Here is a 144,179-nt window from a genome sequence, read left to right as displayed (position 1 = left end):
ATACCCTTATTAAAAAACCGGCTGAATTTTAAAAATTTTACTAATTGATTTACGCATATACCCTTAGTTTTACATGTGGAATACCTTTAATGCCCCGTCCCCCATGTTTGAATGTCCAAACTAACTTAATTGGAGCATTGTTGCGCCGCACACTTCACTCTCGTTTGGATGAACAGCCACACACTTCATTGTCCGCACTCAAAACCCTAGAAAACGCGATCTTCGAACATCAATCCGTCTCAAACCCAATATCTGCTACAAGCGAGAATCACTCGAGATTTTCAGCATTGTAAGTATTTTTATTTATTCTTTTGTTTTCAATATCGTTATAGCATCAAAGTTGTTGATTTCTTTTTTTCCTGTTATTTGTTGGTGGTACCCATATTTCTGCTACTCGGGATTTGATCTTTTACTTGTTTATTGGTTTCCTTTTTGTCTGAAGTGGTCCCGCGGTGGTCGGCCCTTTGTTGGTGTTTGTTTTGGTTTGTTTTTGTTGCCCTTTTTTTTTCGTTCTTTCCTGAAGTGGTCCCCATCTGAAATGGTCCCATTACTTTTTCCCTTCGTGTGTTGGGTTTTTGAATTTTTTCCCCTGAAGTGGTCCCGCAGTGGTCGCCCCTTTGTTGGTGTTTGTTACTGGAGCTTACAATCTTGAAGCTTTATTTGAAGTACTCTAACGAATGTTAGATTTGATAAGGAACGAGCAAATTATAAATGTTATCATTAAAATAAAAATAAAAAACGAGAAAGAGAAAAGGTATATATGATGGATCACACCAACAGGCTGAATTTAATAAATATGTTGTGTAATTCAAATCCTCACATCTTACTTTGAACATTTGGAATATATGTACACTGAACGATTGACTTTACTATTTCCAAATTCAATAGTTTGGTTTGTTCAAGTAATTCATTGAAGTTTTATTTACTGATGAAGTTGTTCCAAGTTTGTTTTAATTTTTTAGGAGAATCAAGATTATAATTCTAGTTGTTTCAAACAACTGTTTTATTTTTGCCATATGATGATGGTATGGTTGAGTGCATCGAATTAAACCAAGTTTTTTTTAAAAAAGAAAAAAGATGCATAAATGGTACTACTTGTAACAATTAAATGGTCCCCTTTGTTCCCATTTGTTTGTTGGGTGTTTTTTTTTTTCGTTTCCATGAAGTGTTCCTAAATTGCTCTTGGAATCTATCAAACAAATTATTCAAATGCAAATCCATACTGCCCCTATTATCAGATCTAACTTAAATTTTGAAACCACTAATTCCTCATACACCTGTAATTTGAGAATCTTATTATAATGTGAAGTAGAGTTAGTAGTGTTTATTTAAAACTCAATTCAAGTCAATACGTAGGGAACTTTTTGTTTGGAATATTGAGTACTGTTTTAAAAAAATAAAAACCTTTTAATGCTTTCATGTCTTTTCACTTTGCTTGATTTATTTTTGCTTGTCACTTCTATTGTATATACTTCACATTAGTTGCTTAGTTGCTTATTTTTTGGATTAACAGTATAGTATAGTTAAGTGTCACTTACCAAAGAAAAGAAAACTATAGTATTGTAAAGTGTAGTATAGTAAAGTATAGTATAGTATAGTATATCCATACTGTCCATCCTTTATGTCTAACCAAATAAAAATGCTTGTTCTTTTTGACTTAGAGTTACATATAAAATGGCAAGCAACGACGTAATTTTTAGGGTTCATCATGGGGGCCGGTTTGATAGGCGACACAAGTGCATATATGTTGGAGGGGATATAGGGTTATACGAAGAGTCCTATGACCTGGATCGTCTTTTTTTTTTTTTAGATTGAAACGGTGGCAAGGAAGTTTGGATACCAACCAGGTGACCTGATTTACTATCAAGAACCCAATAGAGATCTAGATGATGGGTTGGTCTTATTAACTTCTGATGTGGATGTCATCAGAATGGCTAAGGTCCATTTAGGTCATAAACTTGTACTACTGTATACTGTTTCTTTTGCAATTGATGGTGAGGAAGTAGGCTCAGATGTGGGTGAGGGTGATGAGGAAAGGAGAATGGAGGTTATAAATGACCCATACTGGAGGTCATTGAAGAGTGATGATGACGATGTATGGGATGGGGCTGATGAACCAGAAGCTGATGGTGATTTTCTTTCTGATTCTGATGAGGGTGATTTTGATGAGGATGATGGTGGAGATAGTGATGTGGTGAGTTGCCATGATGAGGATGGTGATGAGGAGGGTGGCAATGAAAAGGCAGCTCAACCAGAGACCACTCATGTTGGTGGCTCAAGTGTTCCGGCTACTTTGGATGGCCAGTTGTTAGATGATGTAGAAGCGGATGATGTATCCTCTTCTTTGGCTAGAAGTGATATCTTGATTACTCCCCCTAAAAGTGATGAGGAATATAAAGTGGCTAATAGGGCTAACTGTGTTAGTAAGACTTATCAGTTTAAGGATGTGGACATGGAAGACCCACAATTGGATGTTGGTATGACATTTGAATTAGCTGCACAGTTCAGGAAAGCTATGAGGGAATACAATTTGTTTAGGGGGAAGGATGTTGTGTTCACAAAAAATGATAGTGACCGTGTGATTGGAGTGTGTAGGAGTAGGGACAAGGTTTGTCCTTGGAGGGTTTATGGCGCACTGGTAACATGTGAGATGACTTTTATGCTTAAGTCACTGAACCCTAAGCACCAGTGTACACGATGTTACAAGTCTTCGATTGTAACATCTAGTTAGATTGCAGATAGAATGGTCCACAAATTTAAGACACAGCCAAATTATCCACTTGTAGCTCTATCTGCTGATGTAAAAAGGAGATGGAATGTGGATGTCACTACCAGACAACTGTACAGGGCTAAGGTGAAGGCTAAACAACAGATAGAAGGTAAGCACAAGGATCAGTACAAGCGGCTATGGGATTATTGTGCAACAGTGAGGCAATTTAATTGAGGGAGTACAATGGTGATGAAAGTTGAGAGGCCTACCTTAGATGTCCCACCTACTTTTCAAAGGTTGTATATGTCTTTGGCAGCATGCAAGGAGGGTTTTAAGAAGGCTTGTAGGCCTGTGATAGGTGTTGATGGTTGCTTTCTTAAGGGACGTTATGGGGGTCAATTGTTGGCTGCTGTGGGAAGAGATCCGAATGACAATATTTATCCCATTGCAATTGCTGTGGTTGAAGCTGAAACCAAGGATAGTTGGTCCTAGTTTCTAGAGACTTTAGTGGGTGACCTTGGCCCAAACGGCTCTACTAGATGGACATTCATATCTGACAGACAAAAGGTATGTCTGTTTGCTTAGTTTGAATATTAAGTTATTGTCTTTTCATACACTTTCATTAGTGCATTGACTTTTATGGTGTGAACTCTGTTTTCTATTTTTATTTAGTCTTCTTTTGTTGTTTTTTTGCCTAGGGGTTGATACCAAGCTTTGAGGCGGTCCTACCAAGTGCACCGCATCGCATATGTATGAGACACTTGTATGCCAACTTTAGGGGGGAAGGGCACAAAGGACTGGTGTTAAAGGATAAGTTGTGGAAAGCAACTGCTGCATATACTGTTCATGGTTTCCAAAGGGAAATGGAGGCTATGAAAAAATTGAGTCCAGCTGCTCATGCTTATGTGGAGAAGATTGACCCCCATACATGGGCTAGGGCTTTTTTTGACATCACCCCGAAGTGCGACTTGATCATGAACAACTTATGTGAGTGCTTCAACTCTTACATCATCAAATCTCGAGACAAGCCAATCATTACCATGCTGGAGATGATTAGGAAGAAGTTGATGAAGCGATACTAGAAGAAGAGGCAGGGAATAAGGGAGTATGTAGGGGAGTGGTGCCTAAAGATATTGGCAAAGTTGGATCAGTGTGGAAGGATGTTGCAGAGTGCATTTCACATTATGCTGGGGAGGGGCTCTATGAAGTGGAGTGCAGTTATGGCTCATATGTGGTTGACTTGATGCACCGTAGTTGTGGGTGCAAGCAGTGGGACATGACTGGCATTCCATGCCCACATGCCATCTCAGCCATCTTATATCATTCCTCCAAGCCTGAACAGTACTTGCATCAATATTATAGTGTTCAGAATTACAAAATGGCTTACGACCCAATGATATACCCGGTGCCAAGTGAGGACCAATGGGTTAGAACCGGCCAAGATGAGGTGGACCCACCTGTTGTTAGAGCTGCCCCAGGCAAGCCCAAGAAGGTGAAGAGAAGGGGTCCTGATGAGCCAAGAAATCCACATTGCATAAGAAAGGGTGGTGTGACCATGAGATGCTCAAAGTGCAGGGCGGTTGGCTATAATGCTAGGACTTGCCCTAGGAGGAAAAGGGTGTCCACTCCAAGCAAATCGCGAATAAGTGTACCCACAAGCACTGCAACGGAGTTGAGCTTTGCTGATGTAAGTATATATCCTTAACATATGTTTCTAATAAAATGTCATTACCAACACAGGTGCTTAGTTGCTTAACTTTGGTTGTTTTGTGTTGCAGATTCCTTCTCAGCCACTTCCTGATAATTCATAGCCAATTCTTGATAATTCACAGCCTACACAGCCACCTTCTGTTTCAAGGCCCAGCAAGAGAATTGCATCTAGTACTGTTGTTGTATGTATCAGTAACATTTGTTATTACTTTATTATATATTTTTGTTATTTATAATGGTTATGTTGCATATGCAGTCTCCTTCTAACAAAAGGATGAAGACAAAAGCTGACTCAATGCATACTCGGCCATCAGGAAAAGGAAACCTCACAAATGTATGTAAACACACACATGAACACATAAAACTATATTTATAATTAAATACTACATCGACTTATTAACTCCTCATGTGTTGCATAGGTAACTGCACCTCCTAGACAAAAGACATTGGGTCTTGGATATCATGGTGTACCTACTAGAAGATCTAATAGGTTGTTAGCTACATTTAAGAACCCGGATCCCAATAAAAAAATACCAACTGTTGATCTCACAGAGGATGCCCGTCAACCAGCAACTGCACCAGAAGTGGTCATTCGGGAACCATTTAGGGCATTGGGAGTTGTCATTCGGGAACCTTCAAGGAGATCTGCAAGAGTGTTGGTACCAACTGTTGAGAAGGGTATCTAGCGCATGGAAGCCAAGAACAAAGACAAAGGGAAAAGACCAATATGGCAGCCTTGATGGGATATTGAAAAAATTGTTGTGTATGTGTTTAGTTTGGTTGGAAAAGAGCAGGGAACATTTTGGTGTGTTGGTTATGTATGAAGTGACAGTTTTACATTATGGTTATGTATGACAGTTTGACATTATAGTTGTTTAAGTTTGACAGTTTGACATTATTGTTGTACTTTGGTTGTTTGGTGACCTATGTTGTGTTTTGTTGTTGGAAATATTGTTGGGTGATGAGGTTGATGACCTATGTTGTGTTTTGTTGTTGGAAATATTGATGTTTAAGTGTGTTGGTGACAGGATTGTTGTGCATGTGTTTGGGTTTGTAGGAAATTTAGGTTGATGACCTATGTTGTGTTTTGTTGTTGGAAATATTGTTGTTTAAGTGTGTTGGTGACAGGATTGTTGTGCTTGTGTTTGGGTTTGTAGGAAATCTAGGTTGATGACCTATGTTGTGTTTTGTTGTTGGAAATATTGTTGTTTAAGTATGTTGGTGACATGATTGTTGTGCATGTGTTTGGGTTTGTAGGAAATCTAGGTTGATGACCTATGTTGTGTTTTGTTGTTAGAAATATTGTTGTTTAAGTTTGTTGGTGTTGGTTTCATGATATTGATGTTGGTGACAGGATTGTTGTGCATGTGTTTGGGTTTGTAGGGTGATGAGGTTGATGACCTATTGGATGGCCAATTGTTGGCAATATTGTTGTTTAAGTTTGTTGGAAATGAGAGTCCAAATAATTTTGGTTGTACAAGGAATGTAATTAATCAATTTGGAGTTGGTGTAGGTATCATGTAAATATATATTGATGAACTATATTGGTCTTGTGGTTGGAAATATAGTACTTTAGGTTTGTTGGAGAATTCAGGCCAAATAAACATGCAATACTGAATCAGTTTGTAGTTGTCAAACTTTTGTGTGTAATACTGATCAATTTACAATCACCAATACCAAATTTCATGCCATTTAATCGTACGATTTTTTGACATTTTCCCCCCATGAACTAACTATAATTGTCAAAAAGTCATCATGAACTGACAACCCTAACCAAAGTAGGGCATTGAACTACCGTATGGTACCAACCGAATTCAAATTTGAACATTACAAATAACATTAACATTAGTCAATACAACACACATTACAAAGTAAGGCATTGAGCTACCAACCGAATTCAAATTTGAACATTAGTCATTACAAACATTTCCTGATAATTCACATTAGTCATTACAAGTCTACCAATACACTACTAGTCATAGTTTAACAATACACGACTGATTACAAAGTTTACCAATACACAATACACCACAAAGTTTCAAACTTACATATCGAATAACAAAGTTACATAAACCATTTTTTTCATGGTAGCCGTTTGTAATGCAAATGTCAATTACATGCAACATAATAGTTGCCCCAAAACACAGCTACAAAGACCCCAAAAAAAACCCAGGAAATTGCCAAAAGTTGAATATTTGTATTCGACTATTTCACTTGCATCTCATATCGAATTGCTTCAATGTCTAACTTCGCATTCAATTCCATAATCTGTTTGTTCTGAGTCGTGAATTTGTGTTGCAAACGAAGGGACAATCGTTGGGCATGGTCACACATGTCAGTATCTTTCCATCGGAAAAATCCACACGACCGACCAGCCTATTCAAATTAAAGACCATAAAATCAAGTTAGTTTATCGACGTTAAAAAACATTAAATAAAAGGCCAATTATAATTAAGAGTTGGTACCACTTTACTAACATAATTAACACTATTAATGTTGGACTAAGTTATATTTTGTTAAGTTTAGGTAGTTAACAGGCTATAGGCTACATTACACTATTAATGTTGGCTACTCACTGATAAACAACATAGCATAAACATTAGACTATAATGTCACTATGTTGAGTATCTTTATACCACAAAGATCATACTTCATATCTCTTATGCTTACCGTGGTTAAGAGATATGACAAATTATTACATTCAGACATAAATATTCACACAAGCACCTGCATCATTATACACATTCAGACAAAGGGGCCAATAAAGCTCTACAAAAGCAAAATCGTAACTACCAAAACAAGAAGGAACTCACTTCTCATAACTACTATCTTTAAACCTTCATTATACACAATAACATAGAATTACATAGCATGTTTTTGACTTAACCCAAAAAGAAAAAATATGTGATGAAGAAACAGATCGGGCCAAAAAACCGACCAAACGAAAAAAACCTAAAAGCAGCTCGGACAAAAACAAGAAACAACTCAACAACAACAAAAGAAAAATTCCAAAAACAAACATCCAGATCTAAGATCTAAACTTTCAAACCCTAAAAAAAAATTACCCATTATCTACGAAATATAATAGAACTCATCACTTCCGAAACCAAATCTTTAAAAAGTTACAGATCTATGAAAAAAAATGCTTACCTCAAAGTTAATACAACCGTAGAACAAACGGCCGAAGTTGTCCTCAGTTAAGGAAGTCTTCAAAGGTGCAGGTACTCCACATCGGCACAAGGGCTCCCCAGACGTAGCTTCGCTCTTCAGTGAGCACGACATTGTTGCTCTTTACGTCGACACCTCAAGAACTCCTGCTGTCTCGAGTTGAAGTGGGAGATACGAAAATGACGTGAAGAAGCTTCGAGTTCCTCTTTTAACATTTTTTTTTTTGTTCATATTTATTAAACAATCGAGAGGCTGAGGGCAAAATGGGAAGGAAATCGGCTTAGTGGGCACGTGAGGCGCACATGGCCCTTTGACCGTTGGAGTTAACGGGTCTGACTGACGGATGGGGGGAAAACCTATAAAGATGGTAGTTGGATGCTCTATTTTGGTCGAGGTGTCAGTTCATGGAGGCAAGTTGACAACGGCTGGTAGTTCATAGGGGAAAAGGTAATTACCCCTTTATTTATTTATTTTTACTTTGTGGGGTGGACGAACTACAACCATGGGTCATAGAGGTGGTTCAACCACCCCTAGACCAGCTAGGGGGTGGCTTGAGTCACCCCTCTCTTTTTTTTTTCAAAATTTTAATTTTAATTTTTTTTAGTTTGTTAGTTTTTAATTTTTAATAAGGTTTAGGGACATGTGTCAGTTTTTTAAGATCAATGACATGGACTTCCATTAAGGTTTTGGACGGAAGATGGACGAAAATACCATTTGTGTCGTTAGCCATAAACAATGTACCATCTATTATACGAAATGAAGTACATGGGGTAAAAAATAAAATTGTTAAACCACAGGGGGCCCAAATGTATTTAACCCTAAATATTAAAAATTATTATAGTACATACATATTCATAGTTGGAAACGAATCCTGTCCAGTTCAAATGAAGTGAAGAGTATCCAGTTCCTTATAGTGTAGGGGTATTTTTGTCTTTTCACATTTTTTTAGAAAAAAATGCCCCTACACTATAAAGAACTAGAGATGATCCTAATACATTCATAGTTAGTATATAGTTAGTATACTAAATTGTTAACATCCTATTAAATATTAATTAGTATAGTAGTATGTTAATATACTACCATAACTAGTTAGTTAACTATTTTTAATCATATGCATATATAATAAGTTGTTATGTGTATATATTTTTATATTAAATTATTTAGTAATATGTATATATTAATAGTATATAGGGTCATAATCTCAATAAGCAACAGATTGAGCTTTAAAAAGCCATTCATAACTAATTATCATATATGTATATGAATAATTTTAGTTAATATACATATTAACTAACTAGTTATGTTAGTATATTAACATACTACTATACTAATTAGTGTTTAATAGGATATTAACTAAGGAAAATGTATCATAACTCTCTAAGTCGAAGATTGATTTTAAACTGGTCCCTCACTTTTTGAAAATCAATAATGACTACTTAAATTTTTATCGAATTTGAAATAGGTCATTCCGTCACTTTTTCGTCCATTTTCGGAACTTCCGTTAATGTCACATCAGCCTTTTTGCCACATCACCTAAAAATATTATTTTTTTATTTAAAAAGAAATTTTTAAAAAAATATATAAAAAAAGAGAAAAAGAAAATGAAGGGTTTTGGGTGGCTGCCAACCCTAGGGGCCCGGCCACCCCAAAGCCTGGGTTTATGCTATGATTTAACTTGATTTTTTGACAAGATATGGGGAATGCTAATGCTTTGATGCAATCTAATGACTTAGCTACACTGATTACTGACGCCAGAGCTAGGAAATGTTATATGGACATGGATTCTCTCCCTAAAGATTTTCTCATACCTAAAGGGCCTGCCTACACCCCATTTCCAGGCAAGTTCTCCTCTAATATGAGGGGGTTGCGGTCAGCTAGGCATAATAGACATAGACCACCAGATATACACATAGAGTCCAAGTTAGGGACGCCATCAAAAGATGATGAGAAGTTGGATGCATTGATAATTTCTAGGAATGGGAATTACTAGCCTTTAAAGCCACTGATGGAGAATTCTTTGGATGATTTTGATCAATTGTGAAAATAATTATTGACTTCTAATTCAACTAAGTGTGTGTGTGTGTGTGTGTTTGTATGCAAACAAATATCTTAAATGCGAAATTTAAATAAGACAAGATATTTGTTACGAAGTGGAAACTCTGTGAAGAGAAAAACCACTTCGGGGAAGCCAAACCCAGGAAATTCACTATCCAAAAACAAAGCTAATTACCAAACATTCGTACTCACATACCCTTATGCAGTAGTTATACCTTTAACTTTGACACGAAGTCCATCGTGAACATTTCATAACCAGATCTTCCACCTGAAGGGGGTTTTTAATGGATTCCTTTACCTTAGGGCCGACCCCTAAGATAGACTTCACAAGAATTGTTGAGCACACACCGGCAACGGCTTGAGAGCTAACGGATCTTCGATTCTCCTTAAACACACTCTCAAAGCACTATGGAATTCATTGTCGAATTCTATACAAAACACAAGCCCATGACCCTCTATTTATAGGCTTACAAGAAACCTAAAACTGCTGAGATTCGAGCTCTGAATGGCGAGCGTCCGAACAGAAGTTAGCCACGTCCAGACGGTTTTCTGCGATATCCTTTCAGAAACAGCGTAATTCTATCTTTATCAAGTTCACGTCCGGACGGCTTGACCGATGGTCTGGACGGTCTTCGCTAAAATCCTTTTCGGGTTCGAACGGAACTCTGGAATATTCTGAAATACTAGACATCGTTCGTACGTGTTGCCACGTCATCTAGACGGCTTGCAAAGACTTCCTAACAACGTCGACTTCTGAAATCCAACTCCTTGTTAAATACTGATTGATCTAGCATCCGGACAGTGTTGCTCTGACGTCCGGAAGTCTTCATCGTTATCTGCTGGACCCTGAGTGGCGTCCGTATGCCTTCAAAGGCCCATCCGGACGATTGCACAAGAACCGGTTGTTTTGCCTTGAAATTTGTAAGGACTCTTCATGAATATCTTCAAGATGCTTGTGATCAGTCACATGCTTTGATTTGTACATTGTCTGAATACATGAAGATTCTGAATTTAAGAACCGACGATCATGTTAAATCGCAACCTTTACATAAAATGTTTTTATTTATCCAGAATGTAGCCAATATAAAATACTAACAAACTCTCCATTTGGCCATTCTGGGACAAAAACACTTAACCGGTTTGGAAATACATTCTCGATCTAAAAATCAAAAAATACTCCCCCTTTTTGTCACACAATGACAAAAGGTCAACAAAGTATTAATTAAAACTATAAGTGTTTTAATAATTACACCAAAATGTCAGCACAAATTTAAAATTGTTTACATACAATCAAACAACAAAAAGAACAAAAATAAAATAAAATTAGTCCTCATCATCAGGCTTGGGGTGATGGTACTACAGGCACTCCCTGATGTCAATCTGACATTATTCAACACACTCTCCAATAAGATTAACTTCATGCTGGAGAGCTCCCATGGATGACATTAGCTGAGTAAATGCAGCCTCTATATCAAAAGTAGGGGGCACAGCCTGGGATGATGATGCAGCTACTGGTGGGGGAACTAGTGAAGGCTGAGGAACACCGCCTTGAGCCTCGTGCCACAACTGAGCATTAGACTTCATGAGAGTCTGTATGCCAAAGGGATCTGGGATCTGTGAGCAGGTAGTCTGAAATATCTGTCACGACCTGAAGACAAATTTGAGTGATCAAACACCCAAAAGACAGACTCGTGTTCTTCTCATCGCGAACCTCTAGCATAGTGTGCAATATGTGCTTGCACAAGCAAAAAGGAGTTCACATCACTATGGCATAAAAAATGGTGGCCTTCTTAAGAGTAAACTCACTTCGATGAGCTTGAGGCCAAAGGTTTGTCAGAACCACTGTTGTTAAAAATCGGTGCATAGGAGCAAATGCACCGATGTTGATCTGGGAGTGGGACTTGTCTTCTCTTTGTGGTCTCGTCCCAAAGAAATCATGAAGAAAGTTAATGCTGGGTGCCTCATCACCAGCAGGGAAAGGAACGCCTGAGACAAGGAGAATAGGGACCCCGATCACAGAACTGATAAACTGGGGGTCAATCAGAATTGTCTGGCCTCTAACAATAGTCTGCATGATCAGTCCTCGATCATCGTCCTGAATGACGATCATGTGGCCATAAAATTCTCGTACCAGTCTGGGAAAAGCCGGGCAAACACAGTTGTACAAATACTCCTAATTGTTCTCCAGAAGCATCTGAACGATGAGAAGCAGCACTGGATCTCTCAGATCGGCGCGGAGAAGATTCGGCTCTGATAGGACCTGTCGTGAGTGCATGCGGTGCAACCTATCCGCATCTGACTCTTTAGTTCTCTGCCTAACTCGGGGAGGAGAGTCGTCTGAAGACATAATTCCTGGACTAAAAACAATCATAGAAACAGGTCTATGAAAGTATTAATATCTGTTAGTCTAAAAAATTTGGGCATTATAATGGCCGTAAAATGGACTATCCCAAAAATTACAACAGCAAGAAACACAACCCAAATAATATCAAGAACCAGATATGCAAAATCTCAACCCAAATAATAAAGAATTTTGAGCAATACTACATATTAAACTCAAAATAATAGAAATCCAAAAACAAACTATTCTAAGCATAAAAACTTAAAATAAATTAGTAAAAGAGTATAAAAACATACATGGGTTGGAGATAAATTGCAAAGATGACACGTGCACTTAAGAAGTATGCATAAAAAGTACAAAAAAAATGCACAAGACGACAAAAAGAACCAAAAGAGAGGAGAAAGTGACGTGCGATGCCAGGGAGAATGCGATTTAGCCCTACAGGGTTCACTGTTCGGATGGAACTTAAGTGACGTCCTGACGGAATGCCACGTAGGAGATTGCAAAAACATGCCCGTCCGGACAAGAAGAATGGATGTCCAGACAAATTAACCTTACCGTCCGGACAGCCAGAACCACCGTTCAGACAAACAGGAGCACCATCCAGACGTTCCGAAACACACCGTCCTGACGCTTCAAACAAAAAATCTGAAAAAGAGAAAAAAAAAAAAAAAAAAAAAGAGCAGAAAATATTTCCCAAGTAATTTCCAGAGCATGCATGTATATAACATTGATATCTCAGTTCAATTAGTATATCAACAATATCCCAAGATATAATTGAGAGTTAAGATTCAATAAGCACAAACATTTCCCTGCAGATAGACATTTTTCAATAGAAAACTTAACTCAAGCAATGCATGTGTGTGTGTGAAGGCTTTCTCAAAAATGTATGAATTTCACTGAAATGACCTAAATCACCTGAATTTTCTAGAGAAGAGAGAAAATAAATGTTAGATCAGTCAAAAGTCAAACCTTATTTTACTAGGGCCTAGCCACCCTTATCTGATACACTTCCCTTAAGCTGCAACACATTTTCTTTTACAAAGTCCTTTAGTGATCGTCTATTTTCGCAATGATTTGGCCACTGACTGTTTCTATAGGGACAATATCAAGAACAGATTTAGCAAGCAGTGGATCTTTTTATTTATCTGTTTTTATTCGATTGAATGCTTTTTATCACTTGGTGCTGCAACCTATAAAGAATGCTAGAATTTATGGGTTCTAGGTTCAACTTGCGAGTTAGTCAATTTGACCATCTTAGCAAAAAAATATCTTTCATTAGAATTTCCAGAAGCTAAAAGTTAAAGAGCAAAAATGTACCTTAGGGGAGCTTTGGATAGTGCACAATTTTTCATTGCGTGAGAAAAACAACTATCTAGTATTAAGATGCACAGGAAAACTTAGCAAATATCAGACATAAACTCTCAATTATATATAAACATACTCAATTAATGCACAATGAACTGAGATATCAGACAAAAACATATACAATATCTGAAAAACAACTCTCAAAAAAATAAAAATTCTGCATCTTCTCCCCCAATATTTTTTTTTTGTTGAAAACAATAAAATAAAAAAACAACAAGGAAATGCTTATGGAAAATGAAATAACATCTAGTCCCAGCATGTAAGGTAAAATCAAACATGTCCTCAGGAAAAGAAGTTTAGAAATACCAAGACAAAAAAGCAGCCGCCTAACGTGCTTTAACTGTTATCCAAAAAAAAAATATATGCAGGAATTTCTCAAGACAACAAGAGAAAATATGGGGATAGAATAAATGGTTCCTCAAATAGAATGCAAGGCATGTATAGGATATGACATGATAAACTATGCAATGCAAAACATACCTGGCATGCATTAGGATTTAGGAACTAAAATCCTAGGCATGGTAAGACTTCACCTCTACTAGGTGAGTCCACTCCCCCTCAAGGGGTGAATGGTCTCATCATTCCTGACCCATACCTGCTTGACCCGTGACGGTGGTTTGAAGGTTTTGTTCATGTTGTCCATTCTTCTTAGCATACATTGCATTAGACTCAGCAACCCTTCATAGCCATAGTTGCTAATGGGCTTCTGCGGCTTTCTCTTGAAGCGCCTTGAATTATTCTTCTTTGATTTGCCACTCTGATTGGCAAGAACCAACTTCAGCTGTCGCTGCTGATGCCATGGAGCCTAGAATGTAGTTAGAGGTAGAGTGTCTGATGTAGCTCTTGTTGGCAGCTCCTTCTGAACCTTCGACTTCTTTTGTTGGAATGCTGCTTGACTTTCTCTGCAAAAATATGGTTAGCATTCTTGCAAACAATATTGCCCTTACCTTTTATATGTCTCCTATGAGGAGGGACATATTTTGATGAGGAAGAATCTTCAACTTCACTTTTCCTCAGAGCATCCTGCTTAATCCAAGGCCTGTGGGATTTCAACAAATAACAATTTGGCCTAATATGACTAATCTTCCCACAATTATGACACTTAGGAATGAACTTACATTGTATTCCTGATTCCAGTTAGGCATCACATGATTAGTTAAACAAGATTTATCTAAATAAGCTGTATCTTTTATCACAGCCTTAATATCAATAGAATCTAATTTAGAATCAGAAGCATGTGAAGTAGAAGTACTTAAATTATTAACAATTAAACCATGCTTGTTAGAAATATCTATATGAATATAAAGCATGATTTTCAAATTATTACTAGAGAATTTTTCCAAGAGATCCTCTTATTCTTTTAATTTATTCTCTAGTGCATCAACAGTATCAAAAAGCATAGTATTCTCAGATTTCAAAAAGTCAATCAAAACATGTAATTCAGATAATTGTAAAATCAAAGACTCTTTTTCTTACTTAATCTTCTTGAGCTCTTTATTGGATTTCTTAAAGAGTTTACCTATCAAAAGGGTATCTTTAGAGAAATCATAAAAATCATCTTCAGAGAACTCAGGAAGATTTATGTTAGAAGAAGTCATGGATCACACTCAAGAAATAAATCTAAAACACATGTGTAACCTGCTCTGATACCAATTGAAAATAATTATTGACTTTTAATTTAACCAAGTGTGTGTGTTTGTATGCAAACAAATATCTTAAATGCAGATTTTAAATAAGACAAGATATTTGTTACGAAGTAGAAACTATGTGAAGAGAAAAACCACTCCAGGGTAGCCAAACCCGGAAAATCCACTATCCAAAAACAAAGCTAGTTACAAGACACTCGTACTCACATACCCTTTTGCAGTAGTCATACATTTAACTCTGATACGAAGCCCATCGTGAACGCTTTCCAACCAGATCTTCCACCTGAAGGGGTTTTTGATGGATTCATTTACCTTGGAATTTGCAAGGACTCTTCATGAATATCTTCAAGATGCTTATGGTCAGTCGCATGCTTTGATTTGTACATTGTCTGAATACATGAAGATTCTAAATTTGAAAACCGACCATCTTGTTAAATTGCAACCATTACATAAAGTATTTTTGTTTATCCAGAATGTAGCCTATATAAAATACTAACAAATTGAGTGATAAATCTAGATATGCCTGGCGATATGGTATATAGAAGAAACAAAATTATGCTGGGTCTGTAAGGAAGAGAGATATCTAGCTATTGATTGTTGTCTACAAATCTCTTGGTGCCTCATGGTAAGCTTCATGGTGTTCATTTATTTCCTAATGTTGTGATGCTTGCTCCCCCCATTGTCACAAAGCCCTCGGAGCAAATCTCTATATCTTGAGTTTTGTGTGTCAAGACACATTTGACTTGTATCAGAATTGGGCTGAACTGTGTCTCCGACAACTAAAGGAAAAAGAAGAGGGATTTGGAAGAGACAACAACCAACTTGTTTTTAAAGGTCGTAGCTTTTGTGCCAAGAGCTTTATGCTTGAATTGATTCTTGTGATTTCTTGCCAGGAGCTAGATGCTTTTGGGTAGATTGTTGAAAAATCATATCCTTAATCCACCAGCACAACCTAGTCATCATATTGCATCAAAGCATTAGCATTCCCCATAACCTGTCAAAAAATAAAGTTAAATCAGAACATAAACCTATGCCCTGAGAGTGGCCGCCCAGCCACCCCCTCCCCCAACCCAAGGGGGACTGGCAACCACCCCCAACCCTTCATTTTCTTTTTTCTTTTTAAATAAAATTATTTAAAAAAATAATATTTTAAGGTGGTGTGGCAAAAAGGCTGACGTGACACTAACGGAAGTTGCGAAAATGGAAGGAATGACCTATTTCAAATTCACAAAAAAAGTTAAGGAGCCAACATTGATTTTCAAAAAGTAAGTAACTAGTTTCAAATTGCGCTCCAACTCAGGGAGTTATGATACACTTTCCTATTAAGTATTTAGTATACCAAGTATTTTAATTATAGTTATCATATGTGTTATATTTGTTTATACTATCTATATAAGTACATAAGTATATAATTATATATCATACAGATATATAACTATATAACTAGTATATGAGACATTTGTATCAATCAGACGGTATGATGATATATCGTTTTTAAGACCCTATATACTATCAATATATACATAATACTAAATAATTTAATATAAAAATTAAATATAATATAACTTAATAAACATACATATCAATATATACACATTTGTCTCAATCAAACTCTTGAATCTATCTTTTTGAAAGATCAAATGATATATATCCCAGATAATCTGATTTTTTATTATTTTTTTACTTATGTGTCTTCAATGTTTCACATCATGAATAGGCTACGCTAAAACCTTCACCTCAAGTTGTTCAATCTCCCACCTTTATCCTAGCTGTCCATTTATTTTCAAAAGCCAAACCTTCCAATTATTTTGCTATATGTCACACATACTCTACCTCCTGCACTATCCCTTTTGGCCTTTCAGATTAATTGCATTCAACTACTTATGCCAGCAATTTTTTGCAATTACTAGTATGCTTCACTATAATACCTTGAACATTAATTAGGATTAAGCATGCTCTAATTATAACTTAAGAATGCTAAGATTGATTCTTAGTTTGTAAAGTGTGAGATTCTGAACTTTTAAAAGTTTATATGCAAACCGAACGTTCAAGTGAGACATTGAGTGCTCGATGCTGAACATTCCAGTGGGAAGCTGAACATTTGATAGTAGCCCTAGACCCGAACGTTTGATAGTACATACGAACGTTCAATTAAAACTCTAAAACCGTTGGTCCAATAGTACATCGAACGTTAGATAATACACCCTGACCGTTCAATGGCTGATTGGAAGACTTTTCCATTATAACACAAAGATAGCAATTAAAATACAAAAGCACAATATGAACAACTAGAGCAAGACTAAAGTATCATAACATAGATAGCCATATCTCCCAAAAGTACAGTCAAAAGACTAGTCATCAAAGTATAATACAAGATTTCAGAACCAAATATGAGTCATAACATAACATCAATCTCAAAACCTACACTTAAGAAGATAAAGCATAAAAATAATCTTGATCATGTCACAACAGGTATCACTACCACCTCTCTACATCTCGGTCAACCACACTGGATCTAGCTCTTCAAAGATGATCTTGAGCACACTCTCCAAAAGTACCAAACATCACTTGAGAATCATCATCAATATAACTATCTATTAAACAACACATGTTTCATAAGTGGAAAAGATACAAGTGTAAGTCCATGAATTAGTGAGCATAAATACATCTGATGTACATGTTATCATATGGTGAATTTAGATGTTTAGAAATATAAATCACATGCAACAATGTACAATTATAATTCATCATTTGACAAAATGGTCATGAATACAGTATGGATATTGTATATAATATAATAAGATAATCATGTAATAGTTCAATTCCACATGGTTTACCCAGTATTTTAACCTATTCCCAGATGAGTTGGGGCCATGCTGAGAGACTTGTAATACAAATTGGTTCTCCAGATATTGTACGCATACCGTTTTATACTAGTAGCCTGATCGAGTCCGACCTTGGGCCGCTCATGCTACTGGCAACGCCATAACTATGACCCCCATTAGTAAATGATGCGTCGATCAAAAAACAAACATTAGATCCAAGATCAATCATAACATAATCATAAACCTATTTGGCCATAGGGTTAATTTGTATAATAGTAAGTCCATGGTCATTATTTCGCACATACCAGTGTACTATGTCATACGATGTAATTTAATATTTAACACCTTTTACATGCATGCTTTTATAAACTCATCATTTTCATTGTTTCGTTATTCATCACTCATTTTCACAAAATATAGAATTCACTGTAATTTAAATTATAAGGAAAATTTCACTTATCACCTTTAATCTTTCATCACTTTTGTAATGATATCGTTAAACTTTAAAAAGTGTCAATTTAGTGTATTCATCTTTCAATTTTTTTTTTCAATTTCATCTATTTGTTAAGATTTTCTGTTAAATCATAACTAATGGGTGTTAAAATTCATAAAATACCCCATTTTTTTAGGGAAAAAAAAAAAGAAAAAAATTACAAGGATTTAGGCATTGGTTAGGATTTAATGAAATTTACAAAAATATCCATGCCTTAATATTTGAAAAAAAAAAAAAGAAAAGAAGAATATATATATATATAGAGAGAGAGAGAGAGAGAGAGAGTAGGGGTATTTTTGAAATTTTTACTGGATTTAACGAAAATCCTAAGTGAGGGGTGAAATTGAAAAAAATTGAAAGATGAATACACTAAATTGACACTTTTTAAAGTTTAAGGGTATGATTGCAAAAATGATGAAAGATCGGGGGTGGTAAATGAAGTTTTCTCTAAAATATATTTAATGTGAGTTGTAAATATGGATGTTTGGTACACAAAATAATCACGTCATACGGGAAAAATAATAACAAGTATTCATATGAGTTTTTACTCACTTATATCGTAAGACTCTACAACATCAAAATCTGTGAAAAGACCTATCATTACTCGTAATCCTGAGCTAAAACTGGTTTTATGATATAATAAGCTCAAAATAGGTCTTCTTCTTGACTCACGAACGTTCGGGATACAAGGATCAAACGTTCGACAATGACTTCGATTGTTCAGTCAGGGAGGATCGGACGTTCAGTTCTGGGCAGAAACTTAATTTCAAACCAGAACCAAACCAAACCACTTCTAAACAGGTTCTAAAGTCTTAACAGGGCTCCTAACAGGGTTTTAAAACATTATAATACTTCAATGCAGAACTTGGCACGTCAAACCTCGTCAAATTACTAATCCAATACTAATATAGTAATAAAGCCAAAACCTTTCTCAACTTAGTTCATTTTAGTATAAGTTATTAGGTTGTTTACTTACTGTTTTGTTAAGTAATTTTACCTAGCTTTACATTTTTAGTGGTTTTTAGCTTTAATACTAGATTAACGGTTTGATGAGGTTTGACGTACCAAGTTCTGCATGGAGGTGTTATTGTGGCTTAGGACTCTGTTAGGGATCATATTAAGACTTTATGACTCTCCTAGATATAGTTTTATAGCTTTTAGGTTCGAAAATAAGTTTATGTTCATCATCAAACGTTTGAGTCTTCATTGGACGAACATTCGATATCTAGGCCAAACGTTTGAATCTCCTGTCCGAAGATTCAACAGTCGGGTAGTGAACCTGTTTTGAGCCTATTTAAAGCTTATGACTTGTTTAGCTTAGGTTTAGAGACTAATGACAAGTCTTCTCTCAGATTGGGATGTTGGAGTATACTCGGAAGAATACCCAACGAAAACCTACGACTCAAGTGAATATAAACTCACATAAATACTTATTATTTTTCTCACCTAGCATAATTATTTTGTATACCAAACATGCATATTTACAACTCACATGAAATACACTTTTGATTATTGTGAAAATGAGTGGTGAATAACAAGATAAAGAAAATGATGAGTTTATAAAAGTATGCATGTAAAAGGCGATAAATATTAATGCATCATATGACATGGTACACCGGTACGTGCGGAACAATGACCTTGGGCTTACTATGCAGGTTAACCATATAGTCAAAGAGATTTATTTTTATGTTTAGCCTTGGATCCGACGATTGTTTTGTGACAGATGCACCATGTGTGGATGAGGTCACGGTTATAACTTTACTAGTAGCGTGGGCCACCCGAAGTCGGATTCGATTATGCTGCTAGTATATGACGGTATGCATACAATATCCACAACACCAATGTTGTATTATAGGTCCCTCAGGACAGTGTTAACCCTACCAAAAGGGGTTAAGAGTTTGGATAGCCCATATGGATGATAGTTATGATTAAATGAATATATACATATATAACACGATTTTCTGCACTCAATGATTGTTATCGGAATTATGCTTCATCACTTTTTCAAAATAAACAACATTTTAATTGCATAATAATAGAGACGATATATGTTATATTTGTGAAACTCACGTATAATATTTCGAGATTATATTTTGTCAATTAAGACTCAGTGCATAATTGGCTTTTTAATAATTTGCTGAACAAGTTGTGGACATATACAATTATTTATCTTCCACCATAAAACACATTGGTGTTTTGTAGATTAACAGGTTGTCAGGCAGTAGAGTGAGAAATTGGCTGTGATGAAGATGCCAAATGAACGGCTCGTATTGTCAGGCTGGGTAATTGTTAGTTAACTTAGTTATTTTATAGTAATATCTGTTTGGAATCTTTGAGTCTATGATCAATGATACATAATTCTGTTTTAAATGTATATTATTAGAAATTTCAAATCAATTTATGCCACTTCATGCCTTAATATACTTCGATGATTAGTTTAGCGTATTAGAAAAAGCTAATTACCAGTTAATTGGTTGATACTACTGCGAATAACATTCTAAGTTAAGTAAATATTATTATTTAATTTTGAGAGTGTTACACTTGTATGCTACAATAATTAACTAGAGGCTGATATTATCTATCTTGTTTACTTGATATTTGTTTTGACACCATGTCATGGTGATGACTATATATATTACTAATGATGAATTATATTCATGCCAATGTACATTTGTATCAATGATAATACGTGAAGTAATAGGTTACTATTGATTTGTGTTGCTATATTGATAATATATATTATTTCCAAATCTTAATGTGCATAGTGAGTTTTGTTGTGTTTCCAGATAACATATACATTAACATATTCTATTAACCAAAGTTTAATAGTGATTTGTTAGGTTGGGGTTGGGGTTGTAAATTGTTATTTACTTATAACTGTTTTGTCCATGATGTATTTTAGTTTTGCCACCAAATGGTCAAAGAGAGAGATTGTTAGGCATTAGAAATTGGCATCATGTGTGATCAAAAGTTGGGTTGTAAAACTTTTTCATCACCTAAGTGCTTTGGTGTGAAAAGTTAAGTCTTTATGTGTTTTATGGTATTTTGTCACTATGTTGTGCTTACAGACCATGTTTTAAAGGCATTGAAGAACTTCCAGAGAGTTTCGTCACCTAGGCGTCTTAACGAAATGACTTCTAGAGAGATTTGTGACCTGGGTGTTTTAGCGTTTTGAGTATGTCAGAAAATTATCGATGAAACCATAATGGTTGTCGTGATGGATTTTTGGGTGTCTTTATGCTGCACAGAGTTTACACTATCTTGTCAACCTGTTTTGACATAGTAAACATCCGAATTTGAAAACTCTTGTGAAATACAAAGTTGAATATTTTTGAATCAGCTTTTCAACTCTACCAAGTGTGCCTTCATTGGATGTGGATATCAAAAGTTATGACAATTTTTCTCGGATTGGGTCAACCTTGATAGCATTGCAGATGTTATCTTTTCTAATCTTACAAGTAGAATAGGTTGCAATTTGAGTCATTTGGAGAGTCTAGGACGAAGCTAGAGCTTCACTACCTCTTGAGAAATTTCCTTGCCTCTCTTTTGTGTGCCAAGAGAGCCATGGTTGAGAGCCAGTGATGCTTTCCCTCTATTGGACTTTGTGAAGCCTATAAATCATTTTAGGGTTAAATACTTCATTTGTAACGCCCCAAACCACTAAGGATTAGGTTCGTCCATTTTCAAACACCAAACCGCAAAGATTCATAAGGTCTACTAGGTAACCTAACTAATATGTTGAATTAAGCAAATTACTAGAAAAAAATTTTAAAACTCAGAGCTTCAATAAATGCGGAAACGATTATTTCGAAGAGAGCAATAATGTTTAATACAATAATCGAAATGCAAAGGAACTGGATTTATTGTGCAAGTGCACTTATTAAGGTAACAGAAAAATAATGTCCTACTACTAGCCTAGATCCCATCCCGGCCGCCTAGGTCTTTCTGATCATATCCTGAAAACAAAACAAAATAAGGGGTGAGCGAGAAATGCTCAGTAAGGTAACCCTTAACCATAAAACGGTTGAGTTAACTTCATTTTCTTTAAAACAATTATTAAAATACACTTGAAATCTAAATTTTTAGAATACAAATAAAAATTCGGCATTTTACTTAACACATAAAATTACTGGTTGATAAATAAATTTCTCATATGTAGGGCCCATGTACACTATTACGCCCTGTGTACTAGGGTTGCGCGGTCTACTGCGACCTCAGGCAGGTAAACTGTGGCCATAGGCCCTGTCTCGTCAGCTAATTAATTGAAGTGCACTTAGCATGACATAGGGATGGATCCGCTTTCTATAAGTCCTTGAGCGGTTGCGCTTCAATCCAAGCAACGGTACCGAGCTTAAACTCTGTAAATCTCTGTGAATATCTCTGGGGCCAATATAATAATTTTCTCCACACACACGTGCCTCATTTGTAAAAATCTTATTCTCAAAATTTATTCTTATTCCTTTGATAACTCTGGAGGCAACGTGTAGGGAGGGTTTTTTGCTCTCCTTTTCTCATTAATTACAAAAAAAACTGTAATTTCCCGTCTCGGGAACTAACTAAGTAGTTTACTAATAATTAGAAAATTCTTTATAACCAAAGCTTCACTTAAAACTGTGATTTCAAGAATAACATTTATACCGACAACTTTTATCTCACAACTATTTTTAAAACAGTCATTCATGCATCAATATAATTTGAAATACGGAACAAGAACAATTAATTTTAAATATACTAATAAAAGGATAAAGTAATATGACATAAAACAATTTGAGAAGGGGTAGAGGATCCCTTACCTCTTCGAATGCAACCAAAGAAATTTCCTTGACAGCTAGCTAGTCACCTGAATACAGGTTCCAACAAATTAATACTACACACTTGCCACTAGAAAATATCTAGACACTACTACAGTTCGTCTTGCTAGCCTATTGAGAATGGATTCCCGAGGTACGTTCGACGACATTTATCGTATAATAATTAAACTATTAAATAGGAAATAACATATTTTTATTATTAGAAATAGGATTCAATAAGGATAAATATTATAAGAAATATTTTCTATTGTAGTCGTATAAGTTGATGAAGTTTCATGTTGTTAATAAAATAAAATAAAAAGGTTGTTAAAATAAATTGTGCTGTGAAGACAGACCTTATTATATATATATATACGTATAAATTACCGAAAATATAATAGGTTGTTAAAATAACTCCATAATATATATGTAATAGTAGGGCTGAAAAGCCGGTTGCGGTTGCCGGTTTTTGGACAAAACCGGCAACCGTAACCGGCTGGGCGGTTAGCGAAAAATGCTAACCGCCTCCGCCAACCGCCTAGGCGGTTGGCGGTTTTCAAATAACCGCCGGTTGGCGGTTATAACCGGGAACCGGTTTTCAATTTTTTTTTTTTTTTCTTGGTTCTTTTGTTTTCTTTTTTAGCTATTAGACCTGTTTTGTTTTGAACCTTTTTTTTTTTACTAGTTTTCTATTATGCAATTTTATGCGTTTACATAAAATCAAAAATTCAAAACACAAGTGGACACACCATATTCAAAACACAAGTCAATTATCAACACACCTCTTGGCTCTTAGAGTCTTAGACCCCTACATTCACAATATCAAAAAATCAAACCATATTCAAATAGTTCATAGTCCACACACCCACACTCACAATATGAATTGATTCACAACATCAAAAAATCAAACCATATTCAAATAGTCCATAGTCTACAAGTCCACTCACCCACACTCACAATATGGTTTGATTCACAACATCAAAAAATCAAACCATATTCAAATAATCCATAGTCCATAGTCCATAGTCTACAAGTCCACTCACCAACACTCACAACATTGTTTGATTCACAACATAAAAAAAAAAAAAACCATATCCAAATAGTCCAAAAGTCCACACACCCACACCCATCAATTATCAAACCATATCCAGTCCATAAGTCCACACTCAAGAACAAAACCATCTTGTGGAAATAACAACACGACTCCTATTCGGTCTTCTAGCAAAATCCTGTGGAGATAACAACAATAAATATTATAAACTTAAAAAATTGACAAACTAAGCAATTGCATTGTAATATAAATATAATGACAAGTCAAAAAATGATAACCTTCCTCTAGGAATAAGATGTGTCAGTCGTCATTGAATGAGAATGTTGATTCTTAGGCCCATCTACAATAGAAAAAGTTTGAGTTAAATAAATAAATAATGAAAAGTAAATGAAATGAATTTATAAATAACTAATTCATAAAAATTTACCAGGTTCATCATAGCTTTCCATAAAGTCCTGAAACACTTCCTCATAGATCATTGGGCGATTCTTCAACCAGTCTTGTGTGCAAATCAAGGCCTCAACGGTAAGCGGAGACAATGAACTCCTAAAGGTATCCAATACACGTCCTCCGTTGCTAAAGGCAGACTCAGAGGCAACGGTGGAAATAGGGATGGCCAATACATCACGAGCTATGGCTGCGAGAGTAGGATATTTTGGTGTATTAACCTTCCACCAATTTAAGATGTCAAAATCTATAATATTTGCTTCACACCCATCCAACAAATATTGATCCACATCCGACCTACATTCCAAGTCATTCTCTGCGATAAGGTGTTGGGAAAACATATTCCTATATTGTGTCTCTTTATCTCCATCACCACAAATAGGATTGACATCTACTCTTCTTGTATCTTCAACAATGTTAGATGACTCCCCTACTCCCCTCCCATGAAACTTATTGTATTGCTCAATTAAACGATTCAGGAGGTCTCTCACTTTTGCCTCTATTTGATCCGCCCACATAGGGCCATTACATTTTTTCAACCAAAACACCAACGCCTTCATCTTGTTGCGTGGATCAAGAACAAAACCAACATACAACATTAAATTGATCATATCCATAATCCCCCAATACTTTTCATATTTTTGTTTCATACTAAAACTCACAGAACTCAAGACCTCATCTTCACTGAGACAACCATCATTCAAAGTATTTTGAATAATACAAAGTTGCAAAAAATATGAATTGGAAGTGACATGAGTTGAACCAGAGAACTTCAATGTAGCTTCATAAAAAGTTTGCAAAAATGTCGCAAATGCCCTAGCATTTTCCCAATCAATAGGTTGAGGAACAACAAAATGATTATGCTCATCCTCCCCCAATAGGTCAAAAGCTCTTTGGTACTTCTCAGCAGTGGTCAACATCAAATATGTAGAGTTCCATCTAGTTGGAACATCTAAACACACCATGTTTTTACATTTAATTTTTTCCCGCTCTATACACTCTTTAAACTTTGACATCCTCTCCGGTGAAGACCTCACATATCTCACTGCGTTCCTTATATTAGTAACACAGTCACCTAAGTCTTTCAAGCCTTCATGCACAACAAGGTTTAAAATATGAGCGGCACAACGCATGTGAAGAAAATCTCCTCCTAAAACAGTATGACTCTTGTTCTTCATCCTCTTTCTCATATACTCAATCCCCACATCATTGGCTGAGGCATTATCGACTGTAATAGTGAACACACTATCAATCCCCCACTGAGTCAATGCACTCTCTATCATTCTTCCAATAGTTTCACCCCTATGATTGGGAATTTGGTTAAACTTGAGAATTTTTTTATGAATCGTCCAATCAGAGTCTATGAAGCTAGCGGTAACACACATGTAGTTTATATTTTGCAGGGATGTCCATGTATCGGTAGTGATTCATACCCTTTTACCGCTCAAAAAAGTCCTCAACCTAAGCTTTTCTTCTTCATACAATTTCAAACAATCTTTTTGTAAAGTGATACGACATGGCACTTTGAACCTAGGTTCAATTCCATTTATCAATTCCCTAAACCCATCACTCTCCACATGCCTAAAAGGCAGCTCACTTTTGATGAAATACCGAACAATCAAATTTCTTATATTGTTTGAATCATACTTCATGAATCCAATTTGGTTACCACTACCACCTTCTACCGGTTTCTTGAATGACATTTGCAACATTGTTTGGTTTTTGGGTAGTCTTGAATCTTTTGATTTCTTAAGTGGAGAGTCTGGGCAATTATAGGTAAGGTGGTGCATCATGGCTGAAGTGCCATTCCTCTTATAATGACACCCTATTAACCTATTGCAATAGTTGCACATAGGTTTAGGGTTTTCCTTATCGATCGGTTCCACTTTTTTAAAGTGACTCCACACAATGGATTGATTCACAGGTGGTTTTTTACATTGTGACTGTTGGGAACTGGAAGGTGTGGGGCTTTCAATATTTGCAGTGGAAGGTGTTTCAGAATTGCCATCTACCATAATAGGGGTGGTTGCATCACTCAAAATGTCTGACATCTGTTATTAGATAAACAATAAAATTTATTTAACCAAAAGGAATAAGAATCACACCTCAAAACAAAAGAAATATCATCTCAAATAAAGCAATCGAAATTTAGATCATAAAGCAATCGAAGCCCGAGTTTATCATCAATGAACCAATAATCAATAACCAATAACCAATAACCAGTAATTAGTTTAAAAATGCAAGAAAACAATTCTATTTTTCTTTCTCCTTTCCATTGCGAAATTCAGTTGAATTGATTAATAACTTGAATCTTATTGTTTGAAACAAAACTGACAGAAAAATGAATTGAACTCAGATTGTTTGGAACATGGAAGAGAGCTGATTTTAATTAAAATATTTCACAGCATAACCTTAATGAGCCACTATAAGATGTATAAACAAATCCTCCCATCCTCACACTTCAAGGCATAAGCATCATTCAACAGAAAAGACCCATCAGACCATCTAATGAATCCCCCAAAGTGCTTCCAAAACCATGTAGAATCAAATGTGTACAAAATGACATTATAAAAAATAATTTATTTTTAAAAAAAAGAAACCCTCAAAGTGTATAGACTTACTGGGCCACTGGCTACTGCAAATCTGCAATGCCCGGTACTGGTACAGCTGCTGGCCGGCTGGGAATATACTACCTTCAAAACGAAAAAGAAAAGGTTTTGATCCACATTGTCCCAAAAACTAAGACAAGACCACTTGTCTATATTCTTCATTACATCAAAACAAGCAGGGTCGACTGGGAATTACAAAAAAAAATTAAAAAAATTAAAAAAATTAAAAAAAAAAAATTAGCAGATCTTCCGTGAGCATGAATCCAAAATTTAGCAGATCTTCCGTGAAAGGGAAGGACATACAACCTCCATTCTCCAACACAGAAATTTACCATTATTATGTTTCGAAAACTGAGATGTGTCATTACACAAATGAGGATACAACAAAAACAAATCAAAACATTGAAAACAATAATAAGTACCTCGGAGGCTCGGAGAGTCAGTGGAGACCGAGTGAGGAGTGACCGAGTGAGTTGAGTGAGACGAGTGTCGACTGAGAGGCTGAGACACAGAGACAGTGAGCCGGCGAGAGACGAGAGACCGAGAGTCGGGAGAAAGGAGAGACGGCGCGAGACGAGGAGGCGTCGACTGAGAGGCTGAGACACAGAGGTAGTGAGACGGCGACTCGGCGACGACGGCGAGAGACGAGAGACCGAGAGTCGGGAGAAAGGAGAGACGGCGCGTCGGGCGCGAGACGAGGAGGCGGAAAAGTGGGCAGTGTGAGTGTGAGTGCAGTGTGAGTGTACTAGTGTAGGGTTAGGTTGAATGAAACGGCGCCGTTTTGGTGTTTAACACCAAAACGGCGTCGTTTTATATATAAAAATTTTTTAAAAAAATATATATATATAGGAAAGCCGGTTACCGGTTATAACCGGTAACCGGCTTTCTTAAAACCGGTAACCGCCTTTTTAAGGCGGTTACCGGTTTTTAGACGGTTTCAACGGTTATCCGGTTATCCGGTTAACGGTTATGGGCGGTTAGCGGTTATTGCGGGCGGTTATTTTCACCCCTATGTAATAGGACTTATCAACACCAGTCCCTTACGCTTTGTATATAGATGTTAACATATATTAAAAGAAGGCATTAACACGTGCTAGCGACTGTAGATTTTTTTATAAACTTAGGTGTCACAAATTATACATATTCTCAAAATAAATTATTAAAGGCTCTATGATTTTAAGCAATTTACAAGAAGGTTTGAAATACTTAAATTAAACTGTTTTGGCTTATTTGCGAAACAGATTTAAGACAACTAAAAAAAATAATAAAATAACAAATGGCTGTAGCAAAACCATAAGGATAGGACACAATCTGGTAGGGTAAAGTAAAAGAAAAGAGAGGAAAAATTTTAAAGTCGCCGAAAAATCAAGCGGGGAGACCACTGTCCGAAAAGAAAGAAGGAACAAGGAAAATTAGGACAATTCCTGCAATGAAACGAAAAAGAAAAATTTATGGGACAAAATAATGCTTTTTCGTTTAAGGCTTGAAAGAACCCAAAAATCAATTGTTTTTAGAAGGGCAACGAAAAAAAAGGTACAAGGCATTCTGTGCATTGCTCATAAAAGAGAAGGAGAGGAAAAAGTAATATCCCAAGGCTTGGGTGAAGAAGAAAGAACAACAAAACTTACTCCTAGTCTAGTACATGAAAAGAAGAGTAAGGAAGAAAATAAATATACAATCAATAATAAACAAGGACAACCCATGGTTCATGACCCACGGCTATAGCAAAAGGAAAAGGAAAGAAGAGAACAGGAGGTTACCTCGTGCGGTCTACCGTGAAAGGTAGAAGTGGGGGAAAACCATAAATTTTGTGAAAGAGGGAGAGAGAGACGGCTTCTAAAATTTTGTGGGATGAGAAGAGAGGCTCACACATAAGAGGTGTATTTGTAAGTCTAGGGTTTTCTTACTTGGGACCACTAGGGTTTTTGGCAATTAGACTTTTACATGTAAGACAAAAAAATTAGGTATAAAATATTACTATAAATTGTTGTGTAAAAGAGGCATTCAATATTAATAAATTTTTATTTTTAAATGTAAAAGAAGGTATTTGGCAAAATATAAAAGCGGTATTTAATAAAACATAAAGTATTATATATAAAATATCATGTTTTTATTATTTTGTCCAGTCATCCATTCTCATAGGTAATAAAAGACTATTTTACCCTCGAAAGGGAGTCGGGGTTATTACAATCTCCCCCTCCTTATAAGAATTTCGTCCTCGAAATTCAGTACTCAACTATAATAGTAGCTACGAAAGGTACCTGAGGTATCGGAGTCGTACTCAGGTCCGCCTACAACGTCCACTTTATCCTGTGATACGTAGACGTACATATCTTCTTCTGAGTAGTACTCGAGGAGGGGGTCCCTCCTCTGGATCGGCTTCTTCTTCTTCTGGTACCCATATCGGGCCTTCCTCAAAGCTAAAGTCAGAGCAACGTGTACTCCCTTCGTCAATGTCATCATCGCCTAGGATTTTTATTTGTTCCTCCCAACGCAAAGTCCTCATCTCGTCCTTGTTGATAGGCGGAGCATACAGAATTTCCTCAAAGGTAGGGCGCATTCTACTTAGTATGTTCTTCAACTCCTTAATAAATCGGTCCCATGCCTGACGTGGTCGGGAACTAGGACCGTGCGCTTTGGTTCGTCTGGTGTACGCCCTGAGATTGTTATTGCACATGTTAATCGGATAGTTAACAATTAGCCATATTCCATTCCAGTAAATACAAAAGGAAGGGGGAGAGAAAAAAAAAATTTCGGTAACTCTGCGTAATTTATTACATCCAAAGTTAGTTTTATCTACTTCAACTTCCTTATTCGGTTACTAGGCAAACAAATGCGGATATTTGTCACGCATAGTCTCTTCCAATTCCCACGAAGCTTTCTCTGGCGATTTGGTGGTTACTCCACAGTACTTTGACCATTGGAATCCGTCTCCGGCGTAATTCGTTCTCTTTCTTATCAATGATCTTCATGGGTACCTCCTCGTATGACAATTTTTTTTTTTTTTTTTTTTTCGTATGGGAATCGTTTCAGCCTCCAACACGTGTGAGGGGTCTGCGACATATTTTCGTAATGCCAATACGTGGAAAACATTGTGCACTCCAGACAAATATAGCGGCAATGCTAAGCGACATGCTAAAGGGCCAACTCGATCCAAGATCTCGTAGGGTCCGATGTATCGAAGGTTCAGCTTACTTCTCTTCCCAAAACGGGTCACTCGTTTCATTGGTGTTACCTTCAGAAATACTTTATCTCCATTTGAGAACTCTAAATCTCTTCGTTGATGATCCGCGTAGCTCTTTTGCCGGTTCTGAGCCTCTGTCAGTCTCTGTTTGATTAGGGTAATCTTCCTTGCAGTTTCTTGGATTAATTCTGGCCCCGTCAATTGTCGTTCTCCAACCTCGTCCCAATAGAGTGGTGATCGGCACCTTCTCCCGTAGAGGGCTTCGTATGGTGCCATCTTGATGCTTGCTTGGTAGCTATTATTGTTGTAGGCAACTTCTATCAAGGAATATATTGACTCCAGCTACCCTTGAAAGCTCTCATCATGTCTTCCAATGTCTAGATCGTTCTTTCCAATTGTTCGTCCGTCTGAGGGCGGAACGCCGTACGAAATTTTAACTTCGTCCTTATTGCATCCTGCAGTCAATTCCAATATCGAGAGGTAATGCGTGGGTTACGATCTGAGATGATCGACACTAGTACACTGTGCAACTGTACAATCTCCTCCACATACTCCTTTGCCAAATGACTCATATCAAAAGTTGTTTTTAATGGGTAAGAAGCGTGAAGACTTCGAACTCCAATTCTCGTCGGCTCGCATTTATGTAGGTTTTTTTTTTTTTTTTTTGGTCCTCTCACATTGGTATAGCTCCTCTGACGACTCTGAGTCATTGTCGATTCTTGTCATTTATTGACATCTTCTCGTATGTGGTAGATTCTAGTAGTTTTTGTCCACTTCGTCCCAATATTGCGGCGGCGTACACTTCCTTCCGTATGAGGTTCCATATAGCAAAATATCGTCGTTGACTGGTACTTCGATCTCCATGAATCTTGGACTTCGCTTCAATGACAGTCTAACTGCATTTTCTATCGGGTAATACTGCCTAATTATATCTAATTATACGGACTCCAAACACAAAAAGGTAACCAGGTTGAACTACAACAAAAGTCAAAAGAATGGGATACCACAACCGCCTAACCGAGTTGTGTGAAGAAATATCAAGAAGAGACAATGTAGGGAAAAAAGTATACATAATGAAGAGAAAAGATGAGGAGAATTGAAATATTGCAAGGGAGAGGGGGAGATGGTACTAGGGAAGTACATGCCGAGGATTACTCTCCCAAGAGCAAGGTTTGTATGCTTGGTGGGCGGGGAAAGAGACAAGAAAAAAAGAGAATGTTGCTAAAGGAAGGCTATCCAAAGCTTTAGGGCTTTGTCTCTTTCATAAAACTTTTGCCATGGAAAGAAGGAAGAAAATGAATGAGAACTACTCACTAACCAATGTATGTGAGATTGGAAATTAAACCACTATATACGGTAGATGTTTTATTTTAGATAGGGTTTTTTGCAATTCGAATGAGCCAAGTTTCATATAAGCTGTTGGAAATAAATCTTTGGATGATGCACAAAACTCTTGTAGAAATAAAATTAAAATCAATATGAAAATTAACAATTATTTTATTTTTGGCCTAAAACGAATTCACTTTGAAACATATAAAACACATGCTAAAAATAGGTTGGAAGTCAAAGATGAAGTTATCAAAATGCTTATTGGGAACTTAGTTTATACTGAAAATAGCATCATCATTTTTTTTTTTTTTTTGGATGGTGCACAAAATTCTTGTAGAACTGAAATAAAGTAAATCTGAAAATTAACGATTAAATAAATAAATTGTAAACAAATAATTGGTTGAAAAATATTATTGTTGATACTGGAAAATATTTATCCAATATCACCAATTGTAAAAACAAAACGTAAAGCAATTGTTTTTATTTACTTATTTATTTAATATCTTTACAAAATGGAAAAACAAGGGTGGACATCAAACCATGCTTTATAAAGCTTACTAAAATACCAACAGTCAAATAAAATCAATGGTCAAACGTTTTCCATTCTTTACAGCTCAATCAAAATATTTTACTAACCAACAAGGAGCTGGAGTAAAGGCAAGTGAGAAACTTGTTGTTCATAGCGATTGTCTAAATATTTTACATAGATTGTAAGTTTACTTAACCTGTATTTTAATCTTCTATATTATAGGGTTTGACTACTTCAAACCCTTGATATGTGATTTTATCTTTATGTGTTCCTTTGATTTTTATTTCGTCAACAAAATTTTGTGTTGTAGATGTGTGATGTTTGATTGTTGCATAATTTTATTAATTGTAATTACTGCATATTGGGTGTTTTGTGCATTGGGGTTGGATTCCAATCCCTTTTCAGATATGACATAAATTTGTTTACACATGGCAGGAAGCTCGAGGCTCTCAATTGGAGGTGAGCTGCTCTAACCCAAATTTATAGGATGCAAAGGAATTTCATTATCAACCAATTATGTTAGTTTGATTCCCAAGTTTGTAGAAAAGCACTAGCAAATATGCATAGATTATGGATTTGTAAATTAAAATAGATACTCAATTATAATAATAAAACAATTACTTGTCATTAGACGCATAATCAGATAATTTTTATTTTTATTTTTTATTTTTAATTTTTTGGTTGAAACTCGTTGAACTGATGCCAACGCCCCATTAATGAATAAAATGTAATTATAAGCCTGCATATTCATGCAATACTGGGGCTTATGTGGAGTCGCCACCGATCATCAAAATCTAGATCTTATCCCTCATATCTAACTACTTTATTGCCTGGCTAAAAAAAAATGAAAAAAATGAAAAGAAAAAAAAACTATTTTATTGCCTGCCCAGTCTTTTGAAAGTGCTAAGAGGCTTTATCATAAATTAGATAGTTAATAAATGTATTCAATCTATCGTCACTTTATCTATTTTATCCTTTTAAATTCAACAATTTTTAAATTGTATATTTAATCTTAAAAAAATATCCCAATGCACCATGGTATTTTGACTCTAAGAGATAATATTTAAAGTATTTTAAAAAAAAATGGGAACAATTGCTCAAAATAACATTTAAATTTAATAATAAGATAAATGTATTCAATCTATCGTCACTTTATCTATTTTATCCTTTTAAATTCAACAATTTTTAAATTGTATATTTAATCTTAAAAAAATATCCCAATGCACCATGGTATTTTGACTCTAAGAGATAATATTTAAAGTACTTTAAAAAAAATGGGAACAATTGCTCAAAATAACATTTAAATTTAATAATAAGATAATGATAATAATAGCTTCGAACAATGTAATGCAAAAGTTTGACTGCATATTGGTAAGGGTGTAAATCCGGACCGGTTATAACCAGCCGGAAAACTGGCTTCGGGTAACCGGAGAACCGGGAAACCGGCTTCGGGTGTATATATATATATATATATAATATGTGTTATTCTGGGCCTATATATATATTGGACATGAACATGGGCTGGCCACTGCACGGTCCAATACCATGTCCAATATATATTGCATGGTCTCTAGTGAAAAATCATTTCTTTTGTGAAGAATGGTCTAGAGACCCACAGCCCACTGCCAACCAATTTCGCATCAATTTGGGTCTAGAGACTCAAATTCGAAAGAATGAAACCTTAGCCGCTTCTTCTCCTCTCTTCTCGCTCGCTCTCTCTCACTCATCCGCACTTGCAGCGGCATGATGTCGCACTTTGGGAAATCTGGCCCTCCAAACATCAGAGACACCTACTCCCTCCTTGTCCTAAACATCACTTTCCGTATTTACCCCTTTCGTCCTCGTTAATTTTCAATCGTCCCCTCCCCCTTCCTCTCTCAATCCCCTAATGCTTGCTTTTGTTCTTTTTCTAGGAACCACTGCAGATGATCTCTTCCCTCTCTTCGACAAGTACGGCAAGGTCATCGACGTCTTTATCCCTAGAGACCAAAGGTCACTCTTTCTCTCACACGCACTCACTTGTAGTAGTTTCTGTTTTTAATTTGGTCCCTCCGATCCGCTTGATCTGTAACTTTCTATGCTTTGCTTTATACGTTTTTGCTTGCTTTTGTTGTTTCTTTACTGTTTGGCTGGTGAGAAAATGTGGGAAATGAATGGCATTCGAATTTTGGTTCCTGTTTGGTTTTTTTTTTACTCGGTCCGGATAATTGGGTAAAAACCGGTTAACCGGGGTTTCGATTCTAAGTACTGAAATTCAATAACCGGGGACTTCGGAGCCGATTTCCAGTTATTGCCCAATAATCGAACTCGCTCCGAAATTTACACCCCCACATATTGGTCAAATAAGCACTCGCAACTTGCATCCTGAATAGTGGATACTTGTGTGAAGCCATACCATCAAGAGTCCATTTCCCATTCAATATATACATTTAAATGTTAAGGTCCATTAATTAGACAAAGAAATTCAAATATAATATTACCAAAAACTTAAATATAATAATACTAAACTTATGTTGTAGGATATTATTCTCCAACCCCAACTTGTTAATCCTAGGTTTTTAGGCTTTAATTTCTAAAAAATAATGATATTTTGTAAATTTTTGTATAACTGGATGATGTTGCAATAAAGATCAATTCTTTGATCAAAACTCGTAAAAAAAAAAAAAAGTGCAGATCTACTGGCTGATTTTTACTGTCATCTAGTTGTATGGTAATTGTATATGAATCTACGGAATAGAATCACTTTTTCTAAAAAAAAAAAAAAAGTTATAAACACTCTCACTCCTACATTTGCAAGTTCATACTTTCTGATGTGCAAGTAAAAATTATTATTAAATTTTAGATGAATCACAATTTAATTTTAAATCTAATGATAATTTTTACTACTACGTTAAAGAATGTAAAACTGAATATGTGTATTATTTCTCTTTTCAAAATCTGAAATTTGGTGTGTGACTCGTGTTGAAGGGATTTGGGCTCAACGTATACAGTAAATAAATACTTTATATTTGCTCAAATTTTCTCAATTTATGCAAAAGAAAGTAAATCTTTAACAATTAAAGCTTTCAAGCTTGACTTGTACATTAGGTGCGATCTTTGAGCCTTCATTACTTTTTAGGTTTTTGCTCGAGAGATTTTAACACTAAAGAGTTAAATCATTTATCTTAAAAATTTATAAATTTTGTTGGGACAGATATTATTTCACATAATATAATAATATATTGAGACCCCTATAAAATGTTATATGGTAAGAGATAGCCCCATAAAAGAGGACAAGGTATAGAAAGGCAGGGGCTTTTCTTTTGGCTAGAAACCATTCGATCTCTATTATGTTTTTTGAATTTAGAATCTTCCCTTATTATATTGGGATAGGCAGCCAAATTTTCATATGGCTCGGACGGGTAAAACACGATACTCAGACCTTTTCAATTGATTTGTTTTTGTCTAATTTTTCCTCTATTTAATGTGATGGTAATGTTTGTTATACTTTAGTAAAATATTATAATCCAAATAGGAATTATTTTTTAGTACCATAGAAGAAAAGAGTAATTCTAGAAATCATCATTTTGTTACTCTTGTGTCCCTCCAAGAATGATATAACTTTTAAAATCACCACTTAATCAAAAATTCGATATTGATCAATCGAAAGCTCAATGGTGATTTTAAAAGCCACATCATTTTTTGAGGGACAAAAGAGCGACTTTTAGCATTACTTAGAAGGAAACGGGGTCTCATAATCATTTGTTTGATTTTGGAGTGGCTGGGAAGGCCGCTTATTAGGGATGAGCTATATATACAACCGTGCATACTCTTCCTTGAGAAACATCATTGAAAAGTGGGGAACAACTGGTTGCAGTTGTTGTCTTAGGTGGTTATTGAATTTTTGTAACCGCAACTGTTCCTGCTTAGGCGGTTATTATTTTTAAAATAATCATCAGTTAGCGGTTATTTAAACTTATAACCACACCGAATAACCGCTTTTTAGAAATGAACCTATTTTGGTGTTTTGTACATTCCTTGAACTTCTTTTTAGGGCATGTTTTAGATGATTTTGGACATTTTTTTAAACATGTAAAAGGCTTCAAAATCTAATAAAGCTCAATAATAATAGTAATATTATTACTATTATTATGAATAAAGATCAATTGCATTAAACTTAAAATGAAAACCCTATATCAAACACACCGAAATGACTCCATTTTGTATATTATTGTTATATATATATATAAGTGTAGGTTGTTAGCAGTTATTAAACGCATCTGCCAACCCTAAAACTGCAAACCTCTCCTCATTAAGTGGTTAACAATTTTTTCAACCGCCTATAATAGTAGTTACATGGGTAGCAGATAATAACTGCACGATTGTACACCCATAATTGAAAGATGTTTTGGTAGGTTAAATTTCACATTTGAAGAGCATGCTTGACTTACCACCAAGGGTGGTGGCCTAATGGCAGGAAGCCCTTGTTCCTATCACCTTGAGAGTCCGAGGTTGTAGGTTCGAGCTTGGCAAGTCCCACTGGTGCTTCAGTCAGTGACGGAGCTGGGAGGCGGCCGGTAGGCCTTAACTGGCCCCTACCCAATCTTTTTTTTTTTTTGGCCCTACACCCCCTCACACTCCAAATTTTTTTATCTTTGTCAATTTTTTTTCCCCTTCCAACTGTCAGTTTCTATTTATGGTTTTAGGGTTAAGGAGTAGGTCAAAAGAAAGGTAGAAGAAGATGACTATTTTAATTTTTTGTCAAAATGCACAGTTTTAATAAAGCTCAAAACACATCGTTTTTGAAATTTGAAAAATATAGTTTGTTTTTAAAGTTAAAAAGAGACAGTTAAATGGTGCAATGCCGACTGAAAGGGCTTCGAAAAAGCAAAAAAAAAAAAAAAAATCTTGTGGGCCTCTCCGTCTTCTCTCTCAATTACTATTGTTTCCTGCTTTGCTCTTTCTTTCCATTTCATCATTATTTTGCTTAATAAAGAATAAATTAATCTGTGCAGTATGACAAAATCTCTTTAAAATAGAGAGAAGTTTGCATCAGAGTGAACTATATACATCTTCATGTGTCTTTATTTTCCCAATCAAGTAGGCATGTGAGAAAGGATTTTAGTATTTTGACTTTCATTTGCCAAACAAGTATTTTGGGTACATATATTATGTCATTGCTAAAACTGTTCAAACATTAATTAATTAATTTTTTCTTTTTTTTTTTTTAGTTTAAGCTTATTGAATAACTAATAATTTAATATGAAATCAGAACATATGTCATAAATTCAAATCCTCGTTCTAAAATTCTCATTTTGATTAAATATTTTACATAAAGTGAGTGTTAAAAATATTAAGTAAATGTGTGATTTAACAAAAACAACACATCTACGATGTTTCTATCTACTTGAAAAGTTTTCGAGTTTTGATTTATTCCTGGTTGTAAGTTAAGTGAGTAGAAACCTAAAGCCTCAACCGATGAGAACAAATATATATATATATATATATATATAAAATTAAATGTTTTATATATTAATTTAATATTTAAATATAATATGTTGTTTTATTTATACTTTGATCTTCCTATTCTAATATAAGGATTAAAAAAAAATAAAAAAAATTGGCCCCTCCCTATAACAATGGCGGGCTCCGTCCCTGGCTTGAGTGGTCCCACACCATGTTAATTTCCAGGTTTAAGTGGGGTGGGGTGAATAGCTCTAGGGTCAAAGAGTCTCACTAAGAAATAAAATAATAATAATAATAATAATAATAATAATAATAATAAGAGCTTGCCTGACTTTTCCTTCCGGATATGGAAACTATTTAGGATATTCTAATATTTTATAAACTCATGTGGCATTTTATAAGAGTGCCACATGATAAGTTTTAAGAAACTAAATTTGATAGTGAAATTTAATTGATTAGTGGATGACAATAAGTGCTACTTAGATTACTATGTCCATTCCTAAGAATAGTAAAAGTTTTAATATTCATATCAACACTCTACAAACATAAATGGTTTTTTTTTTTAATTAAAGTGAAAAATGTTCATTATTTTAGCATGCACGATAGTTCCTAATTTTATTAGAGTGGTTGAAGTCAATGATGAAATATTTAGTTAGTATGACCAAGACTATATAATACCACATTAGAGATGCACGGAAATAGGGGGAGTGAGGCAAGTCCTAGTGAAATAGATAATTTCATGGAGACATGATATACATATATTTTTTTATATATTTTATGTATATCTTTTTTTAAAAAAAAATTAATCATTTGATTTATTGGACTCCCCATGTGATCCTATAAATTTAATAGTTGATTTAAAACAGAGATGTACACAAAATATATATAAAAAAAATATGTGTATAAAAAGATCATTTTTATAATTTTTTTTTTAAAAAAAATAAAAAATAAAAGTCTCAATACTGAGGAGTGCAAATTATGTACAAACAATGAGAAAGAATTTCCTAGATTTTTTTTTTTTTTTTTTTTTACTTTGAGAGCTGTTTGGACAACAAATGCACTTTCATGCATGGTTCTAACTAAATACAATTTCAATAAAGAATCTTTTCACCTCCAACGGACAACGAAATACCAAATATCATCTCTTTTTCTATTGAGAAATGCTATTATGTATTCTTTTGTTATTTTTTCATTCTTCTATGTTGATATGGCATTGTCAATCCACCATTTGATTTGATTTTTTTTTTTTTAATTAAGATTAATCTAAAGGTGGATTGACAATGCAACGTCAATAAAGAAGGATAGGAGAATGACTAGAGAAGGACAGCATAATACCAAATAGCATATCCCTTTTTTCAATAAGAAATATTATTTTGTATTATCTTGTCATTCTCTCATCTTTTTTCGCTTGTGGGATTGTTAATCTACCATTAACTTTTTCTTTTCTTTTTAATTGAGATTGATCTAAAAGTGAATTGACAATACGCCATCAACGGAGAAGTAAATGAGAAAGACTGCATATACCAAATAGCATATCTCTTATCCAATTCATTCAAAGAGAATTACTTCCCCCATTTGATGTAAAAACCCAAATTGATTAGGAAAAAAAAAGTGAAAAAACAAATTCCCTAACTAGTTGAGCTCATCCCCATCTTCTTTGGTCAAAATCTAGTTAAAGATTGGTATGCTAGGTCCTTCTTAGATGCTAGTTTTCAGTTTAGTTTGTTTATCTTTTGCTTTGTTGTTATTTCATAAGAACACTGATTAGATAAGATTAGATGATTAAATTCATATGATTTTATAGAAAACTTTTGAAACGAATGATTCCTATCTCCACAAAAAGTACTTCCCATCAAAGTTAAATATCTTACGTGTTAAATTTTATCATTAAGAAAAGTTAGTGGTTGAATTACATTTTATTTTACCTTTCTGGATTTGTATTATGTGACTTAATTATCTTTTTAGTTTTTCATGTTTTAGTGAATTGAAATGAAAAGGAATAAATATTGCAATAGGAGACGAGTCTTTCCTCTTTTACTGGAGATGCGTAATCAAATGCTGTTTGAAGTGAGGCATTTTCAACGGAAATGTTGCATAACGTGCTGTTTGAAGTGAGACATTGACTGGGATTTTAGATCAGAAGTGTGATTTTATGCTCCATTTGTTTGGGTCTAAATTATTTTTTAGAAAATATTTTTTATATTTTTCGGTGTTTGATGCAACTCAAAATAATAGTCAACGAAAACCATTTTTAGTTTGACCGTAAAAGTCTCTTTAATTTTTGGAAAACGATTTACGGTTTTTAAAATCGTAAATTGTTTTTTGGATTTAAGTTCTTCATTCTTGCACCCACGTTCGTAGAAATCCGACACCGCCGGATATTAGGGTTTGTTGGTAACTCGAATCTACCGCTGAAGATCCCCTTATTTTTGTATACAATTGCCGAAATCCGACGGCACTAACTGGAATCCAGCGACCATTGTTGGAATCCAGCCACCGTTGTTAGAATTCAACGAAACTAGCCGGAATCTAGTAACAGTAGTCAGAATCTGGTGAAAGTGGCCGGAATTCTGCCGGCCAGTGACGGAATCTCGTCACCGATGATTTTTCGACATTGGTGATTCGTACGAGCTAAACGCTGAAAAATATTTATAATTTTTTTTTTTTTTTTTTTTTTTTTTTCTGAAAAACGATTTCATTGAAAATAATTTACGACGGAAAACATTTTACGTCAAAACAAACCGAGCATTAAACTGTTAAAAAAAAAAAAACATGTATCCTTTGATAGTGCATTTTTAAAAAATTTTGATTTGAAAATGTAAAAAAAATCTGTGTTTTCAATTGTAAGCAAGATAATGTATTTAAAAATATATGATTTTAAATACTAAACTGTAATTTTACTAAACACTTAACTACATTTTTAAATTACATATTTAAAAATCACTATTTTTTAAATAACAAATTTTGAAACCACAAACTATCCGTTATCAAACGGCCATGTGGCTTAAGATTTCTCTCCCTCTCATGGGAGAATTTTGCGAGCCCTGAGGATTAAAGAAATTAGTTGAAATGGATGTTATGGGTTTGGGTCGATTACAGAGCTTGCTCTATCTTAAATTGGGCTTTTGCGAAATTTATGTTCTCCTGACTCGGCATTCAGAGTGACTAGGCCTGTCAATTAAGCCTGACCTGAAGTTTGGGTTTCATTCGGACATCTCAGACACGTTTATGCTACTACCACGGCCGATTCCTGATTCATGTAGAAATCATACATTTAAAAAAAAAAAAAAAAAAGAAAGAAAAAAAAAAAAAAATACTGCCCTAAATTATAACCTCCCTACAAACAATATCAGAAATAAGAAGCGAAACTTCTTCTAACCAAATGGTGTTTCTAGCTAGGTTGTAAGACCACTCGCAATGAATGATCTAAATTTCAATCTATTCTACATAATCAAAACCTACTTTTTACTAGTTTAGATAACCACCTTTACAACTATCCTCTAACTGATTATCTAAATTTATATCTATTTTATTACAATAATCATTTTTAATATTTTTTTTAATTATTTTTGTTAAAACCTCATATCCACTCTCTCTATAAACCCGAAATATTAAGCTTGTTTGTCAAGCAACAATACAGAACAGCACTGTTCATGTACTTTTTTTTTCATTTTTTTTTTTTTATATTTTTCACTACTAATCAACATCAAAACATTCTCACTTTTTTTACTTTTTTATCTCACAGGCATTTCATTAACCAAACGACTTACACTTTCAAGATCAAAATCAATACACGGTAATTCACCACACCATTATCAACCAATTGGAATCAACTAGAATTATCACATAGACACACCACACTCAGACTACACACAACCGGCACCACACCCAACCCACAGAAACTTCTACACACAACCATCACCCCCTGGTTTCCAAGCACAGTAGCAGTAGCTGAACAGGGAAAAAAAAAAGTCCTCCCTTTCAGGCTCTTGGAGGACGTCAACCGTTGGGACTACGTGGATTTGCCAATATTTCAACCCGTGGGCGACGAGGACAGGTTGAAAGAGAGTCAGGAGTCTGGTCAAGGGTTGTCGGTTCTGGCTCCGTTATAGTTGGCCGGACCCATGGAGCTCTGAATCCAAGAAAAGGAAAAGGGGAAAGGAAATCAAAACCCTAACCCCAAAACCATCAATTTCAACAGGGGAAAGGAAAAGGAAAAAAGAGAAGAAGGAGAAGAGTATGAGAGAGAGACGCGGAGAAACAAGAGAAAGAGGAAGGAAGGTGAAAGAAAGTGAAAGAAATAATAAAATAAGTAGTAGATACGTGTACAGTGCAATGCCACATCTGGGGTTGCATTGTACATGAATCCATGCCAACTCTATTTTGAATTTCGTTTATAGAAGCCAATGGAGGGAGGTTTTACGATTTTTGCTATCTATTCTAGTCAAAAGTGGGTTTTACATAACTCATTGTGAATGCTCTAAGCTACTTTACTTAGCACGTGGGTGGCCGAATTAGCTTCTCTTTTTGCAAGAGACACTTTAAAGGACCTTAGGAGCAGCGCCTATTCTTCGATTCCCTCTATAAAATATCCAAATCTACTCCAGTTTTGGTAAATTCGAAGAGATTGTTATGACTATTTGCATGACACCACCTTTTAGAATAATATCAAACAAGTCAATCTCCCTGCAAAAATTATAGCCTGGAATGCCATCCAAACCTCTGCCATAGTCGAGTCCATGCTAATAGCTTCAGTAGCGCACCGGGCCGCCAGGACTCTTCAAAATCGCGGGCTATAATCCCACATCCTGTAAACCCGTTCTTATTGTTGATTGCTACATCCCAATTGACTTTAACCACCCCTTGAGGAGGCATTTTCCAGGAAATCATCGGGCCCCCTTGTTGCATTAACGTACCTGCCATACCCTGCAAGTTTGCACATTTAAAATCCTCCAAGGAGAGTGGCTGCTTCTCAAATTACTTTCTCTGGGGAATTGAATGCACCTCCATGCACCACTGCGTTGCGTCCGAACCAACTGTTCCGTACTATCACCGCGCATAGAGCCAACTCCTCAGATTCTAGGCGTTCCACTAGCTAGCTCCTCAAAAATAGATTTGAAGTTGGAACGTACCTGCAACGCTGCTTTTCTGGATCTGGATAGGGCCCGAGCACAGCACATCCCTAGCGGATGGGCACATCCAAAGAATGTGGGGGGCATAAATTGTCACTGACCCCTCTCTTATGGAAAATATTTTCTTTGGTGGGAAGGATCTTATTACATGCTTTCCAAATAAACATCTTTAACTTCATTTTGTTTCTCTTCCTTCAACCCCATGAATGATAAAGTCCATTGAGCTTTTTTATTCCACAAAAGGCATCTTAAGCGAAGAGGTTTGCTCAAGGCTTATAAAGCCCACAACTTATGTATATCTTGGCAATGTAGGACTCTTAACACGCCTCCTCACGTGTAACACTATTTTCTAAACACGTGTACAATGGAAGGGAAGGCTCAACATTGTCCAACGCCCTGAACCTCTGATACCATGATAAAGTCCATTGAGCCTTATTCTTTCATAAAAAGCACCTTAAGGGAAAATGTTTGCTCAAGGCTTATAAAACTCACAACCTAGGTATACCTTGACAATGTGGGACTCTTAACTAGGGCTGGCAATTTTGACACGACCCGACAACCTGACACGAACACGACATAAAATTAGTGGGTTTGGGGCATAAACGGGTCGACCCGTTTAACTCAATCTGGCGGGTCAAGTGACGGGTCACCCACAGACACGATTAACTCTTCTTTTTTTTTTTTAATTAAAAAAGGGGGGGGGGGGGGGGGGGGAATCCAGGAAATTCGGGAATGGGCTTATTAGTTATTTAGCATATTTCTGATTTTCTATTTTAGCCAAAAAGTTGAAAACACAAAGTGACAACAAAACACAAAAGTTCAAAAATAAAAACTATCAAAACCTTAACTTTTTCTTTCAGCTGAATCAGTTCCGCCGCCTTTCTTTTCTTCTTCCATTTTCTTTTTCTTCAGGTCCATGCCGCGCCGCTGCCGCCCCTTCTTCTTCGTCCCGTTGGACGCCTGGACCCGCTCGAGTCAACGCTCTCTCTCTCTCTCTCTCTAGTCTTTGCTCTCCAGCCTCTCCGCTCGGCGCTCCCTGCCAACTGCCAACGCTTTCCCCGTCTTTCTGCCGCTCTCTCTCTCTCTCTCTCTCTCTTCCGCCGATGTCGCATCCGGTACTGCCAGTATGTTAATAGTTGATTTCCATTTGTATAGCATTTTGAATCTTTGATTTGTTTCAAGAAATGGCTTGTCAAGTCTCAGTGGTGGTGTTACTTGTTAGTGTAAATACTTTGTAATTAATGGATGAGCTAAAGTAATGAGGAAAATCTCTCGGTCATCTTCAATCTCATCTAGTTTCCTTGTTTTTACTTTCCTTTATTTTTGGTTTTAGTACTTGGAAGAGTGTTTGATTTTGGTTATGTTGCTTGATGATTCTTGATCATAGTTTTGGACTTTTAGTCTTATAAATTGAGTTTTTGTTTGGTGGGTATGGTCCTAAAACTCTTGATGATTGAGTTTTAAGCTAAACAAGTCAAACAGGTTATGTCGACCCGATACGACCCATTATGCTAAATGGGTTTCACGGGTCGTGTCGGGTGACCTGTGAAATAGTTGTGTCGTGTCTGGAGCTCCGACTCGTTAACATAAATGGGTCGTATTTTGGTCTAACTTAAACGGGTCGCGAGTCTTAACGGGTCATGTCGGGTACCTGTTTTGCCAACTCTAATCTTAACAATGACTAGCACTTTGCTTTGGTGCTGGAACCTCATTTCCCCAACGTCTTGTCATCAATCTTCTAGCCAAAGGAGCTAGGCGACATGCAAGACGGTGGATGAGGTGTGGAAGGAGATCGTGTCTGGGTCTGGGAATCAGAGGGAAGGCGTAAGCTTATAAATCATTGGTGACTTGGTTTGATGCATGTGGTTAAAAATTCATGTGAGAGATGAGTGGATATGAAGTTTTAAAAAAATAACAAAAAAATGATTATTTTAATAAAATATATAGAAATTTAGATAATTGGTTGGATGATAGTTTTAAAAAAGTGGTTAGCTAAACTAGCAAAAGTAAATTTTGATTAGCCGTTTTGTCTAAAAATTTACATAAACAACTGAAAATGCTCGTGATGGCCTCAATTTCCACGTGATTAGGTAAACACTAGGGCACGCGTTTGATTCTTACTATAAGAATCTTTATGTTTGATTAGTGTAAACAACTTAGGATCTCACTGATTTCCTAATGTGACTGGGTCATGCTATGGCTCAACCGAACTTAAAGAAGCACATGCGGTTTTTCACTGTCTATGCTCATACTCTCACATGGGTTGCCTTGCAGTGTAATAGGCATGGCGACCTCTTTTATTAGGCGATCCTTTAAAGCCCCCAATAAAATAAGACTCCTAAATAGTAGCAGTACAATTAATACTTCTTCTAAAAAAAAAAAAAATTAAGGTTCCAATTATGGTAAAAATATTAGTTAATATCTCTAATTAAGGCCCAAATTATAATAAAAAAATTAGTGCCAATTGAAAGATTGAAATAATTTAATGCCAAAAATATTGAGACTTTAGAGAGAAAAAATGAGCAATATCAAACATCACAAAGAAAGAAAGACTCAGATTATGGTATAAATGATGGCCCATGGTCCCTAATTAAGGAAAAGAATTCAATACGCAATATATTGAAACTTTAAAGGAAGAAAGAGGGAAAAATGAAAAATCTCAAACAGAGTAAGGCCCCAATTATAGTACAAAGGTTAGTTAATGCTCTCTAATTAATAACTCAATTATGGTAAAATTATTTACTTTCTAGAAATTAAACTCATTAGAGTATGATAGTTTGCAAAAGAATTTTCCTAATCTTGAAAGTTTTCTTAATATGATATTTATTTGTTGGTTTGAATTTGTTTTCTTAAAATTATATTTATTTGTTGGTTTGAATTTATATTTTCAAAACCAAAAGTTTTAAAAGAAGTTTTACAAATAGAAGAAGTAATAAATTATATACGCATACTATTTATTTATTTATTTATTTTTTCAAATGCATGTATTACTTATAGAATTTTATTGACAATACTTATTATAGTTGCTTCTGCTGAAAAAGGTTTTTCATAATTAAAATTGATAAAATTCTACCGAAGATTGATAATGTCGCAAGAAAAATTAATTAGTTATTAGTCATATTATCAATTGAAAATGAGATGTTAAAAAACATGAATATAAAAATTTAATTAATAATTTTGCATCCCAAAAAGTTAGGAGAATAATTTTTAAATAAAAATATGATATAAAAATTAAAATAAATATTTAAATATAATAAAAAGCTCACTTACTCGTTTGATTCGCGGAATGAAATGACTATGTTTGGTAAGGATCTATTATTTGGAATAGTTATTCTCATTGGACTATTTATTCTCTTACTAAGAGGAATACTTATTCCTCTAAAAAAAAATAAGAGGAATAGCTATTTCAATGGGAATAGATTAGATTTTTTAGAAAAAAAAAAAAAAAAAAAAAAAAAAAAAAAGAAAGAAGAAGAAAAAACAAACTCTTGCCCTTTTTTTATGGCATTAATCCTTTAAACCCAAATCCAAACCGAAATTATTGTCTTAAAGCCTAAAAATTTACGCCGTTGTAATAAGACAACTCAATTGATTTCTGTAAGAGATTTAGGAGACATGTAATCATGTATTCATCCTATCTTGGGATAAGTTTGTCCTACGGCAAGTCCTTGTCATGAGGGGAAATTTCATTTGCAGTAGTATTTTACTATTTTATTAACCTCGTAACATTTGTTGTGATTGATGTTTTAAGATCCTCCCCAATCGTCACCTATTGAAATAAATAAGATAACGACGGTGGGTTGTGGATCATAAATTTCAATTTCAGGTCATAAGTGCCATTACAATGATTGGAATAAGGACATAACGGCATAAAATGTTTTTAGCTTAAATAATTTTTTAAAATTAATTTTTAATGTTTGACTCGTATAAAAAAATTAAGAAATATTTATATATTCTTATTTAATTACATTAACTTATAAATATTAATTAACTCTTATCCGCAATATATAATATTAATATAAAACAACTAAAAATAATAATCCACCTGAAAATTATGTTTAATTAAATTATATACATATTGACTAATAATGATCAAACATTTTCAAGTTGGGAGAACCATAACTAATGTCCAACAATGCATTTAAACTACGATAAAAGTTAAATTGTAAATATAATCAGTTCAATAAAAAACATATTACAATCAAGTTTCGGCCAAAGAACTGCAATTCAAGTTCAATCATGAATTTTATAGCAATCATGTTAATATTCTAGTGCCTATCGATAACACTCAAATTCTAATATTCATGATTGTGATTTGAAAACATAATTTTTTAAAAATTCAGTTAAACATTTAGTAAAATCGTAATTTAGTAATTATAATTGCGCGTTTTTAAAAAAGCACAATCTCTTACCTACGATTTAAAAATACAATTTTTTTATATAATTATAATTTTTTAAAAACATAATTTCAAGCAATTTTTTTTTTACAATTTAATTTAAAAATACGTTTTTTGTCTATGAAATTACAATGTCAAACACACCTAATTCTGACATTATTTGTCATAAATGCTCTTGTAGCCATCTCATCGTACATTAAGTGCAGAGACGGAGGGAGGGGGGGGGGGGGGGCTGGCAGGGGCCATGGCCCCTCCCAATTTCCTTGAAAAAATAAAATTTCTTAGGTTAAAAAAAAAATCTCAAAAAAAAAAAATATAAGCTAAAAAACTAAAAATTTAGCCTATTGGTCCCTACTAATAATTTTTTTTTATCACTGGCCCCTGCCCATAAGAACTTCTAGCTCCGTCCCTGATTAAGTGGAATTTGTTTCATCCATCTAAAAGCAATACAAAAAATTGAGCCAATCCCAAGCAAGAGAAACACCAAGTAAAAAGTTTTTCTCCAACAAATGAAATATTATTGAAATAACAAGAACAAGGTGCCACAGGGCCAGGAAGAAGACAAAGCTGTGCAAACAGACGATGCTATACGGAAGACTCAACCAGGGGAACACAGGAGCAGATTGCTTATATGACCCACAACAATCTTATGAAAGCCCTGACGATATATATCACATGATTATTATGCCCGTTTCAACGTAAAAAGATTTTTTTTTTTTTTTTTTTTTAAAAAAAAGATATTTTAAATGAAATTATTTTTTGAAAAAATATTTTTTTACGTTTGGCTGATTAAAAAAAATTATCAATGACATGAAACGAAATCCGACGACGTCTAGCTGATGTCGCCGGATTCCGACAAACTAGATTCCGGTCAACTGGCGGGAATCTGACCGGTACGTTAGGAATCCGGCAAAAATTTTCGAATTACATAAATCGGATATTAGAATTCAAGGATTTTTAGCGATAGAGTCGGGCTACCAATAAACTCCAATGCTCAGGAGTGGCGGATTCCCACAAACATAGGTGTAAGAATGAAAAGTTTAAATTTAGAAAACGATTTACAGTTTTCAAAGTCGTAAATCGTTTTTCAAAAAATAAATAGGCTTTTATGGTTAAACTGAAAATGATTTTCGTTGACCATTATTTTTGTCCTCACCAAACACTGAAAAATGCTAAAAACATTTTACGCCGAAACAAACGGATCATTAAAATTATTACTATAGAAATGAAAGGGAGAAAAAAGTTTTACTTGTATTTTCTCTAATGCTCTGATTGTTTGGGCGTAAAATATTTTCTGTATTTTTTGATGTTTGGTGCAACAAAAAATAATGGTCAACGAAAATCATTTTCAGTTTGAATTGTAAAAGCTTCTTTAAGTTTTGGAAAACGATTTACGTTTTAAAAACCGTAAATCGTTTCTGGATTTAAACTTTTCATTTTTGCACATATGTTTGTGGGAATTTGCCATAGCTGGACATTAGAGTTTGTTGGTAGTCTGAATCTACAGCTGAAAGTCCCTGAATTTTGGTATTCAATTGTTGGAATTCGGCAAAAGCGGTCGGAATTCAGCCGGTGTCGAAATCTGGCAATTTGTGCTAAAATCCGATGACATCCGGCTACCGTTGCCAAATTCTAGCCAAATTTGCCGGAATCAAGTAAAAGTAGCCGGAATCCTGTTGGCCAGTGATTGAATCTTGTCATTAGTGAATTTTTCGCCATTGATAATTTTTTTGTACGAACTAAATGTCAAAAAATATTTTCAAAACAATCAATTTTTTCTAAAATATAAACATTTTAAAAATATTTACAACAAAAAATATTTTACATAAAAAGGAACAGAGTATAAATGCTTAATTGCTATCGCGTCAAGTTCTTTTGGGTAATTGACAAAAAAGAGTTGATTTAATGCCTCCTATTTTTTTTTTTATTATTATTATTTTAGGTAAAATTTTAAGCTTTCCTTAAAATCAACATAACCTTTCACGTTTAACAGTTATAATATTACAAAATAAAAAAATAAATAAAAAAAAAAAAGAAAAGAAAAATCTTCTATCCATATTGTCTCCAATAGGTATTGGATTGCCCCTTCCCCTAGTTGGAGGGTGTGCATAATACTCCTATATGAGTTCTCAACATTCATTCCATCCAAAATTTAAAAAAAAAAAAAAAAAAAAAAGCAAGGGCTTGCCGTACCAACGATAATACTAAAAAGAAAAAAGAAAATGCTTTTTACACAACAATCATACATAACAATTGAAACAATTTGAAGATTGCAGGAAATTTGAGACAATTGCTTGATAATTTCATTACTGATACATCGGGTATTTATACAGAATTGTCTATGTGATATCTATGGAGGGTACAGTTATTGTAGTGTATAAATGAGATTGCACGATTACAGGAATTACATGATTACATGAATTGTATATTGCCTATTTATGTTACAGACAGATTTGAAATCACAGTAGCAACACTTTCCTTGTGCTGCTGTGATTCTTTCCTTTCTTGTATGAAGCATGCAGCTGTGCCACGATTCTTTGCAGCATGAAGGGCGCAATGTATGGTTGACAACTGTGCTATGTTGCTGGAGTGATGTGCGGGTTTTTGAGAGACTGCATAGGTGACACTTGCCTTGTTGGGAGATTCTGCATGGGAAGGACTTTCCATGTTGGGCTGTGATGAGGTGTTCACACTAACATCCCCCCGCAAGCGAATGGGGAGGGCAGTGACCATGAGCTTGGACTTGAGTTCCGCAAACCGGGCTGAAGATAAACCTTTGGTGAATATGTCAGCAGTTTGATCGAGAGTAGAGATGAATTTGACAAGGATGTCGCCATTGACAACTTTTTCTCTAATAAAATGGTAGTCCACCTCGATATGCTTGGTACAGGCATGGTAGACCGGATTAGAGGCAAGGGCTAAGGCACTGACATTATCACACCATAAAGTGGGAGCTTGATGTAGCCGAATACCAAGTTCCTTGAAGAGCATGCATAACCAAAAAAGCTCGACAGTGGTGAGAGCCATAGCACGATATTCAGCCTCGGTGCTGAAACGGGAGACTACTACCTGTTTCTTGGCACTCCAGGAGACAAGGCAGGGACCAAGGAATACTCCAAACCCAGAGGTTGAGCGACGATCATCAGGGCTGCTTGCCCAGTCCGAGTCACAGAATGCTTGCAAGTGAAGAGAGCCTTTGGTGAAGAGGAGGCTGTGATCAATCGAGTTCTTTAAGTACCGGAGGACCCTCTTGGCTGCTGACCAATGGATGGTGGAAGGGTTGTGCATATGTTGGCACAACTGATTCACAGAGAAGGCTAGTTCAGGTCTTGAGAGGGTGCAGTACAGCAATGCACCAACCACCTGCCTGTATTCAGTAGGATCCGGTAGTAGGGTGCCATCAAATTTTGACAATTTGGAACCAGAGGAGTAGGGAGAAGTTGCAGGCTTAGCACCAAGCATGCGGGTGCGGTGCAGCAGGTCAGTGATGTACTTTGTCTGACTAAGATGCAAGGCGTCTGGAGACCGATGAGCTTCAATGCCAAGGAAGAAGCTGAGAGGACCGAGATCTTTCACTGGAAATTTGGTCTGCAATTGAGATATTAGAGAGGTAATAACAGTACTATGAGTTCCGGTGACAATAATATCATCTACATAGATTAAGAGGTAGATTTTGATATTATTCATGATGAAAATAAATAAAGAAGAGTCCACCAATGATGCCACAAAACCGAGGTCCAGCAGTGTTGAGGAGAGGCAGGTAAATCAAGCTTGAGGAGCTTGTTTGAGTCCATAAATGGACTTGTGAAGCCTGCAGACATAATCTGGTTGGGAGGGATCGAGAAACCCCTGAGGTTGTTCCATGTACACTTCCTCCTTCAAGGAACCATGTAAAAAGGCATTGGAAACATCCAATTGCCGAAAGGGCCAGTCAAAGTGAACAGCTAAGGCAAGAACTATGCGGATGGTAGATGCTTTGATGACTGGACTGAATGTTTCAGTATAGTCAATCCCATTCTGTTGCTCAAATCCCTTGGCCACCAGCCGAGCCTTGAATCGCTCAATGTTGCCATCAGGTTTGTGCTTAATGCGATACACCCACTTGTTCCTGATTACATGTTGATTTGAAGGTCGAGGACACAAGGTCCAGGTACCATTAGTGAGCAAGACCTGATATTCCTGAGACATGGCACCTCTCCATTGGGCATCTGATGCAGCTTTAGTGTAGCAGGAGGGCTCAATCTCAGAGGGAGCTGCTGGCAGAGAAGCTGGAGGGTGATTTGTGGTGTAGAACAGTTTGTAATCAGCAAAAGACTTGGGCTTTGTGGAACCAGTGCAGGTCCTGGTGATCATAGGGTGAGTGGATACAAGTGGCAGATTGGATGGGATAGGAGGTGGGAGTGATGGAGACTCAAGAGGACAGGGAGTAGCCTCGGGTGGATGGGGAAAGAGAGTGGTAGATATCTCAAGTAAAGGAGAGGAGGTAGAAGGAACAGGGGAATCAGGTGGAGGGCTGTGGGGAGAAAAATTTGCAGGAGAAATAGGGGCTGCAAGGTGGTTTTCAAGAGGAAAAGGGTCGGCAGCAGGGGTGATAGGGCTGCTACTATGAGTGGAAACTGGAGATAAAGTGCCAGTAGGAGAGTGTGCAATGGATAAAGGTGCTGGAGGAGAGGGAGGTATATCTGCAGAGGGCACAACAGGTGTAGGAGAAATGGAAGAGGACAAAAGAGGAGGAGATAAACTTACTTGGGGCAGAAAGGAGGCAGCAGACTCGGCAGTACCTGTGGCAGAAAGTGGTGAAGTGGCAGTCTCCTTTGCTGGAAATGAGGCTTCATAAAAAACAACATGCCTTGAGAGATAGACTTTTTGAGTGAGAGGGTCTAGGCATCGGTAACCCTTGTGACTGTATCCAAGAAAAATGCACGGTTTAGACCTATAGTCCAATTTATGAGTAGTATAAGGTCTTAGCAAAGGGAAACACTTGCAGCCAAATACTCGGAGTAAGGAATAATCTGGACTTCTGTGGTATAGTTTTTCAAATGGGGAAGAGTTGGCAAGGACTAGGGTTGGTAACCTGTTGATAATGTAAATGGAGGTTAAAAAGGCATCAACCCAAAATTGTTTGGATAGACCCGAGTGAGCTAACAAAGTGAGGCCAGTTTCAAGGATATGCCTAAGTTTTCTTTTGGCTATTCCATTCTGCTGGGATGTGTGAGGACAGATTTTTCTGTGAAGAATTCCATTTTGGGAGAGAAAGGTTTGAAATCGAGAGGAGTTAAATTCTCCACCTCCATCAGTTTGGAGTTGACGGATTTTGCAAGCAAATTGATTTTCTGTGAGGAGCTTGAATTTGACAAAGGTGTCATAGGTCTCAGATTTGTAATGCAGAGGGTAAAGCCAAGAGTACCTAGAAAAATCATCAATGAAGATGATGTAGTATTTGAAGCCACTCTTTGAGAGTATAGGAGAAGTCCAAATGTCAGTATGGATGAGTTCCAAGGGTCCTGTACTAATTCGGGAAGGAGTGAAAGGAAGCTGTTTGCTCTTTCCAATTTGATAGAAATCACAAAATGAATTTTTATTGATATGATTGGAGGAAATAGGCAGACAATGTGCCTTTATTACATGATTGACAATAGGAAAAGAAGAATGGCCTAGCCTAGCGTGCCATACATGAGTAGTGGTTTTTAAACCAAGTAAGGTAGTGAATGCAGGGAAGGCCTTATTGTTGTTTGTGAATGAAGAACCTCGAAACCGCAATGGATACAAGCCGTGTTCACTCCTTCCTTCCAGCAGGATTGCATGAGTCTGGATGTCCTTCACAAAGTAATGAGAGGCAGTTAATATAAAATAACATGAGTTATCTTGACAGAATTTTTGAATTGAAAGGAGTTTAGTGGCAGCATGAGGGCAATGTAAAATATTTTTAAGATGAAAGTGATAGTTTTCAGAGTTGAGAATGGTGGAACCAGTGTTTTCAATCTGCAGTCCAGCTCCATTGCCAACAGCTACTGAGTCATTTCCTTTGAAAGGCTGCTGAACCGAGAGATGCTCCAATTCATTAGTAATGTGTGCATTGGCCCCACTGTCGGCTAGCCACTGCTGGTCCTCAATTTCAGAATTGATGTGTGCCACCATGGCTGTCAATTGGGATGGAGGGTGTCTTCCTTGGAATGAGTAGTCCATTCTATGGAAACAATCGAGAGCTTGATGACTGGATTTGCCGCAAATCTGGCAAGGAACTCGACCGGGATTGTTGAAAGAGAGGCCTTGCTGAGGAGAGGATGGCTGCAGTGGTGAAGCTTGGTGGCCACCAGTATGATTGAAGTTCTTTGGAGGACCGGATCTTGGTGAGAATCTGTTGAATGGTCGGTTCTTCATCTGCCTGTTATAGGTAGGAGTTCCTGGTTTGAATGGCCGGTTCTGTTTCTGCATAAGAAGAGCAAAGGTGCTACCATCTGAGGTGACTTCCTGTTGTTGACTGAGCAGCATTTCATGAGAGAGGAGTTCATCCTGAAAATCGGAAAATGATGGTGCTTTGTCTTTGGAAGTCATGGAGAAGACTGTGACAAAAGCATTGAAAGAGGGATTGAGCCCATTGATGATGTAGGAAATGAGATCTTCATCATCAATGGGTTTCCCTATGGCAACAAGCTGATTAGACCAGGCCTTTGCATTTTTCAAGTATTCTGAACAGGTTTTAGAGCCCTGTTTGAGTGTTTGAAGCTGGCGCTTCAAGTGAGAGACATGTGATTTGGTTGAAGAGACAAACTTAGTAGCCAAAGAGGTCCAAACTTGCTGAGAAGTTTGAAGACCATAAATTATAGAGAGAACCGGGTCACTGAGATGGACATTGATCCAACTCAGGACATATTGGTCCTTCTTCTGCCAAATGGAATAGGCAGGGTTCAGTGCTTCCTTACCTTCATCATTCAGCAGGAATTGAGGTGGGCAGGGTTCAGAACCGTCCACAATGCCCATTAAATCATGTGTTTTCAGAATTGGAGATAGTTGAGTGGTCCATGCAAGATAGTTTGGACCCTTAAGTTTGATGGAAGTAAAATGAGTAAGGTTAGGGAGAGTGAAAGCAGAGGTTGGGGCAGGGGTTGAGGATGATGAGGAAGCCATGGGAAAAGTTGGAGGGAAGGATTGATTGAGATAAAGGAGGGGCGTTGGCCTACAATGGCTCTGATACCATGAAACAATTTGAAGATTGTAGGAAATTTGAAACAATTGCTTGATAATTTCATTACTGATACATCGGGTATTTATACAGAATTGTCTATGTGATATCTATGGAGGGTACAATTATTGTAGTGTATAAATGGGATTGCACGATTACAGGAACTACATGATTACAGGAATTGTATATTGCCTATTTATGTTACAGACAGATTTGAAATCACAGCAGCAACACTTTCCTTGTGCTGCTGTGATTCTTTCCTTTCTTGTATGACGCATGCAACTGTGCCACGATTCTTTGCGGCATGAAGGGCGCAATGTATGGTTGACAACTGTGCTATGTTGCTGGATTGATGTGCGGGTTTCTGAGAAACTGCATAGGTGACACTTGCCTTGTTGGGAGATTCTGCATGGGAAGGACTTTCCATGTTGGCCTGTGATGAGGTGTTCACACTAACAACAATTACATAACTCTATTCATATAGAGTGAGATCTATGTGAGTGAGACTTACCATATGAGTCCCATCTTATGTGAGTAGAATTGTATAATTGTTATGTATAATTGTTGTGTAAGAATCATTTCTCAAAGAAAAATCTGTTGACGAGGTCCGACGAAACATATATTTTGTGGAGGTGATGTACTCAATACAATGTGAGCATTTTTTTATTGTATTGAAATCCTGATTTTTTTTATTTTTAAAAAAAAATGTTTGAACATATTTTTGTTTGGACAGAAATTTTCTACAACCTACATATAAAAAAGACTTGTGTCCTTTAAACATGTGAGAAACACATTTTTTTTTATTAATGTTATTAAAAATACATGTAAGAAGGATATGTTATTTATATAACATTATTTTTCACATGTTAAGGAATACCTATCAATTTTGTATGTGGATCGTAGAATTTTTTTTTCCTTTTTGTTTAGATAGATGACATGGATTGTTTTGAACCGTTCATTAGGGCCTATAATGAACCGTTCATGGATTGTTTCGACTTTAACTAATTTTAGGGCCTATAATTTTTATAAATGACAGAGGATCTCAATCCAAGTTTTATGGATGGGGCTCTGGCCTCGCGTTCGTGAGATGGGGACAACAAAGTGCTCACACCTATGGACGCTTCGGTATATTCCTTTCCGCATTACAAAAATGCTACTACACTTCACGTGTCACAGTCGTGCTAGACTGCTAGTCCACACAATTATTTGATAATTTTATATAGTAAAAAAATTCAAGGATTAATTTTATTCTTTTCAAAAAATAGAAAAAATGATTTAATAAACACCAAAACCCTTATTTTAATTTCATTTGGAACATAAATAAAAGGAAAAAAAATACAAATATTCCCTTCAAACTATTACTTAATTGTCAATGTCACTCCAAACTACCAATTATATTAATGTCTCAATCAAATTATTAAAAAATGTCAATGTCTAAGACCAAAAAAAAATAAAAATGACCTTAATTTTTTTTAATAAGATAAAATATCCTTATAAAATTTTAAAAAATAAAATAAAAAACTAAAAAATAAAAAATAAATAAACTTAAAAAAAATGAAAAAAAAGGAAAAAAAAAAAAAAAAGAAAACTGAAAAATAACTGAAAATTATAAAAGCAATTTAAAAAAAAAGAAGAAGAAAAACCAGTTTTTATTTTTTATTTTTTTAATAACTTTTTGTTATTTTAGTTTTTTTATTTAATAATTATTTATTTTATAAAAGATATTTTTGTTATTAGAAAGGACATTGACATGTTTTGATAGTTTAATGAGATGTTGATATAATTAGTAGTTTGATGAGATATTGACAATAAAATAGTAGTTTGAGGTCTCTAAAAGGTAGTTCAATCGACTGGAAATCACGCCTCATGAAACTGAGGTCACTATTTCAAATTCTCCATTTCCCTTCTTGTGTGAACATATAAAAAAAAATAGTAATTTGAAGAAGTTATATATATTTTTTCCTAAATTAAATAAAATAAGGATATGCTTTATTCTGTTGACCGGAAAAGTATTCTTTTAATTGAACGAAGCAACGTTTAGAGCGGTGTGTATCGGGCGCGAATGGCGTATCTAATTGTGTCATCGTGGCAGCTACCCCTCAAATCCGTCAACGACCTTTTCCAATAACGTGGCTGTTTTTCATTCGATGACTTTCTCTCATATCCCAATGATAGTACAGCTTGGCCGTGATTATTTAACGTCCAAGGCGTCTATGTGGACCAATGAAATTAGAAGGCTGACAGGTGTAGTATACTTTAGGAAGTGATTCTAACATTGCTCGAAGCGAATCTTCCGAAGCTTAACGCGTTCACACCCTGAGATTGGCAGCTTTTTTCACGCTCAGAAAGTTTCTCACACGATTGGAGACCGAATGACTAAAGTAACCCTGACGAATTTCTCTTATGTGGATTTACATATAAAAGCTTTTTATGCTTTTATAAGGTCGGGTGTACAGCCTACAAATTGAAACGCTTTTTATGTAAAACCGGATACAAGGTCGGATATAATGATTTTTTTTTTTTTTTTAGGAAATATTACTATTTTTTTGTTGTTGTTAAAATCATTTTCACTTTAGCATTGTTGTATAAAGTGTGTACATTAGTTGGAAATAAAAAGCCTAATCCCTTATGTGTAAAATGCTTTTTATGCTTCATAATCTATGTGATGATGTCTGATTGAGATTGGATGATTGGATGCCATGCTTGTGTATTATTGTTAATTTGGGTAGTTCATTTAAAATGAATCATCCATAAAGGAACAACACAGAGAAAAAAGGGAAAAAAAAAAAAAATGTAAAAGCTATAAGAGTGAAATCGACCATTTTAACGATCCGTTTTGAAGCGGTTGAACCACTTCTTTTTTATCTTACCATTCTATTTCACTTAAATGTTAGCAAGTGAAAAGACACATCACTTGATGAAGTTAAGAAGTTCCACGTGGTGTAAGATAAGGAAGAAAGCATGTGATAATGTGATATGCTCACGGAGGAAAATGTTAAGCATGTGGCCACCAACGCTCCTAGATCTAAAGGTCAGTCATTTGCATGTAGCGAGATGAAGATGAAGATTGAAGGGTGAAATAAGATTTTATATTTTAAAAAGAGTGTTGGAGTTGGAATTATGGAGAAAATGAAAACCAACTTCACTCCTACCTCTGCCTACCGTCAAAAGCTAATCCGTGCAGCAGAGATATACAAGCAGTACGGTTAATAATCGCAAATAACCGGTAACATGCAATAATCGGGAAACCGAAAAATTGAAAATAATCGCAACCGGATAACCGGTTGCGATTATCGATTATTACTCTTTAAAGAACCGGGTAACCGCAACCGGTTTTTATTTTATATATAATTATAATTATATATATATTATATAATTTATAATACGCTAAGTCTGTAAGTCACTAACTAGTAACTAATAGTCTAATAGTCTAAAACATTATTGCATAATTGCATTACAGTGATTCACTGATTTGTGACTTCACTGGCTTATTACAAAGCCTATAATTTTTTTTTTTTTTTTTCTTGTGATTTGTGACTTGTTGTGAATCTTGTGATTTGTAAGGAATTGAGGATGGCATAGTTTTGCCTTCCAAGTCTGGATACAGTGGATATGATGAATTTGGCACTGCAGTAGTGCAGTCTGTAGGTGCAGCCATGCAGGATGTCTACTTGCCAATTGCCATTTTGCCAACTAGTAGTTGGATTACTTGGATACTAGGATTTGTAATGTTTTTTTATATTTTTATTATTGTGATTTCCGAGACACCGAGAATGACAGGTATTTCATGTTATATTGTTAATTTGTTATGGAAATTGGAAATTTGAGTTGCTGGAAAGTAGACAAATATTGGTTTTTCGTTAAAAAAAAAAAATTAAAAATTGCAACAATAAAAGAAAACCGGTTATCCGGTTAATAATCGGTTTAAAATAACCGGATAACTGGCGGTTGGTAAAAATTACAACCAGTAGGCTGATTGCGGTTGCGATTGTTAAAATAGGTATAACCAGGGACCCCGGTTACGGTAGCGGTTATGAACAAATAATCGCTACTACAACCACTTGTACGACCCTACGTGCATGTCAAAAACTAATCAATTATTGGAATTGCTTCCATTGCACAACCCTAATTTGAGGGATCATTTATGTTGGGTCCACACTTAAAAGATGATTTGTCCACGTAGATTAAATCTTTATCAAACATTACATTCTAACAAAATTAACAAGTGCCAAGAAGATATTGGAATCCAGAGATTTTACTAAAATGAAGTGTACCATATCATTGCCACTCATCGTACTAAATCAAGAACTTAGAGGGTATTTTGGTCTTACAACAAACGATACAGCCCCAAAAGTTTCTAATTCTCTTTTGCTGGTGGACCATACCGTCTTTTTGGAAGAGTACTACAAATTGAGCTGAATTACATTAAAACTGTTTCCTCCTCTAATTACTTCTTGACCTTTGCTCCGTCTGCTTTCTTATCCGTCTTTTTCTTAATCTTCCACCTACCCAAAAGCTCGGCCTTGTATCCGGTTGTCAAACCAATCTCAGCTGTCCAAATCCAAAACCATTAATATCCACACGATCTAAGTCATCCAACGGCCAAGATTGAAGTACTAGAACTTTCTCTTTCTCCACAAGCCCCATGGCTTCACCTTTATAAGCTCTCCCACTCCTGGCCTGTGCTCTACTCGTGCCACTCTCGCCCTAGGGTTTCATTTGTCTGTTTTCTCCCATTTATTGCATCCTTCCAAGGTTTGTTCCTGCCAGCTTTCACGGATCTCAAAGACTCCGATCTATCCGCTTCTGTTTCCAATTAGTTTTTGGCTGCGTTTTGGATTGTAGATTTAAACGCAGATCTTGTTTCTGTTTGGATTTTGATTACGTTTTCTATAAATTTGGTTCATTGTGCTGAGAACCGGATCTTTCTTGTTGTACAGTCGTGAAAATGGTGAAGAAGTATCCAACCGTGAGCGCTGAATACCATAAGGCCATCGAGAAGGCCAAGAGGAAGCTCAGGGGCCTCATAGCTGACAAGAGCTGCGCTCCGATCATGCTGCGTCTCGCGTACGACCTCTTACTCTCTATAATATTTACCATGGTATTTGTGTTCGGCACCAAGGCTAAGCAGACCAAAAAGACCTCTAAGAATGCCAAGAGGAGCGCAGAAATTGTTGACTCTCTGTGTATTTGTGTATTTAAGTGTGTAAAATGATGTGGTTGGAACAGATGGCACTCTGCTGGGACCTTTGACGTGAAGACGAGGACCGGAGGTCCGTTCGGAACCATGAAGCACGCGGAGGAGCTCGGCCACGCCGCCAACAGTGGCCTCGACATTGCAGTCAGGCTCTTGGAGCCCATCAAGGAACAATTCCCCATCCTCTCCTACGCCGATTTCTACCAGGTACGTTTTTCCTTATTTATTTCAGATTTAATTTTTGATATTTTATTTAATTAATTAATTAATTTTTTTTTTAAAAAAATATATATCGCTGCTCGATTGAATAATTTTTTTTTTTAATTTTTTAATTTAGAAATAATTTTTATTTTTTAATTTGTTTTATCTCTTTTAATGCAGTTGGCTGGGGTTGTAGCCGTTGAAACAACTGGTGGGCCCGAGATCCCATTCCACCCTGGACGTGAGGTCAGTCTACTTTCATTTTTGGAATTTGAAGTTTTTATTTATTTTATATATATATATTGCGTTTATTGATTTGGTTCTTCTGCCTGAGATGTGTAATTTTTTCTTGGCATCTGGTCTTTCTCGTGAATAACGTGCCATCGTTTCATGGTTTCGTCCATTGTTTTTGACTTACTTGGTTCCTTATGTTGAAAAACTTTGTGCACCAAACGCATTCAGTCCAGACTGCTATGGGAAATTTGCGTCGTCTTGACTTTTAACATTTTTGAAGCCACGTTGGATTTGTTAAACTGGCTAGAAGTTTAGCAATTTTTTACTACGAAAAAGTTGTTTCCAATGTGTTTCGGCCGGCTATACAGCGGAAATCATTGTCCCTTTACTCTTGGCTAGGAATCTTGTGAATATACAGCTGCCGGTATACTTCCAAGTTACGTATTTTGGTTCATTGTCATTTGTTGTGACGTTGTCGCTATCAGTTATTTGTACAAAGTAGTCAATCACCGCGATTCCTTACTCTCTCTCTCTCTCTCTCTCTCTCTCTCTTTTTTAAAAGTAAATTACATAATACTTTCCAAGAACATTTTCTATTGTGTTTCATCTACAGACAATCTACAGATTAAGATTGTCAATCACTGCTAATCCTTTTTTTTTTTTTTTTTTTTTTTTTTTTTTTTTTTAATAATTTCAGTAAATCACATAATACTTTCCAACAACAATATCTGTTGTGTGCCATCTATAGGTTAAGATCGTGAAAAGTCAACAATTTAGATGTGTTATTCTTGTATTAGATTCTTGTTTATCATATAGAATGTATACTCTGGTTATGTAGTATACTGATGGTTGCCCTCGTCTATTCACAGGACAAGCCTGAGTCTCCTCCAGAGGGCCGTCTTCCTGCTGCTACGGAGGGTTAGTATTCTGGTTGATACCCTGGCTGTTCTTTTGATTGGATAGCCTGTAACTGTGTTTTGTTCAAGGAATTATAGGATGTTTCTTCACCCTTCAATTGATGCAGGTTCTGACCATTTGAGGGTGGTGTTTAGCCAACAAATGGGACTCAGCGACCAGGACATTGTTGCTCTTTCTGGTGCCCACACCCTGGTTAGTATGATTCCTAAGGATCCTTGGGTTACTTCATGTTTAATTATTAATGTGTCAACTGGTCTGGATTTTTTGTTCTTTTTTGGCAGGGAAGGTGCCACAAGGAGCGTTCTGGCTTTGAGGGACCCTGGACTCGCAACCCTCTCATCTTTGACAACTCATACTTCAAGTGAGTTTCCTTCCCTCCCGGGCTTTCCGTGTCTAAATTATTATTTAAATTACCTTGTCCATGCTCATCAATGCGCTTGAAATTGCTGAGATAGAATCTTAAAATAATGTTGTTGAATTTTATTAGGGAGCTCTTGAGTGGTGACAAGGGCGGACTTCTGCAGCTGCCATCTGACAAGGCACTTCTGTCTGACTCAGCCTTCCGCCCTCTTGTTGACAAATATGCCGCGGTATGTATTTCTATTTCATTTAGCTGTCAATTAGATTTCACTAATGATGAGTGATACTTGGTAATTTGCTAATTCCTGGCGAACTTTTCTCCTCTCCCAGGATGAGGATGCCTTCTTTGTTGATTATGCAGAGGCCCACCTGAAACTTTCTGAGCTTGGGTAAGTGTTGGATTTTTATCTATGGTAGCTTTCCTTGGTATTTTTTTGCAATTGTGAAGTGATACGATTGAATTGCTCGCCTTTGGTGTCTGCAGATTTGCCGATGCCTAAGCAGCTGCAAAGAATGGGGACTTAAAAGGATAGTGCCAATGCCTTCTTCTTGCCTTTCCTTTTCGTTTTTGTTTTTCATGAAAGACTTGGTCTTGGGCAGTTGGTTGAAAAAAGTTGGGGTGGTTTATTGCTTTCTTTTGTTTAGCATTGGAAGAAATCCGGTGGAATTCTGTGGTACTCATCCTTTAGTTTAAATAATACATAATTTGTGAATTTCTCGATTTGTTTGGTATTTTACACTCTTACTTGGTCACAGCTCGACCGACATTAAGCGTAGTAGCGCCATAGCTATTTTAAGAAGCTATAAGATAATGTTAAATTGCTGGCTCCCGGGTATGGATTGGTCAGGATATTACCTTCTAATTAAGCGTAGTATTGCCTTCCAATTGTGAGAGGCCTTTGTCAGGAGGTTTTGGTTCCAGTTTTCATAGCTAAAAAAATACTCGTTAGTTAGTTGATTATTCAATTATCAGGGTATCTTGTATACATATAAAATTTTAATCTCATTATTCAAAAGGATCCGGTTTCCATGCGGTAGTTTTATGAGCGGAAAACATTTTCCACTTAAAACAATTTGTAAATTTTTTAATAAATTTAAAAATTATAAAAATAATAATAATTAAAAATCAAAAATATTAAAATAAAAAAAACTCTTTGGGCAACGCCGGCCACCTCATTATTGGCCAAAGGGCCACCCTCCCTTGGCTGATCTGGGATGGACGAACTACTCCAGTCGGCTTTTGGGGATGGCTCGACCAAAAAACAAAACAAAAAAAAAGTGAGGGGTTTGGGGTGACCGGACCACCCCAAAGGCCGGCCACCCCCAGATCGGCCGTATGGGGTGGTCGAAACTACCTCCAGGTCCTTGGGGGTGGCCGGGCCACCCCCCAAACCTTTAATTTTTTTTTTTTTATTTTGCTTTATCGGCCTTTTAGGGGTGAGGGTGGCCGGACCACCCTCAAAGCCAACTGGAGTGGATCTCTTTGGCCAATAATAGGGTGGCCGGCCACTCCTTAAGTTTTTTTTTTTTTTTTTTTTTTTTTTTTTTTTTTTTAATTTTTAATTATTATTATTTTTAAGTGAAAAACAGTTCAAACAGTACCGTTTTCCACAGCATTGTGCTGTAGTTTAAAGCATGGAAGCCGGATCCTTTTCAAAATAAGGAAATTCGAATTAGGTATAGTAACGAAATTGGAGACCTTAACTCTGATTGTCAGTTGATTTGCTTGACCATTGACTTGAGATCTGGAACTGACAAAGTGTCCAAAATGTTCTCGATAAAAGTGGTAGAGCAAATCAGGGTGACCTTTAGGAGTAAATGCAGTGTATACGTGTTAATTGAGGTAGGTGAGCTTCCGCTAGGCTCTGCTTCAATGGTCTATGCATGTGGAATGAAGATCCTTTCAAATTTTTTGCTCGAATTTGATAGAATTCGGGCAGATAGTTGTGAGTGAGTATTTATAGAATTCACCTGACCAAATAAAAGTTGGGCTGCCCAACTGCTTATCTGGTCAGGTGGATTCCATAAATGCTTACTCACAACTACCTGCTCGAATTCTATCAAATTCGGACAAAGAATTTGAGAGAATCCTGATCCATGTATGTGAGGCTGCAAGGGTAGCGGATGGAGGTTGACGAGGCCCAATTGTTGGGCAGGTTTTAACCGGCCTCGGGGATATAATTATGCTTTCATTTGGATTGGTCAGCTTCAACTGAATCATGACCGTTTCTGGATTTGGGTTAGGCTTAGGTTCAACATTCTCCTCCACATCTACATTGCCAAGAATGTGATGTTGCTTGATAATTTAATTATTCAATTGGGAATGATTAAGAATCTAATAGGATTTTTAGGAATATGAGATTTTTATGTTTAGTTTAGTTCTAAACATTTTGTAAGAATTAGGGGTAATTACCTTTTCTCCCCATGAACTACCGGCCTGTGTCATTTTGCCCCCATGAACTACCACTTCGACCAAAAGAGAGCATCAAACTACCATTTTTACACACTTTGTCCCCTTCTGTCAGTCTAATTCATGCAAAGACGTAAATGCCCTAACTCAATTTCAAAAATGACTTAAATACCCTCATTTAAAAAAAAAAAAAAAAAGGATGAAGTGTCGCCACCCCTGAGGTGGCCGGGTGGCCTGCGAGCCACCCCCAGAGGTGGCTCCGGCCACCTCTGGGGTGGGTCGCGGCCAGCCCGAAAGCTGGGTGGCCGCGCGGCCACCCTAGAAATGACCTAGGGTGGCCGCGCGGCCCCCCCAGGTTCTGGGGAGCCGTGCGGCCACCCCTTAGGCCGGGGTGGGCCGCGAGCCACCCCAAAGGTTGCCGGAGCCACCTCTGGGGTGGCTCGCGGCCCACCCTGAAAGCTGGGTGGCCACGCGGCCACCCTAGAAATGACCTAGGGTGGCCGCGCGGCCCCCCCAGGTTCTGGGGAGGCCGTGCGGCCACCCCTTAGGTCGGAGTGGGCCGCGAGCCACCCCAGAGGTGGCCGGAGCCACCTCTGGGGGTGGCTCGCAGGCCACCCGGCCACTGCCGCCACCCCTTTTCCATCAGGTTTTTGGTTTTTTTTTTTTTAAATATTAATTTTAATATTTTTTATTAATTACTGTAGAGGGTATTTTGGTCTTTAAGTCAAAATTAACGGTAAAAAATGGCATATTTCATCCAAAATTAATGGAATTCCTGACTGAAGGGGGCAAAGTGTATTAAAATGGTAGTTTGATGCTCTCTTTTGGTCGAAGTGGTAGTTCGTGAGGGCAAAATGACATTGACCGGTAGTTCATGGGGGAAAAGGAATTATATATTCTTTCTAAAATATCATTACGTTTCCTTCTTAAAGAGCTTCAATACAAAATTATAGTATCAATCCTTGTTGAACGGGTAAGAATATCAATTTTTTTTTTCTTTCTTTTATTTAACTTAAGTCAAACAGTTAGCCAAATACCTTTCACTAAAAAAAAAAAAAAACAATTAACAAAATAAGACATGTTCATTTTTGTTTTTTGTTGAATAAAATGGTTCTTTACTTTTATACGCAGATTTTACTCATTTTCAATTTTTGTGGAATAAAATAGTTCATTTTTTTTTGTATAAATTTTACAAATCGTCACAATCAAACCCAAGAATAGCATGAAAAAAAAAAAAAAAAAAAAAAAAACCATGACAATCTTTTAAAAGATTGTGATTTAGCACTTATTAATAAAATTGTATGGGCAAGAGAATGTGAACATTCTTGTCATTAAAAGAAATAGGAATAATTGCACCATTAGTCTTTGGCATTGACTTAAATTACAAATCATTCATTATGGTACAAAAAGTTCATAGAGGGTCCCTGTGGTAAACTATAATTACGAATCACTTTCTGAACCCGTTTTCATCCACCAAGTTAACAGATTTCATTAGTTTGCCACGTCATATCCAATAAGAAATCGACATGTGTCCATTACAATAAAAAAAAATATAAATAAGTAAAACTTAAAAATTATTATTATTATCTTTAAAAAAAAAAAATAGAAAATAGCAAAGGGGTGGTTGTCGGGGGTGGCCCGACCACGTCTGAGGGGTGACGCATGGCCTCCCCTACGCCTAGGGTGGCCACGCGTTGATTTCCTATTAGGTATGACGTGACAAACTAATGGAATCTGTTAACTTGATGGACAGAAAACGGGTTCAGGGAGTGATTCATAATTATAGTTTACCACATGGACTCTCCATGAACTTTTTGTACCACAAAGAGTGATTTATAATTTAGGCTAATTTCAAGAACCAATAATGCAATTATCCCAAAGAAATAAAACTTTCTTTTAAGGCCAAGAGAATGTGGATTCCTACTTCTTTAGAAGAAACTCTACATTCCTAGCAAGATTCCTTCTACTTTAAGTACAAACAAACAAGGTAATATTTTAGGATTCCTAAGATTACCACAATTTAAACGGCCCATAAATATTTTTGTCGAAACTAAACATTTTCTGGCAAGATTCATCATTTCAGACCCAAACACTCGGTAACAAAATTTTGATTTGGTCTATTTTCGACGTAAAGTATTTTATAATATAAACCATTTTTATATTTTTAGTTGAAAACTATTTTTAGAAAAATTATTGATTTTCTTTTGTTGATGTAGTTAATCGCACCCGAACCTCAGACCAAGAGGACCCGTAAAAAGGAACTATGGGTAAGTGTGAAAATCCTTATCAGTTGTGCCAGTAAGGAAACTACTCTGACGCTTAAGTTAATAGATAAAGTTTCGTCAAAAAGAATTGTACAAGAGATTAACGAATGATTGTGATATAGTTGATCGCACCCGAACATCAGACCAAGAGGACCCATAAAAAGGAACCATGGGTAAGTACGAGAATCCTTGTCGATTGTGCTAGTAGGAAAATTACTCTGATGCTTATATTAATAGATAGAATTTCGTCAGAGTGAATTGTACAAGAGATTAGCGAATGACTGTGTAAATGAATCAATACCTTATGAGGTTGTTTTCCTTCTATTTAATCGTAGAGTGTAGGCTTCTAGGGAATACAATAGTTGGATTCTCGCTCCTCTGTAGCCATGATCGTTGTTTACCCTCCGCCGAGAATATCAGGATGGTTGGGGTGATGTGGCATGGTGTCTTAATGGGAAAGAGCATATGTATATTTTTATTCGACTAGTATGCATATGATTTAAGTGATGTTTAAGTTGGATGTGCATGTATACTTACATCCTCTGAAGTTGTGGGATATATGTATGCTTGTATGACCAGGTTATGATGTCAATGTTTTTCATATATATTTGATGTTATGTCTTGATGTGCTTGTATACTAATATATTCTCCAAAGTTGTCACACCAAACGTTAATTTAGTCAATCATCCTCGATGAGTTTTTATATTTTGAAATCGGTGCATAATTTATTCATTGCTGATAGTTTTGAATATATCTCTCATTCGGTTATATAAATGATTTTTAACAATATTTATGAAAAAATTGTCGTTCAAATATCAAATATAGATTTTAGAGGAAGATTAGCATAGCAATCCACTTGGTGCTTTTCTCTCGGCAAAATCAATGACTACGTCACCCATGAATAAACCTGACAATATTGTTAGATTTTTTTGATTTCCAACAATGTCAAAAGAACAAAAAAAAAATGTTGCACTTGAATGTTCAGAATTGCAATGGTAAACAACCAATCTTGTTTTAAATTGAGTAGTTGTCTCTTAGGAGAATGTTCAATAAAGGAAAAAGAAACTTTCATAAAATCTTTTTCATTACCATATTATTCATGCATATATTATATATGTTAGTTTCAAGTGTTAATCTATTAGAGGATTGAAATTATGGTCACAAGGTAATAATGTTATTTGAAATTCTGGTCAAAACCACTCGGTTGATATGGAGCTAATATTGGAAATCTAAGTAAAATATTGTTTAGATCTTATATAGAGAAAGAAAAAAAAAAAGAAAAAAAAAAAAAGGAAATAGTTTGTCATGACCCTAAACCCACTAACAGGAAAGGACACACGTGGTACAACTTTTGTTCGATTTGAGGATTGTGGGCCCATAATCCATCCATTTGAACAAAATATAATGGATATTTTAAACGAGCGTTCTACAAAATAAGTTAAATGGAGCATTTTTGGTAAACAAAATACAAAGCTTAAACGATGCGTTTTTGTAAAAATATAACACTTGTATCACATCATCTTCAACCTTGGTCTAAACTCTGACGTAATTACCAAAATGTTTGAAATTGTGACATGACTTTGGCGTGATTTGTGAATTTTGATATTCTTAAAAATGATTTGTCCCCTGATAAGTGTTTGAAGGTGGGCAACCAAGGCATCTAGATAAATTCTTCTAGGGGAAAGAATAATTTTTGGGAGGTGAGACCATGAGGGGGGGGGGGGGGGGGGGTGTCGTTTGACCCCTCTCAACCCCCTTTCCTCAGCCCTTGGTTAGACACAAAATTTACTAATTTAAAACACTTAAACAAAATTAAGGTTTTGAGTCTTACCTTGATTTCTCATCAAAAGTGAAACCCAATGCTTAGAAATTACTAGAATACCTCAAGAACACCAAACATCTAAAGAAAAGTGAGAGATAAAACTCAAATTTTAAAAAATCAACACAAAATCTAGAGTGACTAAGATTTTTGGATTTACCTTAAACTAATTGGTAAAAACGTAGATCTTGCTTCGAGGATCACATTTCCAGCGTCGGATTTGAGTTTAGAGGTTTCAATCTACCAAGATCTAGGGTTTTAGGTCAAAACCCTAAGAGAGAGAAAGAGTTGGCATGAGAGGGAGGGAGAAATTCGGAGGAATGAGCTGAAAGTCGCCATTCAACAATTTTAACAGAAGCCTATTTGGACACATAAGTGGCCTGTCTGGACACACGCATGAGGAATCACAAATAAGAAGTTTATGCAAGTCCTGTCTGGACACGTGTGAGAACTGAAACTCACTAACTAATCCGTCTGCTAGCTTGTTCAGACACAGCAAAACGGACACAGACCTTTTACCAAGTTTCTCCGGACACGTGTCTTGGTCCGTCTAGATGCAATACATTGAAAGTCACTACTTACTTACGGATTATCCCGTCTGGACACGGAAATGGTCCGTCTATACACAATACACAGAAATTCAATCTTAAACATTTTCTAAGTGTTTTTCTTATACGTTTTACCTAATTAATTACTTAATTAGTTTAATTAGTATTTTTAACACTTAATTATTATCTTGGGCGTTACACTATCTAAGCATTAATGGCTGATAATACTTGTGATAGGGGTTAGTCATACTTTAATATGGGGATTAGCTTGATGCTCTACTGTGTTCATCCTTGCTGTCCGTCTTTTATGAGAATCGTCATTGTGTCAAGCTACATTGGGCGTGCTTTTCATGGTTATTTCAATAGTCGTGTCTAATCACATATTTACGTACCAAACTACATTGTCCATTTTTTTTCGCATAGGGAAACTCATGGGCTTGGTTCATGGCTGCTGCTTCATTGGTAAAAGTCAATTCCAATAGCTGTTGGGGGCTGGTTGAGTTAATTAGCTCGTATTGTTATGCTTCTTCCTGAATTGGAGAAGGCTTTATTAATTGGGCCTCTTGTGTTGGGCCCAGTTACAGAGCATTGCCCTCTTTTCATGTCACCTGCTCTAGTGAGGGATCATGGACATAAGTGCTGCCTTAGCATGGCGGTCGTAATTGCATGGTTGATTTCAGGTGCCAAGATTGGGTTGTTGAATTTCTTATATCATTGAGGGACCAATCTCCCTCGTCTTGTATTAGGTAACCGTTCACTCAATAACTTAACACGAAAATCATAACCTTGCTTCGATTGTCTGTTTTGTTCTGTTCGGCTACCTAGTAAGAGGCGATCCGGGGTACATGACCATATATTGGCCAATTGCCTCATCTAGTATGGGGTTCATGACCGCATACTTGCCAATTACTAACATAATTTGCTCTGTGGTACTTGATCACTTCACCAAAAAAAATTAAGCTTCTTAAAAATTGGGATCTAATTATATTATATCAGTTATTTATGATTGTGCAGAAAAAAATACTATTCATTATTGTGATTACTAACAAGATGGGTGGAATAATTTCTCAATGCATACGAGATTTTCTATTATTTGAATTGAAATTCTTAAATTATAGGAAGGGTAATGCTAGTGATTGTGTGCAGATGATGTTAGTACTTGATCCTAATGAATACTTGGGGAGCTCGTTGTTAATGATATATACTGGTGTGAGAAAGGAATCAACCAGTAACGGTTGGACATACCTAATGAGTGTGCTAGCATAGTCAATCCTATCTCAAGGATGTGTTGAAGTTTTCTCTCAGCCAAACCATTTTTTTAAGAGGTGTGTACAAGATTTCCTATGAAGAAGACCATGTTGGGAAAGGAATGATTGAAATTGGACTGATGTGTATTCCCCACCCCATCTGATTGAAGTTTCTTGATGCAATGAGGAAATTAACTTTTAGCTAAAGTTTTAAACTTAACAAAGCATGTGTAAACTTAAGATTTGACGTGAATGGGGTAAAGCCAAATGTAACGTGAGAAGTCATCAATAAAGATAACATAATACTTGCAACCACTCTTTGAGTAAACATGAGATGTCCAAAGATCTATACGAATGAGTTCTAAAGGATGAGAACTAATTCGATCAGAAGAATGAAAATGAAATATTTTGCTATTACCCAATTGACAAGAATCGCAAAAGACATTTTATTATTGACATCACTTGTAATAGACAAGTGATGATTATTGAGTACATGAGACATGGTTACAATGGAGCAATGACCTAGTCTAAAGTGCCACATAAAATATGTAGTCTTTAATCCTAAGGTTGCAGTGAAATTGCATTTATTATGGCTAAGAGAGGCTCTTTAACACCACAATGGATACAATCCATTTTCACTCCTGCCCGTCAGAAGGATTTCCTGGGTTTGAATGTCCTTCACAAATAAATGTATAGATGTTAGTTTAAAATAACAACGGTTATCATGGTAGAATTTTTGGATAGACAGGAGTTTGGTTGAAGCATTAGGACAACGTAATATATCCTTAAGATAAAAATTAGATTGAATTTTAGAGTTCAAGGGTTTGAGAGAGGAAGAACCATTGTGTTTGATTCCAAGACCTACTCCATTTCCAACAACAACATAATCTCAACCCTAGAAGGGCTGCTGAATGGTCAGGTTGGCCAGCTCATTAGTCACATGATTGTTGGCTCTACTGTCAGCTAACCATTCTTGTTCTTCAATGGTTGTATTCGTTTGTGCAACCATAGCAACAAGCTTAGTAGGTGGGTGCTTTCCCTAGTACGAGTAGTCCATGTTGTTGAAGCAGTCCAAGGCTTGATGGCTTATCTTGCCACAGATTTGAAAAGGTGTTCTGGTGCTGCACAGAGAAGCAGGGGAGAACCAGGAGAGAAATTCTAAGGTGATGCAGACTTGGGACCATAATAGCCATTGCCAGTGTGCTTAAAAAAAAAAATATATAACCCTAATTTCAATTAGGGCTTGACTAGGCAACATTGTATATGAGTTAGCTCGATGTGGGTAAGCTTCCGCGATGCATCCATGGCTTGCATTATATTGCATACATATTATATGAGGAGGCTGCAAAGGAAAAGATTGAGGTTGACCAAGCTTAATCGTTGGGCAAGTATTTTTTAGCTGTGCAAGGGGTTGGGCTAAAAACTTACTGGATTTTTTTTTTTTTTTTTTTTGAGCTGATTGATTGGATTTTTTTTTTTCTCAAAACAAAATAATTAATAAACAACTCACAACACAAAACTCTCTTAAAAATATAAAAATAATTATGATCTTTATGTCATAACATAACATTTTTTCAAATATAAAATATTCCCCCAAAACACATTAACAATAAAAGCCTACATTGTTTAGTGAAGGAAGGTATGAATGGTTATAAATTAAAACATGCTTGGCGTATCATAACTTTTAGGAAAAAATACAATTTAGTCCCCCCAAATTACCACAATTTTTTCAGATGGCCCTTTAAACTACCAAAACTTTTGAAAAATGCTACTTTTGGCGAAATATCCCTATAATACACATGCCATGTGTCATTTTTCAATTAAAAAAATTAAAAAAAAAATCAATTTTTTTTTTAAAAATTAATATTTTTTTATAAAAATAAAAAAAATATATATATATATTTTTTTTTAAAATATTGCTATCGATTGGAGGACGTATTGCTTCTTTCCAGCATCATCGTTGGGCACGATGCACGCCTGCAACTCGGTGAACTTGTCCCCGCCTCTCTGAACGCGAACATGGCTAATTTCCTATCATTTGATTTGATGTCTATGATATTGATCTTTCGAAGGTTATGAATGATTCCAATCTGAATTTTATTTTTTTACAAATGACAAGCAAGTCTATCATCATTGTGGAAGACCTCGATTGGTTTTTGACGGAAAAATGGACGGTGACTGGAGGGGTGTCGGGAAGATCGGGTCGCGGTTGGAAAATAACGCCACCCCAAACACCTATCTTTTTTAAAAAAAAATATAAAATCAAATTAAGAAATCAAATTTTAGTTTTTTTTTTTTTTTTGGATTTTTTTTTTGGAATTTTTTTATTTTTTTATTTTGATTTTTTATTTTTTTATTGAAAATGACACGTGGCAGGGGTTTTATGGAGATATTTAGCCAAAATGAGCATTTTTCAAAGGTTTTGGTAGTTTGGGGGGCCATTCGGAGAAATAATAATAGTTTGGGGGGCTAAATTATATTTTTTTCCTAACTTTATTATAATTATGTTACAAATTCACGTATCACTCAATATGAGTGCCACATGACATAATATGGATGAGAAAAATGAAGCAAAAATAAATAAACAGGTAAATTTAATTGTTTAGTGATTGAGGTGGTGAGTAGCACGTAAACTACTATATTAATTTATAAGAAACTTATAGTAAATGTTACAGTACGTCTAATCAGATTTTGCTTAGGTGTTGTAAAAAATATACATACATATATGTGCTGTAGTTTTTTCAGCAATGCATATTTAATTCTAAACATTCTTTGAGAAAGAGATATAGAATGAAATTAAATCTGAATCATTTAAAAACTACAACACATATGTTATAGGTTTTTTTACTGCACTTAAGCCAAAGAGAAAGTCTAAACAACACACTTTTGTCATTTTCGTATACAATGTTTTTTGAAAATCATAATCCATCTTTTTCCTTTACATTTTTGCTGGAATAAGATTACATTTTCCCTGAGATTCAAAGTTTCAAACTCGAGCACAAGTAACGAAAAATTCATTCTTTCATTCGTTGAAACAGGAAATAGACATTCGAACTAGTCGTCGAAAATTATGGTAGCTGACTTTTAATTAAAAGTCATTTGGCTCGAAGTCATTACATTAATTTTCCATAATTGTTCTTTTTTCTTGACCAATTTTGCATAAATAGTCAAATGGCTTTTATGCCTTCTGTTTTATTTTATTTTATTTTTTTGGGTAAAATCCATATACCCTTTTCAAAGTACCATCCAAGTGACAATGTCTTCCCAAACTACTAAAAATGGATAGAAATTTCTTACAAACTAGAAAATTTTCTACAACCCATATATAAAAAGGACATGTGTTTTTTAAATATGTGAGAAGCACATGTTTTTTTATTAATACTAATAAAAAAACATGTAAGAAGTACATTCTATTTAAGTAACATATGTTTTTCACATGCCAATGGACACATGTCAATCTTATATGTGAGTTGTAGGAAATTTCTTACAAACCAGTTTGTATGAAATTTCTGTCCACTAAAAATTGTCAATGTTCACCCAATGACGAAAATACCCTTAATAAAATAATAAAAGACTAAAACTAAAAAAAAAAAAATAAGAAAGAATACATAAAAAGCAAGGGTGGCCAAATTTAAAAATTTAAAAAAGTTTTCAATTTTTTTTAAATTAATTTTTTAAAGAAATTAAAAATATTTTATTTTATTTTTTAAAAATAAAGTTTTCATATTTTTTTAATATATATATATTTTCTGGAATTTATAGCGGCATTTTTGTTTTTATTGAAAAAATTATAAGGTCATTTTTATCTTTTTGCTGGCCTTGAGGGACATTGACAAGTTTTTGGTAGTTTGGAGGGGAGGAGGAACATTGTCAATTGAGACCGATGGTAGTTTAGGGGGTATGTGAACTTTTTATTTTCAAAGTAACAAAATTTAAACAAGAAAAATGGTAACTCATTGAGCCAGTTTATTGGGTTTACCAGTTTTATCTTGTGGGATAAATTCATGAGGAATGAGTGTGGTTTCAAAATTTACCAATTTCTTTCATTTAAATTATAGAGTTAAATACCTCATTGGTACCTGAGTTTCAATTTGTATTACAGATGGTATCTCGATTTTGAGAAAAGACCGAATTAGTATCTCAGTCAAGTTTTCCGACAAAAACTAATCTCCCACCACGTCACTGCCATTTAACACTACTAGGAACACAACATTTGTCACTTGCAACATGTCAGCACCCACATAATTGCCATTTCCCACCAAAATCAGTAAATAACATGGGTATGTGATGTGAAGGTGTTTGAGTGATTTAGCAATTATGTGGATGCTGACATGTCGCAAGGAACATGTGTCGTGTTCCTAGTGGTGCTAAGTGGCAATGACGTGGCGAGTCGTTAGTTTTTGGACGAAAAACTTGATTGAGGTACCAATTCAGTCTTTTCCCAAAACTGAGGTATCATTTGTGATGCAAATTAAAACTTAGGTACCTAAAAATAAAGTTGCCAAAATTCAGGTACCAATAAGGTATTTAACCCTAAATTATATTTGGAAGTTGTCTATCATTCTAAAAGGAGTCAGAAATGGCTATATATACAAATGTTTTCCTTTGGTTTATAGTGCCATTTCTGATATCCTAAATTCGGACTCTAACATTGCTTCTACGCTTCAACCTCCTTCCGGTAGTTGTCGCTGTTCCCAAGTGGAGGTTTAGATGGAGTAGCTTTAATCTGTACCCCTTTAGATTCTGTAATTACCTTGTGCAACCCTTTGACCAGGTCATTTGTTAGACCAATTTCTTACCCTTTGTAATTATTTTAACACTGTTTTAGTTTGTTTTGGGTTTATTGTTAGGGAACCTACTCATTTTTAGTTTATAGAATCGTCAACTCCTTCTTTTCAGCTGAGGAGTGAGAATGATAGTCTTTATAACCATTTTCTTTATTCAGTTAGAAAAAAATAAAAAGAAAAATCCTCGAATTTTCTTGAATATATTGATTTGGCTTAACTGGAATTGAAGTATAATATGTTTGCCCTTTTTAGGATGAATTTTGTCTTACTCTTTGTTAAATAGCTTTGATACTATGTGAAATATATGGAAGAGAGAAGGAGAGAGGAAGAGAATAATGGACTACATTGCATTGAGTAGTCCTGTGCAGATCGGCTGCCTGCAGCCCACCGACCGTCATCGCACTGACACCGAGCCGCCACAGACAACTGGCGGCCGATAGGCGGTACAGATTTTGCCTATCGACGTCGGTTCGGTTGGTTGGCGAAATGGATTCCGGGAAGTCGGTTTTCGCACCAACCGAACCAACATCTTATTTCCTTAAAAAAAAAATTATATAATAAAACAACACCGTTTTGCGTTTACAAAGAGTAAAATACACGCCTTCTTAGTTTAGAAGTTCTCATTGAACTGAATCAGAACTTTGCTCCCTGCATCCTATATATTCATCACTTAGAAAAAAACTCAAAAACCTAGCCTAACTTGAAACTTTCATAAACACGCCTTCTTCGTTCTTCCATTCTCTCTTGCGGTTGCCAAACTCTAAAACTCATTTTCTCTCAATCTCTTGCCGAGCCATGACATAGTTTGAAGGTAAACTTAACAAAAGCCTTTCTTCTTTTATGCTTTATTTCTTCTTCTTCTTCTTTTTTTATTTTTTATTTTTTATTTTTTATTTACATGTATTTGGTATTGAATTTGAAGTTTAACTATGCACACTTTTTAAGACCATCACGTCTTAGGTGTAGGGCTTGAGCTTTGAAAAAACGATTTGTGAGAACACGTCCTAGTCTAGGGCTTCAGAACATATGGCCATGTGAGAACACGTCTTTTTTTTATTTTTTTATTATTATTATAAGTATGTGAGAACACATCTTAGTTTTGATTTGAGAACAACAACAGTGTCATTCCCTATGTGGTTCTTGTTTCTCCAAATCCCACCAGTGATTCGATCAGGCGACCATAGAAAGAGATGGATCATATATTGAAAAGTCTGCGTTAAACTTGTCAGTGCAGCAATGTTTGACTCTAAAAATTCACTATTTCTCGTCCATGTTTCTTGTATTTTACTTTTCTTTTCTTTTAATAATACATGGGTATCATACACAAGACTGACACACCATTGTCTTTGGAGCTGTGCGACGTGGGCATCAACTCAATCACTGGACTTTGGACGTGTGCAAGTCTCAAAGTATTTCTACTTTCCACGCAATGTCAATCACTCATGTAGTGTGTCAAATTGTCAATCTCAAATTGAACTAACTATGAACTAATCATAGCTTTGTGTTAAAAGGCTTAAAGCAGTACATCTTGTGATATTGTGTTAAAATGCTTAAATATTCTTAATTTATTGTTAACCCATGGCTTTGTGTTAAAGCAGTACGACATGTTCTAGCAGTAAATATTGTTAATCAATATTGATCTAATGATTTTTTAAAAAAAAAATTATTTAGCTTTTATTTTATAGCTTATTTTAATGATTTTCTAGTGCATCATGTTTCCCTGTGTACTTAACTGTGCTTTACATTTTTTAATGATATTTTTCTTACTTATATATATATATATATATATATATATATATAGTGTATCAAGTTTGTTTACCATAATAAAGAATACTATTAATTTTTAGTTGTTAATGAATTCTAGATGGATTCACCTCTAGGCACACCTTCATTGGGTAGTGCTTCTTGTCTTCTATCTTCTCCTCTGAACACTCCAGTGACTCCCATAAAGATTGAGGACACCCCAGTAACTCTCACAGAGATTGAGGACGTAGAAACATCTGCTGATGGATCTATGCTAGTTGGTGGTCATGGTTGTGGTGGACGACCACTACTTCCTAGGAAAAAAAGAAATGTTTCAAACAAATCTGTAGCATGGGACCATTTCACTAGAGATAAAAGTACCCCTGATGATGATCCCATGGCACATTGCAATTACTGTGGGACTCTCTATAAATGTCACCCAAAAATCAATGGCACCTCATTTATGCTGTATCATGTGACCTCAAGCCAAAAGTATAAGAGCCTAAATCTAAACAGGATAGGTCTCAATCTAAGTTCACTTTTGGGGCTGGGCAGGGTGGTAGTGGTAACAACCTCATGATTGCCAAGTATTTTGAGAAGGTTATTAGGGAGGCACTTTGTGAAATGATTATTGTTGATGAAATGCCTTTTATGACCGTGGAGGGAAAGGGATTTCAAAAATTACTCAGGGTTCTTGAACCTCGATTTAAGGTTCCTTCTCGATTTACAGTGATGGAGGATTGTGTCAAACTGTATATGAGGGATAAAAACATACTGAAGAACACGTTTTTTACGACTGGTCAAAGGGTTTGCTTGACCACTGACACGTGGACTTCAATTCAGAATATGAATTATATGTGTATCATTGGACATTTCATTGATACTAATTGAAAATATCACAAAAGGATATTAGCATTTCGTCAAGTGACAGATCATAAGGGGCAAACAATTGTAAGGGAATTAGAAGAGTGTTTGGTTGAATGGGGTATTCATAGGATATTGACAATATCAGTTGACAATGCAAGTGCTAATAATACTTCAATTGATTGGTTTAAAAAAATAACTGTGGCCAATAAGGAAGTTGTTTGTCATTATGAGTTTATTCATGTGAGGTGTTCTGCATATATTCTTAATCTAATTGTGCATGAGGGTTTGAAAAACATTGACAATTTAATCATAAAGATCCGAAATATGGTGAATTATGTAAAGTCTTCCCCCCCAAAGATTGGCTCTTTTTAAGTCTTGTGCAGAAAGAAAAAATGTTGAGAGCAATGCTTCCTTGACACTTGATGTTCCCACTAGATGGAATTTTACTTATACCATGTTGGAGGTGGTAGAGAAGTACGAAGGGGCATTTGAACTTATGATAGATGAAGATGGACATTTTTTAAACTATTTGTACGAGGATGGTGCGGGAAAAAGGGGGTTTGGGTTCTCCGACAGATGATGATTGGTATAATATCCGCCACTTTATTAAGTTCTTGCAAGTGTTTTATGATGTTACAATGCAAATCTCTGGTTCCTTGCATTCAACTTTCAACTTATATTTCGATGTACTTTGTTCTGTTTATTCATGTTTGACAGAATATTCTGAAAGTAGTATCCGTTGTTGAATACCATGGCGAACAGAATGAAAGAGAAACATAATAAGTATTGGGGAGATGTTAAAAAGATTAACCTGTTGTTATTTGTGACTAGTTTGCTTGATCTACGTTATAAGATGGCCGGTTTGGAATATTGGTTCCTGCTTAGTTTTGGGGCAGAGAAAGCGGAAATAATTGACTCTCAACTGAAGTGGGTATTGGGTCGGTTATATGAGCACTATGCATGTGGTTCTAAAAATGTTGGAAGTGGGTCTATATTATCAATGATGAAGTGTGGAGTGGTACAACATTAGTTGGTAGTTCTAGGTCTATAACTACTTTTTACAAAATTTCATTCATTTCAGGCGTCTCGAAATTTGATGCAATGTAAGATAAATAGAACAATATTTTTTAGAGGATGTTGAGACACCTAGTTAAAACTTTGATATTTTAATATGGTGGAAGGTAAATTCGACATAGTTTTCAATCCTCGCTGAGATAGCGCGAGATGTATTGACAATTCCAATTACCAAGGTTGCTTCTAAGTCAGCATTTAGCACTGGGGATCGCGTGATAGATCCTTATCGGAGTTTTTTGGCTCCAAAAACAGTTGAAGCTCTTGTATGTACTTAAAATTGGTTGAGATCTTCTCCCATTAGTGCACATGAGTCATACTTGTCTAATGTTGAAGATGAAGAGAGCTACAAGCTTGACTCAGGTAATGGTAACAAAATAAATTTCATATTTTATTAATTGTTTCAATTATTCATTGATTTTATTAATTTATTAAATAATTTCTTGTGGTAGAAAATAGAAATAATGTCCAATTCCGTCATATATGACGCGGAAGGCTTGGAGGATGTACTTTGTCAAATGATGTCTCTTTTTAGGTAATAGTATTTTTTTTTTTACTTAATATTTAGTTTGTAGTATTTTTTTAATTGATCACTATGCTTATGTTTTGATTTTTTTTTTTTTTTTTTTTTTTTTTTTTTTTTTATTATCATTGCAGGTATCAATTGAAAAGAATAGAATGTTGTTTAGTTTAATTTGAAAATTGAAGTGATCAAATCAAATGTTGCTATTTACTATTTAATATGGGCACTAAAGTATTTATTTTGTGTTTTGAGAAGTATGGATAATAAAGTTAAGTTTAATTGTTATATAGTATTTTTGTATTATTTAGAATGTGTTTACGATTTTTATTATTATTATTTTTATTTTTTTTGTTTTTTAAAGTGATGTTTTTTTTTCATGATAACTGTATGGCTTGGTTAGTTGATTCTTATGAATACTGTTTGTGTGTTTTTTTCAAACTCAAGAACCTGATTTTCAAATGTATACTTTTAAAATCTAAGTGAAAATCATGTGCTATAAAGATGTATGTTAATTTAATAATTTATTGCATAGGGTGGCATGTGTGCCGATTATTAAGTATAAAGATTTTAGGGTAAGTAATGTTGCCCTGCCCAGGATAAAACTTTTGTTAGAAAAAAACCTTTTTAGCTGTACCGCATTTCTGATGCACATTATCATAAAAGCATTCCCTTGACCGACAAGCCTAGTGTTGGTATGGGAAGGGAAGGTTTAGGTCATTGACCCAGCGGATTCAAGATGTAAATGAGTCTGCAATTTCCACATTCCAAGCTTCCAAGATTTGCACAGGACTATTGACAAGTCACAGCGAAGAGGATAGGTGTTGAGAGTAGAGCAGGAAATAGGAATTATTGCATTTCATGAGACGGTACTGTTACAACCTACTTTTCTCCATATTACCTATAAAAACTAGTTGCAGCCTACTTAAAAATAAATTATAAAAATTTGTACTCCACCTATTGCATGTGTCTTCGTCTTGAGCCTTGATTAAAAAATTTCACACCGATTTTGCCCTTAAACCTTCATGAGCAGTTCATACCGATTTTGATTGTCCAAGGGTATTTGAGGGAGGCAAAGAAGTTTCTTGAAATGATACGAGTCGTCTTGTGTTTTCACTTGCCAAACAGAATCAGTTTTCACTTTGTCTTCCTCATTTTCGTCTCTCTCATTTGCTCTTTTCAAGCAATAACCAGATCAATGAGCCACTGCTAGCCCATCGCCACCATTGCCATTTGCCACCACTACGTTCAGAACCAGAGACGTGGAAGCCATTTTTCTCGTCGGTCTAACAGCAAAGCCTCCCTTATTTTCGTCTAGCTTTGTAACCGGTTAACCGGTGACGATAACAGTCGAAAGAGACCATGTCGAAAAGAAGTCGGTGAAATTACCGACTTCACCAACAAAGTGAAAACCCCCTACCGTCCCCGATTCCCCCGATACCCACCCCTAGCATTAAGTCTTAATCATATTGTATTACAAGAGACCTTTATATATAAAGAGGCTATGAGTAGTAGACAAGAAACCATAGATTAAACCCTAGAATACATTAGGAAAGAAATAATACTAAAAAGGTAATAAACCCAATAAGGAACATAACGATATTATTATAATATAATACTAGAAAAGTAATAAACCCAATAAGAGATATAGCGATATTATTCTAACATTTCCCTCAAACACAAGGTGTAACGGGGAAAAAAAAAAGGCGAAAGTCGCCGAAAAAGTTGCCAGAGAAGGCCGGAAAGTCACTGGGAAAGGCTAGGAGTCGACAAAAGTTGTCGGAAAATCACCGGGAAAGGCCATAAAATCGACAGAAAAGTCCCCGGGAAAGGCCAAAAGTTGTCGGAAAAGGCCAATAACGACTGATCTTCCATAAATCTGTAGATCTATACCTCGTAAGCATTGAACTGGGATAAAATTTTTCCCATATGAGGCTGCGATGAAGGCGTGAAAGAGATTTTGAGCGGCGGATCGCGGACGATTGAAAAACGAAGGTCACCAAAGGGAGGGCCAAAAAACTTCAAAAACGTTTATTGGAGGCCACAAGACAATGGCTCTGATACTATATAAATAGCTTTGATACTATGTAAAATATATTGAAAAAATATATGGAAGAGAGAAGGAGCAAAAGAGAATAATGGACTACATTGTTTTAAGTCTTAATCTTATTGTATTACAAGAGACCTCTATATATAGAAAGGCTATGAGTTTTAGACAAAAAACTCTAGACTAAACCCTAGAATACATTAGAAAAGAAATAATACTTAAAATGTAATAAACCTAATAAAGAATATAACAGTATTATTCTAATATAATACTAGAAAGGTCATAAATCCAATAAGAAACATATCAATATTATTCTAACACTCTTAATCTCCTAGGTCCATAATAATGATAATTGCATGTGGGAAATCTCCTTCTTTTTTTTTTTTTTTTTTTTTTCAACTTCATCCATCTGACCTATATATTCGGCTATCCCCCCGCCACACGCCACGCCAAGTATTATTTAAGGCAAACAAGTGGACCAATCCGTACGTACAACGACCACCTATTTTCCTGTAGACTTTTTAATTTTTCCTCTTGACTCTTAACTCTTGGTTGAAGGGTCAAAATGAGTGAACCTCTTGCTACGCTACGATTGTGTTTGTGGACTTGGTTTGAAATTTGATGTTTGGCGTTTGAAACTTTGACATTAATGCCAACAAAGTCTACTGACCAATTCAACTCAACATAGCCATTGGTTCTAAATATTTGGAGCTACGAATGTGATTTTAATAAATCCTTTCAAAACTCACTATTTTTTTTTTTGAACAGAAGAAACTTCTCTCATATAATTCTGAAAAAATACATCAATATTGATCCAAAAGAAGGATCTTAGGGAAGCGGTTGCTCCCTAAAAACAATGTTATTTGAAGAAGCCACCTTAGCTAGATTGTGGGCTGCTATGTTACATGCGCGTGGAATAGCTTGGAACGTCGTTGATCGAAAATGTTGCAGCTCCATCTGAATGCTTTCTATGAAATGACCTATTTTAGAAAAACACGGGAGATCTGTCGTTAACTCATTGACCACTTGAGCCGCATCCCCTTCAAAAATTATATCCCAAAAACCCACTTCTTTGCTGAACTGCACAGCTTATAGAGTTGTCATAATCTCCACTATTTTTGGGTCCGTTCTTCCTAGTTGCGTTATGCTTCTTGCTCCCATACAAAGGCCTTAACTATCTCTTGTTATGATTCCCAAACCGACCCAATCCTTAGCCACATTAATTGACGCATCCAATTCACTTTGATCACACCATTTGGAGGAGGTAACCATCTGCTTTGTTTGCTATTCTCCTCCTCAGGCCTCTCTACAAGCTGGGACGAATCGAGGACTTTCAAATTGCACCTTCTGAATTCCTGCCATGACTTTGTGGCTTCATTGAATACTACGTTTGGGTGTTCAAAACGCTGCTCGAAAATCCATGCATTCCTCCGTAACCAAATTTGTCTTGCTGTGACTGCCATTAGCTCCGCTTTATCCTTTGTACATTGTTCCAGACAGTAAGCAAAAAGGCCATGGAAATTATATATTGCAAAACAGAATTTTTGGAAACAAGAGGAAGAACACCCCCAAACGACTTTGGCCGTTGGACATGACCATAAAGCATGGAGGGCATCATCTTCTTCTACTTCACAACAAGGATAGACTTTTATCTCAATGGCCTTCCTTCTAAATAGATTCCGTCTGGTAAGGAGAACTTCATTACATGCTCTACAAATGAACATGTTAACCACGTTAGGAACCCCTAAGGCCCATATTTTCTTCCAAGTGTCTTTTTCCTTCCCTGAATTAGAGCATTGTCCCCCTTTTAACACGTCCAGCTCCACTCCCAAATGGTAAGCACTACGTACCAAAAAATCTCCATTCACAGTCCCTCTCCAAATTAATTTATCCTTAGGCAAGAAAGAATTTAAAGGAATACTTGAAATAACTTTGGCTTCCCCACCTCCCCGAATTCTGCATGTAGGTGGTCCACGTTCCATTTCCTCAAATCATGGTCTATTAATTCTGCCACTGTACAGTTATCATTCATACTTCTTGGGATAGACTGACAGGGTAGGTGGAAGGAGTTAGTAACTATTTTTCACCCTAAATCTTAATCGATCGACCATCCCCCACCTTCCACAATAGACCTTCATGTAAAAGCTCCTGAGCATAGAAGATGCTCCTCAAGGCATACGACGGTTTAGACCCTAGTTGTGCTTCGCGAAACGAATAGTGAGGGAAATATTAGTTAATTAATTGAATTCATCATTTTTTATTAGCTTAAATTTTTGAGATAAATAATTATTTAATAGGATATCAGAAAGTATGTAATAGGTCATAGGTTTAAATCTTGACTCTACACCCAACCTCTCATTTCAATAAAATATTTCATGTGTTAGGAAGAATTAAATTCAATTTTTCCTATTAATTTGAACTTTTAAAATTAGTGATAATTTAACATCTTTTAAAGAGTTTTTTTTTTTTTTTTTTGGGTCATGAATTGTTGCATCTGATCTTATTCCTACATCGTCAATGTGAACTCAACCCAACATTACACTGAAGTTTCTATTATATGCGGGGACTTCAATTTCAAACCTTTTGTTTTTGTTTTTTTTCCTAATTGACTTCAATTTCAAACTTGATGTTAAGAGTACTTTGAGACTTCGACATTACTTGCATGAAAGTTTTCTTTCAAATAAGAGCATTAATAGCAGGTTTTCTTAGATTTTCTTTAATTTTAAGGAATCAAGCTTTTTTTTTTTGTTTCAATATTCAAATCAATTTCACAATATATATATATATATATATCACTTTCTTATACTATTTAAATACTCATTTAAATCAATGCTAGGGGAAGGAGAGAGTAAGGAGAAAGTATTTTTATTTATTGTTTTAATAAAATAAGGATTGTGTAGCACTTTAAATTCCCTTGGTTTAGGGGACACAAATGGAGTTTGCTGCAGGTAGTCAGGTAGTCTTTTGACTCTTTTAAGAGTTTTTTCTACATTTAAAAAAGAAAATGAAATTTAGAGAATATGAATAAGATCAATATCACTGTCCAATTTAACTGAATGTAACCCTCGGTTCTAAATATTTTGAGCTAGGAGTCTAACTTTAAATCTTACCAAAACTTACATTTGTATTTATAAAATAATCAATGAACTAATAACCCTTGTTTAATGTGTCTGTCAATTTTTTACACGATTTGCGTATTTGATACTAACCCAACATAAAATTAGTGAGTTAGGACTGAGAGGTCTAACACCTTTAATTGATTAGGTCGGATATGTAAGAGTTGATTTATGCTCCGTTTGTTTCGGCGTAAAATGATTTCTGAAAAATGATTTCAGCATTTTTCGGTGTTTGGTAGGGGCGAAAATAATAGTCAACCGAAAAATAATTTCTGTTTGACCAAAAATGTTTAGTAAATTTCGGGAAATGATTTACGTTTTTTAAAAGCGTAAATCGTTTTCCGAAAACGCCAGACGCAGTCGATCTATTTTAAACGGCACAGTCGACCTTTACGTTCAAGCAGCCGACCATCATCGAAATATTGCCAGTATCGGAATCCGACAACATCCGGTTAATGTCGCCGGAATCTGGCGACGGAATCTGGCCACCTTTGCCGGAATCCAGTCAGCCAGATTCCGGCGACCAATCTGACCGGAATCCAGCCATCTGACCAGATCCGGCCAGATGGCCGGATTAAAGTCGGATTCCGGCCGGCTGGTCGGATCTAGCCAGAGAGGCCGGTTCCCAGATTCGGACGAAACTGTCCGGATTCCGGCCTTTATCTCGAATTCTAGCTATATTAGTCGGAACCAGGTAAAAATGGTCAGAATCTTGTCGGTCAGTGACCGAATCTCGTCATCGATGATTTTTATATTATTTTATATTAATATTTATATGTTTTGAATAAAAATTAATTTTTATAGGTTAATATGATTGAATGAAAATATGAAAAATATTTGTGATTTTCTGTACGGGCCAAACACCGAAAAATGCTTTCGGCGAAAAATATTTTTCAGAAAAATGACTTCTCTGAAACCATTTTATGACAGAAACCATTTTACGTCGAAACAAATGGAGCATTATATAGTCTTATATATCCATACATCGACCTTATTTTGTTACATTGTTATCTCCCTATCACAGTTTTTCATGTGTAATACACCTAATATATCTCTTAAGGTGTTGGTCCTAAATTGAGCAATCATAAGGTAACCCAATTTTAGGTGTGGTTGGCTGTTTAAAAAAAAAAAAAAAAAAAAAAAAAACGCTTCCCTTTGGATCTTTGTCAGGACATCCAAACATATCAAAACGACGTGTCTAAGTTCGATAATTGATCTCCCTTTGACTGTCTTAGTCCAAATTACAGGTGGCTCAATTATCCGTGATACAAATTTGACCGCACAATATTTGCATATAATTAATTAATTAATTAATTAATTATTATTATTATTTTGACTAAATTGACCGCTAGATTACTACTCCGTACATTTCATTCTTTCAATCTGACGGTTCATAATCCTATACACATTTATCACATCTTTGAGCTCTGAGTAGACGCACTCAAAGCTAACCCACTACTTACTGCCTATAAAATTATCCCACGTTTTGTTGACCTTTAAGTTATCCAAACCCAAAAATAAACTATTATAAGAAAAAGATGGCCGTTGAAAAGATTGAACAAACACCAACCGTCGATCCAAGGCGGCTGGAATCTCAGCCCTCCGATCCCGTTTAACGCGTTCTTCTCTCTCTCTCTCTCTCTGTGTCGCGCGTCTTCCCATCCCCTTCCTTGAATCTACTCCGAACTCAGACAATCGAAAGCACTCTTTTAAGACTCTCGCTTTAAAACCTCTCTCTTTCCCTTTGAATTCTTCGTCCTCATACTCGTTCCTCAACTCCCACAGCGACAAGTCTCACACAGAGAGAGAGAGAGAGAGAGAGAGAGATGGCTGACGTCAGCCATAATTCGGCCACGGGTCAGTTCTCCGAATTCCCGGCGATTCCGACGCACAGAGGGCAGTTTGTCCAGTACAACATCTTCGGGAATCTGTTCGAGATCACGGCCAAGTACCGCCCTCCGATCATGCCGATTGGTCGCGGCGCGTACGGAATCGTCTGGTACTTGATCAGATTTCTTGTTCTTTTTTTTTTTTTTTTTTTTTTTTTTTTTTTAATTATTTTTTAGATTTTAGTGGTTGGATTGTAATTTAACTTGGTTTCTGGGGTCGGTTTTTTTTTTTTTTTTTTTTGTTTTGTTTTGTGAAGCTCGGTGCTGAATTCGGAGACGAAAGAGATGGTCGCGATGAAGAAAATAGCGAACGCCTTTGATAACCACATGGACGCCAAGCGTACGCTTAGGGAGATTAAGCTGCTTCGTCATTTCGATCATGAAAATGTAAGGGCGAAAAATTGTCGTCTTAATAAGTTTGCTTCAAGTTCTGGGCTTTTTCTAGCACTGTCCCTACTTAATTTACAGTTTGTTCAGTTGGCGCGTGTTTTTGTAGGGCTATTCTTGTAAATTTATGGTTTATGCTCACCTTAATTTTGTTACGCTAATCTAGCTAAAACAGTGAAAATCACCAAGTAAAAATATGTGTATTCTCAAGTTCTTATTTGGTAATGAAAATCATAATTGGTGTGAAATATAAGTATTATTCGTCTAAAATTGAATGATTATTTTTACTGCCTTTTCATTGAATAATATATAGCAATTCTCTTTTCTAATTAAAGAAATTTATTCTGAACGGCTCGAGTTTGATCAGATTTTGCAATGGATGGTTTTCAATTTAGGTGTGGTGATTCACACTACACAATTAGATCTCATCAACCTTGCATAGCCTTGTTAAGATAACCCCATTTCCTCTTTTGTACCCTTTTGTTTATATTTTGTTTTCTATTACAAGATATGATATGTACTCATCTCTGATTAGCCATACATTTAATACAACTAAAATTAGAGTAGCACTTTCAGGAGAATGTAAGTTCAAACTTGTATGAGGGCTTGCTTCAATAAATGCAACACAAAACACTTCTACGTTTATCAACTTTAATTGTAGCACAAGAAAGTTGAAGTTAGGCTCTATTTGATGTTTAATACATGCACATTCATCTTGAGCACAAGTTAGAGGTTTGGACTTTAATAGATTCAATATATGACTGTCTTGTATTAGTATCAGATTTTTGAAAGCTAAAATCATCTGCATGTAATACAGGTCGTAGCTATAAGAGATGTTATTCCTCCGCCTTTACGGAGAGAATTTACTGATGTTTACATTGCCACGGAGCTCATGGATACTGATCTTCACCAAATAATTCGCTCCAATCAAGGTTTATCAGAGGAGCACTGTCAGGTACCATGCGTCACTTTTGAGTCTAACAATGATATAGCACCTGAACAGTCTGAATGATGAGCTTATTTTTTTATTTGTTTTTGAACTGACATTAGTCTATGATGATACTTTGCAGTACTTCTTGTATCAGATTCTTCGAGGGCTCAAGTTTATACATTCTGCCAATGTTATTCATAGGGACCTGAAACCCAGCAACCTCTTGCTGAATGCTAATTGCGATCTTAAGATATGCGATTTTGGTCTTGCTCGTCCGACTGCAGAGAACGATCAGTTCATGACTGAATACGTTGTCACCAGATGGTACAGGGCACCTGAGCTACTCTTGAACTCTTCAGATTACACGGCTGCCATTGATGTGTGGTCTGTGGGCTGCATCTTTATGGAGCTTATGAATAGAAAGCCTTTGTTTCCAGGAAAAGATCATGTGCATCAGATGCACTTATTGATAGAGGTAAGAGAAATTAAGCACATCGATCACAATAGAAATTGTGGTTTTCAGCGAGCTAATTTCAACTTCATTACGTATTTTGTTTTGGTCATAAGATTTCTCGAGTACTGGATCAAGTTCTAGAATAAGTAATAATATAACTTAATAGACTTATTATAACAAATGTTCTGCTCTGGTTTTAGTGTTTTGTTAAAGGTGTTCCATGGATGTACTTTAAGTATTATAATAAACCAACAATACAAAATATACAAAAACTCTTCCATCTTTAAGATCCAAAATCTGATTATACTTCTATTTTAAACATTTCTATGGGTCTTCTTGAACTATTATAGACATATAGGTGAACTGCATTTCCTTCAGATTGCTCAGCTTCTTTGCTTCTATGAGTTGGCTATTTAGTTTATATGTGTTAATGTATATTCATGTGTTTAATGATTGATTCAAAAGTTTCAGAGTATTTAACTAGTAATAGAATTGGTTAACTAATATTTCCTTTCTCTTTAATTTGATATTGAATGCATTATGAATTTATTTTTTGAAAGTTCTCTGCTGTAAATATGCTTATACATGCCATTATTTTTTGTAGCTTCTTGGAACACCAACTGAGTCTGATCTTGGGTTTGTTCGGAATGAGGATGCAAGAAGATATATTCGCCAACTCCCTTCACACCCTCGACAGTCATTAGCCATGGTTTTCCCACATGTTCATCCTTTGGCCATTGATCTCATAGATAAAATGTTGACATTTGATCCTGCTAAAAGAATTACTGGTAATTTTACTATACCAAGTTAATAATTTTCTATAATTTACTGGACAGCTGAAATTCATTGATAGTTAATTATTGTATCGGTGTAGATGCGAAATTTCCGCCAATCACCTTAAAAAATAAAGGCATGTATATCAGCAGCTATAGTATCTAGGCCATTGACTACATCCAGAATTGCCATATCAGACTCCTCAAACACTGAAGAGTGCATTTTTGTTTACTTAAAACGTGCTATAGGACTTCTGAATTTCTTCATTTCATAATTCAGTTATTGAACTTTTGTTTTTTGTCCCCGGTTAAGGAACCCATTAAGACTTGTCCCTTTCTTCACTATTTCACAGAGAAACTCAAACATGCATGCATAAACTTTTATAAGTTTTCAGAATTACACATTTAAATCCGTTTCATCTCTAGATCTGTGAAACTTTAGTGCTTGATCGACACCACGAGTGTTGTAATGTGACACTCTAATAAGCATCAACAGATCATATATGAACAGAAATCTCTCAGTCTGTAGTCATTATGCTTTCATATATGGAGTTGAATTATAGTGCAGCAGACATGCCTCCAAGTTCATGCTATCCTTAATGTACTTATTTCTAACGCAACATTTTGTCTCTGGACAGTTGAAGAAGCATTGGCCCATCCTTACTTTGCAAGATTGCATGACGTAGCTGATGAACCAGTCTGCCCAGAGCCATTTTCCTTTGACTTTGAGCAGCAACACTTCGGAGAGGAGCAAATGAAGGAAATGATTTACCAGGAGGCCTTGGCGCTCAACCCAGAGTACGCATAAATAAAGAACAGTATTTGGTTTTATCTCATAAGTTGGTAACCCTGTTAGTTACTGTGATCAAAGTATTGCAAGTAGCAATCTAATGGGTCAGACATTGAACAACAGAGTTTGTCCTATTTCATCTGTATAATTACCTCGGTGGGTTTGCCTATATATTACGCAAATGATTGCCCATCAGTTGTACTAGGCCTCTAAATTTAATTTTGAGGTCGGTCCACTAACAATCTTTTTTTTTTTTTTTTTTTTTTTTTTCCTTTAATTTTTTTATTTCTTTTTTCCTTGTGACACACCCCTTGTATGTTGCATAGATGTGCTTGTATTTTAATTCGATCTGTCTTTGCTAAATCTGTATTTTGTGTGGCAGATTGAATTGATTGTAACTCAGATTGAATGATAATTACCTATTGTTTTGTTCGTCATATCACAGTTAGTGCCACCAGCCAAATGTCTTTCTTTTTTCTTTTTATTTTTTTTATTTACTATTATCTATTTATTTTTTTCCTCTTTTATATCACTCTGTTTTAGCTCTCCAACTTGAATTGTTTTCTACTAATTGTTTTCTCCAGAAGTAATACTTTCTTTGTACTCATGGTACTACTAGTATTATCGAATTACATTTGTATCACTTCTAATATTTATATTACTCAATATTATATTACAATTTGTTATTATCTTTTATGCAAATATGCAAGAAGGATAATAGGACAATAAATGGTAGAAAAATAGTACTACTTTTACCACAATCCTCTTTACAAACTCACGTAACACTCTATATAATTAAGTATCACATCAGTCACGTGGACTGTCACATTAATTTGTAAGAGGCTTGTAGTAAAAGTTATAGTACTTTTAGCAAAAGTCAAAGTGGTAAATCTACTGTTATTGTTGGAAGGGATTATTTTTAATAAAGTGTATTAACAAGAGTAAGAATGATCACATTTTAACATATGTATACCTTGTTGAAGGAATCATTCTACACGTCATCAACATAAAAAAGGTGTAGGTTTTATGTGCACCCTTGATTGTTTTGGTAAAATATTAGATTGTATAAAAGAACCTTCATATATCTAAAACTTAAAAAAAAAAAAAAAAAAAAAAAAAAAAAACACAAATAAGGTTTATTTTAAGCAGTGAAAAGGGAGTAAAAAAGAAAAAAAGAAAAAAGAAGAAGAAGAGCATGGTCGGAATTTAGATTAAAAACTAAACCAAACAAGCCAAAAGAAAAGAAAAAAGAAGTAACACTGAAAAAATGAAAATGAGGAACTCATTTTTGTATCTAATTATGTATAACTTCATGGCAATGGTTAGGCATGACTGCTGCTATAGCTCACATGATAGTAGTCGTTACATGTAAAACTCTCCTGCTATAGACCCATCACTCTTGTCAGCAACACAAGTGGTGCAATGCTATGCCAATTTCTCGTAGATGATTTTTTATTTTTTTTTCCACAACTTAGGAGCACTTTTAATGGATTATCTATTTGAAACTTTAACCTAGAATAGATAACAAAAGTGCTAAAAAGAGACTCCATCGGCTTATGTATTCTAACTCTAAAATAAATTTTTCTTAATTCCATAAATAGTGCAACTACAAGTAGAGTTTTACTATTCACTTATTTATTTATTTTATTTTTTATCTCCACCTTTTCCGCTTTGTTTTTTCCTTTTTCCCTCCACCACAACACGTTCTTCCTTTTTCTTTTTCTTTTTTTTCTTCCTTTATAGTGGAAATCTAAGGAAAAGTGTGTAAAGTAGTGGAGTGATCAAGCGGGACCCACGTGGAAAAAAAATACTATAATGAAAAAAATTAATGAAAAATAATATAGAGTTAAGAATATATAATTGAATGTATAGTGCATTTTAAAACTCATTAGCTAAATTAGATAAAATGGATTTTGATTAGCTATTCTAGATTGAAAAACACATAAGCCATTGGGAGTGCTCTTAGTAGCCGTCACTAAAACCACCACAATAGTCTATCTGTATATCAGATTATCATAGCCGCTGCTACTTACAGTTTATAGTAGCAGTTTTTTGATGGCTGCTATTAGGGGTGAAAATGCGGGCCAGATAATAATCACCCACATCCTCTATTCGCACTTATTTGCTATCTGCTATCAATACATGAGGATGTGGACGCGGTTAACAAAAACTAGGGAAATGCTCTACTTTCCAAAATTTTATCTCCAAAAGTGATTCCCAAATGATGTGTCATTATTCCATGAGATGATGACACATTTCCCAAAATGATAAATCACATGAGATTGTGACACATTATTTGAAAACCCAATTTGGAAAAAAAATTTGAAATGTGTAGCACTTCTCCAAAAACTAATATCCGCATATGCAGATGCAGATAGTGGTTTTAGGCAATGCGTGTGTGTGTATATATATAATTAAATTCACAAAAACAACATTATTTTGAATTTGGTAAGTTTATGACCTTTAGGTTATGTTAGATTTTTTTTTTTTACTATCATCTCAAAGTCATACCTAATTACATTTACATTTTTTCTTTTCTTTTCTTTGGTAATCAAAATCTCAATTATTCTATGAGACAATCACCCTCTATGATTGATAATTGCGAATTGTATAACAAGCTAAATCTTAATTTATTTAAGCTGGGATATAGTAATAATTGCATTATTTAATCTTGTGTATAGATTTAGATAGTAATCCAAAACGTTTATTACCACATATGGGAATAGCGGATAATGACCTCATTTGATAATCGTAATAACCGTGCAGATGTAGATAGAAATCATATAATGCAGATGCAGATATTGCTAATAATCGTATCCGCATTTTTACCCGTAGCTGCTATTGATAGTTTGTAGCCACGGTCATGCAAATCGTTATTATAGACTATCTTAGTTACTTGTGAATACCACTACAAACTTCAAACTATCTATCGCAATGGTTCCTAGTCGCCGCCAATATATAGTCAATTATTGCCACCAAACTCGTTGTTATTGACAGTCTTTTGAAATGATCATTAGTCTGCCATTATTAATTTATTACTAACCACCAAGCCTATTACTCACTTTACTATTATTTAATGTATGATTTAACCTCTCAGTTACTCACACTTGATATATTATGTTAGGTTTTTAGTTGTGTTGGCAAATTTGATGTCAAAACATGATATTTGGGTCGTAATGTTTACGTCTTGAGTTAGGGTGGAGTCGATGTCAAATGTTAGTTCAAGAGAAGTTTGAAATTAAAGAATTCAAGATTCGAATGATGTACGATTGTAGCTCGATAGATCAAACCATTGTGACAAGTTCTCATACAAATTTTTGAGAGATTAGATTGCTCCCACGATCTATCAAGGAATATACATCAAGTGTTATACTGAAACTCAAGGAACTTGATTGACACTTCGATCAAACACATGCAATCCTGAAACCCTAATGTTCGATCGATTAAAGTGGCTGCAAAAACAGTTTTAATTTTTAGCTGACTTACTTGTTTAAAGCCAAGTTTCAACCTACCAATATAATTCTATAAAGGCACGGATTTCAATTAGAGAGGGTATGACCATTACATACACTTTGAGAGAGAACCTAAAGACTTTGAGCTTGCACAAATATTAATCATCTCCTTGTTTGTTACCATTAAACCATAGAAAAAAAAAAAGCGTGTAAATTTACTATGAATATTAAAACATCCATCTTAGCAAAATTGGCCTGCTCAACCCCTCTCTACAGTTCCTTGTACGCCAAACCCCTTTGCTTAGGGATTTGACAGGGGATAAATCCACCAATGGGGCCACACATTCACGTAAAAATGTACTTTGGTGTATTGTGCCAATTCGATAATAAACATTTCTTTTATTGTCATGATTTCCAATAACCTTTATACATATATTTATAAAAATATTTTACCACTTATGCCTTTTTTTCTTTTTCTTTTCTTTCCTTTATACGTAACGTGAAATTCATACATAACATAAGCCGTTATTGAAATATATAATGCATCATTCGGAAACAATATTCATAAAACAGCCCACACCGCACATTTCATGTGTCAAAATATTTTCATATATTTCATAATGCTCAAAAGGTAACCTAAACTCTGCTGTCAGTTCTATGAGTAAAAGTATTTGTGAAACCTTTCTCTTTAGAGGGAGCGCTTAGAGAGAAAGAGAGAGAGAGAGAGAAGCCTGTGAATCTGGTTTTCACCGGGAGGGGGTGGCCTTGCGCCTCCCTCCTCCTGGTGATGATTTTTCCTTTGCCTCCTCATGAGCTAGAGTAGTTTTTGTTACTCCTGGTTGTTCCAGTGGGGATAGATTTTTCCCAACCATTAAGGTTGTGGAGCTTTTGTTCCTCTCGGATAGATCTGGTGGTGACTGTGATTCTCCTAGCTTTAGAGCTATGGAGTTTGTTTATTTGCTTTGTTTTCGTTTTCTTCCTCTTTTTTAGTAGATCGGAAGGCTGGAGATGGTTTTGAGGAGTGACCTTTGCATGTGTTTCCGGTTTCTTTCAAGCTAGATCTACAACGTTTCGCCGGAGACCTTGAGACACGACCCGCTCCGCTATGTTCGCCGTCTGCTTATGAAGCCACCATCTCAACCACCGGCGGTGTCAGGCCTTAACGCGCGGAGCGTGGTCCTCACGTCCCGAGGGTGACCTACGCGTGTGAGAGCCACGCTCCACTTTTCCGGCTGGGTTTTGGGGGGTTTCATGTTGGTGGGGTGTTTGACGGCAGCAGGGGAGATCCGGGGGTGGCTGGACGGTTTTCTTCCTCCAGCAGTTTCTGGGCTTCTGTGATCTGTGCTTTTTATCATTATGTATATTCTTGTCTATTCACAGTTTACCTTTGTAATGGACTGTAAATTATTTGGGCATTTTAGGTGGCTTGTAAGTTAGACCAGACTCTCTCATTTTAGTTGGTTTGTGCTTCAGTGTATAGAGATGACCCAATTGTATGTTCTTGTAATTTTAGTTTATTGCTTAGGTAGCTGCTTTAAGCTAGGAATTGTTCTTAGTTTAGTAGTTAGGGATTCTGTATCTCTATTCACTACCTTGGGCCTACGGGCGTGTTTGTAGTTTTTAGACTGGATGTTTGCCTTCGGGCTATTGTATTTGCCTTCGGGCTTGGTATTAATGAAAGTTCCAGTTCTGTTCAAAAAAAAAAAAAAAAAAAAAAAAAAAAAAAAACAAGAAGGTAACCTAAACTTTTCTTTGAAAACTTTGCATAACACATAAAATGCATCGAGTCATCATTCATAAACAGACTAGCACAAGTGTAACTTGCTTACCGCAATTGCATGAATCCTTTTATACTTCGCTTCAGTGTGTTGTTCCTTTACTTGTGATAATTTCGTTCCAAATGCTCATCTTGAATTCTCACTCCTTCCAAAAACTAGGGTTAGACCTAACCCTCTAAGAACCCTCAACACTTGGCCTCATTTTTCTTTTATCCCTCAAATATTTATTGGACTTATGGTCCTAACCTAATTCTCCAAAATCCTTAAAATACATGATCCTTCCACGTAGCCTGGCCCAACAATTAAAACTTATTTAAATAATTGTATAACATCAAATGTCCAAGACTTACTTTTTTAATACTTTTGTATTATTCTAATTAGCACATATGCCTAAAAAATTTCTATTTTGAGTTTTTAAACTTACAATAGCAGTTGTCAAAATTACCAAATTACCCTCGATTCTTATACATTCAAATATATCAAAAGGGTTACTTATCACATTTTAAATCCTTAACCTCCAAGAAACTTAGTGGTCAAATGGCCATATTGCATGCCCCTCCACTCAAATCTTCTAGTTTTATAAAACTTAATTCTAAAAATTATTTTTATTAATTGTAGTGATTCTACATATTATACCCCATCTTATTGGACTGATGAGGCAGTTCTCATTTACCTTTGGTTCAGCCCTTGTTAAAAAAATAAATTCAATGCTTAATGAGAACTGCCACATTAGCCATTGATGAGATGTAAGTGCGACAGAGGTGTAGTAAGTAGCATTACTCAATTTTATTCTTAGAATGATAGCAGTTTAAGATAAAAAAAAGTTTCAATCATTTAATTGGTGAGGGGGATTTGTCTCTAGTCTTCTGGCCATTTCACTAATCCCTTTGTTTTTCCTTTCGTTTGGAAGACTTGAACTTCTCGTTTATTGTCTGCAATTAGTTATTTTCTGGCTATTTGAGATTTTTCTTTTACATAAAATTTTAAATTTTTAAAACCTAACTCCTTACTAAAATTTAAAACACCAAATCCCTTCTAAAAATTTAAACTCCTTAACATTGTTCGGAACAGAGACCAAAAAAAAAAAAAGAAAAAAAAAACATTGACAGGAACATTTGTTTTCGATGAGACATAACTATCCTTAATTTCACTAATCGTGCCTTTCCTATTTTGCAAGTTTCCTCACCTCCTCCGTTTGTCCTACCTGATTCCATGCGATTACCTTCTCCTCCTTTCGTGCTGATGATTTCTTCAGCCTCTAGTTCTCCATCCGCCCCAACATCGACCACTACTACCTCTGAACAGGTCGATCCCTGTCCAGTGGCTGCTTCAGCATCGATCTCAGCATACCATGCAGATAAGGGTTTAGATTTCAAGATTGGTTACATTTAGTACGCAATATGTTTATTCCATAAAAAAATATGTTTATTCCATTAAAAAAGTGTATAATTTTTATTGAAAATAAGAAAGTAGAATGAATTAAATAACCTTAGAATAACCATTCTAATTGCTCATGAATTGAGGAATAATCATTTCTTTATAGGCAATGAGAATGAGTATTTCAAGTGTTAGATGCTTATTATATACTCAAACACTAACGCTATTTTATTCTACCTTCAATTCTTAGTAAAAGTTACTTACTTTTTTAGCATCTCCAGCAGACATTTCATATGGCTCATAATAGTTATATTTAACTATTATGAGCCACTTTATCTTTCCACCAGATGCTTCAAAATAAAGCATTTCCATCCATTTTGCTCAAGTGAACTTTCATGTACGTAGCACCTTTTAGTCTTTTTTTTATTCTTTTATCTCCATTCTTTCCCCCGGCCTCTCTCTCTAACATCACTACAAAAACACCTTCATTTTGACGCGTGTCTACAGTACCCGTTACTGTAGACACGCGTCCAATTTGACACGTGTCATTTTAGACACGTGTCAAATTGTGAAGCCGTCCAAAATGGACACGTGTATGACATACACGTGTCCATTTGGACACGCATATGGAATACACGTGTCCATTTTGGACGCGTGTATATAGGACACGCATATGAAATACACGCGTCCAATTGGACACGTGTATTTAATGAGTAACTCTAAACGTCATACCCATGTCCCTCTTGTGTCCCTCTAAAAATGAGGTGGCTTTTAAAATCATCATGTGATCAAAATTCAATTTTGATCAATCACAAGCTCAATGGTGATTTTAAAAGCCACCTCATTTTTAGAGGGACACAAGAGGGACATGGGTATGACGTGTAGCATTACTCGTATTTAATATACGTGTCCAAATGGACACGTGTAGTAATACACGTGTCAAAAATTTATTAATTCGCCAAATATATATTAAAAAAAAAAATTATGTGTTGTATTAATTATTTAAAAAAAAAATCAAAAAAAAAACTCCTTACATTATTAATCATACAAATCTAATCCAAAAATACGGTGTAGATTACCCTAACCTAATTTACATATTGTACTATATGCTATATGTAAATTTGTTGGTTGGAATTTATACTTTTTAGGTTCCTTATTTATATATATATAGTATACTATTAAGCACGTAAACCCTAACCTAATTTACATATTGTACTATATGCATAATTAAACAAATTTGGTGCTAAATATATAATTAAACTAAATAGTTTAAATTAGGATTTAGTTTTGTACACCATCTACGTTTAGAAACCAAAAAAAAAAAAAATTAAACATAACAAAGTTAAAAAACCTATAATTAATACTATATATATAGATATGTATGCATGTAAACGGTTTAGAAACTATATACAGTAACCTTTTTATTTATGTCTATATATAGTAAATGCAATTATTTTTAGAGTTCTGCGCTACATAATGAATTAAATACTTATAGTTTAGTCCCTCGTAAATTTATGGCTATATATAGTACATACCCTTAGGGTTAGGGTTTATAGCATATAGTATATACACTTAGGGCTAGGGTTTATACCTATATATAGTATATATACTTAGGATTATGGTTTATCGATATATATAGTATATACACTTAGGGTTTGAGTTTTAGGGTTTATAGGTATATATAATATATACACTTAGGGCTATGTGTTATAATTTTATTGATTTTACGTTTAATGAATAATAATGTCAATATATTTTTCACGTGTCATTATTGTACACTTTTAAGTATATATATATATATATATTAAATCATGAGCAGTTCAAAATTAGATTGTTCCGATATATATATATATATAGTTATAGTTATAGTTATAGTACATTTACTTAGGGTTTAGTTTTATAGCTATATATATATATATATATATTATATACTTTTGGATAGAGGATTAGGGTTAGGGTTTATGACTAGATATAGTACGTACCCTCATGATTAGAGTTTATAGCTATATATAGTCTAGCACTTAGGGTTAGAGTTTAATTTTATGGTTAGGTTTTAGTTTTTATTTTTTATGGTTTTAGGTTTTAGTATAGTACGTACCCTTAAGGTTATAGTTTATAGCTATATATAGTATATACACTTAGGGTTATAGTTTAATTTTTTGGACCATTAAATTATTATTTTTTAAATAATATATTTATTTATATATATAATTATTTTTTATTATATATATAGATATATTTATTACTTTTTAAATTAAATACAATTTCTACTATGGGGGACGTGTATTTTAGGGTTAGGGTTTTTTGCTATATATAGTACATACAGTTAGGGTTATGGTTATTTGCTATATAAAATACATACACTTATGATTAGGGTTTATATGATGAGTTATATATATATATATATATATATATATATATATATATATATATATAGGTGTACTTATAAGTACGTAAACTCTAACCCTAAATTGACATATTGTACTATATGCATAATTAAACCAACTTTGTGAAGCATATATGTAGACCCAAAAAAAAAAAAAAAATTTGCAACATGAGTTCATGCAGTGCATGTACATGCAGTACATGCATTGCATGAACTTAGGGTTGCATGGGTTTATATAAAATAGATATAATATATATATATATATATATATATATATATATATATATATATATATATATATATATATATATATATATATATTAAATATATATACCATGTGGAGACGTGTATTTATAAACACGTCTCCAACTGTTTGGCCAGATGCCGCGCGGGAATTCTCCCGCGCGCCACCTGGCCAAACATTATATATTATATACGTTAAACAAATTAATAATATAAATATATATTATATTATATAAATTATATACTTATATTTATATATAAGAAATGGGTAGCTTCCAGAGGAAGCTACCCATTTCTTCTCTCTCGCTCTCTCTCTCTCTCTCTCTCTCTCTCTCTCTCTCTCTCATTTCTTCTCTCTCTCTCTGTCTCTCCGGCGAGCTCAGCCGGCCGGTGTGGTGAGCTCCGGCGTCGTCACGTCTCCCTCTCACCGACTGTCTCTCTCTCACCGATTCCCTCTAGCTCTCTCTCTCTCTCTCTCTCTCTCTCTCTCTCTCTCTCTCTCTCTCTCTCTCTCTCTCTATCTCTCTCTTTCTCTCTCTACTGGGACGTCCCTCCGGCAGGGGTTGGCTAGGCCGTCGGTTCCCTTTCCTCCGGTCCGGTCAGTGGCTCTCTCTTTCTCTCTCTCTCTGTTCAGTCGCCGGTGCTCTTAATATATATTGCAGATAAATTTAGTGTTATATATATATACATTTGCTAACTTTTTTTTTCTTTCTCCATAATGTATATCCGAATATGCAGGTATATATATAAAGAAGGAGCCCTAAATCCACAACCTACCGTCGACAGTGAGTAATTTCCCCTTAAATTTGTATTTCATTTTTTTTTTCAACATGTAAATGAAATACTGATTGAATATATATTGTAATAATTTTTATTGTAATAATTTGGACATTTGTTCTTGATTGATAATTGTAATAATTTTTGGACTGTGTTATATTTTATTTTTTCAATTTTGCTGAATCAGTGTAAGCTTAAATTATTGTTTTTTTTTTTTTTTGGGGGGGGGTTTTCTTGGAGTAGGTATTTCATTTTTGCTATAGTTTGTGTTTTTTTTTTTAACAATGCTGCATGTATTTTTGTGTTAGTACACATTTGATATTTAGAAATTGTGTAGGCGTTTGTATTTTTGTGTCATTTAGTGTTATATGTATTTTTATTTTTTTGAAAGCCATGTTCTTTTTTGCCATGTTGTGTTTTTTATGTTTTTAATTTTTCCTGTCCTAATTTTTTATTTGAGAGGTTATATATATATATATTTTGAATGTGTTATTATGGATTACAATGTTTTTTTGTTAGTCAAACAAAATCAAACAATGTCCGATATTAGTTTAACGTTATAAACCAACGATGACACTTTTGAAAATAATAAATGGGAACAACAAATAAAATGGGTTTGAATAAAAAAAGAAAAAAAATTAAAATTGACCGTCTACTTTTTAAGAAATACTTAAACTCCAACCCTAAACTTTATATCTTCAAATCATAACCATAAAACCAACACAATAATAAACCCTTAAATAAACTTTGAATCCTACACGTTCTTAAAAAAAACCCTTACCCTAAACTCCAAACCCTAAATCGTAAACCCTAAAAAAAAAATTCCTACACTTTGAAACCTTAAAAACCCTAACCCTAAACCTTAAACCCTAAACCCTAAACTCTAACAAACCCTAAACCCTAAAGCCTAAAAAAAAATATCCTACACTTTCTAAAAAAAGAAACCATAACACTAAAAACAAAAGTCCTATCCTTAAACCCTAAACCCTAAACCCTAAAAAAAAAAAATATCCTACACTTTCTAAAAAAAGAAACCCTAACACTAAAAACAAAAATCCTAACCTTAAACCCTATACCCTAAACCCTTAAAAAGAAAATTTCCTACACTTTCTAAAAAAAAAATTCCTAACACTAAAAACAAAAATCCTAACCTTAAACCCTAAACCCTAAGAAACTAAAACCCTAAACCCTAAACCCTAATCCTAGATCCTTTAAAAAAAAAAAAAAAAAATTCCTACATTTTCTATAACCAAACCCCAACCTTAAACCATAACGAACCCTAAATCCTAAACCCTAACAAAAAAAAAATATCATACACTTTCTAAAAAAAGAAACCCTAACACTAAAACCCTAAACCCTAAACCCTAAACCATAAACCCGTATAAAAAATAAAATAAAATAAAACCATAAACCTATACCCTAAACCCTTAAGAAAAAGAAAAAAACCAAAATCATACATTTTTTTTTTAGAAAAAAAACACCTAACCCTAAACCCTAACAAACCCTAACCCTAAACCCTTTAAAAAAAAAAAAAATCCTACACTTTCTAAATTTATACCCTAAACCCTAACAAACCCTAACCCTAAACCCTTTAAAAAAAAAAAAATCCTACACTTTCTAAATTTATACCCTAACCCTAACAAACCCTAACCCTAAACCCTAACAAACCCTAACCCTAAACCCTTTAAAAAAAAAAAAAAAAATCCTACACTTTCTAAATTTATACCCTAACCCTAACCCTAAACCCTAACCCTAACAAACCCTAACCCTAAACCCTAACAAACCCTAACCCTAAACCCTTTAAAAAAAAAAAAAAATCCTACACTTTCTAAATTTATACCCTAACCCTAAACCCTTTAAAAAAAAAAAAAAATCCTACACTTTCTAAATTTATACCCTAACCCTAACAAACCCTAACCCTAAACCCTAACAAACCCTAACCCTAAACCCTTTAAAAAAAAAAAAAAATCCTACACTTTCTAAATTTATACCCTAACCCTAACCCTAAACCCTAACCCTAACAAACCCTAACCCTAAACCCTAACCCTAAACCCTAAAAAAAAAAAAAAAACCTAAACCCTCCTAAACCCTAACAAACCCTAACCCTAAACCCTAATCCCTTACAAACCCTAACCCTAAACCCTTAAGAAAAGAAAAGAAAAAAAAACAAAATCCTACACTTTTTTTTTTTTTTTTTTAAAAAAAAAAGCCTAACCATAAACCCTAACAAACCCTAACCCTAAACCCTTTAAAAAAAAAAAAAAAATCTTACACTTTCTAAATTTATACCCTAACCCTAACCCTAAACCCTAAACCCTAACCCTAAACCCTAAATAAAAAAAAAAAAACCTAAACCCTCCTAAACCCTAACAAACCCTAACCCTAAACCCTAAACCCTAAACCCTTACAAACCCTAACCCTAAACCCTTTAGAAAAGGAAAAAAACAAAACCCTACACTTTTTTTTATATAAAAAAAAAAAAAAAAAAAACCCTAACCCTAAACCCTAATAAACCATAAACCCTAAACCCTAAACTCTAACAAAAAAACTAAAACCCTAAACTCTAACCATAAACCCTTTAAAAGGGAAATAAATTCGTACACCCCATGTTGCGTGACATGCTCAACTTTTTTACACGTTTATTTGTTTGACGTATGATTTGTCTTGTCCTCTTAACCCTATACAGAGGAATATGGACAAGTCTTGGATGTCAGCACCTAGGGGTACGAAAACGTATAACGACGGGTGTAGGGCGTTTGTGACATTTGCCGTTCGTAACTGTACGGCCGTCGATGGAAAAATTTACTGCCCATGCAAGTATTGTCGAAATAACCAGCGTCACACTCCTGATTACGTTCTTGCCCACCTGACTGGAGGTCGGGGGATGAATCCGGGATACCATTTGTGGTATATGCACGGTGAGACTACGACTGGGTCCGCTATTCCTGGTCAGTGTTCGAGTTATCACAGTGGCACAGAGGCAGCTGACCATAGCACTGAACATGGTAAAGTCACAGAACAGGAGGGTGTCGCCGTGGAACAGGATGATGACATGCACGCCATGTTGCGTGACGCCTTCGGCGTGCACGATGTTCCTGAAGCCGCCAGTACTCTTCCGCAACAAGTTGATGAAGATACGTCGTGCGGGGACGCATTGAAGTACCAAGAGCTGTTAAAGACTGCCGAGAAGCCCCTTCACCCTGATACAAAGCACAGTAAATTGAGTGCTACTGTACACATGTACAACTTGAAGTGCGTTGGAGGTATTAGTAACAAGATTTTTTCAGACATTCTGGAATTCATCAATCAGTTGTTGCCTCCTTGCGATGAGGCATTGCCAGATAACACGTATGAGGCGAAGAAGTTCCTAAGTGGCATGGGTCTGGGGTATGAGAAGATTCCGGCGTGCCGTAATGACTGTATGTTATTTTGGAAAGACAATAAAGAATTAGATTCATGTACCGTATGTGGAGAGTCTAAGTGGAGGGCTGATACACATGTAGATGATGATGGTGAGATCATATCAGTGAGAAAAAAACGCCCGGTGAAAATCTTGAGGTGGTTTCCACTCATCCCACGGTTGCAGAGGTTATTCATGTCTGAGCATACTGCGCCCCATATGAGATGGCATGCAGAAGGCCGCACTAGGGATGGCGTATTGAGGCACCCGGCCGACGGTGAGGCATGGAGATCGTTCGACATTTTACATCCAGATTTTATGGCAGAGAGTAGAAACGTCCGGCTTGGTTTGACAGCAGATGGATTTAATCCATTTGGGAACATGAGCACATCCCACAGCACATGGCCCGTAATGCTTGTGCCGTACAATTTGCCACCTTGGATGTGCATGAAACAGTCGTCCTTCATCCTTTCCTTGGTTATCCCTGGACCGAGCTCACCAGGTATGGATATTGATGTTTACCTTCAGCCATTGATTGATGAGTTGCTGGAACTGTGGAATGTAGGGGTACGAACATTCGATGCTTCAAAGAAGGAAAATTTTATTATGCGATCTCAGTTGATGTGGACGATAAACGACTTGCCAGCGTATGCAGATTTATCAGGTTGGCCTAACAGGGGTGCGAAGGCATGTCCTTGCTGTATGCAATCGACGCGTTCTATACGCTTAAAGAACGGGTGCAAATTTTGCTATATGGGGCACATGAGATATCTGCCGCCTGAACATCTGTGGCGGCTTAACAGGAGGACATTTGACGGTACCGAAGAATTTGCCAGCGCACCGATTGTGCCATGCGGATACGAGGTTCTCCAACAGTTGGACGGAGTTGCGTTTAGAGATGAGACCGCGGGTAAGAAGAAGAAACGGAAGAAGCGGAAGAAGGGTGCAGGGAGTTCCGATGTTATATGGAAGAAGAAAAGTATATTTTTCAGATTGCCGTATTGGAAAGACAATTTGCTTCGGCACAATCTTGATGTTATGCACATAGAGAAAAATGTCATGGACAATATACTTGGCACTATTTTGGATATAAAAGGGAAAACGAAGGATAACTTGGCAGCTCGGCTGGACTTGCAGGAAATGGGGTTGAGACCTAAGTTGCATCCGTTCACGGCCGCCAACGGTAAAACGTATATTCTCGCTGCCTGTCACACAATGTCTAGAGAGGACAAAGAAAATTTTCTGAAGGTTCTTCGAAATGTTAGGGTCCCGGACGGATACGCTTCGAACATTTCACGATGTGTTCGGCTCAAGGACCGTACAATTTCCGGCTTGAAGAGCCATGATAGCCACATACTGATGCAACAGCTTCTCCCAATTGCACTGCGTAAGTCATTGCCTGATAAAGTGGTTAGACCTCTTGTGGAGATTTCTGCAATTTTTAGAGGCATATGCTCAACAAAGCTATCACAAGAAGATATGGACCGACTACAGGGTGACGTCTGTATCACTTTGTGCAAGCTAGAACAGATATTCCCTCCAGGGTTTTTTACCAGCATGGTCCACTTGGTCGTGCATCTTGTGCGCGAGTGTAGACTGGGCGGACCCGTGCAGTATAGATGGATGTACCCGGCAGAGAGGTAAAATTCGGCGTAATATGTAAATAAATATTTTTATTTAATTGTAATCCTAATTGACGACAATTAAATTGTCGTGTATGTGTTTAAACCAGGAGTCTGGGGAATTTCAAAAATAATGTGCGCAATAAAGCAGCTCCTGAGGGGTGCATTGCGGAGGGGTACATAGCGACCGAGCTGGTAACGTTCTGTTCAAGGTATCTGAATAACGCACCAACATTCCACAACAGACCTCAGAGGAATCCTGATGGATCCAAGGGAGCGGGCACGCGTGTTACCATGAACCGGTTGATAATGCACCAGATTCATCGTTATATTGGGTTCAACTCTGAAGAGTTTCACAATTTGCAGACGTAAGTAGTCCTAACCTTATATTTAGCAGAATTCGAGTAAAAGTATTAATAACAATTATTACATAATTGTATACGCTGAATGTAGGATGCACAAAGACGCGCTTAGGCGATCATGCACTAGGGGTCGCATTACGGAGGCTCTTATTGAAGCACAACATCATGAGCAGTTCTGCGAATGGTACCGTGCATATGTAAGGAAATAGTTGTAAATTTTAAATTGGATAAATTTATGCGGGTTCAGGATTATAACCCAATGTGATGTTTACTATTTGTAATTAAAACATAGGTTGATGGCCTGGACGATCAACGTAGGGAGGAATTGGGCCACAAGTTGGTTATGCGTTGTAGAGGGTTAAAGGAGACAGCGGTGAAGTACAACAGGTACGTGGTAAATGGAAAATTATTTCGCACGCTTGCTCATGATGTGGGAAGGAGGACTCAGAATAGCGGCGTCTGTGTTCCTACCGTTGAAGGCGAAACGTACTACGGACAGTTAACCGATATATTTGAGGTCGAGTACTATGACAGGACTACGTACGTCCTATTTAAGTGCAATTTGGCAGACCCCACAATGGACAGAGGATTCACAATAGACGAGTATGGCCTAGTGTTTGTCAACTTCAATCACCTCGTCCACAGGGGAGAACAGATTCAGGACGAACCGTACGTGCTTACATCTCAGGTGGATCAAGTATTCTACGTAGAAGATGGAAGGAACCCAAATTGGGTTTGTGCGGTTAGGACCAAACCGCGCAACGTGTACGACGTTGGACAGGGGGATGGGAGTAATGAGGATGGTACAACCTGCCATGAGTGCGTACCGCTCGTACTAGCCACTGCTGACCTACCAGATACGAATGACGAATTCGAGTACGACAGGCCCGACATAGATCCTATTGAAGCTCCCGTGATACAATGATTGATGTATTTGTTGTGAGTATAATTAGCTTGAACTCAATACACTTGACTGATATATATATTGTTTGTACAATTCGCTTGTACTGAATACAAATTTTTATTAATTGTATAAATTTCGTTGTTCTTTAGTATGTTCATTAAAAATATATTAAAAAAACATATTCTAATTAATTTGTCTGCATTTGTTCGCAGGTATTGATGGACCAGAGACCCCCTCATTATGCGTATCGGGCACCTAGCCCACACGTGCCCCCCATGACCACGCCCACTGTTTCAACGGCATTGTATTCTGCAGCGTGGCCACACCACCCAGACGGGCCTTATAGACCATTGTTGCCGGGTACGGTGGCCGTGCCCACGTCAGATCACGGACAGAGCAGCACAGCTGGACCTTGCAGCTCTCCATTGTCGGAGCTGCCGACATTATCTCAGATAGGGTTCACCCAACCGGGTAACGCATATCGATGGTAGCTGCGAGAGGGGATGGGGTCACAGGGTTATGCGCCGTACTTTCCGTATACGTATAGTGGACCTATGACGTGTAACCCTGATAGTGAGACGCAGGATGGTGGATTTCCACTGTCACAGACCGGGGAGATGCAGATGCCGGCTATGGGGTTGGGACAGATACCGGCACAGGCGGCGATGCCTGGCCAGATTTTGGGGCCGAGACAGATGCCAGCATCGGGGGCGAGTCAGGGCCCGGGGCCGAGACAGATGCCAGCATCGGGGGCGAGTCAGGGCCCGGGGCCGAGACGGATGCCAGCATCGGGGGCGAGTCAGGGCCCGGGGCATGTAGAGAGCCAGATGCCTTTATCTGGTGAGAGCCAGATGCCACTTTCTGGTGAGAGTCAGTTGCCACTTTCCGGTGAGAGTCAGATGCCAGATGTGGGGGGGAGCCAGAGTACCCATGAGGAGGACGTTGCGATGTTGGGTACCGATCAGTTGGCCCCCGGTAGTCCCCAGGATATGGATTCAGATGATGATCAGCAGGATTCACAAGCCGGAGGGGTTGGCGAGGAGGTTGCGGGCGACCCAGCGACCCAGCACATACGGATTGAGCAGATTCGGTTGATGGGTAAGTACATATTTAGACATCTTTAAAACTCAGATTCTCTTACCAAAATTTTTTTTTTTTTTGGTTTTTAAATAAATAAATATTTGATTAGAAATTGTTTTTATATATATATATATATATATATATATATATATGTTCTTTAATCTTATGATTAAATATTTAACATTAATGTTGAATATTTCTTTCATTAGGGTACAACCCAGACGGGACCATTTATTATGAGGTGATTGACGACCCAGCGAGAAACTGGGTCCTCCCGAGGGGTAAGAAGGTTGTATTGCAGTACAATGCTGCTATACAACCTGTAGGACGGGCCTGCAATCGATTTCGGCGGGCTGAGGGCAAGCTGATCAGGAGTGGGTCCTACATACACATGCGGGACGAATGGGCGAAGGTAAATAGGCAGATTAAGCAGGCAATGTGGGACGCGCTGATGGTATGTCTATGAATATAATTTAATTATTTATTTGAATTAAACTTGAGATTAATGTATTTCTTGAAGTTTTTAAACCTATAAAAATGTGTTGAATGTGCAGGAGGAGTTCTATGTACCTGTATCAGTAGACGCGCGCAGGGCACAACAGGAGGCTTTATGTGATATTGGCCGTAAGCACCGCTCGTGGAAGTCGAGGTTCAAAACCAAACTACGTATTAGAGACGGTGACACGCCCGAGAGTATCCGTGCGAGAATGCCGGACAATTTTTTTGGCAACTATGACGCAGAAGATGTAGAGTTCCTGCTGAGAGATTGGTGCCGTGAGCAAAAAATCGTATGTAGACCAAGAAAATGTTGTGGTTTTTTAATAACAGTTTATTTAATTTTAGTTTTAATTTAAGTGTGTCAATGCTTACATTTTTATTTTCATGTTAAATGCGTAGGCAACCTCTGAACGGATGAAGAGGCTGCGCGAGCAGAATGACCTTCCTCATTGTACGGGATCTAAAAGTTATGCCAGATTTAATCACGAGGAGGTATGAAAATATATATGTTTATGTTATATATATTTGTTGATAATTGTTTTTATTTTTATTTATACTATTTTTATCGCTATCTGTTTCTTATATATGTCAACTGCATGACGACAGACATGTACATCTGGCACGCCCCCCACTCGCGCCGCGTCGTTCGTGAAGACCCACACAAGGAAGGACGGCACTCACGTGAACGAACGTACACGGGTCCTATGCGTATGCTACTGATTTAATTTACTATTATTTTTAAAATTATGTGTGATTTGTCATTATTCAATATATGACTTTTTCATGTTGACGACGTACAGGAGAGGATGACGCAGAGTTTATCCAGTGATCCAGCCGCCACGCAAAGCGTCTCCGCAGACACGGTGCGTTGGGCACCGAACGACGCTTACGAACAGGCGGTTGGGAGGCCTGAGTATGCAGGGAGGGTTCGGCAGGTTGGGCCGAACGTCACACCTGTTCGGGGGACATGTTTCTCATATAGGCCTCGGTCACAAGGGGGACCATCTCAGGGCACGTCTCGGGATTGGGCCGAACACACTCGGAAGATGGAAGAGATGCAAGCGGAGCTACAGGCTGAGCGAGCGAGGAATGACCTGTTGGAGCAGCGCCTGCGACAGGTTGAGGTCTTCATGTCCTCCATGGGAGCATCAGCACCATGTCTTGGTACGCCTTCACCTGCACACGTAGGTAGTACGTCGTCTGTTAGTAGTGCATCTGCAGGTATGATTTATATTGTGTGTAGGACAAAATTAATTTCAATTTGTTTTAATTACCCCTTTAAGTTTGCAAGTAATATTATATACGTTAATTGTCTATATTATTTGCAGGTAATTCGACAACGGTTGGTACGTTGTCGCCTGTTGGACGACGGCTGAGCCAGCATTCCATTGTCGCTACACCTTCGCCCGGTATACCATTCCTTGCGCAGCAATCGCCGGTTGGCGAGAACACGCCTGGGACGGTACCTCCTCATTCGCAGGGACGCCCTTCAGATTTGTAGATATTTTGTGTAATTAATTTTTATGTGTAAATATTTACTTAGTTAACGAATATGTTATTAACTTATGATTTGTGTAATATTATTTTGTGCTGTTTTTCGGTAAAATCAATATTGCGTTATTTGTTGTCGGAAATAATAAAATTTGAAATTACGAAAAATTATTATACCAAATAATTTGAAATAACCAATACCAAAACTAAATTGAAAAAAAAAAAAAAAAATCCAAATTGAATTTTTCATTTAATTAAATTTTTTATTTATTTATTTAATCGTATTTTTAATTTAATTTAAAAATACAATTAAATAATTAAATTAAAATTTTATTTAAATGAAAAATTCGATTTGGATTTTTTTTTAAAAAATATTACCAATTTGACACGTGTATTGAAATACACGTGTCAAATTGGTTTGACACGAATATTTTCAATACTCGTGTCAAACGGTTTGACACGTGTATTGAGATACACGTGTCAAACCAATTTGACACGTGTATTGAGATACACGTGTCAAATTTGACACGTGTATCTCAATACACGTCTTAAATTGTGCACTTAATGTCGTTCACATTTGACACGCGTCTCACGCGTGTCAAAGTGCACGTGTCTAAATTTTGACACGTGTACAGCACTGTACACGTGTCAAAATGTGCGTGTCAAATTACTATAAATTTTGTAGTGCATTATCATCACCCGGCCCAATTAACTCACAATCCATCTCTCATCTCATCAGCTCACTGCAAGTGAATTTTGCACTAAAGGACCCTGGGCATTACCCGATCCACAAGGCCTTTATCTCTCACAACTCACAAGGCATTATGCATGCACCACTTTAGAGGATGGTGGTGGGCAGCACGAAGTGGTGTGAAAGATTGCCTTATCAATAGATGGAGTGATGGTGGAAGCAGTTATGGTCTAGTGATGGAGTGCTTGGAAGATAGCCGATATTGTTTAGGGGACAAATTATCTAAGATCAAATAACATAGATTGATGGTCTGTTTGTTTCAGTGTAAAATTTTTTTTGAAAAATGATTTATGTATTTTTTAGTGTTTGGTGTGATAAAAAATAATGGTCAAACCAAAAATATTTTCGGTTTGATAAAAAAAAGATTTTTTAGTTTCGAAAAATGATTTACATTTTTAAATTTCATAAATCATTTTTTGAGTTTGAGTTTATTCTACTCAAATCGCTGGACCATCATTGGACCACAACCAAGACAGACACGGGCCACCACCAAACCAACTCGGACCATCATCGAGCCATCCCCAAGCTATCGCTGGACCATCGTTAGACCACTATCGAGCCATGTCATGCCACCACTGAGCCATCCTGGACCATCATATCACCGAGCCATCCCCAACCACTACCAAGCCACCCCCGAACAATCATTGAGCCACACCGAACCATCACCAAGCCCCCCCCCCCCAAACTACAACTGAACCACCACCAAGACACCCTTGGATCAACAAAGGACTGCCACCAAACATTATTTTATATTAATATTTTTATGTTGTAATTTTTATAAGTTAATATGATTTAATGAAAATATAAATAAACATCTGTAATTTTCAGTACGTACCAAATGTCGAAAAATGTTTTATACGAAAAACATTTTTTTAAAAATATGTTACTATGAAAAACAGTTTATGTCGGAACAAATGGAGCATAATTTATGTCGATTTTTTCAAAGCATGGAATTTATATAAGAGTTTCTTAATTTTTTTTTCGCAAATGTGTTTGCCTACCAGATATTCTTGCTTGGTATAACATGAAGGTCTTTGTAAAATATTTATGAAATGTTTGTATGATAGATACCATTATTCTTTTGTGTTCATGAATTCATATCGAATTTGCAAAATCAAGTAAAAAAAATCACCACTATTTAACATCGTTATCCTCATCCTTGTCATAAGACTCATAACCATTATCTCCCATTAAAGACTAATATAAGCCACTAAATATAACATAATATGTGCCACTTACCAATTAAAAGTGCTTTTTTAATCATTCTTTGGCATAATACGTACGGAAACAGATTCTGCAGACAACCAATGCCTTTTGAGCATGCTCAAGAAAAACCCATCAAAATATCTGTCCTGAATTAGAAGATGACCCCATTGATAAATTTTTCATTTCCATTTCCCATAAAATTGTTAGTTAATAAACTCAAGATTCATTACCTATAAAATCATTATATAATAATCTCAAGATATAGCAAAACACTAGTCATATATAAGTGCTACAGTAATGATATTCTTCACACTCATTTATTAAACATATGTCATACTGACTAATATATTATATTTTAAATGACTTTCTATAAATTTATATCTTGAGCTACTATAAAAAGTCACTTCAAATATGCTATGTCGACCGGTGTAACATTTTATAATAAATAAATGAGAAAAATAATGCCGATAGTCAAACAAAGAGGAGTGAACTTTGTCCTCTAGCACACATAGGACATCATGATCAATATAGATACATGGAGTAGTACGTGGTACCTAGCTCACACTGTCTTGTAAAATCCCTGGCCTATTTATTAATGGATTCCACTCCATCCCCGACAATTCATTCAATGTTTACAACTAATTGTACAATGAAATGTGACCAATATTATAATCTCAACGGGTAGAGGACAATCAACCTTCAATATATATGCTAGTGATCGACAAAGTGCTATGAAGCATGCTTATAGATAAGACAGGATGAGAAGGAAAAAAAAAAAAAAACAGAAGTTTAAGGGCAGTTTTCAAATGATGACGTGTTGCGCTTCAAGTGAATTTAATTTCAGTAGAATAAATCCAAGAACTTGCAAAATAATAAAGGCTTGTCGGGAGTTGGCCGATGAAACCTCCTCCAATGGTTAAGTTAATTCAAATGATTTTTCCATGATAATAAATGTAGTTCAGAAGGAAATTAATTACATCTCTTACATGAGAATATTTTTTTTTATATACCTTATTCGTTCTTCTTTCCTCACAATTCGACTCAAAGATTCTCTTCATTAATGGTTCGCACGTTTGGATTACCTCACAGACGGCGATTAGACGTCACGAACGTTCCCGGTATGATGTACAGGGAGCACTTAGTCTTTGACGACGACAACCTGACAGATTGGCTGACTGAATATGCCCTGTCCAAGTACACAGTTCATTAAATATTTAGATACTCATTAATTGAGGGAATATCGCCTAATTAATGCTCCTTTACTTTGACCGTGGAACGTATTTGTTCACTATATGCCCTTATCCAAGTGTGTTCCGGAGTTTCTGAGCGTTACCAAATTAATACACAATTTTCCCCAATACTCAAACATTTGTGATCATTTGGTGTAAAAAAAACCCTCCGGCCCATAGAGGAGCCAAGATCCTCCAAACCAACAGGGAGGTCCTGTTTGTTCACGGGACTCGCACATGTGCAAGTCTGAATCATTTCCGAGGGGTAACCTGGATTTTTATCTATTGTACCCTTTGGCCCAAACGATGAGTAAGCAATCTGACATGTCAGATTGCGAGGGCAAAAGTGTCTTTTTGCACACACAAGAGATATTCGCCCCCCCCCCCCCCCAAAAAAATAAAAAATAAAAAAAAAATACATACATACATAAGACAGAGTAGTCCGGTATCAAAGGTAGATGAATGTAAATTAATTTTGTAATAATATGTTCATTTTCCTTAAATTAAAATCCAACTACAAAAGAACTACAGCCTGACTAGAGCACATGCACCAACGAAAAAGAAAAGAAAAGAAAATGTCACAGTAAATCATGGCGCGGATTTTGCTAGGAGTTGTAGTTGCCTTCACTTCTCTGTCTTTGACCTCCAATTTTGACCCAGAAACAACAAGGACTTAAAATATTAAAATACTTTCCGACTTTATCATTAGTTAAATTGTAAAAGGTAGCATTATGATGAAAATGTCCCTATTTAAATACCATGCAGATCAAGAAAAGAAAACTGATCATCTCTTTTCTTTTTTTAGATGAATAAACTCTATATTGAATCAAACTCATCAAAACACAATGTCACTCAAGTGAAAACCGGATACTCCTCCCAAAACAGGAAAAACACACTGCAAACCAAGCAGAAACTTTCTGCACAAAGCAGTAACCACAAACAAGAAGTAAACTACACTACATTCTAAAATAGAATACAACAAAGCAAACTCTAATTCCAAATTACAAACCCCAATTCTGCAGCAACTTAGAGTCCAGCCTTGAGCTAGAAACAACTCCTCTGGCTAATATCTTCATTCGAACTTCCCATTTCACAAGTGCCACAATCAGCTCCTCTGATCTAAGAGAATTTCCATGCAGCAAATCATTTCTAGGTCTCCCTAGATAATAGATAGTAGCTGCCAAGCTGAGTTTACACAAAATAGCACATAAGCTTCTGCCTTTCAATTCGAAAGAGCATCAAGCCAAAACTTCTTCCCATTCCAATTTCGAATCAGTTATCAAACAAGCCTCCATTACAGCTCTCCATATCCGACCACTGAAGCTCCATTCAAAAAACAAGTGATCCCCGCCTTCTTTGTCTAGCATGACAGAAAAGACAACTCGATCATACTTCCAACAATACCCCAACTACACATCCTATCACGAGTAAGCAGAGCATTCTTAAAGGTTAACCACAATAGAAATGCATGCCGAAGAATAGTTAGATTAAACCAAACCACTTTCCACCGAGGAACAGGTGGATGTTTAGATCATCTCATTTTCAATGCAAGTCATCATTAATTAGAATATGGTACGTACGTACCCGAGAATAATACTACAAGTAATGGGCCCTCAAGTCCCGGGTTGACCTAATGAGGCCCATCTTACAAGTAACGTTGCAAGCAAGCTCGGCCCAATCAGGCCCTAGGCAACGAATGTACCAGTCCAAAAAAGCAATATCTATAGAATATCATAGCCGGACCATGTGTACCCTAACGTCCGATATTCTTAATTAGGGCATGAGAGAATACTCGTGGCATGAGAGAATACTCGTCTAACAGAGTGGGGTAATGAGAATTAATTCAATTATCCCTGGACCACCCAGCCCCAAAACGGTCATCGCGCTGGAAAACAGTCAATAAGAAGGGTGGGGATTTGATCTAAGAGAGATGTGCCTATCATGGCAGTTAGCTACTTAAACCAACCACTCTTTCACGCATTTTTGCGAGTATTTACTCTTTTGAGAAATTTATTAAAAAAAATAAGATGTTATTAATATCAAAGAATCCTATAAAAATAATAGGAGAAACTCTAACATTTTTTTTAATATTTTACTCTTTTTAAATTAAGTGAACGCGCACCACCGTAAAACGAGAAAACCAAGCATATATATCTAATCATTTTTCATGTCATTTTCAAAGCAAGATTGCCGATTAATGTAATTAAATATTGATTCTGACACCCGCTGGGTTGATGATGTGGGGCGTTTGGTTAGGTGGAAGCTAGGTGTAGCATTGTCCTTCCGAAACATGATTAATGTCAAAGCAACTTGTGGGTCACTGTGCCTCTGCGTCTCTTGATGAATGAATTTAGTATCGACAGTCAAATACAGTACAGATGGAGAGCAAAAGCAGTAGTTGGCAGTGGACAGATCTTTTCGTCATTCTCCCCCTTCCTAAGCTGCCTATATATTTGAATATGTAGTGGAATAATCAAGTGCATGCTGTCATCGATCGCCAGAGATATTGCAGCCTTTGCGTAGGAAAACTTATGGGATCGATCAATTTTGGCGTTCCTAAGTTAGGGGCACAATACTTTATAAGCAGTAGGTGGACCAGAACATAAGATATTAATATAAACCTTGGTAGGCCATGCACGGATTTTTCAACTCTTCTGATCTTTCACATGGTTTGTTCGGCGTGTATATATAAAGGGGTCGATTCTTTCGCAACAAGTTGTATATAATTTGTGCACAACCTATTCACATAGACAAAGGTGAAACCAGTGAAACCACCCACTAGTGCACTACCCCAAGCTTTTCCCATATATAAAACCAGTAACAAAAACATTAATACCTGAAATTAAGCAGCCGTTGACCTGAGATATGGATGGCACAGAAGCCCAGATGTCGAGCTCCGGTGGCAAACGAGGCGGTTGGATCACCTTCGTCTTCATCACTGGTCGCTCTCTCTCACTCGCTCTCACTTACACGCGCTGATCAGTACTCTCTCTCTCTCTCTCTCTCTCTCTCTCTCTCATGTATGTTTCTTATTTCTTTCTATAATAATAAGCAGGGGCTGTGTTGGGGTTGACGCTTGCGACTGGAGGATGGTTGTCAAACTTGATTGTATATCTGATTCAGGAGTTCCATGTGGAAAGCATAAATGCCGCTCAGATTTCAAACGTAGCGAGCGGCTGCAGCAATCTATTTCCGGTCATTGGAGCCATTGTTGCCGACTCTTTCATAAGTTCTTTCTCTGTTGTCTCCATTTCAGCCTGTATCTCGTTGCTGGTAATGTTTTCACCCTCTTACATAACGTGTGTCTTTGACTGTGGTCGACAATTTTACGTTCAAAATATTCTTAAAATTTTAATAATTATTTTCTCATCTCAATATTTATTATATTTAGAGCATCCTTAATTTTTTTATGTTAAGATAGAAAAAAAAAAATATATATATATATATATATATATATATATATATTTCCTAAGCTAGCTAATGGAGGCAGTGATCAAACTTTTTCTGTCAAAAGAAAAATATTCTTTTATATACCTTCGGAAAACAATGAAAGAATACATAATGACTCTTATAATACACGATTTCAAAGGAAGAGTGTCTTTTAGTCTGTTTGACTCTTACAGTAATCTTTTCTGTCACGCTAGAATAATTGGAGTATTAGAAGGAAGAGTGTCCTTCAGTATAACTCTTATATTATTACAGGATTTCAAAGTCAAAATTTTAGGCTTTTTTATTACAAGTTCGTATTAACACTTAAACTATATCAGAAATGCTGGGGGTGTACATTCCTGTACACCCCACATCCCACCCAGTATTTTTATTTTTTGAACAAATAAAAAAAATAAAGACATGTATAAGTGGGATGTGGGGTGTACAGGAATGTAAACCCTAGCATTTCCCAAATTATATATGTGCGTATCACGGGTCAGTCCAAAACTTGTGGAGTTTGAGGCAATTGTTAAAATTAAATTGCCATTACATTCATTTTCTTATTTGTATGTAGGACTTCTCTTGATAGTATAGTAGCTTATCCATCGCTTGGGGAAAAAATCAGCAAATTAATTTAGCTAAAGAATTGAGTTTTTTTTTAGTTACTTATAATTTTTCAAAAGCATCCCTATCCCACTTTCTGTTTAATTATTCATTTATACTATTCCATTTAAATTATTTATTTTTATCAACTTTCACTATTTTCAAAGAGGAAAGAGAATCAGATTAATTTTTTTATTAGTTTAATTTATGTATTATTGAGGTAGTGCTCAACAAACTATAGCAGCTAGCTAGCCATTTTTTTTTTTTTTTTAAGCTAAAATGGCTAACGGATGGAACTATTTTTTTGCCATTTTTTTACTGGCTAAGGTTTCTTATTGAGCTACCTTTGTTAGTTTGTAGCAAAATATACATTTAAAAAAAAAAAAAAAAAAAAAAAAAAGAAAAAAAAAAAAACCTTTTGATTCGGCTAGCCACTTTAGTTAAAGATTTTATTAGCTCAACAATGCATAATTAAGTTAAATTAATAATAATAAAAAAAATCAATATGATTATCTCTCATCCTCTTTGAAAATAATGAAACATATAAAGAAAAATATTTTAAATAAAATACTGAAAATGAATATCTAAAATGATGAGTCAGAATGCTGTATTTTAAAAAAATTAGTAATTAAAGTAAATTTTAATTAAATATTTTTTGAGCCGAATGTAAATGCTCCAATACATTATATACCGACTACGATGTCCCATATTAATGAGTCTCTTATATACCATTGCAGGGAATAATAGTTTTAACATTGACTGCAACACTCGATACGTTGAGACCTCAACCATGCGATATTAATGGATCAAGCATTTGCGCGCCACCGTCAAGCGTCCAATACGCAGTCCTATACACAGGTTTAGCTCTGGCGTGTATTGGGTCAGGAGGAACACGATTTACTTTAGCAACAATGGGAGCAAACCAATTTGATAACCCAAAGCATCAGGGCATTTTCTTCAACTGGTACTTCGTCTCTGTTTACGCTGCTTCTGCGCTAAGCAATGCCATCGTCTACATCGAAGACAACGTGGGCTGGAAGTGGGGATACGGCGTTAGTGCAGTCGCTAACTTGATCGGCTTGGCCGCCTTCTTGCTCGGACACCGTTTCTACCTCCGTGATAAGCCGCAGGGGAGCCCGTTCACAGGCTTGGTTCGTGTTGTTATTGCTGCTGTCCGGAAAAGGAAGGTGCAGCTCTCATCCAAAATCGAGGATTACTACTACGGCAAAGATGGAATGACGGAAATACCCACACTGCCTAAAAAGAGATTCAGGTAGGAAACTTTATTAACAGTTACTTGTCACGTACTTCTTAATTAAGAACTTTTGATAAAATTTTAGCAACTTCAACTTTGGATAAACTTTGGGTAATATATTACTTCAAGTTGGAGTCCTCACTACGAAACACTTTCTTTCTTTCTTTCTTTTCTTTTTTCTTTTTTTAAAAAAAAAAAAAAAAAACTTTTTGATAGTATATAAATGTAAAATTATTTTTAATGAGTGTTTTGCGTTTGAATATTATTTGTTAATATTTTTATTTTAAGAAAATAAAATAAAAAATATTTTAACAAACTAGAGCCTCCTAGTTGTTTCTGAAAGGAGTTTAACATAGTCATCACTTTGGGAACTGAAAAAGAATTATCTAATTATTTTTTTTGGGTGGGATCAATCTGTTAGAAATTTCATCATAATTAAAGTGTACGTGGCTCATATGTCGCATACCATTAATTAGACACAAATTAAAGTGTTTGATAATTTATTCCAATTAAGGAAGATTTTTTGCTCCTTAATGGAAGGAATAATTAATTATAAGAAGAAAAAAAAAATCTAATTAAGGTCATTTACCTTGCTTATAAATAGAGAGCATGTATATTCTATCTATAATACATTAATGGGCATATGTTAGAAGACATCTCAATCTTTACAAAAATCTTTTCAAGTTTTTGTTGCTGAAATTTTTATGATTTGTTGAGTAAATATGGCTGGAAGTAATGTGTATATTTTTCGCTGCTTATTCTGATATTTTATTTAGAGTAATTCAAGAAATAACACTTTTATCACATAATTATCACACTTTGCTACTTTGCAGTGCTAATCAACCCTTGATTTTTTTTATTTTATTTTTTCTAAAAGATAAATGAAGGCTAATCCAAGAACCGATTCGATGTACCAATAAAAACATTTTACAAATGCATCGATCCCTACCTACTTTCTTTTTGATATAAATTTAAACTACCATTGGAAACTATTCTTCAACAGCTCCCTAATAACTTATGGAACAGCCACTAATTAAGGGTTTTGAAATTCATAGCAATTAAGGCTAGTTGTTATTGTGAGAGAGTCTACATATATGAAACTCAACTATTCAAGTAAGTAAGTAATTAGACAATCTGAAATTTATTTTGACAATTAAATTTCACATAAGCTCTCAAACAATACCTACCCAAATTACATTTAGAGAACTGATTACTTTGATCCCATGCCCAATTAAGTGCACTACTGCATCACTGAGACAAAAGCATGAAGATGTGGATAAGCAGGCCTGCGGGGGAATAGGAGTCAAGGGACACATTTTTTACTAAGTCGCGCCGCAATTCATGAAAAATAGAGCAAAGTTCTTGTTTTGGATCACTGGTTGCTATCATTAGAGTTTTTTTTTTGGATGAACAAGAAGTAGTGTTTCTTAACATACCTCTTCATGATTAGACCGGTCGGCTGCGCTGTTTTTCATGACTTACTAAAGGTAGCCATTGACTCCTACTCCCCCCTATCCTCGGACATCTCCATGGTCCTTATGTCTCAGTGGAGCAGTAGCTCCATGATCGAACTACGGCTACTGCTACTGCTGCTTGTGGTTGAAGCACTAGCTGCACTACCATGGTAGTGATGACAATTTGGATTGATTTGAATCGAATTTTATAAATAAAAGATTTGACAAAGCATACGTACCTTCTATGTATAACTGTTTTGTTTATTTAATTTAAGTTATCAGTCCAATTCTTTTTTTTTTTTCCTGGCTAGGTTGTTGGATAAAATTGTTATGTCTATTCAATTTATATTATTGACTTTTAAGCTTAACTCATGGTTGTATTTCCATTCATCTCTTCAAAAGAGTGGTGTGTTAAAATGTTTTCAAAATTAATATAATTATGTCTATGATTTGGAAAAATTTTATAATGAAAGGCATTTAAGAATTTTGGAAGTTAGGGAAAAAGAGAAGATAAGAAAGGCATTCATAATTTAACTTATACTACTATTTCTTTAAAGCAATATTTGGGTATATGTGAGTACTTGGGTGTACACTTTAGTATATATTCACACTATACGCACGTGTGTGACAGTGAGTTGTAGGGTGCCTTGATGGCTATTAATTTTTGGATAGTTGCGATCATATGATCCGGTGAATTGATCTAGATTATAGAATACTTTTAAATTAGATCCAACGATTGGATTTACTTTGTTGTTAGTAAAGTCAATTATAAGATCGATTAAGTTAATTTTGATCTAATGGTTGGAATTAAGTAATGGTTACTAACATTTATGATATAACAACTATAATTAAATAATCGTTAATTATAAGATTGATCCGATGATCAAGATTAAATGTCAGTTAATATCGAACGGTTATAATTTAATAACGATTAAATTAATAGTTGTTTTCTGTTAATTTAGAAATTACACGCCTGCGCGCAAATGAACACTTACACATTAAAAATGTTATAGTCACACTCTAAGTAGCCCACTATCAAACCAGTTTTTACACGATGAAAATCTTCTCCTTTTTTATCTCTCTCAAACTCCTTTTGAAAATTTCTTTTAATTTTATTAGTTTATACTGCACAAACAAAACATTAATCTCCTTGATAGAATAGAAACGCTGATGGTGTTTTTACTTGATTTTGTTTTGTGCAAAATACAATTAAACATCAGAAGTTTTTGGACTCCATTATATCATGAAGAAGTATTTGCTATAACCCTATAAGTGCACTCCAATTAATCAGAATTGGTATGGACAAATAATTGCTTAAGAAAAGTGACTTTAGAATGCACCTTATGAACATTTCTATTCTCGTTTTAAGTTTCGGTACTAACATGTTGTTAGGAGTATTACAACTTTTACTATAATTCTTTTTCCAAAATGATGTGGCGGTCCACAATTAGTGAAATGATTAAATGAAAATTTTGACTTCTTATTAATTAATTAGTGGCTGATTAGATAGCCTGACTTTTCAATTATACACTTTCAATCATTTCATTAATTATGGACTACAATGTTAGTTTGTAAGTAAATTATAGTAAAATTTGTAGCATCCCAAACATTTTCCTTTGCTAGAGATATACTGCATTAAATTAATCAATTTAATTAGCATTAAATTAATATTTTGATCTACTTTTACTAAATTGCAATCAACAAACTTTTGTTGCAGGTTCCTCAATCGTGCAGCACTTAAAACAGAAGGAGATGTTCAATCAGATGGTTCAATCGCAAAACCTTGGAGGATATGCACAATACAGCAAGTAGAAGATCTCAAAACCCTCATCAGAATCTTCCCATTATGGTCGTCAAGTATATTCTTAGGCACCCCAATAGGAATCCAAGCCAGTTTGACCGTCCTCCAAGCCTTAACCATTGACCGTTACCTTGGACCTCATTTTGAAATCCCAGCTGGCTCTATCCTAGTCGTTGTCCTAATCTCCACGGCCATCTCTCTCACCCTTATCGATCGTTTCTTGTGTCCCATGTGGCAGAAGCTGACTGGTAAATCTCCAACCCCACTCCAACGGATAGGATTGGGCCACGTGCTAAACATTCTAAGCATGGCCACTTCAGCACTAGTGGAATCGAAGCGGCTCAAAATTGCCCGAGCCCACCACCTCCAAGGCCGGCCCGGTTCAATAGTGCCCATGTCGGTCTTGTGGCTGTTTCCACAACTAGTCTTGGTTGGCCTTGGAGAAGCATTTCACTTCCCGGGACAAGTAGCGTTGTATTACCAAGAATTTCCTGCGTCGCTGCGAAGTACATCGACAGCGATGATTGCATTGATTATAGGGATTTCTTTTTATCTGAGCACGGCTGTGATTGACCTCGTTCGGAGGGTCACCGGATGGTTGCCGGATAATATAAATGACGGGAGGGTAGATAATGTGTATTGGGTGGTAGTTGTGGTGGGAGTGGTCAACTTCTTTTACTACTTGGTGTGCTCTTCTTTGTACAAGTATCAAAATGTTGAAAAGGGTGCAGATGATACTTCTTCTATTGATAAGATGTGAATCATGTGATGCCGCCGGTTAACGACGCAAGGGGTTTGATGTATTTATAACAAATTGTTCAAGTGCTCATCAATAAAGATGGGAGATCCTTTTAATGTTCTTGGGTATTCAATTATTTTTATTATATTCTACGATATTTAAAATTGTAAATATCAAAAAAATTTGAATTTTAAAATTATGTTTAGAAAAGATATTTTAGAGTGTGAATTGAATTGAATATAATTGAGAAAATTATATTCTAAAAAAATAGTGAAACTTTATTGCAACTTGGTTGACGTATTCCTTAGTAGTGAACAATGTAAATCTTTGTGTTTAATTTTTTTATTATTATTTGTTAATTATTTGCTTCTCTCTTATTTTTCGCTTCTCACTAGTTATGAGAAATATGATTTATTTCCTAACGCATGTCGAGTATTGGATCTGACGTAGCTCATCAAGTATGAGTACTTGCGGATATGTATGAACATAATGTTAAGTTATCGAATATTAATAGAGAAGTTAATTCCCTTGCAAGCCAGTTTTAAAGGGGAATTTTACCCAAAATTTGTATTAATTTCTACTTAAGATTTGTATCATTTGGTATCAGACCCAACCATCATGTCGAGTATATATAGGATTTGACGTCACTCGTCGAGAATGAGTTGCGGTTATTTATGGGCATAATGTTAAATCGTTGAATTTCGATAAATAAGTTAATCATATTTCTTGCGAGCCGGTTTTCAAGCAAGAATTTTACTCAAAATTCCTATCAATGTCATACTCGTTGAAGTAATTAATAAACCTCTTTCTATGTATGCAGGGCATAAAAAGAGTTTGAGTTAGAAAAACTAAAGACTACATCTTGCTGATTTTGATTACATAGTTTTGATTACAAAGGCTAATATATAGACTTAATACAGGTTAAGAACCAGAGGACAAAATGAAAACTACATGAGAAATATAAGAAGGTATGGGTGGAAGATTTGAGGAATGGTCTGCTGTGCTGTTGGCGTGGAAGACTTGTTGCAGAGAGGATAGCTTGACTTGCTGCAAATATGGCTTGCAGCTCTGGATGGCTTGTTGCGCAGATAGAGGAGCGGGCTTGGCTTGCTGCGGAGATGGGATACGTTTCATGTAAACTGATGGAAGAAACTTTCTTTAATTTGTCTTTTGCTTCTCATCATCATTTATTTATTTTTTGTGTGGATTAACTTGGGTTTTCAAACTGCACCACAAAGCCAGACTTTTGGCCATCAATGGGTCAAGAAAAGAGCCAAACAAATGGCTTAAAAAAGCTTGGGTCTTAAACATTGTCTCAAGCAAGAAATTGGGCCAACAATAGACCAAGAGAAAAGAGCCGGATGACTTTTAAATAGGTTTGGGCCTTTGAAAATTTGTCACAAGCTAGAAATTGGGCCATCAATTGGCCAAGAGAAGAAGGCCAACTATGGGCCAAAGAAGGATTTTCCTTTTTCTTTTCTTTTTTTCTTTTTTTGTTTTTTTGAATGTCCAACTAACCATATTAATTACAACTTAAACAAATACAACTAAAACATACCTTACAAAAAGTGAAACCTAAGATTAGGTAAAACACACAAAAGAGACGAACAACGAAACAAAAGAGAAGTGAAAACATAAGTGCAAGTCAGATATAACGTAATAGTTTAAAAAAAAAAAAAAAAAAAAAAAAAAAAAAAGGTGAAAGTGAAACATAGACCCTAGACCATAGACAATACTGTGAAACATAGAACATACTGTGATGACCATAGACCATAGACAATATTGTAAAATGCAACGGTAGAGTGTTAAAAATTAAAAAGGAAGACATGATATTAAAATACACAAAAAGGTAAGCTCACGTATAGACAAATATAAGGCAGATACCGAGATTTTCAAAGAGAGTGTATGGAGAGGAGAGACGGAGAAAATTAAGAACAGCTACCGAGGAGATTGAAAGACCAGAAAAACAAAAGACGTGTTTCTGAGAAGGTAATGTTTCTGTTTTTACTTCTAGCTAAGCTGAGATGGGTATTGAGACAGGCTGGGTTGGTTTTCGTCTTCTTTTCATGGCGTTGTGGGGGTGTAGAAGACGAAGGAGAGAGAGAGTGAGAGTGAGATTGTAGAGTCAGTGCATTGGGAAAGTGAGAGTTAGAGGATGTAAAAATAAAGAGAAGAGAAGAAGATAGATCTGAAAGTAAAGAGAAGGAGATGCAGGTCGTGTGTTAGAGGCTGTGGCTAAGGGGTTTGACAAAAGGTCTGAAAGAGAGTAAGGAGTGTTTTTTTTTTTTTTTTGAGATGGAGAGGATGTAAAGGTTGGCGTAGAATTCTGAATATTGGGGAGAAATTTGTCTATGTGGTGTTGGGTGTAAGAGGTTGGGAGAGTGAATGATATCAGAAAATACAGTATGAAAGGAAAAGAACAACAAGAGGTTTGAGAGAGTTTTGGGAAACTTGCGGAAGCTTTGCTTTCATTCTCATTAAAAGAAAATAATACAAGAGAAAACTATATATATAGTTACAGCTTTTACAAAGCGATTTTAATCTAATCTAGAGATCAATGTCTTAACAGAATACAGCTCAGAATACAGCTCATTCTAACACGTGATAAACAAGTATTAACAATTCTGACATGTGAAACCCCCCCTCAAGATGAAGCTGCAAAAATATTGAGAAGATTCATCTTGGAAGTAATAGCAGTGAAAGGCTGAAGACTAAGAGGTTTAGTAAAAATATCTGCTAATTGATGCTCAGATTTAACATGTAAAGTCCGAACAGCCCCTTTTTGAATCTGATCTCGAACCAAATGGCAATCTATATCAATGTGTTTGGTTCTCTCATGGAAGACCGGATTAGCAGCAATATGAAGAGCAGCCTTAGAATCACAAAACAATAAAGCCGAGGGAGGCAAACAAACTTGGAAGTCTTGAAGCAAATTAGTAATCCACATAAGCTCACAACAAGCAACTGCCATTGCCCTATACTCTGCCTCAGCTGAAGACCGAGAGATGGTTTGCTGTTTCTTGGACTTCCAAGAAATTAAGGAGTCACCAAGAAATAGACAAAACCCAGTGACAGATTTCCTGGTGTCAGGACAAGCAGCCCAATCTGCATCACAAAAGGCCTTGAGCTTGAAGTCTGAGTTGGCAGGGAAAAATAAACCTTGACTTGGAGCAGATTTGATGTAATGAAGAACCTTGTGGGCAGCATCAAGGTGGGGTTGTCTCGGCTGAGACATAAATTGACTGAGAACCTGAATGGAGTAAACCAGATCAGGTCTAGTAAGGGAGAGATATAAGAGGCGGCCAACCAATCTTCAAAAAGGAGTAGGATCATCCAACAGCAAACCTTCATGCTGTGAAAGACGAAGATTAGGATCCATAGGTAACTTCGAAGGTTTGCAAGTAAGTAAACCAGAATCCTCTAGGATCTCAAGGGCATACTTGCGTTGGCAGAGAGAAATTTCAGTGGAATTTCGAGCAATTTCCAATCCTAAGAAGAACTTCAAATCACCTAAGTCTTTAAGTTGGAATTACTGATTAAGAAGTAAAGTAAAAGTGGATAGAGCCTCAGAATCATTCCCTGCAAGCACAATGTCATCCACATACACTAATAAGGCTATGAATGAAGAACCTTGCAACCGAGTGAACAAACTATAATCACTCCTAGATTGAATAAAACCAAGCTTAAGCAAAGTGTTTGAAAACTTGGAAAACCACTGCCGGGAGGCTTGTTTAAGACCATAAAGGGATTTGGTTAAACGACAAACTTGAGAACTTCCTTTAGCACCAAACCCGGGAGGCAACTCCATGTAGACTTCTTCATCCAACTCCCCATGAAGGAAAGCATTATTGACATCCAACTGTCGTAAATGCCAGTTCTTTGCTGCAGCTACTGCCAAAAGACACCGAACTGTGGTTAACTTGGCCACAGGGGAAAAAGTCTCATAGTAGTCAAGTCCTTCGCTTTGTGTGTAGCCCTTGGCAACTAATCTAGCCTTATACCGCTCAAGAGAGCCATCAGCCTTAAGCTTGACTTTATACACCCATTTGCAACCAATGGCATGTTTATTAGGTGGTAGAGAAGTGAGCTTCCAAGTGTTATTGGCTTCAAGGGCATCAATCTCAGCTTTCATGGCATCACACCAGTGAGGAATTTTGATAGCTTGATGATAGAATTTAGGCTCAAAATGGGAAGAAACTGAAAGGCTAAAAGATCTTTGAGCAGGAGACAGATTAGTATATGAAAGAAAAGAAGAGAGACCAAAAGGTATACCTGAAGAAGCATTGGAGGACTGAGAGGATGATGGAATCGGGTGTGAAGCATCAGCCAGTTGACAGTGATAATCCTGCAAATAACTTGGTTGGAGTCGAGATCTAGTGGACCTGCGAAGCAATCTAGAAGAACTAGGAACAGAAGAATTTTCAACAACAGGACTATTAGGAAGAACAGAATTATCAGGAGAGAATTGGGAACAAATAACAGGACTATTGGGAGAAGATTGAGAACAATCAGCAGGCCTAGTAGAAGAGTGAGAAGAAGGAAAATCAAAATTATGGAGAGAAGAAATAAAAGAAGGAATAACAGTGTGAGGTGCAGTAGTAGAAGGCAAAGAAAAATGAGAAGAAGCATAAGGAAAAATATGCTCATGAAAAATTACATCACGGGAAACAACAAATTGTTTGAGGGAAATATCAAACAATCGATAGCCTTTGACACCAAAAGGGTATCCAAGGAAAATACAAGCACGAGCTCTAGGATCAAATTTTGACCTATGGCGAGTAATAGTAGAAGCATAACATAAGCAGCCAAAGACCCGAAGGTGAGCATATTGAGGAGGAGAAGAAAACAAACATTCATAAGGACTTTTATTTTTAAGGAGAGGGGTGGGAGTTCTATTAATGAGATATGCTGCAGTAAGTATACATTCACCCCAAAAATGTAAAGGAAGATTGGATTGGAACCGTAGAGCACGAGCAACATTTAGGAGATGTTGGTGCTTTCTTTCGGCTACAGCATTTTGCTGAGGTGTTTCAACACAAGTAAGTTGATGAATGATTCCCTTAGAAGAGAAAAATTCATTCATAAGAAATTCACTTCCATTATCAGTTCGGAAACATTTGATTTTGGAGTTGAATTGAGTATAGACTAAATGATAAAAAGATTCAAGAAGCACTCGGGTTTGAGACTTGTTATGCATCAAATAAACCCAAGTGAACCTACTGCAATCATCTACTATGGTAAGGAAAAACTTAGAACCATTGGAAGAAGGAAAAGAAAAAGGTCCCCATATGTCACAGTGAACCAAAGCAAACAATTCTGTAGAATGTGTGTGACTAGTAGGAAAAGGAATCCTGTGTTGTTTGGCCAAAGGACAAACAGAACAATCTTTATTGGAAATTGATGAACAACCAGGAATTACATTATTCAGCAATTGGATTCTAGAATCAGATAAATGCCCTAATCTAGAATGCCAAACACTGGCTGAAACATCAACAGAATTAGCAAGATGCGTATTTACAACAGGCTTTGAATCAACAGAATTGAAATCTGTTTTTATTGGTACAAAGAGAGAAGCTAAAGCAGGAACACCTGAATCACAGAAATCATCCAAGTCATGCAGGAGATGATATAAACCACCTCGCTCTTTACCCAATCCAATCATCTTCCATCCTGACAGTTGCTGAATGACACAAAATTCAGCAATGAAGATTAAACAACAGTGAAGAATAGTAATCAACTTGCTGACGGAAATCAAATTAAAAGAAAATGAGGGAACACATAAGACATTTGTAAGTGTTAAGGTTGCATTAATCTTAACAGTGCCTATATGTGTGACTTCAGCAAATTGACCATTCGGTAGTCGAACATGTTTAGAGACAATTGAGGTAATTGTAGTGAGAAAAGAAAGTGAACAGACCATGTGATCTGTAGCACCAGTGTCGATTATCCATGGATGATCGACAGAATTGTTAATAGCTATTTTGAAAAGAGAATCAGAGGAGAAAACCGAATGTTTATCTCTTGAAAGTGAAGACTGAAAACAGACAGAATGATGTGACTTACCGGCCATGTTACTGAATAGATGATCCTGATTGTCAGTGGGAGCAGAGGCAGGGATATTAACAGATGAAGAAGCATCATCAGAGCACTTAGATCGGAGTAAAGTCAATAATTGCTGACACTGCTCGGAGCTGAGTGGAAGTTCTGGTAGGGATGAATCATGCACCAGGTTGGCTGAGGAAGGAAGAGGCTTGCCCTTGGTGAATTTGTATCCTGGAGGATAGCCGTGTAACTTGTAACACTTCTCAATGGTGTGACCGAGAAGTCCACAATGAGTACAAAGTGGACGTTCCTTGCGAGTAAAGCCTTGTGGCTTAGGACTTTGAGTCCGAGAAGGAGTGTATTTGGAAGCCATTGCAGCAGGAGCATGGTTTAAAGGTGCAAAGAAAGTGGAGGTGATTTCTCTTTGACGCTCTTCTTGCACAATCATAGAGAAAATTTTGTTGATCGGTGGCAGAGGATCCATGAGCAAAATTTGTCCTCTTATGTGAGAGAAGGACTCATTTAGTCCCATTAAGAATTGGAACACATATTCTTGATGTTGATAATCAAGAACCGTGCGTGAAGTTCCACAAGAACACAAAGGGAGGGGGCGATAGTTGTTCAGTTCATCCCAAAGCCCCTTGAGAGAAGTGTAATATGAACTTACAGAGTTATTGTTCTGAGAAAGGGCTGAAATCGCCTTTTGTAATTGGAAAATTCTCGGTCCATTTGATTGAGAGAAGCGCTCCTTAATATCATTCCACATTTCTTGTGCAGACTCGATGTATATGATACTGGAAGAAATCTCCTGTGATACTGAATTAAGGATCCATGAAAGAACCATATTGTTGCACCGATTCCATGCCGAGTATTCAGGAGCATCCATTGCTGGTTTTGCCACAGTTCCATCAATAAAACCTAGCTTGTTCTTGGCTGAAAGTGCCATTGTCATGGATCTCTTCCATGTGTGGTAGTTATTCCCAACCAATGGTTGTGAAACCAGAAGAGTCCCTGGACTATCTCCATGATGAAGATAGAAGGGGCTGGCGAACTCCATCGCAGAAGGCGTAGAGTTAATTGGAAGATTATCAATGGAATTAACGCTATCAGTAGATGCATTAACGAAAGTATTAGTCGGAATTGAAGACATTTGTGAAGATCAGAAAGGAATCAAGATGAAGAAATTGAAGAAATTTGAAGATCAGAGAATTTTGATGAAGAATTAGGTTTGCTCTGATACCATATCAGAAAATACAGTATGAAAGGAAAAGAACAACAAGAGGTTTGAGAGAGTTTTGGGAAACTTGCAGAAGCTTTGCTTTCATTCTCATTAAAAGAAAATAATACAAGAGAAAACTATATATATAGTTACAGCTTTTACAAAGCGATTTTAATCTAATCTAGAGATCAATGTCTTAACAGAATACAGCTCAGAATACAGCTCATTCTAACACGTGATAAACAAGTATTAACAATTCTGACATGTGAAAAATGACGAGGTGGCTGCAGAAGTAGAGACAGCAAAGAACGCTGAGCGAGAGGCTCTCATGAAGCTTGGCATTGTGATGGAGGAGGCAGAAAAGAGCAGCAGAAGGACAGAGCGGGTGACTGAGCAGCTGGAGGCAGCACAATCAGCAAATTCAGAAATGGAAGCAGAGTTGAGAAAGATTAAAGTGCAGTCTGATCAGTAGAGGAAGGATGCGGAATAATGGAAAGTTCATGGAGAGAACTGGATCGTTGGACAGGATCACCGATTTGCAGGGACAGTGTTTGGGTGTTGGTGAAGTGTTTGAAGATGAGGGGTTTACGGTTGCCATGGGAAGGATTGAAAGAGACTTGGCGTTGGCCTTGGATGCTCTGATACCATGTTAGAAAAATAAAAGGGAAGGAGAAACAGAGAAGGGAAAGAAGAAGAGAAGAACACAAGGTAAAACTAAAGACTACATCTTGCTGATTTTGATTACATAGTTTTGATTACAAGGCTAATATATAGACTTAATACAGGTTAAGAACCAGAGGACAAATGAAAACTAAATGAGAAATATAAGAAGGTATGGGTGGAAGATTTGAGGAATGGTCTGCTGTGCTGTTGGCGTGGAAGACTTGTTGCAGAGAGGATGGCTTGACTTGCTTTGGATGACTTGCAGCTCTGGATGGCTTGTTGCGCAGATAGAGGAATGGGCTTGGCTTGCTGCAGAGATTTATTCTCTAACAGTTTGTGCCTCAAACAGCTAGCGATGCTCAAATCCTTGAGGCCTCAAACATGTGAAAATGGATCAAGTTTGTGCCCAACCCAATCAAAAATCCAATTTGCTGTCCTTTATCAGTTGGGCTAGGAGGCACACGCTTTACCCTAGCAGCAATGGGAGCAAATCATTTTGACAGCGCAAAAGATCATCGATCAAGCAATTTTCTTTAACTGTTATGTGGTCATTTGTATGCCTCTGCTGTACTTGGCGCAACAGTAGTTATCGTCTATATTGAGGACATGTGTTAGCTGGGCGTTGGGGTTGGGGTTCGGCATATGTGTTGCGGTTACTCTCATAGGTTTAGCCATTTTCTTGCTGGGAAATCGTTACTATCGGCATGCATGTCAAGCCTCAAGGGAGCCCCTTTACGGGCTTTAGCTTGTATTATTGTCGCTGCCATAAGGAAGAGAAAGATCCCGGCCACTTCCATCTCAAAGACAGGATTACGTACAACAGCGAGTGCGATGGGAAAAGGGAGATGCATAGTGGCCGGGTTCGATGCCTACTAAAAGTTTCAGGTATAAATTTAATTTGGTGAATTATAAGAGAGAGAAACATATAAGAAAAGGCCAAAAATATTATTTAGCCCCCTCAATTACAATCACATTTTTATTTAGGTGTCCAAACTTTAGAAAGTAATATTGGGGACCATATTATCATCACCCGTCAAATTAGACACTTTTGTTTTTTTTCTCGCTAAAATACCCTTGAACTTTTAGAAAGTTGTGGGAAGAAATAGTCATTTGAAAAAATAAATAAATAAATAAATTAAGAGTGCTAATATATAGGAGTGTACAAGCGGACGGTTATTTAATCACTTAATAACCACTAACCGCTTATGACTGTGTAATTAGAGGTTCTAAAGGTAGGCAAACACGGTTAATAATTACTAACCGCCTACCCTCATATATAATATATAATATATATTAAAAACAATAATATACTAAAATAATTACGTTGTTTGGTGTTTAATACCATTTAAAATAGGCTCTAAATAGTTCAAAAATATTTAAAATAAACTCTAAAAAAGAGGCTCAAGATAAGCCCATAACAGCAAAATAGGCTTAAAAGACCCATACTTAAAAAGTGATTATACCGTGTGGTTTTGGATTTCAATAACTACTAAGAGGCGGTTATTTCAAAACCACTAACCGTCTAAGGAGGTGGGGTTGCGGTTACTAAAATTTCACAACTGCCTAAAGTGGTTGTGGTTCGAGACAATAAATGTTAATCGAAACCGCTTGTACCCTACTAATATGAAAAAGGCCACTCCTTTTTGATATTTTTCAATTTTTCTTTCTTTTTTGTTGAATTTTTTAAAATGGTTCTCTTTTCTTTTTTTTGGTAACTTTAAGGGTATTTTGGAGAGAAAAAATTAAAAGTATATAATTTGATACGCGGTGGTAGTATGTGCTCCTATGCAATTTTTTAAAGGTCGGAGGCTTAAATGAAAATATGGTGCTAGTTTACGCAACTAAAGTATATTTTCCAAAAAAAATTAATATATATATATATATAAAAAAAAAAAGAAAAAAAAAAAAAGAAGGAGGAGCCAAAGGAATCCATACTATTGAATTTCGTTCTCCCTTCAAATTCTCCACTTCAAAATGAAAGTTATCAAATAATTTGGCGGCACATGGCGGTCCTAATGGGCTTGACAGTTCTCCAAGCTCTAACCATGGACCGTCACCTCGGACAACATTTCAAAATCCCAGCAGGGACGTCCCCCCCAAGGGGGGAGTATGATACGTTCACTCAGTATGCTACCTGTCTTGGATGCCCTCCTCGCCTCTGCTTTTGGGGCGACGGCGGGAGGGCTCGGGGGACAGGTAGCTAGTTCGCTCACTCATTAAAAAAATAGCTACGCTGTAGATTAATTAGTTACTCTGTTTAGTATTAATAATTTTCTCCTTTTATTAACTATACTAATACACTCCATTACGCTATCTTAATAAAACTACTAGCGGGGACGATGGCGCTTCGCTTCGCCTTCAAAGCCCTATCGGTCTTTTACGGCGCACCCAGTGATGTCGGACATCCCTGGGCATACTCTCATCCACAGCCATCTCTCTCACCCTCCTACGCCGCTCCAACGAATAGGACTCGGCCAGGCATGGTCGTGGCAGCTCTCGTCGAGTCTAGGCGGCTCGGCATAGCTCGAACCCAGCACCTTATAGACGAATCAGGGTCCACCATTCCCTTGTCGGTCTTGTGGCTGGTGCCACAGATGGCTGTGGTGGGGTTCGGAGAAGCATTCCATTATCCAGGACAAGTCACGTACATTCTACTACCAAGAATTTCCTAAATCGCTTCGAAGCACAGCGACTGCGATGATATCCATGATCATGGCATTTGCGTACTATTTAGCACTGCTGTGAATCTGTGATAGATATAACTCGGAGGGCTACAGGATGGTTACCAGATGATATAAATAAGGGAAGGTTAGACAAAGCGTACGTACTGGATGTTACTTGTGGTGGGGTTAATCAACTTTGGTTATTATCTAATCTACTTGGAATGTACTAGAATGAGAATCATATCTGTAATAAGTGAAGGTCATTTGTGAAAACCAAGAAGTCAATAATTAGCCAGTAGCGTCTCATGATTATTTTCATATATATATTTACAATTAATTGTGATAGCTAGAGAGTTACTGTGAAATATTGCTAATAATTTCAATGCAGAATGACTGGGTAAAAGTTACCCAGCAAAGTGGTGACAGATTGGAGCGACGATGGCCAGAGAGAAAATCAAGGTAAAAACAGAGAGTAGCAATTTGTACTGTTTGGTCTAGATAGGAAATCCATGAAAGACACTTGTAAAATCACTAATTATCCCAACGTGGAAAATAGTCGACCACTTATTATATATCATTCTTTATTTCATCAATACAGCTAAAGAAGAACTTGGATTCTGTTCAAGAAAGGAAAAGAAAAAAGAAAAAAAAAAAAAAGAATTTAAAACTATCTTGTGCATGTAGAATTTGGATGAATATGCGTGCTTATGCAACTATCTGCCGCTGCTGGTGGCAGAGGGATCAACCGAACCGTCATCTTAAGTCAAGGCGTCTCACCCAAACATCTTTTCCATTAACTGATTGTCTAGCTATTTTCTTGCCTCCAAGAACTGCATAAACGTCTGAAGGAGAGCGAACGACAACACAAGCAGTCAGAAGTCGCATATTTGGCTGATCTTGCGCATAAACTTTCTCTACACAATTCCCAAATGACCTGCGTACGTACATTCAAGAAAACACAAAGAGAAAAGCAATAAAAGTACTGAAATTGGTTGCGATACATGTCTCTGTTTTGTCAGAGTGCGTGAGAAAGCACCTTGCAATGAGATCTCGAAGCTCTTCTTGGCCCATACAGCTGGTGATTAAGAAAGTTCTGGCTCTAGGTATCGAAGCAGGCAAATGAGACTTTCTTGGCGTGACTGAAGGCGTACCATAAACCAGACGTGGATGAAGTCCATTTGAGGATGGGGGACGAAATGCATTTTGGAACTGAAATAAATAATTTGGCGGAACCCTATCGCTGAACGCTAAATCGAACACACGGATGAATTCTTCCATCCTGCTTATCGCGTTTTGCCGATTCTCATAAAGAAAAGAAAAAGAAAACCGTTGTCTTAAATGCCCAAGAAGGAATGGGATTTTTTGATCAACAAAAGTAAAAGATTGTCGGTCGAGTCCTTCTTCGTACAAATAACGAAAGCACGTAAGTGTCTCTATGGCTAATAAACGGAGCGTCAAATCTGGAAAAGTAAGCAATCTATACACAAAATTGCTGAACCCAATTGTTTCAAGCCAATTCCAAAAGGCTATAACTTGCTTGGCTTGAATATGGCGAAATCCCACGTTGATCACTAACCGACCGTACATTGTGCGATCGATTGTGTGGAAGGCTTGAAGATTTTGAGGGGTAAGCCAAACATCCATTGTGGTTGAATGAGTTTTCTTGAGTTTTCAGTTGAAGTTCTTTGACGGGGTTTTAGAGCGGTGAAGGGTCCTGTCACACTTGGAGAATTAAATATGGATATTGTCGGAGTCGATCGGGGGCCGGAAGGGATTGTAAAGGAGAAGAGGAAAAAAGCCCGGAGGAAGGCAAGCTTGAAATTATGGAAACTGCCTTTACCTACGCTTTTTATACCCGTGTTGTTCCGCGCGCAGCAAAGCCGCAAAAAATCAAATGAAAAATCAATAACTAAATAAAAAGAGAAAAACTTCACTTATAACTAACAAACTTTCATCTTTTCGAAAGAAAGTACTTAAACTTTAAAACATCTCAATTTAGGATATTCATTTTTTAAAAAATTTCAATCTCAGTATTCTTTTAGAATTTTTTATTAAATCCTATCAAAATTTTGAAAATACCCGTATTTATTTTTTAAAAAAAAATTCATAAAAATTTTAAAAGATTCAGGCAAAGGTATTTTTACAAATTCCGTTAAATTCTAATCAACACCTAAATCCTATCAATTTTTTTTCTTTTTTTTTTTCCTAAGAAAAATGAAGGATATTTTGAAAATTTTGACATGATTTAATGGAAAATTCTAACGAATGATTAAGATTGAAACTTTGTGAAAAATGGATACCCTCAATTGAGACGTTTTAAAGTTTAACTAGATACCTTTTTTCAAAATGGTAAAAGTTTAGGAGTTATAAGAGAAGTTCTTCTCAGAAAAAGAAAAAAAGAGGACAACTTAACTTATCACCCCTCATGATCTTTCATCATTTTTGCAATCATATCTTTAAATTTTAAAAAGTTTTAATTTTATGTATCCATTTTTTAATTTTTTTCAATTTCACCAATCCATTAAAAATTTTCATTAAATCCTATCAAAAATATTTCCAAAATACTCGGTATTTTTTTTCAAATTTTGTTAAATCCTAACCAACACCTAAATCCTTGCAATCTTTTTCCTTTCTTTTTTTTTTCCCCCCCCCCCCCCCTAAAAGCAATGAATGGTATTTTAAGAATTTTGACACCACTCTATTTGGATTTAACGAAAAAATCTAAAGGAGGGTTGAAATTGAAAAAATAAAAATAAATTGAAAAATCGATACACTAAATTAATACTTTTCAAAATTTAAGGGTATGATTGTAAAAGTTATAAAAGATAAAAAATGATAAGTGATTTTTTTTAAAAAAAAAAAAAAACAAAAGAAGTCGTACTCCATATGTAAAATACTGCATGTAGATTAATCATCAAACAATGAACTAAGATCAATCGTGCTGCTGAATTTACATTCAATTAGTCGTTGTACCCAAATAAAAAAAAAAAAAAAAAAAAAAAAAAAAAAAAAAAAAGAAAAAGAAAAAGGACAAGAGCTAGAATTTCTTCGACCGACGCAGTTTTTGAAAGTGGAAAATGAGATTTATTTCTCCTATTTTTGTTGTGACATCAACGTACGTCTGTTAATACATTAATCATATGGGATTTTATTTTTATACTATACCATTACAACAAGTGTACAACAACCCCTCACATGAGGGTAAATCCCAGTATGTAGAGCCCACCTTCATGTGAGAAATTGTTGTAGTTATTGTGTTAATGTTGTAAATCTAACATTTTCCTAATCAGATTATCTATTAAATAAGTAACCATCACAAAATACAGTAATTATTACATACAAGTTAATTAAACGTTCGGTCGCCTGCTTCAACGCATTGCGCCTAACCACCGCAAAACCTCCCTGGAGGCTGCTTTTAACTACCCATAAGCCCATTTACAAGATTTTGGCTCGTTTACCAAGATGCCTATTCGAGTAGAGTACAAACTTGAGTCGAGGTATATATGAAATATGTGTTGTGAGTTTTAAAGAGTACTCGCAAGTGCATGAATCGTTTTGTAATATAGCGTTTTCCAAGTGCGAGGTCGATCCCACAGAGAATTGTATTGCAAAAATTAATTTCTATTCAAACTAATCTTATTTTAACCTAGTTCCAAATTTAGTGATTTTTAACAAAAGAAAACATAAACAAAAATAATGAAAATAAAGGGGTCTAAGGTTTTGGAATCCACACTCAACAAATCATAGCAACCTATTCTCATGCTCATCAGACATATTTGAATTTCTCACATACAAATCTTAGGTATGCTCTACTTTGCTTCAAAAATTAATTAAACCATTCAATGAATCTATTCTTTGCACAAATCACAAAAGATATTCAGTTTAAACCAAATAATCAAATGTATTCGTAGAACGAAACACATTGAATATACAATGTTTTAATAAATGAAAACCCAAGCCATCAATTAAATGAGACAACTTCAAATCATCATTTGTATCCGAAAATCACAAGAGATACTCAAAAATCATCTCAAAAATCGAATGGAAGTAAAACAATTAGAAATTCAAAGCCCATAAAATCAAATAGCATAAACAAGCATGAAAACATAATTTCTCTTTAATGGTAAGGTTTCATCATCAACCCTAGATGAACTTTTAACTACACATGATAATAAAAAAAAAACTTAAAACCTTAAATTAAAAGCATAAAAATTAAACACTTACAAAATGAGAAAATGGAAGAACAAAATCCTCTCAAAAGAAAGACTTGGTGAGTGAGGGTTGTGCCCCACTCCACACACGTTCTCTTCCTCAGAGAAGAGAGAAATATATACTGCAAGCTTGCCAAAAATTAAAGAGAAAAACAACAAAGAAACGAAATGCAAAATGGCGCCACTGCCCTTCACTTTCCGGAATTCTTGCTGAATCTGCAGGTTGTCTCTTTTCTGCTACCCTTTCACGTGCATGTCTTGTTCCTATCATGGAGACAAGAGACAACCTAAATATACATAGCTGCAGGTCTGATTTGTGTGTTGATTTTTTATTTTCATGGAAATGGCAAATTCAAATTATGCTCCTTTATTGAGGGCTAGTTTGTTGGGGGCTGCTGGAGCAGTTTTGGAAGGACAGCAGCATGTGAGCTGCTGTCCAGCAGCTTTTTGGAGCTGCTGTCCAGCAGTTTAAGAGCCCATGCTAGCCTACTTTTGCTAGCTTTGAAAGGGGGGAAACGCATGGGGAGACGAGAGAGAGGTGCTGGCCTGGTTTTGTGGGGAAATGGTGCTGTCCAAGTTTTCACAATTCCAGCTTTGGTTCTCACGGCTACAAGTCTTTCCGCAATATATATATATATATATATATATATATATATATATATGCATTTCTCTCCACATTTGAAAGTAAGTCAAAACGAGATGGTTTTTTCACTTCTTTGCAATTTTAATTAAAATACTGTCATTTTATCTCCAAGTCCTGCAAAAACACCAAAACTAGCCAAAACATTAGATAATAACAAAGCTAAAAGTCTAACTAATATAAATTAAGGGGTCCAAATATACACTTTTTGGCACTCATCAATATGTATCCAAGCTTTGACCGTTAGAGGAATGGCCAAGATGTTCAAACTTGTTGAAAATACTATTCGAGCTGAGTTGGGTGCTTGATAGACTCAAACTCGAGCTTAGATTGAATAGGCATACTCATAAATGAACTAGTCTTAAAATCTTAAAACTCAGCTCAACTCGATTACAAGCTTAAATTATTATATTAATATATAACTACAGTATAAATTAATATATATGATATGCATGTAACTACGTAAGGCATTATATATATAATATAATATAAGAAAAACTTAGCTTATAACTTCTGATTTTTCATCACTTTTGCAAAAAGATACCCAAAATTTAAAAGTGTCAATTTAAGGTATCTATATTTTAATTTCAACCATTGATTAATATTTTTTTATTAAATCTTGTCAAAATTCTCAAACTACTTCTCCTTTCAACCCTCACCCATCTTCCACATGGCCGGATACACATTCCCAAAATCAGAGGAAATCCATGAAAGACACGTGTAAAATCACTAATTATCTCAACGTGGAATATGGTCGCTTATTATATCCTTTATCTCAACGGTGCATGTAGAATTTAGATGAATAGGCGTGCTTATGCAACATATCTGCTAGTAAAGGGATCAATCGGAGCATAATGAAGCAAGCCGGCAAGGAGTTTCAACCAAACATCTTTTCCATGAACTGATGAGAATTTACCTATTTTCTTTTCTCCAAGAATTCGTGCAACGTCTGAATTGAAGGAGAGCGAACGACAAGACATGCATACACAGGGAGCATCGACCGTTGGCGGCTCATCCATAAACATTCGAGAAAACATCAACAGAATCAATAAAAGTGAAAATGGTTGCGATTCTATTGCATGCATGCCTAATCACAAATCTTCAACTACCTTGCAATGAAATCTTTAAGTTCTTCTAGTGCAAGAGGATGGACCAGAGAGCTGGAAAGTAAGAAAGTTCTGTCTCCAGGGAGATCCCTGCTAGGCTTTGAAAGAGGCAAACTAGCAGCTCAATCTTCGCACCAACTCGGCCGGCTGGTTACTCAAATTTGGCATAACTATATCGGTGAACGCTCTTTCACACACATACTTGATGAATCCTAGCTTCCATCTTGCTTCTCCAACTTAGCCGCTCCTCGTAAAGACACCTGAAATTTAGGGTGGAGTGCCCTGATCTCTCCAAAACCTTCCTTTTGGCCATGCATCGTGAGCGTAGTGCATAGTGTGACTGATATGAGATTGAGCTTATGATGGTTCAACTTGGGGACTCAACAAACGATAAATTTTCTTCAAATTTACTGTTGCACACATCGTTCGCTATCTCGTAATTACACCAATGAGAAAGTTTAGAGAGAGAGAGATAGAGTTTGAAAAGAAGGTTGTGTTGTGGTGGTGGTGTTTGGGTTGGAAAGAGAGGAGGATGAGAAAGGAAGAGATACAGGAGAGAAAATGAAGCATTTTCATAATCCACGTTGAAAACAGGGAAAATGGAAGGGTAAAATGGTCTTAATTTTTGTTTAAAAGGTCACGTGCGACGCACGTAACCTCTTTTCCATCCAAATTGGCGGATGAGGGGACAGAAGGTCCTAATTGCTGCACATTGTTAACATTAGCGGGGCCATCTACCAATTTTTAAACATTAGGTGCCAGATCGTCATAGGGTGGATATATCAAGGGGGTAAAGTGTAATTTTCCAAAAAAAAAAAAATTATTTTAAAAGGACAAATTTATAATTGTCCCCCCACCCATGCACGTGGGTCCGCCTCTGGATAAGGGGAAAGAAACTAATTCTGAGTTTTTATCTTAAGAAATTTTCGAAGAAGGTTTGAATGAGTGTAATTTAGTATGATTTTTGAGTAATTGATCAATTGTGGGGTTTGATGAATAATATTCATTAATTGGTAATAGGAAGGTGATTATGTTGGGATTTAATTTGTTTGAAGCACTTGGTGTTGACTTTTGGGTTATGAGTTCCAAGTTTTTGTTGGAAAAGGTTCGAAGGATTGATTATGGATTGTTGGATTCAAAATGTTGATGAAAATGCCAAAATGGTAAGTTTGGGAGCTAGGTTGTTTTCTCCAAATATGCAATGTTTCCTTTTTGTGGATTAAACCTTGTAATTTGTGATTCTTGTGGTGGCCGAATGATTAAAAATAAAGAATTTAGGGTATAACAACCCACTTTTTACAAAAATGTATAAGTAAAAATTTCGATTTCCACGTGTCATTAAAACATTAAAGTTAAATAATTGGGCAGCGGAATATATTTTTTTCTTTTAAAACTTAAGAAACATAACACGTCAGAGCTGACTAAATTACCTTATTATATTAAAATACGATCCATGTGTTTTAATATAATAAATACACTTAAAACAATATCATATGTGCCACATGCAGCGCTTAATAATGTTTAACCATAGTTTTATTCTAATACAAACATTAAATAATACGTATTAACATAAATATTCTAGTAGTCTAGATCTTCTTTCCATCCTGCATAAACACATGTGATTGTGGTGTTAACCACAATCCCATACTGTAAGAATAGTGAGTCAATTGCATCCCATAATATAATGACATATTGATACATTTAACAATACACAATATTATAACATGATGTAATGACAGATTCATATGCAGAATCTTATAAACAATTCTATATGCACATTCTGATTCATAGTGTAGATGGATAGACAAATGTCGTGAGACTTTAACACATGATATGGTCTTATCATAGATGGATGAATAGATGCTGTGAGACTCTAACACATGATACGGTTCTATCGTCGCTGTAGGTCTTTTACCATCTCCGGTCTTATCATAGATAGATACCATGGACTTTAACCATTCAGGATATGGTTAACCAGTTGGACCACCTTGTAATATTTGCAACTTGCAAGGTCTTGAATTAACTTTCCGTTGTAAGAGACCAAAGAGAACTACGACACTATTATTCGAATAACCCATATTCATAGGGTACGTACGCCAAATAATACGTCCTAATCATGCCAGAGAGACTACTGAAAATGTTGAATAAATACACTTAAACCACCTATAAAAATTAAAATAAACTTAAACCCACGCGATTTATTTGTGATTTCAAAAAACTGTTTTCATGTCCTCTAAAGCATTTGGCTGCTTTCACGTTCTTTATATATGTAGCTTCACATGGAAAATAAGTCCAAAACTAGACATGGGTGTGTTTGTGCCCTTCAGAAAAATAGTTGTTACCTTTTATTAGACAACATAAAAATTTAGAAAAATTGTAACTTTTAATTTTTGAAATAAAAAACAGATGCGGGCGGTTAATATCGATCCTAAAACCCTATCAGCATTCGTACATGCATGTATTAGTTTTTGCTTATCGCGCTTGCATGTGTGAATAACAGATGCAAGCGATTAATATCCGACCGCATGTACACTCCTATCATCATGTAACATAAAATATCTATTGTACCCCCATCAAATATGTAAAAAATATAATTATGTCCTTAGATTTAAAAAAATAAAAAATAAATTTGATGTAGGAGTATAATAGACATTTTACGTCTGAATGCGGCGCATTCTTTGTTGAATTTAATAAAATAATAAAAGTATAATTTTCCCTAACTGTTTTTTTTTCTCACTCCCTGGATCATGCATACAGCATACGACATGTTGTACTAGGCATAAATTACAGGACCTTTAATTGGCACAAGACCTTTAACCTTCTCTAAAGCATGTCAAATCCACACCATATTTTCTTCCATCATTTCCTTTTGTCCCTTGCTCTAGTCTGCCCCAGTCTTCGTCCCTCACTCGCCTCAGTCCATCACGGCCTATGTGTGAGACATGCATATCTCAACACCGGTATGCCACTCAAAATAAATCCTGTACACTTCTACAGCACTATCGAAGCAGCCGACTACGTTTTCAGGAACAACCTAAAAGATATGGCGGTAATTGCGAGCGCCCGTGTTGTTGACATTTACGGGATGAACATTCTTGTTGAAGGGATTCAAGACTCCACCATCAACATGACCCAATTCATATCACCCATTTTCCTCTATCTCAGATTTATTTTGAGCGGCTTGCCCGAGTTGAGGAAGGCAGGTCTCACACATTGGCTGAGGCTGACTAGGGTGAGTGTGGGAGGAAAGAAAATGATGAAAGAAAACGTGGCATAGATTTAACAGGCTCTAGGGAGAGGTTTAATGGTCATGTTAGGGCAGACTGAGTCAAGTCAGGGATGAAGGCTGGGGCGGACTAGAGCGAGTAAGGAAGGGAAATGATGGTAGGAAACATGGCTTGAATTTGACAGGCTCTGGAGAGGGTTAATGGCCTTACTGTAGCTCCACGAAAAAGTGTGAAGGAAAGCTATAAATCAGCCTATGCATGTCGACGAACAATTTTATTCATTTTTCATATTACATCCATTTTTCTCTATGTTCATTCTGCCCCTACACCCATAATTCTTCATCATTTTCGTATCACATTCACAACCATTTTCCTCTATTAATGGTTTTGCACCTACAACAATGATTCTACCATCATTTTCATAACACCCATTTTCTTCTATTGTCAAGTTTGCCCCGACAATCATGATTATCCCGTCATTTTCATATCACCTATTTTCCTCTCTAAGATTTGTTTTGAGCGGCTTGCCGGAGCTGAAGAAAGCAGCTCTCACAAATAGGCTGGGGCAAAACTGTGGCGAGTGATGGGACGAAAGCTGGGGCAAACTGGGCCGAGTGGGGGAGGAAAGGAAGTGATTGAAGAAAACATTGAGTGAAATTGACAAGCTCTGGAGAAAGTTAATGATCTTACTGTAGCACCACGAAAAGGCCTACGAAAGACAGCTATATATCAGCCAATGCATGGCTACAGACGGTATTCATCATTTTCCTCTATACCCATTTTGTCCCTACACCCATAATTCTCTCATCATTTTCATATCACATTCACACTCATTTTTTTTCTATTGCCAGTTTTGCCCCTACACCCATTATTCTACCGTCATTTTCATATCACCCAATTTCCTCTATCCCAAATTTATTTTGAGTAGCTTGCCGGGATTGAGGAAAGCACGACTCACATATAGGTTGGGGCAGACTGGGGAGAGTGGGGGACGAAGGATTGTGCGGATTGGGCGAGTGAGGGAGAAAATGATGAAAGAAAACATGGAGTGAATTTGAAAGGCTCTGAAAATGGTTAATGGTCTTTCTGTAGCACCACGAAAAGGCGTACAAAAGACAGCTATATATCAGTCTATGTATGATTACAGACGGTTTTCATCATTTTCAAATCACACCTATTTTCCTTTTTACCCATTTTGCTCTTACACTCAAAATTCTCCCGCACTTTCGAATCACATTCACACCTATTTTCCTCTAATGCCGATTTTGCCCCTACACAAAAAATTCTCCCGTCATTTTCATATCACCTATTTTTCACTATTCCAAATTTATTTTGAGCGGCTTGCCAAAGTTGAAGAAGGCAAATCTCACACATAGGTTGGGGCGAAATGGGATGAGTGAGGGACAATGGCTGGGCGAGGGAGGGAGGAAATGAAATAATAGAGGAAAACATTATGTGAATTTGACAGGCTTTGGAAAGGGTTAATGGTCTTACTGTAATGCCACGAAAAGGCGTGCCAAAGACATCTATTTATCAGCCAATGCACGGTTACGGACGATTTTCATCATTTTCAAATCACACCAATTTTCCTTTATGCCAATTTTGTCCCTACACCCATGATTCTCCAATCATTTTCATATCACATTCACAACCGATTTTCCTCTAATGCCGATTTCGCCCCTACACATGATTTTTCCATCATTTTCATATCACTCATTTTTCTCTATCCCATAATTATTTTGAGCGACTTGTCGGAGTTGAGGAATGCAGGTCTCACACATGGGCTGGGGCTTACTGGGGCGAGTGAGAAGCAAAAGCTAAGGCGGTCCAGGACGAGTGAGGGTGGAAAGTAAATTAAAGAATAAAACATAGTGTGGATTTGACAGGCTCTATAGAGGATTAATAATTTTACTGTAGCACCACGAAAAAAACGTGTGAATGACAGCTATATATTAGCCAAGGCATGGCTACGAACGGTATTCATCATTTTCATATCACACTCATCTTCCTCTATGCCCATTCCCTAAACCCATGATTCTCCCATCAGTTTCATATTACATTCACACCCATTTTTTTCTATTGCCGGTTTTGCCCCTACACCCATGATTTTTTAGTCATTTTCATATCACCCATTTTCCTTTATCCTAGATTTATTTTAAGCAGTTTCCTGGAATTGAGGAAGACATGTCTCACACATAGGTTGAGGCAAACAAGGGCGAGTAAGGGACAAAGGCTAGTGCGGATTGGGACGAGTGAAGGAGGAAATGAAATGATGGAATAAAACATGACATGAATTTGACAGGTTCTGAAAATGGTTAATGGTCTTACTGTTGCACCATTAAAATGCGTGCAAAGGACAACTATATATCTGTCTATGCATGGCTACGAACAATTTTCATCATTTTCATATCACACACATTTTCCTCTATGCCCATTTTGGCCCTACGCTCATAATTATTCCGTCATTTTCATTTCTCATTCACAACCATTTTCTTCTATTGCCAGTTTTGTCTCTACACCCATGATTCTCCAGTCATTTTCATATTACTAATTTTCATCTATGCCAGATTTACTTTGAGCAGCTTGCCAAAGTTGAGGAAGGCAAGTCTCACACATAAGATGGGGCGTACTCGAGCAAGTGAGGGACAAAGGTTGAAGCGGACTGGGCTGAGTGAGGGAGAAAAGGAAATGATGAAAGAACACATGACATAGATTAAACAACCTCTAGAGAGGGTTATTGGTCTTACTGTTGCACCATGAAAAGGCGTGTGAAGGACTTCTATATATCAACCAATGCATGGCTACGAACGGTTTTCATTATTTTCAAATCACACTCATTTTTCTTTACGCCCATTTTGTCCTTACACTCATGATTCTCTCTTCATTTTCGTATCATAATTACACTCATTTTCCTCTAATGCCGATTTTGCCTCTACAACCATGATTCTCCTATCATTTTCATATCTCTCATTTTCCTCTATTGTCGATTTTGCCCCAACACAAAAGATTCTCCCTTCATTTTCATATCACCCATTTTCCACTATCTCGAATTTATTTTGGGTGACTTGCCGAAGACAAGGAATGCAGGTCTCACACATAGGTTGGGACCAAATGGGGTGAGTGAGGGATAATGGTTGAGCCAGTGTGGGAGAAAAAGAAATGATGTAAGAAAACATGATGTTGATTTGACAGGCTCTAGAGAAGGTTAATAATCTTACTGTAACTCCACAAAAAGGTGTGTCAAGAACAGCTATATATCAACCTATGCATGACTACAGACAGTTTTCATCATTTTCATATCACTCATTTTTCTCTATGCTCATTTTGCCCCTATACCCATGATTCTCTTATCATTTTCATATCACATTCACAACCCATTTTTCTCTAATGCCGATTTTGCCCCTACACCCATAATTCTCCCATCATTTTCATATCACCCATTTTTCTCTACTATCGGTTTTGCCCTTACACCCATAATTCTCTTGTTATTTTCATATCACCCATTTTAAAACATGGCGTGAATTTGACAGGCTCTGGAGATGGTTAATAGTCTTACTGTAGCACCACGAAAAATGCGTGCGAATGA

At 36.1% G+C, this 144,179-nt stretch overlaps 5 protein-coding genes, 1 long non-coding RNA gene and 1 pseudogene across 7 annotated transcripts; 5 read left to right on the top strand and 2 right to left on the bottom strand.

Annotated features, from left to right (window-relative positions):
• Window positions 1–24,200: 24,200 nt before the first annotated feature.
• Window positions 24,201–24,995, bottom strand: LOC133877235 (uncharacterized). The gene is made up of 3 exons (XR_009901704.1): window positions 24,585–24,995; window positions 24,436–24,497; window positions 24,201–24,335 (listed from the first exon to the last, which is right to left on the bottom strand). It is a non-coding gene; the product is annotated as an uncharacterized LOC133877235 (long non-coding RNA).
• Window positions 24,996–33,845: 8,850 nt separating this feature from the next.
• On the top strand, window positions 33,846–39,968 carry LOC133878630 (serine/arginine-rich splicing factor SC35-like). 2 transcript variants are annotated; one of them, XR_009901939.1, is made up of 3 exons: window positions 33,846–34,077; window positions 34,169–34,247; window positions 39,681–39,968. XR_009901939.1 is itself a non-coding variant. In XM_062317206.1 (3 exons), the coding sequence occupies exons 1-3, from the start codon at window positions 33,999–34,001 to the stop codon at window positions 39,813–39,815; spliced, it is 258 nt and encodes an 85-aa protein (XP_062173190.1). In that variant the 5' UTR covers window positions 33,846–33,998; the 3' UTR covers window positions 39,816–39,968. The 2 variants fall into 2 exon arrangements, 1 of the variants encoding a protein (XP_062173190.1); XM_062317206.1 differs by having other exon boundaries at window positions 39,716–39,968.
• An 18,968-nt stretch (window positions 39,969–58,936) lies between these two features.
• On the top strand, window positions 58,937–62,045 carry LOC133877579 (L-ascorbate peroxidase, cytosolic-like). The gene is made up of 10 exons (XM_062315939.1): window positions 58,937–59,167; window positions 59,353–59,479; window positions 59,642–59,816; window positions 59,991–60,056; window positions 60,914–60,962; window positions 61,069–61,154; window positions 61,244–61,323; window positions 61,450–61,552; window positions 61,653–61,711; window positions 61,807–62,045. Exons 2-10 carry the CDS (start codon window positions 59,361–59,363, stop codon window positions 61,820–61,822), a joined length of 753 nt encoding a protein of 250 aa, XP_062171923.1. The 5' UTR covers window positions 58,937–59,167; window positions 59,353–59,360; the 3' UTR covers window positions 61,823–62,045.
• A 23,347-nt stretch (window positions 62,046–85,392) lies between these two features.
• On the top strand, window positions 85,393–89,422 carry LOC133877308 (mitogen-activated protein kinase 3). Its single transcript, XM_062315561.1, has 6 exons — window positions 85,393–85,760; window positions 85,908–86,037; window positions 86,855–86,992; window positions 87,108–87,443; window positions 88,027–88,210; window positions 88,834–89,422. The coding sequence occupies exons 1-6, from the start codon at window positions 85,588–85,590 to the stop codon at window positions 89,001–89,003; spliced, it is 1,131 nt and encodes a 376-aa protein (XP_062171545.1). The 5' UTR covers window positions 85,393–85,587; the 3' UTR covers window positions 89,004–89,422.
• Window positions 89,423–114,272: 24,850 nt separating this feature from the next.
• Window positions 114,273–120,943, top strand: LOC133876653 (protein NRT1/ PTR FAMILY 2.7). The gene is made up of 4 exons (XM_062314905.1): window positions 114,273–114,482; window positions 114,597–114,814; window positions 116,311–116,846; window positions 120,000–120,943. Exons 1-4 carry the CDS (start codon window positions 114,407–114,409, stop codon window positions 120,841–120,843), a joined length of 1,674 nt encoding a protein of 557 aa, XP_062170889.1. The 5' UTR covers window positions 114,273–114,406; the 3' UTR covers window positions 120,844–120,943.
• Window positions 120,944–126,332: 5,389 nt separating this feature from the next.
• On the bottom strand, window positions 126,333–127,349 carry LOC133877318 (uncharacterized). Its single transcript, XM_062315574.1, has 2 exons — window positions 126,886–127,349; window positions 126,333–126,502 (listed from the first exon to the last, which is right to left on the bottom strand). The coding sequence occupies exons 1-2, from the start codon at window positions 127,346–127,348 to the stop codon at window positions 126,468–126,470; spliced, it is 498 nt and encodes a 165-aa protein (XP_062171558.1). The 5' UTR covers window position 127,349; the 3' UTR covers window positions 126,333–126,467.
• Window positions 127,350–129,010: 1,661 nt separating this feature from the next.
• On the top strand, window positions 129,011–131,679 carry LOC133876825 (protein NRT1/ PTR FAMILY 2.6-like; annotated as a pseudogene).
• The last annotated feature ends 12,500 nt before the right edge of the window (window positions 131,680–144,179 follow it).

The sequence above is a fragment of the Alnus glutinosa genome, chromosome 9 (assembly GCF_958979055.1).
Source record: "Alnus glutinosa chromosome 9, dhAlnGlut1.1, whole genome shotgun sequence".
Classification (NCBI taxonomy): Eukaryota; Viridiplantae; Streptophyta; class Magnoliopsida; order Fagales; family Betulaceae; genus Alnus; species Alnus glutinosa.
Note: the sequence above shows the minus strand (reverse complement) of the source record. Positions and strands in the feature narration are given on the sequence as shown.

Excerpts from the sequence above, each read along its gene's own strand:
- LOC133878630 (XM_062317206.1), top strand. The coding sequence starts at position 33,999 with ATGATGTCGCACTTTGGGAAATCTGGCCCTCCAAACATCAGAGACACC. Across the intron at positions 34,078-34,168 it reads TGTCCTAAACATCACTTTCC|GAACCACTGCAGATGATCTC; the intron begins GTATTTACCCCT and ends TTCTTTTTCTAG. Across the intron at positions 34,248-39,715 it reads TTTATCCCTAGAGACCAAAG|GAGACGAGTCTTTCCTCTTT; the intron begins GTCACTCTTTCT and ends ATATTGCAATAG.
- LOC133877579 (XM_062315939.1), top strand. The coding sequence starts at position 59,361 with ATGGTGAAGAAGTATCCAACCGTGAGCGCTGAATACCATAAGGCCATC. Across the intron at positions 61,155-61,243 it reads TTTCTGGTGCCCACACCCTG|GGAAGGTGCCACAAGGAGCG; the intron begins GTTAGTATGATT and ends CTTTTTTGGCAG. Across the intron at positions 61,324-61,449 it reads TTTGACAACTCATACTTCAA|GGAGCTCTTGAGTGGTGACA; the intron begins GTGAGTTTCCTT and ends GAATTTTATTAG.
- LOC133877308 (XM_062315561.1), top strand. The coding sequence starts at position 85,588 with ATGGCTGACGTCAGCCATAATTCGGCCACGGGTCAGTTCTCCGAATTC. Across the intron at positions 86,993-87,107 it reads TATCAGAGGAGCACTGTCAG|TACTTCTTGTATCAGATTCT; the intron begins GTACCATGCGTC and ends GATACTTTGCAG. Across the intron at positions 88,211-88,833 it reads TCCTGCTAAAAGAATTACTG|TTGAAGAAGCATTGGCCCAT; the intron begins GTAATTTTACTA and ends GTCTCTGGACAG.
- LOC133876653 (XM_062314905.1), top strand. The coding sequence starts at position 114,407 with ATGGATGGCACAGAAGCCCAGATGTCGAGCTCCGGTGGCAAACGAGGC. Across the intron at positions 114,815-116,310 it reads CAGCCTGTATCTCGTTGCTG|GGAATAATAGTTTTAACATT; the intron begins GTAATGTTTTCA and ends ATACCATTGCAG. Across the intron at positions 116,847-119,999 it reads CTGCCTAAAAAGAGATTCAG|GTTCCTCAATCGTGCAGCAC; the intron begins GTAGGAAACTTT and ends CTTTTGTTGCAG.
- LOC133877318 (XM_062315574.1), bottom strand. The coding sequence starts at position 127,348 with ATGGATCCTCTGCCACCGATCAACAAAATTTTCTCTATGATTGTGCAA. Across the intron at positions 126,503-126,885 it reads TCTATTCAGTAACATGGCCG|CAACTGTCAGGATGGAAGAT; the intron begins GTAAGTCACATC and ends TGTGTCATTCAG.